Source organism: Mytilus trossulus, chromosome 13 (assembly GCF_036588685.1).
Source record: "Mytilus trossulus isolate FHL-02 chromosome 13, PNRI_Mtr1.1.1.hap1, whole genome shotgun sequence".
NCBI lineage: Eukaryota > Metazoa > Mollusca > Bivalvia > Mytilida > Mytilidae > Mytilus > Mytilus trossulus.
In genome coordinates this window covers 27,004,130-27,148,308 of record NC_086385.1, presented here as the reverse complement: position 1 = coordinate 27,148,308, position 144,179 = coordinate 27,004,130, and the positions used below count along the sequence as shown (strand labels likewise).

Below are 144,179 nucleotides of genomic sequence, written 5' to 3'. Positions count from 1 at the left end.
GTATATGCAGTTGTTTCTTAACATTTTCCTACACCCTAGCACATATAAATTAATATATTTAAAAAAAAAACACTTTATGATGACAATCCTATGAATTAATTATGATATCTATTATAAAGTGATCATTATAACCAAATTCAGTCATATGAATATAATATAATTAATTGTTTCCCTATGTTTTAAGGTGTACATAGTTGCTCAAACTATACCCTTTGGGTAGTGCTCCACATTTAATGGAGGAATATACAAGAAACTGAACTGAACTGTTAACTGATATTAACTGTTATTTACAAGAATCACATCAAAATTTTCTGTCCATCTTTTTTTTACGTTGCTTTCGCAAAGGAGTGACATATTCAGCATATATGTAACTGTACATGTCTTTAAAAATCTTTGAGTATAGTAAGTCCTTAATAAAATTGAGAATGGAAATGAGGAAAATGTCAAAGAAACAGAAGCCCGACCAAATAGAAGAAACAACCCAACGCCCCAACGCAACGATAAAATTATGCACCAGGGTGGGTGTCAATTAACAGATAGGAAAAAAAATTTAAACACCCTCTATCCCTTCCTTCCTAATAAATAAGGCTTACTATTTGAGATATGCATGTGTATATATATGGAAAGAGAATCGTCCATAGATTTGATTTCCAATAGTAATAATGGTGAAATATAATCTTTTTTTGTGTGTAACAATGGCAACAATCAGCATTTATTTGATACCAAATATTGCTAAATAGGGTCACAAAGATCTTAAAAAGTTGGCCCAAAGGAAAATTTAAATTTTCAATCAATAAGAGTGATACCTTTCCTGAAACCATAGACATATTTCTATCAAAAGGTAAAACAAATTAAATGCATTTTTGCTGTTTTTTCCATACAATTGAATTGAAAAGATCGAGCGTCAAAGCTTTGTTGAAAAAACAATACAAAATTAAATTTCTAAATCTATGGCGGTATCTAACACTACCGCTAAAAACAATCTAAATGTTCTTATAAACCCACTAGGAAGGCTTTATTATTATTCAACTAAAAATCAATTCAATTGTACAAAAACTTTCATATTTAGAAAATTCACCATGGCTATGATGCGAAACTAAACTTGTAACTGTGTATTGATATACCTGACGCTGTCTCCTAAGTGAGCAATCATTTAACTACAAAAATGTGGTAGAAGTTTAATGTTTGTTTCTTCAAACATATAAATGAACCAAAATTTAAAAAATGAAATAAATACAAGACTATGTACAAATGTAGCAAAGGTTACGGACTCAAGTTGGGTCATGCAGGTGCAACAAATGCGGCAGTGTTAAACATATTTAGGGATATATCATGCCCCTCTTTATACGTCTAACCAATGTAGTTATATATGCCTTCTATTTGTAATGTATCCAAAAACGTTAAAAAGAAAGACCACTTCTTATCCAGCTAAAACCCTGGTCAGTCCTATGATGAAAATAATTCAGATCTATATGGAATGTTTGATAAGTTATATTGACCCAGAGTACCTGGACGGAATTGAGAAAAATAAAGTACCTTTTCATTTTGCAATTCGTAAAATAACTGAACAGTGTGGCCTGGTAGAAGAGGCCGAAAATGAGGACTTGGTTCTCAAATTGATAACAAATTTGCTAGTCTAAAACTTCAGAAATGTAAAGATGGACCAAGGCTTTTTTATATCAGCTCAGAGTTCTTAATTGGGACTTGGAGATGAAAGAGCGCTTCAATTTGTGACACCTTACATGTTACTTTCTAATATATACACTGGTTTTGATGATTTAAAATAAATATCAGTAAACCTTCGTAATTCCTTTTAATAAAATCATGTAAGCAATGGGTCGTATGAATACCCTGACTGAGAATCAGATGTAACCATAATTTATGAGAGCCCTCGCCATAAAAAAAAATGTTCGCGCCCAATAGTATTCATTCAATCTATCTGTTTGTTACACTTTCCTACGTCATGACGATAACCCAAGTTTGCTACGACTAATTGACACAAAACATTTACTCAACAATATACATAACCAGAAGAAGCCTCCCTTTTGCTGTTTGAAGCATTTTCGAATATTCATGACAAAGTCCTTTTTCTTGGAGTCAATCACTCCGTCTGCTTTTCCATCCGTTCAATTGTCTGTCCATGTGTCAATAAAAAAAATATGGTACTTGCTTGTGTCTTCTGAAAATTAGTCAGCTTTATAAATGACTCCATTTCTGCCAATTAGTACAGTGGTTGTCAAACTTTTGAATACATCAGTGAAGATATGCACTTCCCCTTTTCATTGCTTTTGGGTTCGTTTGGAAATAAGGGTAAATTAAAGTTGCTCTTAACTCTTATCAAAGATTTACTAGTGTGGATCTAGCCGTCGATAGCAGCCGGCGTTAATATTCATGAGGCCAGCCTTCAATAATATTCATGAGCCGGCAATAATATTCATGAGATGACTTGCGTTCGAAGAAGTGGTGTTAGAAACTATGAACGATAACTATGATTAAATAACGTTCCTATTTATATGTGATATTACTTCAAACAGGCATGTCAATTGGTGTCTTCTTCGAGGTCCGCGCTTACTAAATTAACTTTTGGTCTTCTTCAAGGACTTCAAGGCACGTGCTTCAATGTCTGCGTCTTTAAATAACATTGTAAATGTAATAAAAACAATGCAAATGCTTCCATAAATATAAAACGAAGTAATGGTCTTTTAAAATTCTGTGATAAGAGAAATAATGTTAACTGAAGCAATAAAAAGTTGAAATAAATATAATTAAATATAGAAATTTAATGGGACATTACAACAAACAAATAAAGTAAAGAACAGTTCTTATTAAAATTTTGTGATTATTGAATTAATGTGAGCTACACTAAATAAAAAAAATGATTGAATACTAGTATAGAAATTTAGGAATTACAGAGAATTGATGGTCATATGGGCATTCCATAATTTGTTCGTTGTCTATCATGAAACTAAAACATACAATACATACGACAGTATTTTCTATTTAAACAGATCAGAAAAAATAGAAACATAGTTAATTGCAGAAATAAAAACAACAGAAAAATAAAAACTGTCAAGAACTATTTCAATGACATATAATTCTTCAAAATTATGGAGATCAATCTCAGTCATTAATCTTAACATCAACAATTTATATTATTGCCTTTAAAATGGCCCAGAGCACTCATGCCCTAGACCCGTACAAGTTAGTTAGGAAAGGATAAGGGGGTACCCTGGTATACTATATCACAAATTCGAAAAGGAACTATTGCCGGCTGGCCAAACGAAGAGATTCTCCACGTGGGCAATGATACCAGAGGAAGAGGTACTTATTGCCTTTAAAATTGCTTATAGCACTTGTACCCTAGACCCGTACGAGTTTGTCAGTAGAGGGTTCAAAGGGGGATATGGTATTCCGGTTTACAACGAATTCGAACTGAACTATTGCCGGCTGGCCAAACTAAGAGATTCTCCACATCAGCCATCATACCAGAGGTAGAGGTTGCATGGTATTGCCTATAAAATGGTCTTTAGCACTTATGCCCTAGACCCGTACGAGTTAGTCAGGAAAGGATGAGGGGGGTACCCTGGTATATCACAAATTCGAAAATGAACTATTGCCGGCTGGCCAAACAAAGAGATTCTCCACGTGGGCAATGATACCAGAGGAAGAGGTACTTATTGCCTTTAAAATTGCCCATAGCACTTGTACCCTAGACCTGTACAAGTTTGTCAGTAGAGGGTTAAAAGGGGGGTATAGTATTCCAGTTTACAACGAATTCGAACTGAACTATTTCCGGCTGGCCAAACTAAGATATTCTCCACATCAGCCATCATACCAGAGGTAGAGGTTGGTATTGCCTATAAAATGGCGATTAGCACTTATGCCCTAGACCCGTACGAGTTAGTCAGGAAAGAATAAGGTGGTACCCTGCTATATCACAAATTCGAAAATGAACTATTGCCGGCTGGCCAAACGAAGAGATTCTCCACCTGGGCAATGATACCAGAGGAAGAGGTACTTATTGCCTTTAAAATTGCTTATAGCACTTGTACCCTAGACCCGTACGAGTTTGTCAGTAGAGGGTTCAAAGGGGGATATGGTATTCCGGTTTACAACGAATTCGAACTGAACTATTGCCGGCTGGCCAAACTAAGAGATTCTCCTCATCGGCCATCATACCAGAGGTAGAGGTTGGTATTGCCTATAAAATGGTCCTTAGCACTTATGCCCTAGACCCGTACGAGTTAGTCAGGAAAGGATGAGGGGGGTACCCTGGTATATCACAAATTCGAAAATGAACTATTGCCGGCTGGCCAAACAAAGAGATTCTCCACGTGGGCAATGATACCAGAGGAAGAGGTACTTATTGCCTTTAAAATTGCCCAAAGCACTTGTACCCTAGACCCGTACGAGTTTGTCAGCAGAGGGTTAAAAGGGGGGGTATGGTATTCCAGTTTACAACGAATTCGAACTGAACTATTTCCGGCTGGCCAAACTAAGAGATTCTCCACATCGACCATCCATCATACCAGAGGTAGAGGCTGGTATTGCCTATAAAATGGTCTTTAGCACTTATGCCTTAGACCCGTACGAGTTAGTCAGGAAAGGATAAGGGGGGTACCCTGGTATATCACAAATTCGAAAATGAACTATTGCCGGCTGGCCAAACGAAGAGATTCTCCACGTGGGCAATGATACCAGAGGAAGAAGTACTTATTACCTTTAGAATTGCTCATAGCACTTGTACCCTAGACTCGTACGAGTTTGTCAGTAGAGGGTTAAAAGTGGGGATATGGTATTCCGGTTTACAACGAATTCGAACTGAACTATTGGCGGCTGGCCAAACTAAGAGATTCTCCACATCGACCATCATACCAGAGGTAGAGGTTGTTATTGCCTATAAAATGGTCCATAGCACTTATGCCCTAGACCCGTACGAGTTAGTCACGAAAGGATAAGGGGGTACCCTGGTATATTACAAATTCGAAAATGAACTATTTCCGGCTGACCATACGAAGAGATTCTCCACGTGGGCAATGCTACCAGAGGAAGAGGTAATTATTGCCTTAAAAATTGCCCATAGCACTTGTACCCTAGACCCGTACGAGTTTGTCAGTAGAGGGTTAAAAGGGGGGATATGATATTCCGGTTTACAACGAATTCGAACTGAACTATTACCGGCTGGCCAAACTAAGAGATTCTCCACAGCGACCATCATACCAGAGGTAGAGGTGTGTATTGCCTATAAAATGGCCCAGAGCACTCATGCCCGAGACTCGTATGAGTTAGTCAGGAAAGGATAAGGGGGGTATCCTGGTATATCACAAATTCGAAAATGAACTATTGCCAGCTGGCCAAACGAAGAGATTCTCCACGTGGGCAATGATACCAGAGAAAGAGGTACTTATTGCCTTTAGAATTGGTCATAGCACTTGTACCCTAGATCCGTACGAGTTTGTCAGTAGAGGGTTAAAAGGGGGGATATGGTATCTCGATATACAAAGATTTCGAACTGAACTATTGTCGGCTGGCCAAACTAAGAGATTCTCCACATCGGCCATCATACCAGAGGTAGAGGTTGGTATTGCCTATAAAATGGTCTTTAGCACTTATGCCCTAGACCCGTACGAGTTAGTCAGGAAAGGATGAGGGGGGTACCCTGGTATATCACAAGTTCGAAAATGAACTATTGCCGGCTGGCCAAACGAAGAGATTCTCCCCGTGGGCAATGATACCAGAGGAAGAGGTACCTATTGCCTTTAAAATGGCCCATAGCACTTATACCCTAGACCCTAGACCCGTACGAGTTAGTAAGTAGAGCGTTAAAAGTGGGGATATGGTATACCGGTTTACAACAAATTCGAACTGAACTATTGGCGGCTGGCCAAACTAAGAGATTCTCCACATCGACCATCATACCAGAGGTAGAGGTTGTTATTGCCTATAAAATGGCCCATAGCACTTATGCCCTAGACCCGTACGAGTTAGTCACGGAAGGATAAGGGGTGTATTGAACTGTTGCCGACTAGCAAAAGTAAAAGATTCTCCACTAGGACCACGATAACAGGGACAAAGGTAGTTATTACCTTTAAAATGGATAATAGCACTGATGCCTTAGACCCGTAAGAGTTTTTCAGAAGAGGGTTAAAAATGGAAATAAACTATTGTTGACTGGCCATACTAAGAGATTCTCCATGTTATCCATTATAGGTGAACCTATCGCGGGAGCATAGCTTCCGAATTATTGTACTTGTCCATTGTCGACGTCGCACTGTCAGTGACTTCGCCTTGGGCGGAAATACAAACATGTATATTTAATGTACTGGCTGAACAGTTGTTGTAGTACATATTGCCTTAACTATCATCTATATTTATGAGACCGTGACCCGGATCTCGGACAAAATTGAAATCAGTCAGATCGGAGAACAGAAGCGCTGTTACCAGATTTTCCGAAATAGAATTACCGGAGAAATAATATCTCGGAAAGATGTTGTGTGTCGCTTTCTCAAAGTCGCTTGCTACAATAATCCTTAAAGTTTTCCGAAACGTGTTTATTCCAATTCAATCCACTTTTCCATAGATCCTGTATGAGCTTCTTTGTTCGTATTGTGATCGGGCTAAGTGGATCGTATTTTTTCGAAGAATTTTCAAAATCTCACTTTTTGTTACAATGTCTAGTATTGGAATATCACATTTAGTCCGGCGATCACAAGCATATTTCAGACGAGTTGTACACATCCTGATATAAGGATAAACATTGGCATAGACCTTCCTGAAATATTACTCTTTTATTTCAGATAAGAAGGCATTTTAAAAAAATGTCTCACTACCGGTTAAATAAAAAAATGGCGGACATATCATACTTAAATCGGCCCAATATAGAAGGCTAGTACTGTGGATTCATTTATTTTCGTGGGTACCAATTTTCGTGGATTCAAGGAAACTTACATATTCGTGGATATTTATTTTCGTGGTTTTACCGAAGTCTGCATACAAGCCGTTGTAAAATTTGTCATTCGTTGAACATCAAATTTCGTGGTTTGCCTGTACCAACGAAATCCATGAAAAATTGGTATCCCACGAATAATAATGAATCCGAAGTATGTGAAAAGGATCTATTAGCATGCTGCTTTAATAATATTTGGTACAAACCTTTGTTATGTAATACTTTTGGATATATTATATAGATAAAATGTCTTTAAAAACACTACTTTCGGTAGAATCCAATATGGCGGACATTGACTAAAATAAGCTTATTTTTTAGGGAGGGTGATTGAAATGAGTTTTAACGTATTGTTACTATCATTAAATTGTACATGAACCTTTCTTTGATGCTTCCAAGTGATACAATGTATAATATATATGTCTGAAAAACACTTTCTTCCGGTAATATTAAAAATGGAGGACAAAAATATATCATTTTTTTATTTTGATATTTATCTTCTTTTCAAAATGTGAAGAAAGTGGGTTTTTTTTTGTTGTGGTCATTAACTTTAGGCTTTAATTTATCCTCTAAACCACTTATCATATTCTGTAGTTGATATTTAAATACAAAGTTAACACTTCCAATATGGCGTAAATGTCAAAGATGAATCCTCACTCCATATGTTCGATGTAGATCTTTAGATAGATTGATTTAAAAAAAATAAAATCACTTTAGTACTAAACATTTTAAAAATTACCACTATCTAGCCAAAAAAACTTGTAAATTCCCAGTTACCACCACATGCACACGACGCACGGCACGGGAGACTTGATTTGCCTCATAAAAACAACCGCGACAACCTTTCTTACATCCACAATGTGCAAGCTTCTGACAACATGATGAGCCCTCAGAAAGAGTTTTCTAAAAGTGATCATCTTTGTCCCGTCGTCATCCATTAGCGCCTGGACTTGGTAGCATACGAGCCAATTTCAGGCTCGTTCCCTAAAAACGTGTCTTAGTATATTGTACATTTTACATGCTGGATAAGACTAGACTAAGTTGATAACCTCAATTAACCTACCCGTTTGAGTAAATTGATATTTCTTGCTTTGTGAACCATGCTAACCCCATATGATTATTTTTTGCTATCTTACAGTAAACACCGGTGATTTAGGCGGATCAATTATCATTCTTTAAATTAAAGTTACATCCTCAAATGCTATCAATGTCTCCCAAACAGTCTTTTTTCCCCTTTTCAAGAAAACAGAGAACCGTATCACAAGTGGATGAATGCGTATATAGACTATACCGGTAGTTTGAAGGCTGCCACAAGAAAAAAGAAATACACTTAGGGGTAAGGGAATACAAAGACGAATCCAGAGTCAAAACAAATCTCAAAATTGGTGACGACATTAAGAAAGAACTTTTTAGTTTTTATTTACAGGAGCTTGCTCAATAGATTTTGAGGGAGAGTTAGTTGTAACAACAAATGCTCAGGATGTTTTGTGTTATTCACCACATGATGGTTTTTCAAGTTTAGCCCAATGTTAAAATGAATAGGCTTATACTATAGAATCAATATATACACATGGAAAAAAGTATTGCAACACCTTGATTTTTTAAAACTTGAAAAATCAACCTCTTTTTTTGGTTGAAATATAATAAAATATGTGAATAATATTATTGAAACATAGTTTATGATAACATTGGCATTGAAACGAACAAAACATGTTTGAAAAAAATGATTTATATAACCACAATTTTAATTTTGAATATTTGCGGCCATAAATGATCTGTAATTTTAAAGATGTTTTAGTACTACAGTGATTTTATCTTATTTTCATCAATCTATCCAAGGCTCTATATTGAAGATATGGACTGAGGACTCATCTTTGAAATTTACTCCAAATTGGTTTTATATACCGGAAGTGTTAACTTTGTATTTAATCATTACTAGAACACACCCGTGACATCGCGGGTCCGTGACTGAATTAAAGTATATAACTATGCGCAGGCCTTACTTTAGTATTAGTATTGTCATCTGATAAAATCATGCCGATTATAAGATACACAGTTTTCTTTGCTTTCAAATCTTTCTGTTTGAACCCGTCGAACTGGAACTTATCAATTATTGTTCATGATAAATACTAATTATTTGGAAAACAAAAGGTCCTGGAATGGAGTATTTTTTAATCAACAGCATTGTCCTATATTAGTTATAAATTAAGTTGAATTCTTTGATTCGCTGTTTTACGTCACTCATGCCCGCTAACAAATTGAAAACTGTACCTAAACGCCTTATTTTAGTCCAGATTTTTAGTATTCGTATTGTTATCTTAGAAAGTCTTACTGATTAAAATACTACAATAGGTAACAATTTTACAATTTAGAAGTGTCAACCCTGTGATTATGACCCGTGTTTATAGCATATTAATCCTGCAAACACTGTTTGGTGGTGTCCCTGTCAGATGCGGAACGTACAGATAAGGTAATAAGTAACAGGTGATTATACTATTGGTATCGATATCGGACTCGACCCGGAACTTCTTAATTATTGGAAATATTAATTACGTGGAAAACAAAAGGTCCTGGAGTGGTGTAATTTTTAATCTACACCTTTGTACTATGTTAGTTATATATAAAGTTGAATTCTTTGATTCGTCGTTTTTACGTGATGACGGCTGACAAATTGGACCTCGTAGTTTTAGTATTATAGATCTATAGAATACAATAGGTGGTTTAGAAGATAACTTAAAGCCAAAACCAAATGGTAACTGACCAGCACAAAAAAAACCTCAGTTTCTTTACATTTTAAAATAAAGTTGAATATTAAAGTAAAATAATGATATTTTATGTCCGTCAGTTTGAATATAACCGGAAGTAATGCTTTTAAAGACATATGTCTTATTTATTGTATCCATTAGAAGCATCAAAGAAAGGATCCTGAACAATTTAATGATAGTAGCAATACCCTCCCTTAAAAATAAGCTTATTTTAGTACAATGTCCGCTATGTCGGATTTTACCGAAAGTAGGGTTTTAAAAGACATCTCATCTATATAATTTATTCAAAGGTAGTACATAACAAAGGTTTGTACCAAATACTATTATATCAGCATGATAAAAACCGATTGTCACACACTTACACTAGCCTCTGATATTTGGATGATTTTAGTATGAAGTCGGCCATTTAATTTTTTACCGGATGTGAGACATTTTTTTCAAATGCCTCCTTATCTTAAATAAAAGAGTAACAGCTGAGCTGAGTATATGCCAAATTTTATTCCTGTAGCATGATTTGCACAATTTTTCACAAAGCGGCCGTATTAATTTCTGGTACATCAGATCATCGAATCAGCTATTCCATAACATACCAAGTACTTTTGTGTTTTCCCGCATATAGTACTTTTTCCGTTGTAGCTAGATTACGTATATCCACACGGTTTGACGTCCAGGATCGTAGATAGAATCCAGTTTCATCCATCATTGATCTCCCTTCCTTATAGTCAGCCCACCCTCGTTCTGTAAACTTAACAGAATATTGTCCACATACAAATCAGTCATTCAAACTTTGCGAATTATGCGATATCGACCAATGCAGTCGTAAACAATTCTGATAGGCATAGTGCTTGATTCCTTCTCTACAGGATGATAAGGAATGTAGTGATACTTTTCTTCTGTTCATCTGTTTCATCTACCTTCTCTATGAATCCTCTTGTATAATGTTCCCGTACTTCTTTAACATATCTGAGTTTTGAGTAAGTCTTTGAAGGACGTTTTCTGGCCTTCTGTTCGTGACTGCTTAATTTATAGGCAATTCATCACGTTTCCAAGGTAACATAGCGAAATATTTGTTTGCTCAGAACTCAAGTGATCTGTCCTGATAGACTTAAATACATACATTGTCGTCTTCGTCTACCTCCATACTATTTATTCCTATTGAATCTAAATTCCAAAATCTCTCCAGATTGTATTCTTCAACTTTGTGTGATACTAGAACATTACACATACTAGTCTTTGACGTGTTTGTTTTCTTACCGTATGTAAGTACCGAAAGCATTTATCCGATCTTGGATTTCACGGTGGTCGGATCGTTTACATGGACTACTAGTATATAATCTTTAACAATGTCCCCATAGTGATATGCGCCTACCAGCAACGATATATCGAATGAATCATGCTTTGTCACCGTGTGCGCTATCTTTAAATCACGCAAATAACCGTTCTGTGTATCAATATTACGTATGTAATTATGTAGAGGTATGCCGATCATCTGTACTATCAGTACTTTGATTGACAATACGTGTCCTACATCGGTTTTCAGATAGATTGTTGACTTTTCTATGTGTCTCGCGTTTTTCTCTGCACCTCCAAATGCCGATAAATATATTATTTATGTTCCCGCTATCTGTAAATTTAGTTAAGTTCTGCGTTTTAAAAGATGTTTGGCCTCCTTCGTCAAAAAGAATATCCGTATCGATAAAGAACTGATTTGAGCCTACTTGTGCCACGGCAGTTTTCAAAAGTACATTTGATTGCAATTCTGTCCGTTGAGAATACAAAATAGTAGCATTATGTTCCGTATCATCAATGTCAATCACGAGTTGAACGTTGGTCGAATTCGAAGATACTAGTAGTGGGTTTAACGGGTTGCTGCTCTGATTATCTTTTGCGCGAAAATTCGTATGCGCTGAGTTACTACCCTTGTGTTTCTATGGCTAACCTCATTCCCTTGTATATGTTGTTTCTTGGAAGTGCATTACATTAGTTTGTGTGGTGTTTCTCATTACAATGTGCGTTTAGATTTACATTCGTTTTGTCTGTGTAAACCGAGGTAGTTAAAGATAACAAATTTGTTCATACGGCATTCTGTGTCGGCTATATTACTGCAATGAGTTGGTGGATTATTTCGTGACAGAAAACGCTAGGTATTGTCTCAATATTCTTGTAAGATTTAGATTTCACCAATTTCGGATGTCGACTCTTTTGTCCTGTGTTCGGTATAACTGTGATAGCCTGTTATTTTATGTATTTTGTATATTTTTATATTCTTAGTAATTGATATTAGTACATATTTGAATAAAGTTATATTGTTAGCTTATTAATTACATTCTGTAATTAAGGATTAGTATTATGTGTTATTCTATTTTAACTTATTGACATGGACTATTGACGGACGAATTCTATTCTTATGGTTTGGTTAAGTCTGATTTCACTGTTGTTATCACTTTATTTTCACGGTTGATTTGACCGCTTTCGAACAATTCTACTATTGGTCAGTACTTTTGGCGGTTTAATTCTTTTGTTCTATATCTTATGGGAAGACATCTTGTGGTCAACACCTATATTTACCTGCCTGCAAATTAACAACTTTATAAATTAATCTATAACAATTCTGTGATTGGAGTTTCATTTATAAGGTCAGTTCTATATCTTTCTTTATTAACTTTGCAGTAACTGTCCAATAGTTCATATTTTACACGTATGCATGTTAGAGTGAATGTCGAGAACGAGAGTTAAATTTCATAACAAAGGAGATCGTAAATGTATATTAAAACATAAGAACAGTTGAATTTTACGATCATATAAAATAATACTTCAATAAAATAATACTTCAATAACCTATTAGATCTGGTATAATGATTTGAAGATAAAGTTTACATATAAATTGAATGAATGCGAGTGTCGAGTAGACCGAAAGAATGTTGTAATGTTTAAAGGTAAATCGAATTAAAGTAAATCAATATAAGAACTAAAAATAGATATCTAGGTTGATATTGATTTTTACTATAAACAATAAACATTGCTTAACAAAGATTTATAATAATCATTTTTGTTATACAGGTATATTTAAACCTTACTGTACTAAAGATGTAGTGTATAATATGGTTTATATGGAAATGTGCCACTTGCACGATATGTGAGGTAAGCTTAGTGTATTTGTATTCTTGCTTCGCTTAGCTTTAGTTTTTAATATTTGCTTTGCTTTTATTGTTACTTTTTGTGATTAGTTGCTTTTTGATATAACAAGCATGCTGCTTACGTTTTGTGTAGTTTAGATTATCAACACAAGTATTGTTCAATAGACTTTGGTATGAGACAGCATATGAGAACATGTACTATATAAACTTAAAGTCGAATTGGTATAATTGTAATTGAGACAAGTAATTGCTATAGTATCGACATTATATATTTTTGTGATCAGATACATATGTATGCAGCTAAATAAGTTTGCATGATAATGAATTACGAACATTAGTTTTAATTATTACTTAGTAAACAGATTTATCTTTCTGTAATTTATAAGTACATTTATATTTTACAGGGCTTTATTTACATTACCATTACTTCGTTAGTCTGAAATAAAAGTTACAGAACCCTATTCAGAAGTTTAGTTGTTATTTACTGAAAGCCTCAAGAAATCGGCTTTTACATAACGATATCGTCTAATATTCTTTCAGGGAGGTAAGTTATACCAACGTTTTTGTTCTATGTTCTCGCGCGAGATATTTTCTGACTTCAACGTGTAATTTGTTGACAATAATGAGAAGAAGTAGTGTGCCGTATATTTCATGTGTCTTGCCCAAAGTTTCTAGACCTTGACGCTACCTCCAATTTGTTCGTAAAAAACTTCGTAAGCTTGTTTACTGATTTATAGGCGAAGGAATTTCTAAATCTAGTGCTGCAGGAAATGTACTTTATTGCGTGTTGATTGTGAGAATGGCTTAGGCAAACTGATTTTCAAACGATAGTGCGTTGTGTGGGTTTGCTATGTTGTGCGTTGAAACAAGCAGAATAGTTTTTGGATTTAAAGTATGCGTTCTAGTACTTTAGTATTTAATTCAATGTGACGGAACTGCAGGATTTTGGACATTTTGTATGAACTTACGTACGTGTCAAATCTTCGTTACCATATTAACCAGAATTCATCTGAATGAAATAATCTTATTTACCACATCTTCCGGTTCCGTTAACTTTAGAATTTGTTCATTCAAGTCCTAAAACAATGTTTGTTTTTGCACAAGTTTTCCTAGTGTTGCAATGACTTCTACTTGATCGAATTTTGTTTTCTCCTTTGCTTCATCTAATCTTCGGTATACCTTGAACTACATGTACACGTATTTTGCGACTGACTATCTGAACAACGGAACCGAAATTACGTTAGTGATTGCGAAAAGCAGATTAGCGCAAGTGAAAAACCTTACATAACTGCAACTAGAACTTATGGCCGCAGTAATTGGAACTTGACTAGCTTTTCATGTAAAATCGACCTTTGAAAGTAAAAACCTGGCTTTCGGGTGGGATAGCTGTTTAGTATTGCACTGGTTAAAATCATCGAAACTGTTTAAACGATTTATTGTGAATCGAGCGCGAGGAATAACAAAATCTACAAAATCAACATTAATGGAGATATTGCCCAAAAGAATGCAACCCAACCCATCTCTTAACACGAGGAATTGGCGTCGATCATTACATCCTTTAAAAAAAGACAGAATTAGTTAACGGTATTGACAATTACAGAAAAAAACGAAGACGAGGAATTTCTAAACAATGAAGTTCATACTGATCACTATGGTATCCGTAACGTTATAAACAATTGGAAATATGGAACTTTCAGGAAAGTGATTTGAGTAACTGCTTATTCCTCTCAATCTCTTCCACCACCCGCCGAACAAAATTGTTCCATAAGGATTAAGCTTCTCGGTTACATGATGATTTTGATAAATGTTTAATTTCTAATGCTCTCGCATCATACAAAGCATTTACAAATACTAAACGTGATGTATGAGAGAAGTCTAACAAATGCCCTAGACTCGTAGGACTTAGCCAGGAAAGGATAAGGTTGGTACCTTTATATATCTCAAAGTCGAAATGAACTATTGCCAGCTGGCCAAACCAAGACATTTTCCACATGGGTCATGACACCAGAGGTATATGTAGTAGTTGTATAATGGTCCATAGTACTTATGTCCTAGACCCGTACGAGTTTGCCAGGAGGGGATAAAAAGGGTTGTAGTACTCCGATTCATCACGAAGTCGAAAAAACTATTGCCGAATGGCCAAATTAAGAAATTCTACACGTGGGTCATTATATCAGAGGATGAAATAGGGATTGCCTCTAAAATGACCCATACTACTATACCCTAGACCGTACGACCTAGTCAGCAAAGAGAAAGATGGGCACCTTTATATATCTCAAAGTCGATTTGAATTATTGACGACTTGTCAAACTAAAAGATTCTCATCATGGACCATGATACAGAGGTCACAAAATGACCAGCAAGTAAAAGTATGTTTGAATATTTTGATATACAAGAGTACTTCCCTTACTCTTTTCCTACCAATACGTACGGATCTATGATATACGATACATGGGCCTTTTTAGAAAATCTTTTTGTTAGCCCACAAGGAGAAACTCTTATTTTGGTCTTTGTGATATACAAGAGTATTTCCATTTGCTGTTCAACAGGTACGGGTCTAGGACATAAGAACCATGGGTAATTTTCGAGGCAACAATATTTCATACATCTTATATGTTTGACAAAACCATCAGGGTTAGTACTATGGCCCATCTTAAAGGCAATGGCTACCTCTACCTCTGCTAAAATGGTCCACGTTTAGAATATCTTAGTCGGTCTAATGGCAATATTTCATTTCGACTTCGTTGTACACCGGGATACTATATCCCCCTTTAAACCGTCTGCTGACAAATTAGTACGGGTCTAGGGTATAAGTGCTATGGGCCATTTAAAAGGCAATAAGTACCTCTTCCTCCGGTATCATTGCCCACGTGGAGAATCTCTTCGTTTTGCCAGCCGGCAATAGTTAAGTTCGAATTCGTTGTATCCGGGATACCATATCCCCCCTTTGAACCCTCTACTGACAAACTCGTACGGGTCTAGGGTATAAGTGATATGGGCCATTTTAAAGGCAATAAGTACCTCTTCCTCTGGTATTATTGCCCACGTGGAGAATCTCTTCGTTTGGCCAGCCGGCAATAGTTCATTTTCGAATTTGTGATATACCAGGGTACCCCCTTATCCTTTTCTGACTAACTCGTACGGGTCTAGGGCATAAGTGCTATGGGCCATTTTAGAGGCAATACTAACCTCTACCTCTGGTATAATGGTCGATGTGGAGAATCTCTTAGTTTGGCCAGCCGGCAATAGTGCAGTTCGAATTCGTTGTATCCGGGATACCATATCCCCCCTTTGAACCCTCTACTGACAAACTCGTACGGGTCTAGAGTATAAGTGCTATGGGCCATTTTAAAGGCAATAAGTACCTCTTCCTTTGGTATCATTGCCCACGTGGAGAATCTCTTCGTTTGGCTTGCCGGCAATAGTTCATTTTCGAATGTGTGATATAACAGGGTACCCCCCCTTATCCTTTTCTGACTAACTCGTACGGGTGTAGGGCATAAGTGCTTTGGGCCATTTTAGAGGCAATACCAACCTCTACCTCTGGTATAATGGTCGATGTGGAGAATCTCTTAGTTTGGCCAGCCGGCAATAGTTCAGTTCGAATTCGTTGTATCCGGGATACCATATCCCCCCTTTGAACCCTCTACTGACAAACTCGTACGGGTCTAGGGTATAAGTGATATGGGCCATTTTAAAGGCAATAAGTACCTCTTCCTCTGGTATCATTGCCCACGTGGAGAATCTCTTCGTTTTGCCAGCCGGCAATAGTTCATTTTCGAATTTGTGATATAACAGGGTACCCCCCTTATCCTTTTCTGACTTACTCGTACGGGTCTAGGGCATAAGTGCTATGGGCCATTTTAGAGGCAATACTAACCTCTACCTCTGGTATAATGGTCGATGTGGAGAATCTCTTAGTTTGGCCAGCCGGCAATAGTTCAGTTCGAATTCGTTGTATCCGGGATACCATATCCCCCCTTTGAACCCTCTACTGACAAACTCGTACGGGTCTAGAGTATAAGTGCTCTGAGCCATTTTAAAGGCTATAAGTACCTCTTCCTCTGGTATCATTGCCCACGTGGAGAATCTCTTCGTTTTGCCAGCCGGCAATAGTTCATTTTCGAATTTGTGATATAACAGGGTACCCCTCTTTTCCTTTTCTGACTTACTCGTACGGGTCTAGGGCATAAGTGCTTTTGGCCATTTTAGAGGCAATACCAACCTCTACCTCTGGTATAATGGTCGATGTGGAGAATCTCTTAGTTTGGCCAGCCGGCAATAGTTCAGTTCGAATTCGTTGTATCCGGGATACCATATCCCCCTTTGAACCCTCTACTGACAAACTCGTACGGGTCTAGGGTATAAGTGATATGGGCCATTTTAAAGGCAATAAGTACCTCTTCCTCTGGTATTATTACCCACGTGGAGAATCTCTTCGTTTAGCCAGCCGGCAATAGTTCATTTTCGAATTTGTGATATACCAGGGTACCCCCCTTATCCTTTTCTGACTAACTCGTACGGGTGTAGGGCATAAGTGCTATGGGCCATTTTAGAGGCAATACTAACCTCTACCTCTGGTATAATGGTCGATGTGGAGAATCTCTTAGTTTGGCCAGCCGGCAATAGTGCAGTTCGAATTCGTTGTATCCGGGATACCATATCCCCCCTTTGAACCCTCTACTGACAAACTCGTACAGGTCTAGAGTATAAGTGCTATGGGCCAATTTAAAGGCAATAAGTACCTCTTCCTCTGGTATCATTGCCCACGTGGAGAATCTCTTCGTTTGGCCAGCCGGCAATAGTTCATTTTCGAATGTGTGATATAACAGGGTATCCCCCTTATCCTTTTCTGACTAACTCGTACGGGTGTAGGGCATAAGTGCTTCGGGCCATTTTAGAGGCAATACCAACCTCTACCTCTGGTATAATGGTCGATGTGGAGAATCTCTTAGTTTGGCCAGCCGGCAATAGTTCAGTTCGAATTCGTTGTATCCGGGATACCATATCCCCCCTTTGAACCCTCTACTGACAAACTCGTACGGGTCTAGAATATAAGTGCTATGGGCCATTTTAAAGGCAATAAGTACCTCTTCCTCTGGTATTATTACCCACGTGGAGAATCTCTTCGTTTGGCCAGCCGGCAATAGTTCATTTTCGAATGTGTGATATAACAGGGTATCCCCCTTATCCTTTTCTGACTAACTCGTACGGGTGTAGGGCATAAGTGCTTCGGGCCATTTTAGAGGCAATACCAACCTCTACCTCTGGTATAATGGTCGATGTGGAGAATCTCTTAGTTTGGCCAGCCGGCAATAGTTCAGTTCGAATTCGTTGTATCCGGGATACCATATCCCCCCTTTGAACCCTCTACTGACAAACTCGTACGGGTCTATAATATAAGTGCTATGGGCCATTTTAAAGGCAATAAGTACCTCTTCCTCTGGTATCATTGCCCACGTGGAGAATCTCTTCGTTTTGCCAGCCGGCAATAGTTCATTTTCGAATTTGTGATATAACAGGGTACCCCCCTTATCCTTTTCTGACTTACTCGTACGGGTCTAGGGCATAAGTGCTTTGGGCCATTTTAGAAGCAATACCAACCTCTACCTCTGGTATAATGGTCGATGTGGAGAATCTCTTAGTTTGGCCAGCCGGCAATAGTTCAGTTCGAATTCGTTGTATCCGGGATACCATATCCCCCCTTTGAACCCTCTACTGACAAACTCGTATGGGTCTAGGGTATAAGTGCTATGGGCCATTTTAAAGGCAATAAGTACCTCTTCCTCTGGTATTATTGCCCACGTGGAGAATCTCTTCGTTTGGCCAGCCGGCAATAGTTCATTTTCGAATTTGTGATATACCAGGGTACCCCCCTTATCCTTTTCTGACTAGCTCGTACGGGTCTAGGGCATAAGTGCTATGGGCCATTTTAGAGGCAATAAAATGGACTGGTAATGTTGAGATTAAAGACTCTTATTGATCTCCGTAATTTTGAAGAATTATGTCATTGAAATAGTAATTGACAGTTTCTATTTTTCTGTTTATTATATTCCTATAATTAACTATGTTCCTTGTTTTTCTTATCTTTTTAATTGTGTGATTCTATCGTATGTGTTGTATATTTTAGTTTTAGAATTGGACTATATTTGTAGACAACGAACAGATTACTAGTATGGAATGCCCATATGACAATTAATTCCATTTAATTACCCTATATTTAATCATCTTGTTTTAATTACTATTAATAGTTTACATTGATTCAATAATAACAACATTTTAATGTTCATAATTGTTTTGTGAGGCAATGCAATTAAACTTTTCATTTTTATTTACTTTCATTTTAAATGACGCGGACCTTGCAGAAGACACCTATTGGCTTAATATTTCCTAATTACTTTATATTGCTATAAATAGCATAACAATAATGGATATTAACATCGAAAGTTATTTTATTGTCACAATCTTTATAGTTAATAACTACCCAAAACATTTCATCGAACGCGGTTTTGATCTCATGAATATTATTGACGGCTAGCCTCATGAATATTAACGCCGGCTAGATCCACACTAGTCAAATATTTGTATAGTTACACTATATGTACTATACAAATCCTTGCTCAGCATTTAAAATTTGTTGTTAACTGTTTTTGCCAAAATCGAGGTGTTGTTAACATGTTAACGGACCGGACCCCCTGCCCCCATCTAATTATGCATTGAATAAAATGCTTTAGATAGAAAAACCATTTGCTTGACAGCATTTAAGATGTATGCAAATTATATATTTTTCAAAAAGAAACTGACAAGAAAAGTAATTCGAAATGCAATTCACGATTTGTTTCTCCTTACATCCGATGAAAACAAAGTATTTTCTTAATTTTGTCTGTCCGAATTCTGGATCCTGTGGTTCGATGGTTGTTTATTTTAAACAATATTTTATTCAAATAAATTGAATTGGATTGGGCAACAGGCATAGCCTATGTAAGCCCATGTCGTTTCTTCATCTCTATCTTATTTGTTGATTTCATAAATTGTTTTATTACACTGTATATGAGTTAAGCCGTTAGTTTTCTTGTTGAGTCCTTCCACATTTTTCTGTCGGTGCTTTTTATAGCCGACTATAACATGTATAAGGTACGAGTTTTCGTTGTTGAAGGCCGTACGATAGTATATAATTGCTTGCATACAATTTATTTTATCCTAATGGATAGTTATCTTATTTGCTATCATACCACATCTCCACTGTTTTTATCTAAAAAAGAAAAACTAGCACCAAAAACAGATGAATGGACGGTTTATTTTATTGAATTTACACAATTTCAACCTAACAACAAATAAGACAACAGTCGTTAGTAGTATAACGATATAAAAATGTATTCAGGATAATATGGTTGGAAAAAAAACTTTTGTACAAAATCGAAAAGCGGTACGAAACGAGGCCTTCTGAACTGAATTAACGGCATATATTTAATAATATTTGATAAGTAAGACATTTTGTAATTTGTAAGCCTGTAAAGCTTTGAAATCAACAAAATATCGTCACTTGATATTATCTAAACAGTGAATAATTTCCTCTTAAAATTATAATATATTGCAAGACGCCGTACAGGCAAGAGTTGTTATTTTGCAATTCGCCGTACAACGTCCTGCAATTCGCCGTACAACAAACAAACAATGTTTTTGTCCATATTCTTTAAAAAACATGTTTTTGACAACAAATTTCAGTAAATATCATGCCACACTATAATAATCGAAAAACGTGTCTAGAAAAATAATTAAAAACAGTTCAATATCTTATGAATGGGGCGACAGAGGACGATCGACCTCGAAATTTTCCGGTACTAAGAGGAAAGTTTTGGAGTATTACACAAAATCTTGTATTAATTTTTTACTTATCGGCCTAATAATTTAAAGAATTATATATCAGAAAATCATTTATATAGAGACACCCTCATCAAATGAGTGGAAATGCTTTAAATTGAATGAATTCTTAACTTGTTTACTTTTTTTTTTCTACTTCTCTCCGCTTCGTTAGTACCCAATTTCCGGTGGCATTGATACACAGTGTTTAAAAGGTTGTTATATTTTGTTATTTTGTTATTCTGTCTGCTTACATTTCTTTTAGCATCAATATTTTTGTTTTGAAATTCAATTGTTGTATGGAAAACGAATTGCGATGATAAGCCCGCCAATATTCGTACGAACGGTTCTGAATAAGGGAGCTACCATTTGATTTTTATAGGGGGGGTGCTAGAATGAAATTTGAAACAAATAGGCAGGACAGGCGTTTGGAGTATAAGGAGTAAAAAATAAATAGCCAGGACAGAGATTACAACTAAAAAAGAGCAGGACACAATTGTTCATCCTCCCCCTCCCCCATACAAAATCAAATGGTATCTCCCTTAGTTCCGTAATATTGTTTCACCATAGTTATCGTTCTTTAATATGCATATGAAGCGTCTGGATAGTCGAGACTTTTATTTCTATAGTCTTCAATGCGCTGTGGATTTGTGGCAATCGCTCGGTTGTGAACAAAGCGATTTTGTAGTCTCTCTTTTAAAATTCTTAGTAAAACGAAGGCAAATGTAAAATAAAAAGACGGTAGTATAAGAAATCAGGCCTTGCTATAATGTAGGAACTAAATTTGATAAATTTTGGGTAAGTCTCGATGGGATTTAAAGAATAGAGAATAATTCCCCAATAATGTAGTGATAGACAATGATATAGAGAACGACGAGCAAATCAATTACGGTAGAGATATAAACAAGATACATGTAATCAAATAATCGAAAATACAAATCTAGATAATTAAATAATCAAAAATACAATATAGATTATCAAAAAATCAAAAATACAATTCTACATTATCGAATGATCAAAAATACAATTCTACATTATCGAATAATCAAAAATACAATTCTAGATTGTTAACATATCAAAATTACAATAATTCTAGATAGTCAACTCATTAAAAATTCATGAAATATTCGGTCTGGTAATTAAATTAAAACAGCCGTCATCACATAATGAAAAGCCATAAGGAGAATCAGAATAATCATGAAAAATAAAAAAAAATACAATGTAGTAAAGCAACATTGATTACGGAAATAAGCATTATACAGAACAAATATAATTAATCATATAATTTCATAAAAAAAAGTGGTAAAATCACTTTAGGAAACTTTTTAAGAATAAGTAGACTACCTTCAGATAGGAAAACACCCCCCAAAAATGAGACGAGGGTACACGACAATTAAAAATAACAGATATCTATCATGCTAATAGGGTAAAAGCATTATACAAAAAAAGATGAAATATTTGCAGAAATCTCCTTGCGAGTAAATCGTGATGTGCACAGAATAGCCTTCTGTGTAGAATTTTTGGTAACATACTTAGACATATAAGTTCTAATATCTTTTATTTTATAAGTTACAGATGCTATTCGTATTCATCATTCATATGTTGACAACCGTGTTACCTTATATTTGTATTCCTCTAACCAAATAAATGTGATTCATACTAACACTAACTCATTTATAATACTTCTTAATTAAGAATTGGCTTTAGTTTGCAAAAGACATCAACATAAAAGTTTAAGCTAATGATATAATGGATCAGCGTTGATTCAGGAAAAACAAACAATTCGCCCACAGGCTCATGATTTCTTTTTCTAGAATCAACGCTTATTCATTGCATTTATATTACCTATCAGCAGAATTTACCTAAGGGTCAAACTGTACTCAAACATCTCAACTTAAGATCAGCTTTGCATAAGGCATATGACAGAAAAAACAAAATAAAGATGTTTTGATTGATTGGTGTTTAATGTAGACTGGGATCCCGCTAAATATAACCACCTTGCTCTATGACATATCTAATATGCACATTGATCTTCAAAGGCGAACCAGTCTAGTGTTTAATGTTCCAATTCAGTACTATTGGGTATTTCTTGTCGGTCTGTTTTTATTAAGGGGAATATGCAGGACAACTGGCATTATATTCTTCGTAGATTAAGACACATGTCACGTGGGTTATTCAAATTGTTTTACTCCGTGTTTACAGTCTTGTGATACCAAAAGGACTTGTTTCTATCCATTGGAAGGTCGACTTTCAAATCCACATTGACCTTCCCATGGATTGAAACAAGTACATTTCTCAATTTTACCTATAAGTTTTACAGTAGTTTGGCTGATCGACCAACGATACCTTAAGATGGTTTGTAATAATTGTAAATAAGGTATATTTTCTGTTGTGCAAGTTATTTAATTTTTATCTTATGCATTTGAGTATGGAGATAAGGCCTTATATCTTATCACTATTCACTTCAAAAAAGCAAATAACAAATTTTAATAGCTAATATCGAGACTTAAAATAAGGTTGATAGGAACAATCAAAACATAATTGTTTTTTTTTATCTTGCCTTTCTCACGTTTCGGTTCGAACACTGAATGGAACTTCAGGATGTTTCTATAATACACCTTATGTAGAATAGAGATACTGCGGGTATAATTATGTTGTTATTACTACAAAGTATTACAATATGCATAGCTACATGTATGACATTTTAATGACAATGTAACAAAGTAAATACAAATAATAACAATTTCAAAACAAGCATCAGTAATTTATTTTCATTTTCGTTGCCGCTTTATCTGGCATGGACCAATTTAGAAATTATGTTCTATCCTCGTAAATTAGGTTCTGCATTCTCAGTGCGTCGTTAGGGACGTCTAAAGTAATTAGTGTCCAAAACAGAAACGATACAATAATCCAAAACAAATAGACCACTTTCGAGTTCATCCGTCACCAGAAAAAAATCGTCAATTATACGCGCCTTTATGACGTCATTTACCAGATAGAGGGGGTCGCCTGTATCCCTGCACTATTTACGTTCATCAAACGTCTTAGTGATCGTCATTGTGCAGGATAAACTAGAAATAATGGTTGTTCTGTAGGTACTTAATGACAATTCCCTAATGACAGCAAGGCTGATTGTTAATTTTGAGAATTCAATTTGCCGAATAATTCGTACAATATAGAATTATAGTTTTCCAACCACTCGCTCAACATTGGAACGGAAGTGACGACGCCCCTAAACGCACAAATGACGGTGATAAAGGTGGGTATAATTGACGAGTTTTTTTCGGTGACGGATGAACTCGAAAGTGGTCTATTCAGATTAGTCCATTGATGTTGAGAAATGTTGCGTAGTATTCCAGCATCCTATCCACACATATAGTCTGTAAAATATAATGAATGACAAGAATATTGTATACAACTTGTATATAAAAATAAGAAGATATGATATAATTGCCAATGAGAAAATGCTTCACCAGAGACCAAATGACATTAAGAACTGTATGTCCCCGTATGGCCTTTAACAATGAGCAAAACCCATACCGCATAGTCAGCTTTAAAAGACCTTGAAATGACACCTGCCATGTACACCTTACAATAATTCCGTACACCATATATAGTCAATATATTGCTTAAAGTATCTGGGATATAGACATGGCCATGAAAACTATCCTTGTTCACTAATCCATGATATGAGATCGAGGTCAAGTGAAAATTTCGAGAGTAGCATGTAACTCATGTGTAAGAATTTCGTGTTAATTTGAAAAAAGTATGTGTTTTATTATATCTAACGGTTGTATTTTACAACAAAAAAAGACAGAATATTTTTGTACGATTCATTTCTTCAACCTTGCCATATAAAGGGAGATAACTCAGATAAAGTAACTTTTAAAATAGAATATATTGTTAATTTATCTTTTTTTATAATGTAGCCAGAAAATGAGTCCAGTGATCCCATTTTTTCTATTTCCTATATAAAAGCATATTATTACAGCTATCTACTCGTACATGTCGTAGTCTTTCTTAAAATTATATGTTGTAGATTTCTATGGATCACACAAAGTTAGGGTTTCCTTGGATAATCTATACAAAATCTGACAATTATGAACAACCTGTCGCGTGAAAAAAGCACAGTTACCCATACTTTTTATTATTGTTTTGAAAAAAGCATAATATAAGATACATTTTGACATATTTTAAGGTAGATTCAGTGTATACCGCCATCTTGGATTGTACAATAGCAGTACATAATCGGTTTAGTTCTTTGCCTAAATCTGCAAATTTAGTTTTTTTATGAACAATCTATGCACATTTGTGAAACTTTTCACGACTGGTAGCTTGGAAAATAGTACGGTGACCCATACTTCTAATTATATGTTGAGGAAATATACTATACTAGTCAACAAAAGAAACGATACACGACTTTGGAATCAAATTGATCAAAAAGAATTACAATTTTCAAGTTTTACTTGCAGCAAGAAAACAAGTTCAGTGACACCTTTTTTTTTCTTTTCATTTTCTAAAAGCATATTATAAATCCTATCTTCTCATATTTTATTTCAAAATTGTATCTAATAGATTTCTTTTTATTCCCTAAAAATGTGTTTTTTATGAACAATCTATGCACATTTGTGAAACTATTCACGACTGGTAGCTTGGAAAATAGTACGGTGACCCATACTTCTAATTATATGTTGAGGAAATATACTATACTAGTCAACAAAAGAAACGATACACGACTTTGGAATCAAATTGATCAAAAAGAATTGAAACAATGTGTAAAACAAAATGAGATGAACTTTTTTAAAAACAATCATTTGCCATGCATGTGCATATGTTTATGAAATTTCAAAGCCTGTCGAAAATTATCATAGGATTCAAATTATTTTTGCCGAAAATTGGTTTTAAACCGACACAATTTTCAAAGTTGTAAAAAATACTCAAATTTGTTAAAAATATGCACTGTGCTATTCAGCACGGGTGTCATTCGGTTTATCGAGAGAAATGATCGTGAAAGAATATCAAACGGCGGTCAAGTATTGAGAGACGATCGTGAAAGTTCTGGTAACGGATCGTGAAAGACATTTAATAGATATAGGAAGATGTGGTGTGAGTGCCAATGAGACAACTCTCCATCCAAATAACAATTTAAAAATTAAACCATTATAGGTTAAAGTACGGCCTTCAACACGGAGCCTTGGCTCACACCGAACAACAAGCTATAAAGGGCCCCAAAATTACTAGTGTAAAACCATTCAAACGGGAAATGTACATTCTAGTTCAGAATCTTTGAAAAAAATCGTTTAATTTTCAAAGCGCGAAACAATCCGAACCAAAATTTATGCCTGTCAAAATGGTTTATTTTCCCCAACATTACTGGGAAAGAAGATAAAGAAAATATGAAGTACTTTTTGAAAAAAAATACCAAAGGCGCAATGCGTGTCGATGAAATTAATTACAAATAACACACTTTTTGTACCTATACTGGTCATATATCAGAATATCATGATATATTTGAAATTTAATCTTTGGTGTATCTGATAGTACAGTAAAATTAAAGTATGTTCTTCCATTAAAAACGTTAATTTGTTTATGAAAACCTTGAATTTGTTGAATTTCCATCAAACTTGATCGTAAAAGATCAGGCGACGTATTATTTCGATCGTGAAAGAAAATGCGTGACCAGACTTAATACTAGTAATCAGAAATCAGTATTTTTTTTACCATTTGATTAATCTGCAAGTGGTTGAAGCATGTAACTATTTTGATAAGGATAAATATTAAAGCTATTATCTTTTTTTCTATTCAACACTATACCTCCAAAGGTTAAAAAAAACCAAAAAAAAAACTAATAACGTGTCTAAATAAGTGTGAAAGATTCAGCTGTGAATCGGTCTAGTGCACTTCAGGCAGACCGACACTAATAAGCCAATAATATAGATATGTAATGTTTAAACCAAATGTTTTGTTAACCATCAAACAAAAAATCATAGCAAAAAAAGCACATTTCATGTGTACTTTTGGATTGAACGATAACCAACATTTTGTGCAACAGAACTTTTTAAGTGCATACTATAGAATACCAAAGCGCAAATGCTGTAATGTCTTGTTTGCTTTACTTATGATAGTATATTTGTTGAACATCTGTAATATCAAGGATTTTACTAGAAGTGTCAAATGCGCTTAAGATTGTCAATGTTTCATAAAAAAACGTCATGCCATACAGATCTCTACAAATATCCCGTACACCAAAAAAAAATGTGTTCCGAAGCTTACAGTGCCTTAGAAACTGACAAATGTAAAAGTAATGTTTGGCCAATTAATTCGGAACATACGTTCAAAAGTATATGAACCTTGACCGACAGCCAGACATAGATATCTAACTATAATTTGATAAATCAAACAAAATTGACTTCATCATGGTCATATAAGAAACATGCAGACAGACATGAACACCATACACGAAACACCTTGTCGCTATAGCATACAGGTACAACATGTTTATATTCAAAAGACCAAACAACATAAAACAAACATTGCCGAAAGATGCATGGTAATGAGTTCAATGTTATTTGAAACATTGCACAAGTCGAAAATATACACCTTACAATCATAACAAGAGACAGTTATCCTAAATCTTAACGAATTCTCGATACTGTCTTGACCTCTAAAATGAATCTTCATCGTCAGGTGAATCCTGTCTGTCGAACATTTAGTTTATAGGGTCCTATATACAAAATATGGGTAACCTATAACTCGTGATAAGTGAATACCTCACATGACAATACAAAACTTCATCTTACAATCATCCAATTATTTTACAAACAACATGTTCACAAATACCCAAATAATAATTTTAATGTATTTGCGCGTCTGGCGTACTAAATTATTATCTTAGTACCTTTGATAAATATTTAAACCACTGGGTCGATGCCATTGCTGGTGGGCGTTTCGTCCCCGAGGGTATCACCAGCCGAGTATTCAACAGAACTTCGGTGTTGACATGAATATCAAAAATGTGGTCATTTTGATACATTTTTGTTTACAAAACTTTGAATTTTTCGAAAAACTAAGGAGTACCATAGTCGTATTTGGTACAACTTTTTGGAATTTTGGATCCTCCATGCTCTTCAACATTTTACTTGTTTGGCTTAAACCTATTGAGTATATTGACCTATCTAGCCTTTCTCAATACAAATAACAAATATCAATTACAGCCCGTAACAGAGAAGTGATCAAATTGGTGTTTCTTTACCGTCAAAATTAGCTACGATATCGACAAACTTAATTGAGTAGTGAACGAACTATTGGTACTTTAACGTTTAAAAGATTGACAATGCTGACAAACTTTCATGTGTCGATAATCAAGTTTAATACCGATAATATTGAAAATAATTCTAATAATACGAACCAAAGATGTCCATGCACCATTTCGGTTGGGAGAAAAGAAGTCATTTCTTCAAAGTCAGAACAGAAAAAAAGGTTTATGGAAGGACGTCTTGATAGTATTATTTCCTTTACAATTTTACCCAAAACTAAAAGAAATATACTGGTAAACAATTAAAAAAATGTTTGATAGGAATGAAGTCCTTTATTTTTTCGGACTACAATGTGTGATGGATTTGAATTCAATCAATAACTTTGAAATGTTTTCTCATATCTATACACAAAAGGAAGGACTGGTATTTGTACTTCTTCTTCTTTAGGTTTATAGCGATCCTTCAATTATTGAAGATTATTCTGTTAGAATATGTCTTCGTCCGTTTCACATGCCAAACTTTTTTTCTAGTACAGTTTAAACGGGAAAATTTTGTTGAGATTTTTTTTTGATATGTCAAAATAACGAGCAAAACTATTTCTTGCAATGGCACACACAGAGAATATTTTCTCCAAAATAAACCATGGCCAGGACCTGACAGTTTTTAGCAGTGAAAAAATATAAATCGTCCGGAAAACTGCGCTTGCTGTCATTGTGATGGACCATGCAACATTTCACCTATTACCCATAAACAACATAGGTTCTCAATTACTAAAAAAAGTTCTGTAAGATAGTTTTAAATCAGAGTAAACATATCAACTTCCTTGTATACAGTCGAATTTGTATAAAGCCTACACAAAGCTAGTTCTTAAAAAGTTTGTATCAGGGAAAACATTTGTCTTTGACTTTAAAACCTGTAGGGGAAACGAATTTCCTAACCCTTCACTTATAATATTCCGTATTTCTGATTTTTTGTTCGATAACGTAAATTATACGACTTTTTTTATGACTACGTGAACTTGTGTCATTTATTTTTGCTGGTCTTTAGGAAAACAATTTACAATTGTGCAATGAACGGAGGCACGTATACATAATTTTATAATTCTGTTTGGAAACAAAAATAAATTCCCAATATATAAATATACATGTGTGAATATACATGTATTTAATTTATTTGTCGTGTATATGATTGGATTTTGTAGATATAACTACCACACAGAAAAAAGTATGGATTTCGAGGCTGTCATATTTAAGGTTTTGATTCTACCGTTGTTGAAAACCTGTGGAGTTCTCTACAGTTCCTTAAAACATCAATTATTTTTTTGTAAATTGGGTCTCCCTGAACATGCTAACACTTAAGTCATATCTTTTCATTTTCATATTTTCTTCCCTGTTTGTCTCTGTTGTCTTGATTGCTGGAACGATTAGTGGTCTCTAACAATATTTACGAAAACTTTCTGAGAATTATGAATATTTCTTCTCTGTCAGATATGGACTATTACCAATGATAAAATGAAATGCCGTACACCACATCTTATAGAGGTTTAAATTTCAAATATTCGTTAATAACTTCAGATAAAGAGCAATTTTGCCTTAACATTTGAAATGTTAAAGGTTACATTTGTATTTTTTGCTTCGATTTGTAAGAAATTTATTTCAGTTTTTTTCTGAGACAAAGTACAAGCATAACCGTGCGGTTACCTATAGTTGTTAATGTTAGTGTCATTTAGGTCTTTTTGTGGATAGTTGTCTCATTGGCAATAATACCACATCTTCTTTTTTATTTGTCGGTATTGCAACAATTTATGATTGACATAATCCCGGGCACATATTAAACAGATAGGTATGAAAAAGAAAAGATATGGGGTATTCTGTATCAGACGAAAGAAAAACTATTACATGTGCACAGTGTTGAATCCCATAAATATTCACAGTGCAAGCAGTGTATAATAAATAATCAATGAATTCTAAAATTAAATGAACCTGGATACAGTGATGCATAATATAATTCTTTCAAAGAAACAATGTATAAACTACAGCATGTACAGTGCAATTCGTTCTTGTTGTATGTAAACGTAAGCTATATTTGCCTTTTCATGGAAACGAAAGTATAGAGATTATAGACTATATAAAGAAAAAACCTAAAAACCTAAAACAAGGAAAACTTACACCCTGGACATGAACTATTTTGTCGATGAAGAAAATTAAATTATGTCACTTCTGAAATAAGTTTGTCAATGACGTAACTTATTCTGACGGTAAAGAAACGCGAATTCGATCACTACTCTGTTACGGGCTGTATCATATAATAGAAGATTAATTTGAACGTCTTTGTAGTATCAGATCTTTCATGATCCTTTTCACGATCTTCAAAAATGCGGTATGTGGTCTTTCACGATCGAAAAAATCAATTTTGTGTAGATAGTTCTTTATTTACAAAGTTTCAGATTATATTTATATAAAATAACTATGAAAACCGTTTAATTAAATCAAGTTCGATGCCCTTATTCTGATAAACGTAGTTTATCTAGTCTAATTTGTGAAAAAAAATCGCGTTTGTTTACATTTTTTATCGTCAATGAAATGTCGAGAACTTTCACGATCGTCTCTCAATACTTGACCGCCGTTAGATATTCTTTCACGATAATTTCTCTCGATAAACCGAATAACACCCGTGTTCAAGTTATGTTCATGTTGTAAATTATTGGTTGAAATATTATTTTTTTAATTTTCAAATTAAATCAAATGTGTTTACGTCTCAAATCATTGCTTTAGATATGAAAATATCAGACTGTTAATTTGGAAACTTTCATATAAGTTTTAAGTTTAATGCCGTGTATTTTCACTTAAATATCACTTTTCATATATTATTACGAGTCTAAATTAAAAACTACGTTCAAACCTATGATTGCGTTGGATACTTTTCATATATTATATATATATAGTGTATATGATAAATGAAATGGTAATATATATATAGGATTATAATTTAGTACCCCAGACGCGCGTTTCGTCTACATACGACTCATCAGTGACGCTCATATCAAAATATTTATAAATCCAAACCAGTACAAAGTTGAAGAGCATTGAGGATCCAAATTTCAAAACGTTGTGCCGAATACGTCTAAGGTAATCTTTGCCTGGGATAAGAATTTTGATACCGTGTATTTGAATTTCCCTTTACACATATAAAGTGTATTTAGTAAATGAAATGATAATGGAAACATTTCTTATGGGTCTGAATTTTGAAATAAACAAAGGAACTGTATGATTTTTAAAAACAAATTGATGGCAAGCTTGTCTTTCTTTTCAAATGTGAGGTTGGCATTATGAGTTGGGACTTATGTTCATAAAATTGTCGTTTTTGGGAAAATTTTGTCCCAAAAAGATTTCACCCATTGACGTCATGGAAGCAAATATTTTTTTTTGTAAAATGATGTATAGTTCCGTGATCATTAAGTATGACCATCTTTAATACTTGTCATATATGATGAAAACTTCATCTTGAATTCGAAATAAAAGAATGTTATCTTATCTTTTGTTATAGTTTTTTAGTATATATTCCGACGATCCACCTTAAAAAACTCTTTTGAATTTAGACCCCCATTTACCTCAACCAAATTTTTAATATAACAGGCGGATTATACGGACAAACACACAGACGAAAAAACATGATAGCGCCTCTACTATAGTCTAGCGCTGCATAACATACTTACAGGTGCATAACGATTGATGATTATGGTTACCCCAGCAAGAATGACAATGACAGTCATATGAGGATCCCTGCACAACACAATGACCATTATTACACAAGGAAACTCCATAACATGGATCATCTAAAAATAATAAGAACATTACATGGATGTTTCATATTGATACCATAATGTCAGCTCAAAACAATCACGTGTTTTATATTGATACCATAATGTCTATCACAAAGTACTTGAAAGAGATGTTTAAATTTCAAATAAAACACATCATCAATCTCTTTAAGACAAAATTATAACAGGACAAAAAAATCGTTCTTTTCTTGCAAAATCAGTGTCTACTACTGAACTAACAATTACAGATATACAGATACATTGAATAAAAGAATGGAATGTTTATGTAATTTCTTTTAGTTTTATAAAGTTGTAAAAAAGTTTATAGTGTGTTTCTAAGAGGTGGATCCAGTGTTACAGGGTTAAAAAGGGACATAACTGTCCATAATGGTAAAAAAGAGCGAATAATAAATGTTACGTTTTTTTTTAACTTTTGATGCAAAGGAAGTAAAAAAATTAATTTGCTAATAAAAAGAGAGGTTTGGGGTTTCACTGAGGAGAATTGACATCATACCTGCATAAGTATTATTACCTTTATACAACCGGTATATAATATCTTATTATGTTACCTTTTTTTGCATTGTGAGTATATCTCTATCTCAAAGGGGAACCTGAGGGGATCGTAATCAAAACATACATCGTCATCAGTCCGTTTAACCCCAGCAAGACATGCCATCGCCAATACTTTATCCAACCAACAAGCGACAGAGGCAAAGGATGCCAGATTGACTATGACGAGGGATTTGACCTAGATGATCCCGAGATACTCCGGATACCACCACACACATCGCCACTAGTAATGCCATATCCAGGGGCAGTAACAATAGCACTATAACAATCTTAGAACGGCCCGATACACCATACTTAACTCCTCGATGCAAAGTTAAAGCTAAACGGTCATCAGAAGTAGAACTACACAATAGGTAGAAGCTAGTCCGCAAGATCCAGTCAGTATAGCTGGACGGTAAAATCCACATAATATCATCACCTCTGCGCTTTATTCTGCCGTTTATGCTGCCCATTATTCTGCCATTTACTCTGTCCATTATTCTGCTCTTAAATTTGCCCATTATTCTGCCCTTTATTATGCCCATTATTCTGCCCATTACTCTGTCCATTATTCTGCTCTTGAATTTGCCCATTATTCTGCCCTTAATTATGCCCATTATTCTGCCCATTACTCTGTCCATTATTCTGCTCTTAAATTTGCCCATTATTCTGCCCTTTATTATGCCCATTATTCTGCCCATTACTCTGTCCACTATTCTGCTCTTAAATTTGCCCATTATTCTGCCCTTTATTATGCCCATTATTCTGCCTATTACTCTGTCCATTATTCTGCTCTAAAATTTGCGCATTATTCTGCCCTTTATTATGCCCTTTGTTCTCCAATCTGTAAACCCCACCAATACCTTCATTAACTGCAGTAACTCTTGATGTTTTTTTTTGTGTTTTTCGTCTTTCGTGATATTCAGTCATGAGTCAAACCCTAATAGTGAACATAAAATTTGAATGTGATTGCTTAATGAAGGAATATTCCCCTGTTGATCCTAATTACACATTTTAACTAAAACTCTAGTTACGTCAATCGCAACATATGCTGATCTACTGTTGTTTCTTTGGTGTTTATACAACACTATGTAACGGTTCAACTTCTTCAATCAGATATTTCCAAAGCTTCAAATCCTTAGTTTTTTGTGTGTTTAACTTTAAATAGAGCTACTCACGTTCACAATGATCACCAGAGTAACCATCCGGACAAATACATCTGTAGTCGTTGACTTTGTTTCTACACACACCATTGTGATAACAAGGGATAACGTCGCAAGGTGCATCTAAAATAGAAGAAAAATATTCGGCTCTTCTACACATTATATTCAAAGATTTCAGATTAAATTTCCCCCAAATTAAAGGATAAAATGCATCACCAAAGCGACTTTATTACACACTGGTCAGGAATCCTGCCTCTGAAACCAAATTACCCATAAAAATTAGCATCCACACAATAGCCCAAAAGCGGTGCTTAAAAGTGGCGTTTAAGCACCAAAAATCAAATCTATCATCAGGTATAACTTTCTATACTCAAATTTGGCATAACGTTATGGAGGTGTTTGTTTGAATACTATTCAGCTTCATTATTTCACAGCGCTTTCAAAGTATACGAGGGTTTGGATGGGTTTTACAGAATTAATAATAATGATCAAAGAGTGAGGAATAAAGGGCAAAAAAATAAAGAATAGAGAAAAGTATTCCTCAAAAAAATAAAAATAGAGAATAATGGGATATTAACATCTAAAGAATAGATATGTACAAGTTCTTTTAATGGACAAAAGAAATAATGCTCATGACCGTTTTGTATCCAAATGTTGTTAAAATCATTATTAAACCTCGTATCCCGACCCGGAATCCGGGGAGCAATTATACACAATACGGTGGGTAAGTTAAATCTTGATCCGATTATGCCGTTAGTTTATTTTCGTTTACAGACGTGTTATACATTTATCATTTCGGGACCTCTAGATCTTTACATTGCGGTCGGGATTTTGAATATTTTTAAAGGCCCCGCGATTGCCTAATAATCGTAAACTACTACGTCATTTGGTCTAGGGTGAAGAGTTGTCTCAATTTTACCACATGTCAATATCTGGCACCGAGATCATATCCGTTACGTTCAATACTTCGTAACGCTACACTCAAAATCATTTAATTTAATCAACTTCCTTGTTATTGTCTATCGAATGAATATGTAACTTACCAAATTTTAGGCAGATAGGATGACTATCTCTGGCCCGGATGCATTTTTGTCCAACTTCACATGGATTAGGGGTGCATATATCTTTATCCTATAAATATACAAAGTATTTCTGTATTATCAATCGGCAATAAACGGGTGAATTCGCTGCTCGTACAGTTGTGACGAATGCTGCATTAAGATATGTATTTCATCTTCCAGATGATATCATATTATTTCATTTCAGAGAGGTACATGTAGTTCTAAACGCACGAATTTCGTTCACTAAAACCAAAAATTTTTACGGAAATTCATCGAACTAAACAGTTGTCTACTACATTGTAATCAGCACTAGTACTGTAGTGTTGATATGCATTTTTGTCTTTCGAAACACTAAGGTTCCAATTATTTTGTACCTTGTTTATCTCATGAAGACGAAAGGTGTGTATGGCGTACAAAATAAAGCTTTGTTTTTGAGCAGCAAAAACGTTACACACTCGCACTGAAAAGATATGAAAAGGGCCATTATTTGTATTTAGGTACTTGGAATGGTAACGAAAATCATAACCTTTCAGAAATACTCATAGTCTAATATATCAATGTTATTGACAGTTATTGACATACATTGTACCAATCTCTTTATTTTTATATTAATTAAAATATAAATCGATCCATCAAAATATGTTATCTGTAATGTCACGGTAACCGCCCCATTTAAATTTCAAAATTGTCATTTACTTAAAACAATTTAAAATCTGATATCATATTATGGTGGTACCTAACACTACACGGAGATAACTCTGTTAAATCAGCCAAACGTTTTAATCACGTTGCATTGTTGAGGGGATATGAAGCTTCTTAATGATATAAATTAGTGTTTGTCAAACTGCTATATAACCAGTGTTATTTTCTGATAAAATGGTTGGTTCAAATTCTTTGAAATTTTTATATTTTTGTAAAAGGATCAAAGCAAATTCTTCGTCAAAATTTTATGTCAATTGAACAAGCCAAGTTATTTTAGGGAAAGAGTAAGGTACCACCTTAAATACATGTTAAACCGAAACCCTTACCGGAAAAAATATACAGTATACATGTTTTATATAAGAGAGATGTGGATGGTGTTTACATAATATGCAGAAAAAAATACCATTAGAAGTCTAATTTAAAAAAGAAATAGGCATAAAAAAATGGAGAATAACAGGCTTAATTTTTAATGAAAAGTGAAAAAAAAAGAACAAACAGTTGGTGGACAACAACACCCCCTCCCCCTTCTTTATTTTTTTTTACATTTTGTTTACCCTTGAATTCTGATTTAATACTTTCAATTTTGAAAGCTATAATTCCAATATATTCGAACCGGAATTCCACTTACGGTGTTGAGAATATTGTTTCAGGATTCCAGACCAGGTATGGGGTAATGCAATTTGTAATTGTCATACATTATAAAATTTAGAATGAAATGGGGGATATGTCAAAGAGACAACAACCCTATCACAGAGAAGACAACAGCAGAAGGTCACCAACAGGTTTTCAATGCAGGGAGAAATTCTTCAATCCGTAGGCGTCTTTCAGCTGGTTCCTAAGCAATATATAATATACTAGTTCAGTTATAATGAACGCCATACTTAACTCCAAATTGTACACAAGTTACATATTTTCAAGTAATTTCATGTAATGTGAAACGCAGCATTTTTTGCCTGACACGTAATTGTAATGTAATGCGACGCAAAATAGTAGGGCTTTTTCATGTACATGTATGAATGTGGTTGCATTTGGCAAATGTAAGGCAGAATTGAAAATTAAAAATAAGCATGATTTTAGCATAGATACCGTGACCAGAAATGTGTACGCTCAACGTGCATTTCGCCTACAAAAGACTTACCAGTGACGCGAAAATCGCCGAATATTTGTAGGAGATTATTAGTATCTTTTGAACGACTGAAAGATTTTAAATGAAGAGAAGATACTTTTCTCTTTCAACCAATAAAACTGGATTTTATTTCATCAAATCGGCTACATGTATTAACGTCAAAGTTAACAAAACAAAAGTCATTTTGTGGGAGATTCCTATTCCTATTTCTTTTTTTTAATTTATCATATTTTATTGAAATCTGTACATGTGCTAGTAGGAAACATCAGTTAGCGGTACCTTGTCCCGGCCTCGTTAACATTAATTAGCAAATAACTTATTTATACAGTTGTAAGTATTTGTTAGTATTATCTGTACAATCATTCAATTTTGAATATTTGAAAAACACAATTATTCCATGTCAGTAATTTCAACAAAACAAAAGAGAAGTTTACTATTACGATTTCATACATAATCATCTAGTATAACAAATGCACAGGTTTTGAAAATATTTTATATATTGTTTTTTATATTAATTTTTTTTCTGATTTGCACATGAACATAATAACTAAGTTACACACATTTGTATGCACAACAGTTATATACACTAGAAAGAATATATGTTATATATATGTAATAGACACAGCTGTTTTAGTTTGGTACATTGCAAATAAATATTTTAAGACAGAGAGTGTTTGGATATGAAATATATATATACATTATATGTGAAGTCTACTTTATTTTTGGTTTTATGATAGTAGTGGAGTCCAGTTCCAGCAGTTTTCTGCCCTACTGAGTAATTTATTTTTATAGAATTTATTTTTTTCTATTAATAAATTTTCTTTTAAATAATTTTTAAGTGCTATTATATTGGTTTGTTCCATAGATAATTTGCTTCTTTAGATGTAGAATTTTGTTCTCAGAAATATTAAGTTTCTTATATCAATTTAATTTATCTTTTTTTTTAATAAAACCAAATCAATATTTAAAGTTAGTTCTATTTCTGTCTTCTCAAATATCCATGAGTTCAGGTCTTCCCATAATTTTTATATATATAGACAGGTCCAAAATATATGTTCTATTGTTTCGACCCCGCCATACCTAAAACTATCAATATTTGTATCTTTAATGTTATTTTAAAGAGAAGTTCGTTCGCGCCTAAAATTCGATTTATAATTCTTTAATGAAACCACTGCAATTTTTTTTTGTAATATAAAAGGACAGTTCATGGATATTTTTCAAATTGACGTTTGCATTTAGAATTAATGGCCAGTTTTGTTCACGTTAGTTTAGGATTTTATTTTTCACCATTCAAAATATATTACAATGTGATATCTTTTTAACCTTTCTGGGATTTATAAAAAACCTTTAACACTTAGGGCAAAACTAGACCGTTTTCTCTCTTTAAATCATTTGGACATATTTGATATTCTTTTGAATACTTTTTTCTTGCCGAAATTAGGCCTTGATATGTGAGAAACTTAGTTTTGATATTGTATACATTATTTTAGTGATCAAAAGTCAAAAAATGTCCACCTTCCTGTAACAAGTCATTGATCAGCTAAACCCCTTTTTGTCCAAACTTCCTAGATTCCTATTTCTGATTTAATAAAAAAAAAAAATAGCCAACAATTTGGCTAAATAGAATACCGCATAAACTTTACAAAAATAAAAAAAATGATAAATTGTTAAAACAAAAAACAATACAACAAAAGAAAAAACAACCACAGAATATTATTAATTATTAATGTAAACAATTAAGCCTTCAGTACTAGTGTTAACGAACGTTTCACGACCGATTTACGAATTTTACAACATTAAGAATTTAATTTAATTAGTGAACTGCCTTCATATCTTATAAAAAAGGGAAGCAAAGAATGTTAATAAAAAAGAATCATAAATCAAAAATACAAACTTACCATCTTCCAACCACCTATTTCTGTATAAGAAGAACCGTTCATATCGGTAATAGTGTCCCCCGGATAGGAAACGGTAAGCAATTCGCATTCTAAGTTTTGTCTGTTGAAATTCACTGCGTTGCATTCCTTGTACAGCAAACAGTCACTAACACACATCGATGGACCAACATTGTTAAAAGCCAAGATGACATGCGAGTCACTATATTTGTTTTTAGTGAACGAACTGCCAGTTATGTTTTGTAGAACTCCCTCCTTAGGGTAAATAATCAACAGCGAAATGAAAATTTTAGATAATTTTAACAACATTGTGTCCTTCTATCCCTCAATTCAATGTAATAATCTAGTCATATTTCTTCACGCGGAATTGTATCAAGAATACATGTGTTTTGTTAATTAGACGAAGTTTGATTGACTATAACTGTGACATTGCGCTTTTAAAATGTAGATCCTTTCTTATTCGTTTTTGTTTTTGTTTTGTTATAAACATAATAAAGCATGATCAATTAGACATTGATATGAAACACAATATGAAGTTTTCCGTGACTTGAACAAGTGGTTTAAACCAATAGCAATAGAAATTACTGATCATTGTTCATGTTGTTATTTATAGACCAACCGTTTCAATATTTATTATTTGTCAATCTTTTGTATGTTTTGTCTTCTGAGAAGTTTTATAAAGTCATCTCTCATGGGTGTCATTTGTGATCAATAAATAATATGATAAATAATATCTGCTGAACATGAAGTGGTCTATGTAGTACATTTTCTGTTTCACTTGTCCCCCAAATCTGAGGTGACCTTGGTGGTCGCCGTGTGGTCTAGGTAGTTCATCTGCTGTTTCACCTGTCCCCCATATCTGCGACGACCTTTTTGTCACCGAATAGTTTATGTAGTTTTTCTGCTGTTTTTCTTGTCCCCCTTATCTGAGGTTTCCTTGGCGGTCGCCGAGTGGTCAATGTAGTTCATCTACTGTTCTATTTCCCCATTACCCCTATCTGAGGTGACGTTGGTGGTCGCAGAGTAGAATACGTAGTTCATATACTGTTCTACCTGTCCCCCCCCCCCCCAATCTAAGGGGACCTTGATGGTCGTGGAGTGGTCTATGTAGTTCATCTATTGTATATCTTGATCTCCATATATGAGAGGGCCTTTGTTTAAGCTGAGTGGTCTCAATAGTTCATCTACTGTATCATTTGACTCTTATATCTGAGGGGACTTTGGGGTCGTCGAATGGTCTACGTAGTTGATCTACTGTTTAAATTGTCCTCATTTCTAAGGGTACTTTGTTGATAATTAAGTAATCTTCAGAGTCTTTTGAATCTCTTAGCTATTTTATATATACTAAGTGCATACTTAGTGGTCGTCAAGCGCATCTTTAGTGGTCGCCGAGCGCATCTTTAGTAGTCAACGAGCGCATTTTTAGTGGTCAACCAGCGCATCTTTAGTGGTCACCGATTAGTCTATGAGTTCATCAACTGTATGATTTGATCCTCATATCTGGTGATGTTATAATTTGATTGATTTCATACTTGCCGGACAAAGAAAGTAACATTATACGTTGATAATTAGTTGACTGACACAAGCACAAACAATTATTCATTTCTTTGTTATAATGGCCATTAACAGAAACAATATGTATTTTTAATACGTTTATCTTTACAACTCAGAATAAAGAAGCTCAGTTTTAATTTCTTATTTGTTAGAACATATATAGATAAATTGTATAAATGCTTATCTACATTTGAATCAGAATATTTAAAAAGTATTTATTCAAGTATAAAGAATGAGTAGAAGAATGGGATGAATATGATGAAGCAATCTGTTGTAAAATAATGTAGTGCATCCAACTCCCTCGAGTCGTCACTACATGTATCTATTAGGAATGGCAACGAGTACTCGAGTACTCGGGTATAGTTCTATTCAAATTTCCACTTACTTTAGTTCCGATGTATATCCCCTTTATTATACTAAAAAAACAATTAAGGATGTACTTAGATGATCTAAGATAAAATTACATAAATCAAGAATTCAAAATTGATACTACAAGCTGGAAGAGTATTAGAAATGGATCAAACTAAGCTAAAAATATTGATAAGTCATGAAGCTTTTATTTCGATATATTTGATTTATAAAATATGGCGGGAAACGGCTGACTCGGACTTTTACCTAAATTTTGCATTGATATTATTTGGGTCTCAAATCAAAGAAAAGAAAATCAAGAATCTGCTTACATTTTGTCAAATGACCATTTTTGAATTATAAAGTCTTATGTCAAAAGATATACCTGTTATGGGGCAAAATATTTTACATTGTATCGTATGAAAACCAGCGAGGTGTCCGAACATTTGACAGTTTTGTCAAAACCTCACTTAAGTACATCCTTAAATAAAGGCCACAGTAGTATATCGCTATTCAAAACTCGTAAATCCATGGACAAAAAACAAAATCGGGGTAACAAACTGAAACCGAGCGAAACGCATTAAATATAAGAGGAGAACAACGACGCAACACCGAAACGCAACACATACAGAAACGGACCAAGCATCAGACAAAATCATTTAACAGCATAAATATGTTTTCATTAGGTTACTTTTTGTTATAGTAGTAACATCAGTATACTTTACTTTCGAGGGAATGTTTTCATGTGCACTACTTGAAACAAAAGATAGAAACTCAAACAGTCTTTCGTCTGAAACTGTTGACCAAATCATATTTCTTAATAAAAACAAAATCACCTGCGGTGAACCCTACGCAACTGGTAAGAGACATTCGAACGGTGTTTATACACGGATCGACACTTACATGGATTAATAATTAACTTATCTCGAGGGTAAAACTTACCATTATTCGTTAATCAAGACTTCTATATTGGTATGAGATGTATATCTAAATTAATTTAATTGCTCTGTGTTTGAAACTTTAAAACTAAAGAAAGGCGAAAGTACGAAATCAACTTTCAAATCCAAAAGTCGAAATTAAACTGACAATGTCATGCCTAACAAAGGAAAATAAGAAAAAAAACGATAGTGCAAAAAAAAAAAACATAGATGTGCGAGACGAAAAATCACGAATAATTTTAAGTTCAATACTATTATTGACAAATTAATGGACAAGTCGTAATATAAAAAAAAACACTGACTCTTCAGGAACTGATGATACGAATGTAGTTTTCTTTGTGGGACTGTGTATATGCACATATTTTTATTTTTATTGGACTTTTCTACATACATGTAATTCAATTATATGTCCCTGGGTTCATGAACACGTAAACAAACAATAATTGCTATGATTGTGATAGGTTATTTGTAGAAACGGCAGTCGGTAATTTATTGTTAACTGACACACACAAAAAAATAAGAGCAAGCTATGTTTGTAATGCATTTGTCTTAATATGTTTATGAAAGGTGATAACACAAACACTGAATTCGACCTATAATCTGAACTTTTCACTTACGAGTACTCAAGTATCATGACCGAGTATCCGGGTATTACATTTCAGATCTTTTAAAATCCCTAGTATCTATGCAAAGTTGATATTGAAAAAGTTCATTTAAATTAAACAGATTACTTATTATTTATATTTATAGAATTATGATTCTTTTATTTTCATTTTTGTTCTTTCGTTTGAATCGCCTTTATGTAAAGTTTTAATTTTGTGATTGAATATCATACCCGTATAAGGCAACGCTTTATTGAAGTTATGTGTAATGTACAATGATGTATAATCATGTATATTTGCAAAGTAATTAACAAAACTTTTAACTTTCAGCCATTTTATACAGACTGAGAAAAGTTGTTAATCTAATTTGTTTTAACTTATCTATCAACTCCTTGTTTATAGCTACATGTAAGATAATTGTAATGTCGATCACTTCGTTAACGTGAATATTTTATTTATTAGGCAAAATAGGTTTATTTCAGTATTATTTATAGTTCTGTAGAACCGATACCGGCAATGTAATTATTCTTGTCCGGACTTCCTGTTCCTGCAAATGCCCGGCATCCGGCCCGGTCAGGCTCGTTGTCCTGAAAAACAATAAGTATGACGTCACTCAACGGTTTCATGGCAGTCTACACTAAGGATTTGAAATGAGCAGACGCTCATACCGTGTAGCTTACAAATAAGGACCTTTACAAAGACTAGCCGCCATCGTATGTTTTATTTTTCTTGTATGTAACTAATACTCAACCATAACGTATGTCTCTTAATAAACATCTTGTTTATATTGACGTGGTTTGATAGTTGTCCAATATACCAGAAGTTGGGTAGACAACGGGAACTTACGAAACCAGCGGTAAACTTTACTCCCGTTACACAATACTTAAGTATTTTCGGTTTGGGAGAGCAAGCAATTGTTTTAAATGCATATTTAAAAAGAAAAAGTACAATCAGCTGATTCAATACATATAGGTGATACTAGTGTGTATGCCAATAGACATGCATGTCTCGTTTACAAGTACGTTTAATTCGAATTGAATTTGAATTGAATACGAATCGAATTCGGTAAGCGCGTTCAAACACTCTTTTTTTTTAATCGAATCGAATTCGAATTCGCTAATTCGCACTATCCAATTAACATTAGAAATACGTTTTCGTAAATACGAATTAGTTCATTCGCATTTACTCGAATTAGACGTATGATGTGGACACTCTCTCAATTATAATTCGAATTAGATTATAAAATAGTAATTGATAATGCGAATTAAAAGTTAACATCGTTCGGACAGTAAAGCGAATTTGACGCACATTACAATTCGAATTAGATCAAATGTTCGGACTTAAAACGTTTCGATTGCGAATTAAACTTATTTGAATCAGTTAAGGCAGCATAAATGTGAGAAATGGTCAGCCTCCAATGTTTTAGTTACTAGTATAACAAATGTACATAAAATGAGTATGTAGAAACAAATTTTAGTTGAACACAAATCTGATCATACAGTTTAAATATTTAGTGCGTTTACTCTTTTCTTGACATTCTACATTTGCAATTTTTCTTTTCTTATGGCGGAATGTTGTGTATGAATAGGATCGTATGTGTTTTGTGATTAAGTCGTGAGAGTTTTGTCGCTTTGTATAATGATGCAAACATTTTTTTAAAGTGTCATGAGTTGTTATCTGTATCTTGGAAAACGATATATACTTGATCATAATCGTGTATAGAAATGTTCAATTGTCTTTGTTTATGAATTTTAGATAACGAAATCATAAATAAATAATCGCTTAATTAAGAAATAATTGATACAAGCTATACGATATTGTAGTTTTAACATGGGTAGGCATTATATTCGTAATTATTTTTGTCTGAGCGATATTGAGGACTGAAATAACACGAATGTAATGCCTACCAATGTTAAAACAACAATAAAGTATAGCTAGCGTCTATTATTTCTTAATTTAGCAATTATTTATTTAATATTTCGTTATCTTAAATTCATAAACATAAATCCTATTAATCAAGGACAATTTAGGTGGTTTCTATATCCGATGTTTATAAGTGTAGAGCGTATGTGTAGGCTCTTTCACGAACCTTCCTTTTTTGTTTGTCATATATTTATAGTGGAATATTGGACTTAAAGAAAGCGATTCATTTGATAAAATCCGTCCGTAAATACTTGACGTTTGTGTTTATTGATATTATAAACTTAATTTCTCGGAAATGTTCCCTAACAGGACATGCAGGAATGTATGTTTATCATTAAATTTCAATTCTTCTTTAGTTTGTTTGTTTTAATACTTTCATAGTTCAAACTTATAGCATAAAAAATCCGCCCGTTAATACTTGACGTTTGTGTTTATTAATAATATAAACTTAATTTTCCGAAATGTTCCCTAACAGGAATGTATGTTTATCATTAAATTTCAATTCTTCTTTAGTTTGTTTGTTTTAATAGTTCAAACTTATAGCATCTAAATATTTGTACTATGATACGGTTTTAAAAATTGTATTTGTTGTGTTTACCAATTATTCTAAACGTCTTGATCCATTCACATTTTACATCACCTGGGGACTGTTTATCGAACCTATCATAAGTTCCGTCCTAAGAATTTCTTAGGACAGCATTTAGGATAAAGTTAGGACCGACTTACGGCACGTCTCAGCATACACATCGAAGCTATCTTAAGAATATCTCAGCTAGGACGTCTTAACCGATGTCCTAAGTATTGGCGGAAAAGAAAATACATATAAGATATAAAAAAAAAAAAAGATATCATATTCTATCAATAATTTTGTTTTACTTAATATAGTTATTTAGAAACAAATTATTAATGTTACATTAAAGATAATAAATGATTATCGTATAATATTTGTACGTTTAAACTGTATATAACAAAACATAAGACAAAAAATAATAACTACGTTTTATATAAAAAATTAAGAAACTAATTGTAAACAAGATATATAATCGGTAAAAATCGGCGTTTTGCATTTGCGCCGATCTGCATTTCATTTGCGCCGATTTTTTTTTCATTTGCGCCGATATTTTTACAGGTAAATAACAGGTAAATTACAGGTGAAATGATATAAGAAGATTTGGTATGAGTGCCAAGGAGACAACTCTCCATCCCAGTAATGTTATTTTCATTTATCATTAAAGACCTGTTCCGTCAGCCAGTTGTACACATGTTATGAATTGTCAATCATAACATGCATATAACTGTTGTCTCCTGTTTTCAATCAAGTAAAATCCTAAGATAAAAGCACTTTGTTTATACTAAAATGAAGAATTAAAAATATATGTACAGCATTCAAATCCATAAAACCGGAATACATTTAAATCATAAATCTGTTTTTGCCGAGTATGTATAGTAGGGAACACATCTAATATATTCCTTTCTTATGATTTCGTCTCTTCTATATTTGGCGTAATTGTCGATAAAGAAGGCCATGTTTTCTTTGTCTGGCAAACATAATGGTGTGGGCATTTCAAGAGTTTGCATTTTCTCACAAGTGAGCTATTAAACCAAGAGTTCCACATGGTGAAGTTGAAATCATCCCTTCGTTAATTTTTATGGACGCCATCACGAATTGGTTGACCGTTATGGAATGTGTACTTGTTCGTTGTCTACGAATCTATGAAATTTGTCATCAGAAGGAGCGGAGCGTCAGACAATGGCAAACGTGAAACAGTCGTTGATTTCATTAAGGGAAAGGAATGGTAACCCGAAACATTGGGATAGCCATTTACCAATTGCAATGCCACTTCATTTGTCTTTATACTCTGTGCTCGGCCAATGTAAAAGTATGAACGTACCTGTAACTTACCTGTAAATCCAATTAGGAAAAATAAGAAATCGGCGCAAATGAAAAAATGAAATCGGCGCAAATGAAAGAATGAACATTTTCAAAATCGGCGCAAATGTCATACGCCCGTAAAAATCATTACATGTTTTTGAGTGAGTTGAATTCGAAGTGTCAAGGTTTCAATATTTAACAGTCTAAAGGCAAATCTCGTGCATTTTTCATATAAATACGGCGAATTTCAACTATTTTTCAAAACAATAATACGTGTGAAAACGAGTAAAAGACGAAATTGAATATATCCTAAAGTTAGGACCATCCTAAGACACCTAAATTGGTATCCTAAAGTTAGGACAATTCCTAGGATTTTCCTAAATTGAGACATGTTTGATAACCCCACTTATGACTAAGATGTGTCCTAAGTTGGTCTTAGGACATGTCCCAATCCTAAGAGAGCTTCGATAAACAGGCCCCTGGGATCACAAAACTTCCCTGTCAAATGTTAATGAATTCGGAGTCAAAACACTTCAGGTGGGTAGTTTGACATCCGAATTCAACTGTTAGATTAATGTATGTTATGACGAAAATGCGTATTCCTTCAAAGTATCTTTATGCGTATGCCTTTCATTTGCTATAGTTCTTGCACAAAAATACAGGCATAAATATTATATCAATTTTACGCGTGCATGCACATTTTCGCTATTCTGATTTAAATTCAGGTTATGGCAGTAAGAGCTTGACAGGTGACTTTCAACCACGGTTATCATTACTTTCGGCATTCTGCTCTCTTGCTTTTCTCTTTTGTTTTCTTTCACATTTCATGATTTTGAGTCATTGCCCTTTAATAAACTTTGATATTTTCGAAATGGTAGGGATTGTCTTCCCACGGAAAATAATACTTATCGTCGTACTTTATTTAGCCTTTTTAACTTTTTTCTTTCGAGGTCACTGATGATTCTTTATATATTTATCTAGTGTCGTCTGGCATACAACATTTTAATCCTGGTATCTTTTTATATCTACATTTTTATATATATATATAAAATCAGTTATACCCAGAGGGTCTAATCGAAAGTGGAATTCGAAAATCTAAACTATTAACACTACAAGAATTACGAACCCCGAAAGTGAAAGACACGGATGAAAACTTAAAGAAAATACCGTTTGTTAGTACACATGATCCGTGTTTACCAGACGTCTTTAATACAATTAAATCAAACCTTCCGATCCTACACGAAAGTGAAAATATGAAAAAATTGATACCGGAAGGAAACTTAATCTACAGCCAAAGACAACCTAAAAACTTAAAGAAACACTTAACTAGAGCTCGGTTCGAACCGAAGGTTAGTGACTTTGAAATAAAGTCTTGCGGAGATTCAAGATGCGGTGTTTGCGGTCAAGATACAAAATATTTAGAAACGGGTAAAATGAAATCGTTTAAAGATGGCAAAAAATTTCATGTGAACGCCAATATGACTTGTAAGACAACAAATCTTATTTATTGCGTCACATGTCCTGGTTGTCACGAAAATTATATTGGACAGACCGGGAATAGTCTCTGTGAACGGGTGCGAGTTCACAAAGAACAAATAAAACACCCACAATACAGAAATTCGCCAATAAGTGCACATCTTGATATTTGTGGTAAAAAGCATTTTCAAATAATGCCTATCTTTAAATGTAGACGGGATGAAGCATATAGGAAAGAGATGGAACGTTATTTCATAACAACGTTCCGATCGAAATTAAACCCAGAGAATTACTAATAATGAACAATGACGGAACGTCATAAACCTCCTTGACGACGTCGCCTATAGCGACACTACATCAGTTATCCTGAAGAGTCCCAATGGAAGGATGAAATCGATAGAATGGAACTGTTAACTTTTTACTTATTTTATTATTTTATTTAATGAATATATATATATATATATGGCAGTCAGCAGGGTTAAAGAACATCAGTTGTTCGACCTGTTAGTCAAATGCGTTTTGTTTAAATATACTTTTTCACTCTTTTGGTCTTTTGGAAAATGTTGTTTGTGCTGTTTTTAGACCCTTCTACAACGAAATTTGTTTGACATGCACACGTATAAAAATTGCGGTTTTTATCCAACGCAGTCATAGGTTTGAACGTAGTTTTCAATTTAGACTCGTTTATATTTTTTGTTTGGGCATGTATCATATTTTCCCTCCGGTTTATATGATCCGTTCATCCTATATATTGACTCTTAAAATTCAAGAGTTAATTTAAAAATGAGGGTACTTTCTCAAAAAATGAGGGTGCTTTTTATATGGCCTTCCAAATACCGTTTTGATCCCTAACATCACTGAAGAGACATTTATTGTCGAAATCCGGATATGGTGTACTAAAGAAATATTGACACCGAATGTTTGTGGCACAACATCCTGTCCACAAGTTAACAATTTTTTTTTTTTTTCTGTGACGTATTAAATTTATAATAAGATCCATTTTGTTACAACCTGTGATCAATTTTATTTGGCAATCGCCAATGGCAGTCAGCAGGGTTAAAGAACATCAGTTGTTCGACCTGTTAGTCAAATGCGTTTTGTTTAAATATACTTTTTCACTCTTTTGGTCTTTTGGAAAATGTTGTTTGTGCTGTTTTTAGACCCTTCTACAACGAAATTTGTTTGACATGCACACGTATAAAAATTGCGGTTTTTATCCAACGCAGTCATAGGTTTGAACGTAGTTTTCAATTTAGACTCGTTTATATTTTTTGTTTGGGCATGTATCATATTTTCCCTCCGGTTTATATGATCCGTTCATCCTATATATTGACTCTTAAAATTCAAGAGTTAATTTAAAAATGAGGGTACTTTCTCAAAAAATGAGGGTGCTTTTTATATGGCCTTCCAAATACCGTTTTGATCCCTAACATCACTGAAGAGACATTTATTGTCGAAATCCGGATATGGTGTACTAAAGAAATATTGACACCGAATGTTTGTGGCACAACATCCTGTCCACAAGTTAACAATTTTTTTTTCTGTGACGTATTAAATTTATAATAAGATCCATTTTGTTACAACCTGTGATCAATTTTATTTGGCAATCGCCAATGGCAGTCAGCAGGGTTAAAGAACATCAGTTGTTCGACCTGTTAGTCAAATGCGTTTTGTTTAAATATACTTTTTCACTCTTTTGGTCTTTTGGAAAATGTTGTTTGTGCTGTTTTTAGACCCTTCTACAACGAAATTTGTTTGACATGCACACGTATAAAAATTGCGGTTTTTATCCAACGCAGTCATAGGTTTGAACGTAGTTTTCAATTTAGACTCGTTTATATTTTTTGTTTGGGCATGTATCATATTTTCCCTCCGGTTTATATGATCCGTTCATCCTATATATTGACTCTTAAAATTCAAGAGTTAATTTAAAAATGAGGGTACTTTCTCAAAAAATGAGGGTGCTTTTTATATGGCCTTCCAAATACCGTTTTGATCCCTAACATCACTGAAGAGACATTTATTGTCGAAATCCGGATATGGTGTACTAAAGAAATATTGACACCGAATGTTTGTGGCACAACATCCTGTCCACAAGTTAACAATTTTTTTTTTCTGTGACGTATTAAATTTATAATAAGATCCATTTTGTTACAACCTGTGATCAATTTTATTTGGCAATCGCCAATGGCAGTCAGCAGGGTTAAAGAACATCAGTTGTTCGACCTGTTAGTCAAATGCGTTTTGTTTAAATATACTTTTTCACTCTTTTGGTCTTTTGGAAAATGTTGTTTGTGCTGTTTTTAGACCCTTCTACAACGAAATTTGTTTGACATGCACACGTATAAAAATTGCGGTTTTTATCCAACGCAGTCATAGGTTTGAACGTAGTTTTCAATTTAGACTCGTTTATATTTTTTGTTTGGGCATGTATCATATTTTCCCTCCGGTTTATATGATCCGTTCATCCTATATATTGACTCTTAAAATTCAAGAGTTAATTTAAAAATGAGGGTACATTTGTACTTTCTCAAAAAATGAGGGTGCTTTTTATATGGCCTTCCAAATACCGTTTTGATCCCTAACATCACTGAAGAGACATTTATTGTCGAAATCCGGATATGGTGTACTAAAGAAATATTGACACCGAATGTTTGTGGCACAACATCCTGTCCACAAGTTAACAATTTTTTTTTCTGTGACGTATTAAATTTATAATAAGATCCATTTTGTTACAACCTGTGATCAATTTTATTTGGCAATCGCCAATGGCAGTCAGCAGGGTTAAAGAACATCAGTTGTTCGACCTGTTAGTCAAATGCGTTTTGTTTAAATATACTTTTTCACTCTTTTGGTCTTTTGGAAAATGTTGTTTGTGCTGTTTTTAGACCCTTCTACAACGAAATTTGTTTGACATGCACACGTATAAAAATTGCGGTTTTTATCCAACGCAGTCATAGGTTTGAACGTAGTTTTCAATTTAGACTCGTTTATATTTTTTGTTTGGGCATGTATCATATTATCCCTCCGGTTTATATGATCCGTTCATCCTATATATTGACTCTTAAAATTCAAGAGTTAATTTAAAAATGAGGGTACTTTCTCAAAAAATGAGGGTGCTTTTTATATGGCCTTCCAAATACCGTTTTGATCCCTAACATCACTGAAGAGACATTTATTGTCGAAATCCGGATATGGTGTACTAAAGAAATATTGACACCGAATGTTTGTGGCACAACATCCTGTCCACAAGTTAACAATTTTTTTTTCTGTGACGTATTAAATTTATAATAAGATCCATTTTGTTACAACCTGTGATCAATTTTATTTGGCAATCGCCAATGGCAGTCAGCAGGGTTAAAGAACATCAGTTGTTCGACCTGTTAGTCAAATGCGTTTTGTTTAAATATACTTTTTCACTCTTTTGGTCTTTTGGAAAATGTTGTTTGTGCTGTTTTTAGACCCTTCTACAACGAATTTGTTTGACATGCACACGTATAAAAATTGCGGTTTTTATCCAACGCAGTCATAGGTTTGAACGTAGTTTTCAATTTAGACTCGTATATATATATATATATATATCTGTTGTAGGGTTGTCACTGACTCAGACGTACTTATGAATATAATTATTTTCTGTGACTGTATCTTACATTAATTTGTAGGATCCTTTACTATAGATAATTTAGCTGATCTGTAACAATAACATCATCATGCCTTATATATCATGTACTGTAGTACGCCGCTAGATTACAAGTAGAAAGTTGTTTATATATAATAATAACTGAAAACGACGAATATACGAATATACCAAAACATGTTAAGAGGTTAACTGGGAAAACATTTGTTAAATTTTTAACTGATGATATGTGCATCTTAGACTTATATATACGTAGTGATTGAATGTAGACGGAAATTTTGGCCTAAATATCAATAATATCTTTGTGAGTATATTACTGTTAATTTTCGTCGTCAACTTCTTACGCGGAATGTTTTATTATCTTTAGACCATTGCTATCACAATGAAGCCCTAGATGTTTCAGCTTTAAAGTGTGATATTGACAGATTAAATTTAAGGTTGTAGAATTTTTGCCTTTAACATACACATGAGTAAGCGCGCTATAAGCAACTGTAATGCTACATAAGTATTTATTGACACGACTTGCAAAAAATGGATACAAATGAAACAAATTAAGATATAGAAAACTCGTTTTAGATAAATAAAAAGAACAAATTTAGATGGAATTTTCGAATGCTTATTTAGCGAGATGAACTATGCAAAATTTACACTTGCATAAAATGTTTGAAAAGTAAGCTTATTAAGAGGAAAAGATTATGACGAGAAATTTTTTAACATATAAACAAAGCGAAACAAAATTTCTGATTTTAAATCAATATTGTTGAAATTGACACTTGTTTGAATGAATACAAAAGTTATGAATCAAAACAACACATTACAACGGAAAATTTAAATGTCAATATCGAATCGATATCGTCGATATTGACTCTATTTTAACGGAAAATGAATACAACGTAAAATCTATACAAAGTAAGGAATGAATGCTACACATTACAAGGGAAATTTAAATGTTGATATCAAATCGATATCGACGACATCGACAACATAATCAAAGGAATAATTCGATACTAGTTTGAAATATATTTCAAGTACAGAATTAATGCTTCACATTACGAGGAAAAATTTGAATGTCGATATCCAATCGATATCGTTGATATCGGCAATAGTTTAAGATGCATACAACGTATAAGATTCAAAGCAACGAATGACGAGGGAAATCGGAATGTCGATATCGAGTCTATATCGTTGATATCAACACCTACAGATGAACCAGGACAACTTACTGTTTTTCATGAAGTAGACAAATGAGGTTTATAGTAGTTACCTCAACATCGATATTGATATGATATCGTCGATACACAAACAGATGAACCAGGGCAACTGATGACGTAGATGAATTGGGCATATAGTGAATACGTTAAAATCGATATCGCTACGATATCGTTGGTATCGTCGGTATCGTAAATATATCGTGTCTTAGAATACCTCTTTTGATTAAATAGCTCTTCAACGGGATCGGTTCTAATAAATCCTTGACTTTGAATTATTTGGCTTTGATCGTTCCTGATGAAGGTCAATCCAGAAAAGCGCATCGGATGTATGAACTTAATTTAAAGGTCGTTGTTTTATTAATATAACCGGTCGCTCACAAAAAGGGATACAAGGAGACGACTGAAAACGTATGCTGTACGTTTATCGCTTCATGTTGTCGGTCAATATATAATTAGCTGGAGGATGGTATATTGCAGGATAAATTCAATATGATTTGTTCGTTTTACTTTTATACAGCAATATATGAAAACAATTGAAATGTTAGGCGGAGTGGGATATGATCGATACATCGAGGTTGTATAAGAAAATATGCAATGTACAGTATTCTGAGTCCAAAAATGCAATTGTTTTTACGAAATACGATTAAGAAAGACTGACAAAAATGTTTATGATTTAAAGTGTATACTGTAAATGTTGTATAAGAGAGCAAACGTGTCCTCCTGTAATTATTATATACATACTAATTCCGCTAGAGTCGGTGCTAGAGAACGTTTTAAACTTGCGGTGAGGTGAGAGTTTTTTTGCTTCAAGTTGAAGGCTTTAATTACTGTGACTTTGAGATGAAGAACAGCAACAAAAGCGCTGTTCCTTTGCTTTTTGTTTGTTTTGTTGCTGTGTATTAACTTATGTTGTGTCATGGATGGATACACTATATCCTTTGTTTTTCTATTTCATTGTATTGGTATTGTAATGATTTTGTAATAAAATTGTATCGATAATGTATTGATATGTACTGCTATTTATTGTTTTGTGACACACGTACTTCTCGTAAGACATAACACAATAAAATGGTGCTTTATAGTCAAAAACACATCATCTGTATGAAATATCAACTTGGGGGAAATATCACTTAGCCATAGGTTTAAACATAATGAGTGGGGAAAAGTGAAATCAAAGTTTTTTTACCGGGAAATCTGTTTAATTCTTTCTAATTGGTTGATTCGCTGTTAGAGAGGCTAGGAAAGACGAATAAAACAATTTCACTTGATATGACTTCTCAACCGCGTCCACCTTGAAACAGCCTCTATATCAAAACTTCTGTATTGTAATGACATTAAAACATAGCAAAACATCACAAAATGTCATGAAACTTAGACAATTAGGAAATACTATGTAAATGTGGATACACAGCAAACAGTTCATCGTTGTTACAACGTTGTGACAACATTAGTTTCATTGAACATTGTGACAATATTGACAATACAACTTTCTTTGTTGTAGACTTCAAGCACGACCTGACGACCATCCACACAACGTCGTTACGACGTAATAATTCAGACTGTGTATTTTATGTGTTTTATAGACAGCAGATGTTAGTACAGATATATGAAACAAAAGTCCTCCTAAATTTTATGTATGTCTATATGATTATTTGTTATTTCATTCATTTCCATTTCTTTAGATTTGTCGAAGGCTAGCTATCTTTTGATGTTTTGACTATCTTAGTTACGCAAAAGTCAAAACTATCACTAAGACAGAGGAAATCAGTTAGTCATCAGAGAGTGATTTATCTCACTCGTGTCAATGATAAGCTTATTTTTTTTATTTAATATGTATATTATTTCTATCTTTATGATAATATGGTTAATTTCTTTATATATTCTAGAATGGTTTCACAATTTTTTATTTTTTTTTGCATTATTAGGTTTTCATATTGTTAAGAAATAATGAAATTTACTATAAATAAATAGAATATTAAAGATGCGGTAAACAAAGGGGGTTACATATGGGTTAAAATTACCACCAAAATCTAAATTGTTTAAACTTTGGTATACGAAGGGGAGAAAAACTATATTTCACTGTTTTATGTTCCTTAGTTCCAACTTCTATCGTTCTGTAAAGCAGAAAAATAATGTTTAATTTAAAGGTATTTGTTTCACTCTTAACTCAACTTATATTGCATATATTTGACAAACTGAATAAAGTCATAAAACAGAATGTCTGCAACCTTGTGACAACGTTGTCAACACTATATATGTACAAAACGTTGTAACAACGTTGGAGACATGTTGTAAATTATATAGGTATTTCTCGAATCATGTCTTTCACCTAAAATATCGCTAATTTTGCACGCCTTTTTGACGTCATTTTTCAGATAGAAGGTGCGCTTGTATCCCTGCTGTATTAAAGTGTCAAGCACTTTCGGAGTCTTAATTCTGCAGGGTAGTCTAGAAATAATTTATGTTCCGTAAGTACGTAATCTTAATTTCCGTACGACTGAAGAGAGGATGACCAACTTATTAAATTATAATTTTTCGAATATTTTGTTCAGTATAAGATCAAACTTTTTCAACATGTGTTGGAATTGACGTTGCCTACATTTTGGTCACGTGGTGATGGAAGTCACTTGTCAGATTTAACTAACTACCATATTCCAGAACTGTCGTATTACCTCCAAGCGATGTTGTACCAATGTTAAATAGTACTGGTCAGTGCTCAAAGCATCTTTTTCACGTTGTCACGACGTTATCATAATGTAATTTTATGACATGACATTAATACGACATTCAGCCAACCGTCGTGAATACGTCTTGTGTTTTCTTGCTGTATATCGACAGGAAATTATGATTCAATGTTTTCTAGGAGTTCAGTGCTCTTTTGAATGTATAATGTTGGCCATAATATACATCTGTCAGCGCAACTCCTCTAAATAGTTATCAAAGGTACCATGATTATAATTAAGAACGCCTGACGCGCTTTTCGTCTTCATAAGACTCATTAGTGACGCTTATATCGAAATATTTATACAGTCAAACAAGTACAAAGTTGAAGAGCATTGAGAATCCAAAATTCCAAAAAGTTTTGCCAAATACAGCTAAGGTAATCTATGCCTGGAATAAGAACACACATCAGATTTCTATGAAACTTTGTAAATAATATAAGGACATATTTTGCAGATGTGCATATCGACAGAAAATTATAATACAATGTTTTTTCTATGAGTTATGCTTAGAATTTAGACCTAAATATACTACTGCAATAGTTTGTTAGAGCAACTACTTAAAACCACACAACAGAATTTCATAAAAAAAAGTACTTAATGAGGATATGATACGTAGATCTGTTTATCCAAAAGAAATGTTTATAGTTGATTTTTGTAGGAGGTATGATGGTCTAAATGGGGGTCCTTCATTCTATATTCCATTTTTTTTCAAATGTTGCCTATTGTCTTTCTTTATTTATTTTAGAATCCCTTCATTCTCTATTCTTTTTTTTTACCTATATTTCTCTATTCTTTATATTTGTTTGGCCCATATTTCTGTAGCATTGGCCCTGATTCTCTATGCTGTATTAAAACCCCATCCAGGCGCTCAGTTATCAGTCTCTGAACTTGTGATGGTTAGATTTGGATTTGCCCAGTGACAATCTTGATGTGTGGTGTATATGAGCTGCTGCGTGTTCACAAACTGAAGGTATTTTCATTGACATAACATCAAACTTTCCAAATAACAATAACTATTGAGATATGACATACAGCGACACCCACTCGTCACAACTCGGCCGAATCCGTACTTTCGTAAGGAGAGTAGTGGATTCAACGAGGATTGCCGATTAAGAGACACCTATTGACGTGGTTATTGACCCTGGACAGGCAAATGGAAATGTTTATTTCATTCATTGATTGTAGGTGTTTTGCTCCGTGGACAAAATCTCTTAAAGGCTATATCAAACAAAACAACATCAAACGGATGATTTTAAATGAATATGAAATAAAATGAGGGATTAGTTTGGACGCATAGATAAAAACAAAACTGGCACAGGAAACCATAGAGAGGTAACATTGAAGACAGGCTAAGAAAACTTTAGCCTCAACACCTGTTAACCAATTAACAATAAATTATTCCATATGGTCTTTTCCATCGAGGAACGTGGCATTTTATCAACACATGTTGCGTATGTTTAGCTCTGAATACCCTGAAGACCCCTTGTATGGGGTCATACACTTCATTTGGGAAATTGTGTAACATTTCGACCATCAACAATTGACAAGTTTCTATATAAAGAAAAGAAGATATCGGGAATACGCACATGATCTCCATCCTATCGATACATCGAAACAAAAAACATTTCATATGCAAAAATACTGTTCGACAATTATATTTATAGTATATTCTAATAAATGGACAGAGAAGAACAGCATTTACTGAAAATATGGAGCTTATAATTAAGAAACTGCGTTTTTGTCAGCGGATAGTGTAGCTACATTTTTTAGTATCATTTGTATAACTTTGAAATAAAAACTGCCGAATAATGCACAAACACTCGGTATATAAGAATAATAAAGAAATTTCCAGATGTTTATTTATACAAATTACAACAGAAAATAGATTAATTACATATACATACACAAATTCATGTAAAAACAAATACAATGTTGCATCAACAGAAATTACAAGCACAGTCGACAACGACCACTAAAGTACAGTTAAAATTACAATTGAAACTTAAATTTCTCCTATAACTGTTTCCGAAAAAGGATCCAAATAATTAATGATAAGACTTGGTATTAATCAAGATTGATATACGTTTTTTTTTTTTAAATTCTGTTAAACTATGTTTGAATACTTTCTATTTCGCATCCACAACATATTCACTCTTAAATTACGTTTTGAATTTGAATTTTTGTTTCGAATTACATATTAAGACCGCCAATATACGAATGACCGATTTGACTAAGTTCCGAAGTCTGCAATGCATAAACACTCGTTGTTTAACTAAGCGTTTGGTAGTCTTTCTTGGGAAATGTTAAACAAATGACGGAAGTGTAAGAAATAAGGCCTTGATGTAATGTAGAAACTAAATATGATGGACTTTGGGAGAGTCTTGGTGGGGTTTAAAGATTAGAGAAAAATGACACAATAATGTTGTAAAGAGATAATGACAGAGATAAATGAACAAAGAAAGTAAGGAATAGATAATAAAGGAGTGTAAAACTATAAAAATAGAGTCCCTCACCCAATGGGTTGTCCATGTAATCGCATGATCACAGATGTTTTACCAATATAATTATATAATCATTATTGTTTTTTAAAACAAGATAATTAAATAATCAAAATTCAATTATAGATTATCATATATTCAAAACTACAATTCTAGATTATCACATAATCAAAAATTCGTGAAATGTTTAGTTTTGTTATTGCTTGAGCCCCCTGAGGGTTCACTGATAATAATTAGTTAGAAATATAGCCTATGGAGGAATATTCGGAACCTTAATTATTGTTCATTCGGAACATTAATGATTGATTCTTCTTATCTGGGTTAGCTTCCTGCAGTTAAGAGCACCTCCATATGGAGCATTTAAGATATGTAAAACTTCAATGGCAATAAAGAACTTTACACAGAACGCTTACTCACTTATATGCTATATGGTTATAGATAGTTGATAATCTATATAGAAGAAAAAAGAAATAGATTCCCATACGTATAATTCTTAAAGAATAATAATGATTCAAAACATGGACACATGTACCTTTGTCTTTCAAAAATTCATTTAATTTAATCTAGAAATAATTAATGAGGCATTGCGAAATGTTCAACTATTGATCAATAAGTGTAACTCTCCCACGAGACGCATTGAGAGATTAAATGATCTAATATAAAACCATTTTTATAGAGGCATAACTTTCAAGTTTAATATACAAAAGATTTCATTAATAAAACACACGAGGTAAAAAGGGAATGCATTCTCATGGCCTATGGTGAAACGTAAATGTACACAAATATGATCATTGATAATTTAAAAATAACAGTTATTAATGCAGAAGAATTAATTGACACAAAAGAATATCCTTTAAAGATTCTCAACAAAAAAGATTAAACTGCACTTGTTTAAATAATTTTAAGAAACAACTAGAACACACCCGTGATATCGCGGGTCCGTGACTGAATTAAAGTATATAACTATGCGCAAGACTTATTTTTGTATTAGTATTGTCATCTGATAAAGTCATGCCGCCGATTTTGAGATAATTATCACAGTGAGTTTTCTCTGCTTTCAAATCTTTCTGTTTGAACCCGTCTAACTGGAACTTATCAATTATTTGTAATATTAATTATTTGGAAAACAAAAGGTCCTGGGATGGAGTATTTTTTTAATCAACAGCATTGTCCTATATAAGTTATAAATAAAGTTGAATTCTTTGATTCGCTGTTTTCATGACGTCATGCCCGCTAACAAATTAAAAACTGTACCTATACGCCTTATTTTTAGTATTCGTAGTGTTATCTTATAAAGTCTTACTGATTAAAATACTACAATAGGTAACAATTTGACAATTTAGTAGTGTCAACCCTGTGATAATTTATGACCCGTGTATATAGCATATTAATCCTAAACACACCGTTTGGTGGTGCGCCTGTCAGATGCGGAACGTACAGATAAGGTAGCAATAAACAGTTAGGAAAAAATAATAAAATTTGCCCTTATGAATTTTACCATTCCCTTTTCATTGCTTTCTTGCAATATCAAGCTTACTGTTTGTGTCATATATGGGCATATGTATGTAATCAGAATCTTTCATAGATTTTATTTCCAGTATATAAAATGGTAAAATATAATTTCTTTTTGGTGTATCCATGGCAACAATCTGCATTTATTTGTTATAAAATATTGCAAAAAGGGGGGGGGGGGAAAGATGTCACATATTTCCCCAAAATTTGACTAAAAGTAGAATTTCAATTGCTTGAAGTAATACCTTTTCTGAAACTGTGTACATATATCATTCAGCAAATCCAATGAAAATTATATGTCTTTCATCTCATTTTTTTGTAAAATTGCGTCAAAAAATTCGTGTAGAAAAAGAGTGTTTGTAAACAGTACATTAATTTCTGGACCGATGGCCGGTCTAGCTATGAAAATACGGACTGTCAAACAGAAAACAGCCCATAAAACATGTAAAAAATAATCTTGATGCTCTTATAAACCACCTTTGAAGGCTAAATTAGCACTCATCTGTCTAAAAATGAATTTTATTTCACAATAACTTTCCTATTTGAAAAATCCACAGGGGCCATAATGCGAAACTAAACTCCTAACTGTGTATTGCTACCTTAATAGTAAATATTTTTTTCAAATTCTCCCTTTTAACTTATTTTCTGAGTTCTGCTAGGTAAAACGAGTAAATTGGCCTTTTATTTTTGAAAATTGGTTGAGTAATGAATATTTTATGAAGGTTAGCATTTGATACTGAAACGCGACAAAAACTGATTTTAAGAAAGGGGCCAAGTCAAAGTGTAAAATCTTGTCTCTACCTCAATGTTTAGCCAAATGTTAAAAATTGTACCTCTTTTGTCAGTTTTTTAATGTTGAATATCATAATAAGATCTCTGATGATGCACCATTGTACAAAATTGAGCAATTTTAAGCATAAAAATGTTAATCTTTATGCTTATTGCATACCAAAGACTTGATTAAAAACTTGGTGATTGGGAATCAATTTCTTACATCTGATTTAACTATACATCTAATATATGCCAAAATGTAACATGAAATCTTGATAAAAACAATAATATGATATATTCGCAAGAAAAAAACCAACGCGTTCAATACTTGGGCTACTACATGCAGCCCAATCCATCAGAAGCAAGCGTTAAGCCGATAGAGTACAAATATAAGCCTAGTGTCAAAATGTCTAATTTTGGTTGCTAAGGACTGTAAACAATAAAATTGACACATATTGTCATTGTTAAACACTTAATTTACTCAGAAGTTGATTTTGAATCTAAATATCAATAGATTTGTGGCATGAAAAGTCTTAAATCATACAATTCTGAGCTTGGTAAGTATGCCATAAGGTAGCAATAAACAGTTAGGAAAAAATAATAAAATTTGCCCTGATGAATTTTACCATTCCCTTTTCATTGCTTTCTTGCAATATCAAGCTTACTGTTTGTGTCATATATGGGCATATGTATGTAATCAGAATCTTTCATAGATTTTATTTCCAGTATATAAAATGGTAAAATATAATTTCTTTTTGGTGTATCCATGGCAACAATCTGCATTTATTTGTTATAAAATATTGCAAAAAGGGGGGGGGAAAGATGTCACATATTTCCCCAAAATTTGACTAAAAGTAGAATTTCAATTGCTTGAAGTAATACCTTTTCTTAAACTGTGTACATATATCATTCAGCAAATCCAATGAAAATTATATGTCTTTCATCTCATTTTTTTGTAAAATTGCGTCAAAAACTTCGTGTAGAAAAAGAGTGTTTGTAAACAGTACATTAATTTCTGGACCGATGGCCGGTCTAGCTATGAAAATACGGACTGTCAAACAGAAAACAGCCCATAAAACATGTAAAAAATAATCTTGATGCTCTTATAAACCACCTTTGAAGGCTAAATTAGCACTCATCTGTCTAAAAATGAATTTTATTTCACAATAACTTTCCTATTTGAAAAATCCACAGGGGCCATAATGCGAAACTAAACTCCTAACTGTGTATTGCTACCTAAGGTAATAGGTAACAGGTGAATATGCTATTGGTATCGGTATCGGACTCGACCCGGAACTTCTTTATTATTGGCAATATTAATTACGTGGAAAACAAAAGGGCCTGGAGTGGTGTAATTTTTAATCTACACTTTTGTACTATATTAGTTATATATAAAGTTGTATTCTTTGATTCGTCGTTTTTGCGAGATGACGTCTGACAAATTGGACCTTGTAATTTTAGTATTATAGATACATTTGAGTTTAATGGAAAGTTATGCAAACAAGATATAGGAGCGCCCCCTCCATAGGTGGTATATTTTCACTATCATGCACATATCTGCATCTGTCTGCCGTATTAATACATATCTTAGATAATTTCAAATGGTAAAAAAACATCAAAGTACACTGTCAATATAGGAAGAAGGTTTTATGGTCTTCACAGGCAAAATAGAGAGGAAAATTTAGGGAAAATTTGAGGAAAGTTTTTGAATAATAAAATGAATTTTTAAAAATAGGAAAACACCCCACCCCACCCCATCCACCCCCACACTTAAAAAATGACATGATGATGTACGATAACAAAACAACAACTATGCACACAAAGACCAATGTCATTTCTATAGGGTAACATATAGTGTTCAACAATATACAAAAGTTATGTAAATATTACAGAAACAATCAAAACTTTAATATCAACTCTCAATTCTTCAATAACAATATAACTGCAGAAATGAAATACAACAACTACTGACAAGTTTCGATTTCATGACTTTAGAGAGGCGAAAGTAAAGGTGGTGGGGTTGACTTAGTTAATGGAGAAATCAAGCCTCTGCATCTTTTTAAAATTTTGATCATTAGATTAACCAAATTGTATTTTTAAAGGATGCAATGCATACAAGTACAGGAAATCTAAGATATCGGTATAATAAATCTCCGAAACAGTGTTAACTCTAAAATATCGGTATAGTAGATAAAAAATCTCCGAAACAGTGGCAACTTTAAAATCTAGGTATAATAGATAACAAAACTTCGAAACAGTGGTATAGTCGTCCTTGCTACATGTATGATAAGTTCTCGCTGTTTCGGAGTAAATAGTTGTTTCGTGCCATGCTCTGTGTTCATTTTAATATGGGTAGGCATTATTTTTATCAATATCTGAATACTGAGCGTAAGCGTTGAATTTACCGGTGGATCACCGACTTTCGGCAGGAAAACTGAGATTATATTCCGAGTTAATTAAGATTTGAGTCAACCACACCTGTCACGTGGGTGGTTCGGACTGTTTAACTCCGTGTTGACATGCTTGTAGTACCATCATTACTTGTTTCTATCCATTGGAAGGTCGACTATTATATCTATATGGACCTTCCCGTGGATATAAACAAGTACCGATAAGTTAAACAGCAGTTTGACTGCATAGACTGATTGACCAACGATACATTAAGCTGGTTGGTAGATAAGGTGTATTTTCTGTTGTGTTATTTCTTTTTATTTCGAGTATTTGAGAATGGAGATGAGACCTAATATCTTATAACTATTCACTTCAAAAAAACAAATAACAAATTTTGATAGTCAATTTCGAGACCTAAAATAAGGTTGGTAGAAAAACCTAAGCACAATAAAAAAATCATTGTTTTTATCTTGCCACTCTGTTCGAACACCGAATTTAAGGATGTTCACTACTCTCTTTCAAAATAAAAAGCTTCGCTACTCTGTTTTAAAAAAAAGCTCCGCTACTCTGTTTTAAAAAAAAAGCTTCGCTACTCTGTTTCAAAATAAAAAGCTATTCAAAAGACTTATAACTTAGTATATAATTAAAGGAACTAAAGAAGCAGAAAAAAAATAGGGTCCGTTTGCTTGTTTCCGAGATATTAGCCATTGAAATTTTGGCGGGAAAATGTTCTCTGGATTTTTTATATCTTAATCATTGACAAGTTTAAGTTTTCAAAAACTATTAAAAAATAACAAAGGTTTTACAAGAATTTAACAGATGGCTTATAATCATACATGTAAAAGATTTATAAAAAGAAAAAATTGGGTTAGTGGGCATTTTTTAAATCCAAAAATCTGACAAACTTTCCAAAACATGACATGCGAACATTGATGATGTTTCTACAATCCGTTGAACCTATAGAGAAAAGCGACAACGCGTGAATGATTATGTAATGTTGTTATTATAACAAAGTATTACAATATACATAGCTACATGTATGGCATTTAAATAACAATGTGTTTAAAGTGAATATAAACAATAATGTTTAAAAGCAACATCAGTTTTAATTTCTTTTCTTGTCTGCTTTATCTGGCATGGACCAACTTAGAAGTGTATGCCCCATCATCGTAAATCAGGTTGCGTATTCTCAGTGCTTCATAAAGGACGCCTTGACTAATCAAAATGTCCAAAACGAAAATGTTTCAATAATCCAAAACAAATTCAAATTGTTTCCTTTTATCTTCTAAAATGTGTGTTGTGTCAATATCACTCATTAATGTCTGTAAAATATAATGATTGACAAGAATACTGTATACAATTTATATGTAATGATAAGAAGATATAATCGCCTACGAGACAACACTCCGCCAAAGACCAAATGACATAGAAATTAACAACTATAGGTTACCGTACGGCCTTCAACAATGAGCAAAACCAATACCGCATAAGCAGCGATAGAAGTCTCCGAAATGACAAATGTAAAATAATTCAAACGAGAAAACGAACGGCCTGATTTATGTACAAAAACAATGAACAAAAAAAAATGATATACAGCAACAAACGACAACCACTGATTGTCTTTGAGGCGGAAGCGCTTCATTTTAAAATTGTGCGCTCAATCAAAGCTATAAAAACCCTATAAATAAATAATATGTGTATGCTACAGCCATGAAATGTAAGAGTTATTTGAAGCTTTTCGTTTGTTTTTCTATGCATTGTTTTAACAATGTGCAGTCCTAGATGTTATATTTTTTACGGAAATAAAATTTGATATGGGTGTTCAATGCCTAGAATTCTTAGCTAAAAGTTCCAGTACATCTCTAACAATCAATCGGTAATCTCCGGGTGAATCATCCGCTACTCGCCATGAAGGAACGGAATCGACCGAGTTGTGACGAATGCACCAACATTCCTCATTGTTGAGGGTTTAGATGAGGAGTCCTTCATTCTGTATTCATTACATGTTTAGGTCATTTTTCTCTTATCTTAATATTTAAACACCTCATTGTTCTCAATTTTTATGTTATGGCCTATTTTTCTCTTTTCTTTAAAATATTTGCCCTTTATTCTGAACTTCTTGCCTTTTTATTCTATAAACCCGACACAAACCTTTATTATTGGTTTGAAATACATTGTATTTGATAATGACATGTGTCGCTTAAACGGTGTGAAATCTAGTGACAAAATATTACTTCCCCTGTAAACACTGAAAACTTGACCAATGTCAATGTTTGTCCCATTTTAGCAAGGACGCTGTCAATTATGGATTCACAGAAAAACGTTCTGGTAAAAAGTAAAAATAGAAATAAAAAAAAAAAACTTCCACTCAATGTTATCATTTTCCTCCTTAAGTGGCCAACGACGAGTACAAGCTAGATCAGAGAAAGTCAGGGATAAAAATCCAAAGGAATCGATTGAAATGCATCACTTTTAAATTAATTTACTAAGCAAAATCATACAGACCTTATCTCGATGTAAACATAAAATGTGAATAGATCGAGAAGACCGCACATACTTTTACAAAACTCGAGACGACCTTTTCTTTAAATTGTATACAAAATAGTAGAAAGATACCAGGGCCCGTATGCATAAAGCTACTTAAGTTAAGATTTTCCTTAGTAAACACTTAAGATAAGGAAACTCCGCCCTTTTTATCTAAGTGGTATGCATAAAAAATCTTAAACTAAGTATTTCCTAAGTAAAATCTTAGTTGTTTTAGGTCACGCCCACAAAACTTAAGTGGTATGCATAAAACTCCTTATACTAAGAAAACGCCTTAGATAACACTTAAGTCTAAGGTACCTATAGAGCTACCTTAAATTTTCTAAAATAGTTAAAAATCAGTCGGAAGTTTGCGTTTTTGGTAGAACATTAATATGTTACCTACAGTTTGATTGCTTAATATATATATATCAGTTATAAAGTACTAATTATTAAATTATTCGTTTATTTATTGCTAAATAATCAGTAACTATGAAAGATCATCGTTATTTTCTTCAAATTACGTAAAATCAACAAATCAAGAGATCACAGTGGGTTTATATATATTATATTTCCCAATCTCGATGTTATGTATACCGAAAAGTACTCAGTTTTACACACATGTAAGGCCGTGTTCACACCAAACGCCGTGTACAGTAAACATGTTTACATTTGGTTTAATGAACTGTACACTAGTTTCACATAAGATTTGTCCACATCTATACACCTTGTTTAGTTACCTGTACATAAGATTTGTTCACACTTGTAAACTATATGTCATTTAAATGTTCATTACGTAGAAACCGAATTCAAACTTTCGAACAACTTTTCTAGCAGTAAGGGAACGACCATTTGACTTTAAAAAAAAAGGGGGGATGGATTTTTCCACAATTTGATAAAAAAAAAATTGGGTCATACAGATGATTAGAATGAAAAAATATTCTGAATCCAAAGTTTCCCAATACATTATAGTGTTAAATATTGAATTGCTATCATCGGAATAAATATTAACTTTCGCGCGAGAAAAAATTCGGACTCAGACCCCCCCCCCCCCCCCTTTGTTTTTAAAGTTAAGTGTTTGCTCCTTTAAGAAAGTAATTCTGGATGATTTGCAGTAGTTTAAAGATGTCTCGACTACGCATAAAAAAAGGCTGCATCTGCTTGCTTATAGACAGAGAAAAAGAATTGCGATTTAAAGGATCAGTACATTTCTATCTTTTCTGTTTGTTTCAAATGATATTTTTTCTACGAGTTTTTCTTTGGCAAAAGAAGAGGGTGATATTTTTTTTTTATTTCTAATTGTATTTTAACGGATCTGAGATTCTACACAAACCAACAAGTAACCTCACCCTTTTTCAGTAATGCATTAATGAGTGAATCGTTGTTTGAAAAAATACCAGTGGCAAATATTTCTGTCAAGTGTGTACGTCCAGTCGATATGGGAAGACCTTTTCTAATAAATTATGTGTTCGGCAAAGATGATGGATGAGTCTTGATAAGGGGCTAATAGACATTTGCGAAAACTGTCATACACCTACGATTAGGATTACGATTACACTTACAGGTAACATTAACACTTTTGTCGTCTCAAAGTGTAAATACAAACTGTCGTTTCAAACCAATGCTATCTCTTTTATGATGTTTTTTTAATGTTGAACTTTTTTTTTATAATTGTACCATAGAGAACACTTACAATGTAGCCTTCGTCTAAACATGAGGTTATCCGCAAAATGAAAACTTTGATTGCAAGGGGTCAATGGTAAAAGCTACAAACAAAACTGTTAACAAACACCCAATACATGTACATATATATATGGGAACAAAGGAGATGTGGTATGATTGCCAATGCGACAACTCCCCACACGAGATCAAAGTGAACAGAAATTAACAACTATAGGTATTCGTAAGGCCTTAATCCATGAGCAAAGCATATGCCGCATAGTTATAAAAGGCCCCCTAAATGACAATGTAAAACATTTCAAACGAGAAAACTAACGGCCTATTTTCGTTTTAGATGAACATCACATATTATCCATGGTAGCCATGGTAGCATTACCTACCTTGATGCAGCATCCACCAGATGCTATAAAATTTATTCGTCAGCAAGTTCTGACCCTTTCGGCTAGTTAAACCACCGCCAGATTAATCTTTAACAATCGGGGAAAGAACTATATAATAGGAAATTATGTGCACTTTTGAAAGGGGAGAGACGTTTTCACGATTTCGCTTGCAACTGATATTCTTTCTTTGAAGTAAAAGATGAAACTCCTGAAACTTTGCTCCATATTGTGGCCGATGTGAACGTTCTTTTCAGACAGAGAACCGGTCGAAATCATACGCTTTCTCCAAGAAACAGAATACTTCTTTTTATGCTATGGTTACGATAGTATCCATCATATCACATGCTTTCTGTAATATTTGACGTTAGTGTTTCGACTATTAAAGATGAAATTTATGCATGTATACCTATTTTTGAAGAAACATATAGTCGTTTCATCCATTGGCCTTCTTTGGATGAATGGCAGGACTTACAAGGTGGGTGTGGAAAACTTTTGCAGTAGGGACTTTTGACGGAACTTCAACTGAAATTTATCTGCCGATAACAGAACCACAGGAACAATAATAATCGGGACACAGATAATATAATTGCGTTCATACTCAAGTTGTTTATATATCGAACGAAGGCAGGATATGTTATGTCGAAGTGGGATTTCTTGGACATCAAAAAGATGTTCAGCAATATATGTTGATGCGAAATATTGGACAACAAATACCTTTCCCGGATGAGCTATTTTTGCTGGGCGACAACATTTATCCACAGACATCCAGTACTGACTGCTTATACTAGACAGCACATTGTTACAAAACACCGAAATATGCAGGGAAAGTGTAGAAAGTTCAACAGACTGATAACCCTCTATAGAGTTAAGGTTGAACACGCTATCGGAGAATTGTGACCATATGCGCTGCCTACGTTTGCCGCCGTAAAGACTTATTTACATAATAAAAAAAATCATTTTACTATGTTTTGTTTGTTTCATTTTGAGATGACCCCTTGTTTTTTTTAACTGTAATCGTAAGTCTAAGGTGTAATCCTAGGTGTAGATCTAGTTTCCGCAAATGTCTAATAAGGCTACGTAAAGTGTTTTATAACAAATAAATATATCAAGTTTAGAAAAATATTTCTGTAAAGAACTTTATTAATAAGTGTTATAAGTATCAATTTTATATAAAAATCGTTTCTTTTTTTACGTATAAATGGAAAAATTACAGTTCGGCATGCCTAGTTTTGTGTACACTGAACCTACACAAGGCCTACATCGACTATCGACTGCATGTAGGCAAAACATGATTTAAACTACATGTAAACATTGAGTTTTATCAATGGGAACGTAATTATGTTTAGTTTATGTGTGAGTTACACTAACATAACACCGAGTTTAGGTCAATGTGAACACGGCCTAAGTCATGGTACTACAATGTATTTTTCTTTTGTTTACTATGTATGTGCACGGGTTTTTTTTAATTGTTAAAATACACCGCGCGGTATCAATTGTAACCGTTAGTTAAAACCGAAACAAGGAATGAAGAGAGCTTACAAAACCACATTTTAGATACGTGTTGGGGTGCCTTTTTTTTTGGGGGGGGGGGGGGGGGGGGGGGGGGGGGAGGAGGGTGTCATTTGAATTTTCAATTCAGTTTTATTCTAAAGATGTAGGGCATATCCTAAAAAAAAATCACTTACAGGAACAAAATCGAAAAGTTTTAAGACCTACCCAGAGGTGGATTTCTTTCATCAGGGGAGGGGGAGCATGGACTTCCATTTTGTTGAGACAATCAGTTAGATGACCTCTTAGATTGTTTAGAATCACTGTTACGGCAGTCAGAAGTCCCCCATGGAATTCGTCGGTTATTGTAGGACTTTTGAAAAATACTTTATTTTATATATGGATTTCTGAAAAAAATTCTACCCTCCCCCTTTCTTTGTTGTTAAAGGGAAGTGATAAAAATTAAAATGTTAATTTCACATCAAAATAGATTTTTTTAAACCATAAGCAAATATAAGCAAGGGGTCTGGAAAGGGAGATGGCAAAGCATAATAAGCTGAACGATAAGTGAACATTTTATTGAAAAAAGTGATTTGTAAAATTAATTGTTAGCACATGCTTACAATGCTACACTCAGTCTTGTGCTGCACTCAGTCTTGTGCTACACCACTGAAACCTTGATTATGTTTTGTTAGAGTTTAAAACATATCGTTGTCCCCAGAAAATATCACAACCATGAAAGATAACTAAAGATTAAGTAGAGGAAAGTTTTGGATTACCGAAATATTTTTCTTCCAATGCTCATCCGTCAAAACATCAACCATAAAAAGCATTGTCTTGTATGCGCCAATTCATCATTAAACTATGTTACGTTCTATTGAATTGTTTTACATACCTATATCAATTTAACCCCAGCTCTTTAAAATAAAAGATTGCATTGATCAAGAAATTTAAATAATCAAAACAAACTTTTACATGGATAAGTACATGTGATGAGCTAATATCATACGGTAACCAGAGAAAGGTTCCGATTTAAGTATTCCTTAGTTAAGTGAAGACTTAAGTAAGTTTATGCATATCATTTAAGAATTCGATTTAACTAAGGAAATTCTTAGTGAAATCTAAGTTTAAGGAATACTTAAGTTAAGATGTTTTATGCATACGGCCCCTGCTTTATAAAAAAAAGTCATCTTTCATTTTTTCACCTGCACACATCTAGAAACACTTTTAAATGTTTATATTCACGAAAAACAATAGTTCTCTATTGCATATACATGTGTCAAAAGCAGATCGGTGTGCTCGATAACTTAGGTGTGAAAAAAATAAGCATTATTTGGGACATGTAACATACTAAGGACTTTTTGGAACACTCATAAAATTGGTGACTTGAATTTTGTATGTACATGATTTTTTCCATTTTTTTTTATCAATATGCAGCAATGATTGGCAGTTTTTAAATTTCAATTTCGCAAGCTTCTCAAGCAATTATCTCGATAAATACTAAACATGAAACATCGTGTATGTGTATGTACATTTCTAATTACACAGTTTAACAAATAATTTCTTTAAAATGTACAATCATTATTTAGAAAAAACTTTTGATCAATATCATCACCGGTATTGTTTTATTATTGACTTTCTTGACTCTATCATAAGAAGAGTGAATTTTCTTTTGTTTTCGTTCACTGGATATCACTCTGAACATGGCCGTGTAGTACGACCATTTACATATTTCCGACTTTTGTCTCCGAAGTTTATATTTTTTCGACAGGTTACCTACTCAGAGGTACGACATCCTGGTACCAAGCCAAGTAAGAGCAACGTAAAGAAGCAAAATGAAGCTTTCAATCGATACAACTTTGTGGAAATTAACTGCTTTATATTTTCTTTACACGAGAAAATCATCGGAAAACAGTAAACTTTCCCTTAAAGTTACATCGATTATATGTTTGATTTTACTTATTTTAGTTGCTCTTACTTGACCGAGGATGAGGATGTCCTACCACAGAAAAAGAAAAATTAATAATCTGGAGTCAAAAGTAGTCTATGTATAAGTATAAATTACGAACGTAATTGGCTGAGTTTTAGAATTTCAAAGGAGGAAATTTCTTGGTATGAACATACTAGGTTTTCGTTTTTGCAAAAAATGTAAGATACCAAATATTAATACTGCGACAAGATTCAACCCGGTACCTTCTATTGTTCGGATTGTCATTCGAGTGTTATCCCTTAATGATGTAGTTAGGTGAAATTAAAAAAATATATTATACTTTATAATTGATATTATAAGTCAGAAGAGCATCAGTTCAGGAACAAAATAAGCTTGAAATATTGATAGGTTATGGACAACTATTTTGAGATAAAAAAAAAATTAAATGGCGGGAAAAGGGTGACTCAGATTTTTACTGTATATTTAGCTTTGATATTATATATTTGGAACTCAAATCGTAAAGAAAAATGAAGAATCTTCTTAAAGTTTGGTAGTGTCCTTTTAATGAACTATTGAAGTCTTCTATGAAAAGAAAAGTGGGTGATAAGAGGCAAAATACGTATGATTTTGCATATAAAGAAATGTGTCAACACGGTACATTCTACCTTCTACCATTCTCAATGTCACCTAAATTTTCTCCCAAAATAAACTTTTACTGACTGGTGAGACTCCAACAGATTTCTGGAATTTTTTTAGGGTTTGTTAAACTGACCAAAACACTCTTTAAATGTTGAAAATTAGAATTCGACAGCCAAGATATATTCTGGAAAATCAAACATATGCAAATTATATGCAAATTAGTTGACTCTTGATACTGTAACTGATGCTGATCATTTATATTAAACTATGTATTGATTGATGGCATGGAAAGGGGGCGTGGTAGATTTTTGATTTATATATGTGCCTTGGTTGTCTTACCGGGAATTATTATTGAGGAGCCAGGTCTGCCGCCGTTTTTACAGACTTCTGACAAAACATTGACCAATTTGACCTTGATTTTACAGATCAGATTTTCACGAATTGCATGATTGAACTCCCTGCTCTCAATACAGATCAGCTGGGGAAATTCTAAAAAAGAATTGAGGGTTTTCTGAACAATCAACGGATAGTGGTTTCAATCACGAATACATGCGGGATTGGGAGCGAAGAGGTTATTCGTATTTTGAAGTTCCCTCATCCTTAGGTCTTTCGTTTCTGCGTGTCTTGTAATTATCTCAGATAACTTTTGGTTAGAACGATAGCAAATTACGTAGTACTTGTAGTTAGCTCTCCCTTATTGTTAATTTCTAGTACATTTCAACTAAATTATATCATGAAACACCGGTACCAGAACAGGAAAAAAACCGAATACTATATTCGTGCACCATTATACATTTTAAACTAAAGATTAATGTAAACTTGAGCGGATTTGTGTTTGTCGTGTTTTAACCACTGACTGATGCTTAATGAGATGTGCACGAAGACTAAGTTAGGTAAAATCTCTACTTACATTCACAGTAAGTTCCATAAAAACGGGTCAGACAATTGCAATACCAGCCATATCGATAAACTACACAAGACCCTCGATAGTTACAGTTCCCATCGGTGCAACCTATAAATAATAAAATATAAATTGAATTTTTTTCAAGTTACAATTAATAATATCTTAAGTCTTTGCCTCCGTTTCAAAACCCAAACGACGACAAATGATTTTTTTCTAAGAACGGATGAAAGATTGTGTGTTGTAAAATCGTGTCATGACTTGATATCAAGTACTGTCATAACAATACAGGGAGATAACTCTGTAAAATTCAGCTGAACGTTTTAAATAATCACGTTCTATTGTTCAAAAAATATAAAGCTACTCAATGATCAAAATTAATGTTTGTCAAATCCCTATATATATTCAATGAAATTTTTCCGATAAAGTGTGTGTTCGAATTTTTTATTTTTTTTTATTTTTGTCAAAGGGTCAAAGTAAATATATCGTCATAATTTTATGAAAATTAAACGAGCCAAATAAATTTAGTCAATGTGTTTGGTACCACCTTAATAATTATTTGGAATAAAATTGAGAAAGGAAATGGTGAATATGCAAAGCGACAACCACCCGACCATAGAGCAGATAACAGCCGAAGGCAACCAATGGGTCTTCAATGTAGCGAGAATTCCCGCACCCGTAGGTGTCCTTCAGCTGGCCCCTAAAAATATGCATAATAGTACAGAGATAATGGACGTCATACTAAACTCCGAATTATACACAAGAAACTTAAATTTAAAATCATACAAGACTAACAAAGGCCAGAGGCTCCTGACTTGGGACAGGCGCAAAATTGCGGCGGGGTTAAACATGTTTATGAGATCTCAACCCTCCCCCTATACCTCTAGCCAATGTAGAAAAGTAAAAGAATAACAATACACACATTAAAATTCAGTTCAAGAGAAGTCCGAGTCCGATGTCAAAAGATGTAACAAAAGAAAATAAATAAAATGACAATAATACATAAATAACAACAGACTACTAGCAGTTAACTGACATGCCAGCTCCAGACCTCAATTAAACTGATTGAAGGATTATGTCTTCATCATATGAATATCAGGCACAATACCTCCCATTAGGGGTTTAGTATCATACTATCATAAAATATATGAGAAGAAAATAACCCGTGTCATGCCAACAACTGTTTTTTTTAGAAATAAATGTGTTTAGTTCCGATGCAAATACCCTATCAGTGAATCAATATTAAAGCCAAAATATGCAATCTTTAATGACCTGACAACAGTATCGTAACTATATCCCCTTCTTATAAGTCTATTTAAAGGTTTTGTTAGTTTCTGAGGAGAATACTGACATTTTTGTGCTTTATAAAGAATATTTCCATAAAAAATTGGATGTGAAATACATGAACGTATAAGATGTCTGCATGTTGAGTTATATTTACGAATTATTTCCTTATACCGGTGATAAAATTTAGTAAATGTTTTGACCAGTTTGTGATATCGAAAACCCTGGTGTAATAATTTTTCAGTAATACATAAATTTCTCTCGCTAAAATCTAATACGTTGTTACATACACGAGCGAATCGTACAAGTTGAGATATATAAACACCATAAGATGGTGACAAGGGAACGTCACCATCTAAAAATGGATAATTAACAATAGGTACTGAAAAATCATCTCTTTTATCATAAATTTTTGTATTAAGCTTCCCGTTTATGATATAGATATCAAGATCGAGGAAAGGGCAGTGATCATTATTATCATTAGCTTTATTCAAAGTAAGTTCTACAGGATAAATTTCTTTAGTATACATACTGAAGTCGTCATTATTGAGAGCCAATATATCATCCAAATATCTAAAAGTATTGTTAAATTTTTGTATCAAATGCTGTTTTGATGGGTCTTTGCTAATTTTAGTCATAAATTGTAACTCATAACAATACAAAAACAGGTCCGCAATAAGTGGTGCACAGTTAGTCCCCATTGGAATTCCAATAACTTGACGATATACGGAATCTCCAAAGCGAACAAAAATGTTATCAAGTAAAAATTCAAGCGCATAAATAGTATCAAAGCATGTCCAATTGACTTTTGTTTATTGCTACTAAAAAATGATCTAAAAGAGTTTGAACATATGTACTCGCATTCCGACTTTTTAAATGCCCAGTTAATTAGGGATGTGAATTTTTTCTTAATAAGAATATGAGGCAAAGTGGTATATAGGGTAGAAAAATCAAAACTTTGAACAGATTCAAAATCACCAATATATGCATGCAATTTATCAAGTACTTCCAACGAGTTTTTGACACTTCAAAAGTAATTAATTCCACTATTTTCAAAGGCCTTATTTGAACAATTTATTATCAGGTTTTTTATTGTACCAAGTGTACTAGTAAGTAAAACAGACAATTTAGTAGTTGAACAATGGCTAGTAGATGAAATAAATCTATATTTGTAAGGTTTTTTGTGCAGCTTCGGAAGCCAGTACATAGTTGGGACTTTCATTGTGTTTGGTTCTGCTTGTAAAGAAGTAGCTAAAAGTTTATGTTTGTTACAGGTGTCTTTTTCTGAAAAGGAAGTCATTTGGAATGTTGGTGAATTCGTGATTTCCTTTTGCAGAACCTCTATATAAAATGTACGTCAAACAATAATGATATTATTAGCAGCTTTATCAGCCGGGACAAAAACAAATTCCTTGGCTAGTTCTGTCAGTTTATTTTTGATACGCGAAATAGGGTTTTTATAGTTTTTGTTAAGAGTAAAATGTTCTTTAAAATATTGTATTCGAATATCAACTATCTTCATTACTGAATTAAAAAAAGAGTCCAAAGATTTTTTGTCAGCTTTTTCCCGTTTTACCCATTTCAAACAGTAGGCACGGAGTGAGTCGTGGATGATATTACGACACTCATTCCAGTTAATAGTTGACGGGGGACGATATTTAGGTCCTTTACTGAGAAATGATTTTAACTCTCGGTCACGAACGATGTTAAGGTCTCCTGTTATAACATGGGAAATTGGGCCATAGGTGTATTCTGAATTACTGCAATTACACGACATAGGTGTATTTTCAGTGATATTTACATCTTTACACAATTGGCTATAATTAAACACATATTTTCGGGTAGATTTCTTGTAAATATAACAAATGAGAGGGAGTTCAGTATTATCAAAATATCCAGGAATTTGGTCTTTAACAGAATGGTCGTTACAAATACCGGCAATATTTACAAAAGCAAAACCTTTATTGACATACTTTATTTTAATAAAATGTTTATTATGATCTTCAGGGCGATCAATTTTTGGAAACAGTTTAGAATAACAATATGCCATTATAATTTGGACAATTTCATACTTAGGACTGTAATATGAAATTGTGTTGCAATCCTCTAAAATTTTATTTTATTTATTTATAGGTAAAGAACAAAGCTTGGTTAACAGATAATATATAATATGGATTTTTTATTTAAAGGGTTAACATTTTACAACCTTAAAAATTACTTGAGTTTTACAAGTCGATGAACTTTGATGAGAAACATGACGGGTAGCATTTAATTTGTGGAGCAGGTACTGCTCACCTACCCGCAGCACGTGAGTTCATCCCGAGGTTCTTATTACTCCACCTTTAGTTTTCTATGTTTTTTTAGACTTGCTCGGTATTTTTGTCGTATTCCGTTTTTGCCATGGCGTTGATTTTTATTCTTTCAAAATGTTGAAAGCCCAATCGTTTATTTTCCGCCTCTTTGTTCTAAAAAGGCGGTTAGTTAAAATATTTTTTCATGCAATTAATATAGTGAACTCCAAGAGATTTCTGGAAAAATCTTGGGATGTAAAACTGACCAAAACACTCTATTAATGTTGAAAATCAGAAGAAACAAATTGGGTGATACTGATTCGAACCCAAGGTATGTTCATGTGAAGTTAAATTGTTACTCCCTTAGTTCCCCTTAATTGTTAATTTCTAGTACATTTCAACTAAATTATATCATGAAAAAACAGAACAGGAAAAGGAAACAAATAGTATCTTCGTGCACCATTATACATTTTAAACTAAAGATAATGTAAACTTGAGCGGATTTGTGTTTGTCGTGTTTTAATTACCACTGACTGATGCTTAATGAGATTTGCACTAAGACTGAGTTCGGTAATATCTCTACTTACTTTCACAGTTAGTTCCATAATAACCGGCCTGGCAATTGCAATTCCAGCCAGATCCAGAAACTACACAATACCCATGATAGCCACACATCCTATTGGTGCATGGAGTGTCTGGAAAATAGAAATTGAATTTATTTCAAGTTACAATTAATAATATCGGAATTATTTGCCTCGATTTCAAAATCGTGTCATGATATGATATGATATCAAGGATTTTAAAAGGACCAAAACACTTGATAATATTATAAACTTAGTTTTAAACTGATAAGGTTAAAAATCAATTTTCCATTTAGTAAAGAAAATTGTAATAACAAACCGAAATAAAAAATATTGCTAAGCTGTGAAAATAGAAATAAAAATGAAAAGTAAAAAAATATAAAAAAATTGAATATTGCATATCTGGTTTTTTTACCAACTTGATCCGTTTGGAAGTGTATAATAAGGATTTTTGATTTGAAGGGTTAAAATTTTACAACCTTAAAATTAACTTGAATGTTAAAAGTCGATGAACTATGATTAGCAACATGACGGGTAGCATTTGTGGAACAGAGACTGCTCACCTTCCCGCAGCACATGAGTTCACCCCGAGTTTATCATTGCTCAATCTTTAGTTTTCTATGTTCTGTGGACTTATGTCTTGCTCGGTATTTTTGTTGTATTCCGTTTTTGACATGGCGTTTTTTAAAGACTCTTCGTTTGTTATCTGCCTTTTTTTCTTAAATGCGGCTAGGTCAAATAATTCCAAGCAAATAATAGTCCGTTCTACTTGTTCTGCTTTTTTTCTTTCTTTTTAGAATATGGTTTATCTAAAAATATACGACTTAAATTGGCTATCGAATGTCGTAAAGTTGCCCATAACTGCTTATATTTATATATTTACTTCTTTTGAAATCTGGTGGATAGTTGTTTCATTGATACACCTCCTTATTAATTTTTATATCCAGGCTTTTCGATTTTTATTTTGCATTCCTTTTATTTTGATTCGAGTGCCACTGATGAGTCTCGTATAGATCAAAACGCTCGTCTGTCGTTCTACTTTATTCCTTTTTTGGATCATGATGTTCTCTCGACTTCTATGGTTTGTCTATTTCCCAACTCGTTCTCAAAGTCGTGTCTTATTGACGCTTCAATAAACATTATCTATCATCATGTACATCTATATGATGTTTATAGAGCCCGTAAACTTAGATACGATACATATACACTTATTGGTTCTTTCAATAAACTTAATCTTAAAGGTTATAAAACTATAGTAAGATCCCTAAATATTGTCTTGATCGTAACTGTCATTGATTTTGTTTTTTTACAAATTAATAAAAAAATATATATATATATATGAACTGTAACAGTCGTGCGTGTAGATGATTTTTTTGCACTGCACAATGTAATACTTTTTGTCAAACTATTTATAATGTCTTTGCACTAATTTGTTGGATGTGTCCTAATCCTTGTAAGGTTTTTGAAAACACGATTGATTTATTCTTTAAGCCAATTTCTATATTTTTTATTCCTTTATTCTGTATTCTTTACATTTAAGCACCCCATTATTCTCTATTCTTTATTTTGTTTTTTTGCCTATTTTTCTCTATCCTTTAAATTTTCTGCCCTTTATTCTGTCCTTTTTGAACATTATTCTCTATTATGTTTACCCTATCCAGACCCTCATAAACTGTAATTACTCTAAAGGAAGTTTGCTACTCAGTTTCAAAATAACAAGCTTTTCATAACACATATAGAATAATAGGTAGTTTCGTTTTTGATACTGACTACATCATGTGGAATATCTAGACGAGCCCGTTAAGGCGAGTTTAGATATTCCACATGATATATAGTCAGTATCAATTCCACATGATATAGTCAGTATCAAAAACGAAACTGCCTATTATTATGTTTATCGGTAATTATGACGTCACACAATGTATTGCCTAATATTTTCAGTGATACGTTGATACTCGAAAATATTAGGCAGTAAGATCAAAGGGAAAATATACGAATTACCGATAATAGTATATATTGATAGGGAATTGATAAAGGAACCAAAATAGCACCAACAAAATTCACACAATTTTGATGTGAAAATATTCTCTCTTGACTTTTCATAGCTTTATCATTGACAAGTTTATCTTCTCAAAAACTATTAAAAATAACAACGATTTTATAAGACTTTAACTGAAAGCTTATAATAATACATCTAAAAGATTTTTAAAAGAAAAAATTGGGGTCAATGGGCAAATTTTTTAAGGCATTCAAATGGATAAAACCAGAGGATTCCGAAAATCTGACAAAATTTCCAAAACATGACAAGCGAACATTCTTAATGTCTTTTGTCTTTTTGTTATTTATTTTGTCCTTCGTAGTGATCTATCATGAGTCAATCCAATTTCATAAGATAAAGTTGTTCAAAATTATTCTCTTCAAACATTTAACATCAAAATACAAAGCTGAATTTGGTTGCCTAATGATGGAACTTTTCCATGTTAACCTGAATTAAACTTGTCCCCGTGTTCAAATTGACCTAAATCGTTGTTGTGTTAGTGTAAGTCACACATAAACTAAACATTATTACGTTCCCATTGATAAAACTCAATGATTACATGTAGTTTAAATCATGTTTTGTCTACATGCAGTCAATAGTGATGTAGGCCTTGTGTAGATTAAGTGTACACAAAACTAGGCATTCATAACTTTAATTTCCCAATGTATATTTAAAAAACAAACATTTTTTTTTATAAAATTGATACTTATAACACTTATTAATAAAGTTCTGTACAGAAATATTTGTCTAAACTTGCTATATTTATTTGTTATAAAAACACTTAACGTAGCCTCACAGTGTGGGAACGGAACTGTACGGTTTTCTAATATTTTGGTCATTCGGGAGACTGTCAAGCGGTGCTCCGACATTCGAAAAATAACAAGTTGCTTGATGGAAACTTTGACGAACTCTTATGTTCCTATATAACGTTTCTGCTTCAAGTTTTGATAGCTAAAACATTCTTTATGTAAATATGAACCAATAAAATAATAAGAAAGATATATGCATCAAAACGTTTTCCTTAGAATGGTGGAGCTCCTTGTAAAACGATCAAAATTGTCACACAACAGCGATCAAAAATGTCAAATAAACATCGAAAAATCATTGTTTGCAAAGAAAAATAAGAATCAATACCTTCCGAATTTAACTGACGGCCTAATTCATAATAAAACAATTTACGAAAAAACATATATGACAGACACGAACCAACTACAACCACTGAACTACGAGCTCTTGACTTAAAACAGGTACATAAAGAATTTGGCAAGAGTAAAGATGTTTGTGTGCGCTTATTTCTCCCTAAAACTATCACAGCACAAGACCAAACTATAAAAATCAGATAAATAATCGGATCATCATACTATCATTGACGACATCAGACCAAATGCAGATCCCGCCTGTCTACAAAGGGGGATCCACACTACGGAACACCATAAAAATCAAAAAAAAAATAGGCTTCAACCACCAAAAACTCCCTCTCCCCGCATACCAGATCCGCTAATGCAGGCTGCAGCCATTCAAATAAAACGTTCAAAAATCATTAACACTTTTGAGTGTGTAATTTAGGTTAAAACAAAGATCGATAACAATACCAAAAAACGTAACAGAAAAAGGAGAGAAAAATCATACCAGACATATATTCATATGTATCATGGAAAACATAAATTGATCATGAATGTGGCAGAAGAAGTTTAGCATTATCTACTTAAGAGTTATAATTAGTCATATGCAACGAGAAACTATTACAGCAAAATGCATTGACTAGCTTGCTTGCTAGCTGGACCGTGAAGTCATAAGAAGGTTAAGTAGGTTACCCTCCTTTCGGAGTAGTCTAGTTGGCCAAACGATGAAAAGAAAACTCCGAGTGATTGTACAGGAAGGCTCCGAGTGATATTACAGTCAACTTGCGAGCGATTGTACAGTCAATAAAAATATCCGACATGGATAAAATGAATATATTTGGATTTCTACTGGGACAATGGCTTTGAAACTTTCAGACAGGTAAGACTATATATCAGAAAAGGTACATGTGAAAATCCAGGTAGCAAACAATGATTTGTCGATGTTTATTTGACATTTTTGATCGCTGTTGTGTGACAATTTTGATCGTTTTACACGGAGCTCCACCATTCTAAGGAAAACGTTTTGATGCATATATCTTTCTTATTATTTTATTGGTTCATATTTACATAAAGAATGTTTTAGCTATCAAAACTTGAAGCAGAAACGTTATATAGGAACATAAGAGTTCGTCAAAGTTTCCATCAAGCAACTTGTTATTTTTCGAATGTCGGAGCACCGCTTGACAGTCTCCCGAATGACCAAAATATTAGAAAACCGTACAGTTCCGTTCCCACACTGTGAGCCTTATTAACCCCTAATCAAGACTCATCCATCATCATTGCCGATCACATAATTCATTTGAAAAGGTCTTCCCAAATCGATTGGACGTTCACACAGACAGAAATATTTGCCACTGGTCTTTATACTCAAACAACGATTCACTCATAATTGTATTACTGAAAAAAGGGTGAGGTTAATTGTGTGTAGTATTTCAGATCCGTTGGAATACAATTAGAAATAAAAAAAAAAAACATTTCCCCCTCCCTTTTTCAAATACTCCTCGGAGAATAAATACCATTTGAAAAAAACAGACAAGATAGAAATGTAGTGATCCTTAACATCGCAACTCGTTTTCTTCGTCTGTTAGCACGCTGTTTGCGAGCCTACGTTTTTAATGCGTAATCGAGACATCTTTAAACTTCTGCAAATCACCCAAAATGACTTTCTAAAAGTAGCAACCACTTTACTTTAAAAAAAAAAAAAAAGGAAAGAGAGGGGGGTGTTCTGATTTTTTTTCTCGCGAAAGTTTTAATTAGGTTGTTTTTTTCGATGTACCAATTCAATATTTAACACTATAATGTATGGGGAAACTTTGGATTCAGAATATATGTTCTTTCTAATCATCTGGGTGACCCGATGTTTTTAAATCAAATTGTTGAAAAAGCCATCCCCCCTTTTTATTTGAGGTCAAATGGTCGTTCCCTTACTGCTAGAAAAGTTTTTCGAAAATCTGAATTTCGGTTCTACGTTATGAACATTTAAATGACATATAGTTTACAAGTGTGAACAAATCTTGTGTACAGGTAGCTAAACAAGGTGTACAGATGTGAACAAATTTAATGTGAAACTAGTGTACGTTACAATCCAAATGTAAACATGTTTACTGTACATGGCGTTTGGTGTGAACACGGCCTTAGTCAAACTTTAGTTACGTCAATAGTATGCAAATCTATTGTTGTTCCTTTGATATTTAATATACAACGCTCTATGACAATGCGAACACCATTCAGACCCTCATAAACTGCAATTTCTCTTAATGTCTTTTGTCTTTTCGTTTATTTTGCCCTTCGTGATGATATGTCATTGGTCAATCCCATTTCAGTGCAACAAAAATATTTTAACTAGTCTAAGGCCGTGTTCACATTGGCCTAAATTAGGTGTTGTGTTAGTGTAACTCACACGTAAACTAAACACAATTGCGTTCCCATTGATAAAACTCAATGTTTACATGTAGTTTAAATCATGTTTTATCTACACACAGTCGATAGTCAATGTAGGCCTTGTTTAGGTTAAGTGTACACAAAACTAGGCATTGAGGACATTAGTTGTATCGTGTATATATTTAAGGAGGAAACTATTTTTGAGTAAAATTGATATTTTTGATAATTTTTAGTATAGTTCTTTACAGAAATTGTTGTCTTAATTTTACAGATATTTTTTTTGTTAAATTTTTTTAACGTACTTTATTAACCCCTGATCAAGACTCTAAGCAGCATCATTGCCGAACCCATAATTGACTTTCGGGGTGGGGGTGGGGGGGGGGGGGGGGGGGGGGTTCTAATATAGTTGAAAACAAAACATAAAGGCAGGGGAGTGGGGTGGTGGTGGGCCGTTGATTTGTTTAAAAAAAAAATGTTTCCAGTTTTTGGCCATGATTTTTTTTTTGTTTCTTTCACCCTCAGTTGCCACTTTATACAATGCTAAATTTGATTTCGACTTTTCATCAAATTTTTTCGTGAAAAGATCTATAGCCCACGCCCCCTACCCCTCGACCCCCTCCCCCCCCCCCCCCGCTCCCCCTCCAAAAAAATGAAATAAATAGTTGCTGCCTAATTCATTTGAAAAGGTCTTCCCAAATCGACTTGACGTACACAGAAATATTCGCGACTGGTCTTTTCTCAAACAACGATTCACGCATAAATGCATGACTAAAAAAAGTGTGAGGTAAATGATATGTTTGTCTAGTATCTCAGATCCATAAAATAACACTTGAAATAAAATAAAAACGTTACCCTATTCCTTAACCAAATACTCCTTGGAGAAGAAATACCATTTGAAACAAACAGAAAAGATAAAAATGTAGTGATCCCTAATATCTTTTCGGCTGTAACTTGGCACGCTGCTGCAGCTAACGTTTTTTGATGCGTAATCGAGACATCACTAGTTTATTCAAACTACTACATAAAAATGGCTGTCATAAAGTAGCAATATCTTAACTCAAAAAAGGGGGACAGTTATTTTTTATCTGAGTCAGATTTTTTTTCCGCGCGTACGTTTTTATTCCGGTTTTTGTTCGATGCTGGTGAACAAATACTTTTTTCAGTATTAACCACTATAATGTATGGAGAAACTCTTGATTCAGAATATTTTTTTTATCATCTGTATGAACAGATTTTTTAATTATCAAATTGGGGATCGGAATATTTCCATCCCCCCTTTTGAAGTCAAATGATCGTTCTCTAACCGCTAGAAAAAATGTCCGAAAACTTTGAATTCAGTTCTACGTATTTAACATTTAAATGACATATAGTTTACAAGTGTGAACAAATCTTATGTACAGGTAGCTTAACAAGGTGTATAGATGTGAACAAATGTAATGTAAAACCAGTGTATATTACGGTAAACTAATTGTAAACATGTTTACTGTACACGGCGTTTGGTGTGAACACGGCCTAAGAGTTGCTTACATTCACAATGATCGCCATAGTAACCTTCTGGGCAAATACATCTGTAATCGTTGACTTTGTTTCTGCATACACCATTGTTTTGACAAGGGTTAACGTCGCAAGGTGCATCTAAAATAAAAGAAAAAATATTGGGCTCTTCAAACGAATACATCTAAAGGTTTCAGATTCCCCCCCCCCCCCCCCCCCCAAAAAAAAAAGATAAAAAGCGCCACCAAAAAGATTATTTCAGAGATACTTGTCTCTAAACAAACAAGTTGCTTTCTTCAAAAAGGATGGCAACATGTGAACTCAACGCTGATTCGTTATCTAAAAACATTGCAGGTTTTTCTTTCTTTTTTTTGTTGTTTTTTTGCTTTTGATTTGACACAATTGACTGTAAATAGAATAAGTGATGTTTTACATTTTTTAAAATGCTTGACTATTTCATTTATGACTTTGAAATGTATTTTTTCTTCGTGTTTAATACAGAAAGTCCCAATAATGTAATCTTTTTGCAATTTCCAGTTTCTACAAACCGGGTGCATGTCTAAGGTAAATAGACTATTGTCATATTTCCAACTTTTGCCGGACTCCAAATTATATGTTTGACAGGTTACCTACTCTGTGGTACATGTAGGACATCCTGGTACTCGGTCAGGCAGGAATAAACAAAAGAAGTAAACTCAAAACAATTTGGTGGGAACATTTTAATGTTATCTGAAGACTTTGTCGTGAATAGAAAAAAAAATCAGAATTTCTGTCCCTGAAATTGTACCGATTGAAAGCTTGATTTAAGTCCTTTATGTTGCTCATATTTGACCGAGTACCAGGATGTCCTACCACAAAGTAGGTAACCTGTTGAAAAATATAAACCCCGTAGTCAAAAGTCGTTTATATGAAAATACCGGTAGTCTATTGCACAGTCCAATCGCAATATAAGTATAAGCACTCAGTTCGCTTTATAATCTGGGATGCATTTATTTCATCTTTCATATCTTCATATTTTGTTTCCTGGATGCTTTCAATTAGTCACATGCATCTACTCATTATTGAAACTATTTGTACTCGTGGTTGATGTGTTATATATAGATTAATTAACAGTCGAATTTCAATGTGTTACTCTGTGGCATGAAACGTATAAGAAAGTTTCGTATTTTCTTCTGAAAAGTAACGCACCAGGTTCATGAGGACATCTTTTATGCTGACAATTATTTTGGTCTCATAAAACATAACAAAGTTAAAGGATTTCCTAAAGTCACTTAAATCAAACATTCTACAGGCTCAAAATGCCGAAATCGATGGATCTGTGTGAAAACTGTTGAAATATGGAAAAACACAGGTTGGCAGGTAGGTAAAACTTACATAAATGAAGAGATAAATGAAAAATGAACAGATTAATGCCCGATTTATATAATTCCCAGGCCTTCAGTGGGCACCAGAATCGACGAAGCAGCGCATCTATTTTGGGTGGGCAAATATCCATTTTTTGATATGGGACGAGCTCTGACGTCCCACGGCCCCAGCTTGACTTGCAAAACAGCCGTTGGACGTCAGAGTAATCCCGGACTAGCACGTGGGGTTTTTTCTCGAAAGAAATAGTTATTAGAAACCATACGTACTGATACTCTGGGTTAGAATACGCAATTTCGTTATCATGTATATATATTCTATGCTCAAAAATGTTAGTTGATTATTGGGGGTGGAGTGAGATGTAGGCTTTTAAGACTCTTTCGACCTAAGTTTGGCCTCTGATGAAGACAAACCATGAGTTGTCCCACCTGGGCCTTTTGATCTAGTTTGTAAAAAAAGTATTGCCGTAGGGACTTTTTGACAGACTTTGAAAGATCGGAGATGGGGAGGCATCTTGTGCTTTTTAAACCTAAGTTTAAACCTAAGTTTGGACGAATAGTGAAGACAAACCATGAGTTTTTCTCTCCTGAGCCTTTTGGTCCAGACACCTCCGAGTTTGTCATCATAGGGTTGGGGAGGGAGTTATCTCGGTAAATCACACAGTCAAAATTAACCATTGCCGGCTGGCCAAACTAAGAAATTCTTCACGAGGAAATTATACAAGAGGTAGTGGTATACATGGCCTCAAATTGGCACATAGCACTTATACCCTAGACTCGTACGAAATTGTCAGTATAGTGTGGTGGAGAGGGTTATATATCACAAATTAAGTATTGCTGGTTAGCCAAACTAAGATATTCTACACGTAGGTCATTATACCAGAGGTAGAGGTAGATATTGCCTTGAAAAAAGCCTATTACATAAATGAGTATAAGTTATGTGAGCCATTTAAGAGACTATATGCCTACCTCTACCTCTGGTATTATGTCCCACGTAAAAAAATCTCTTAGTTTGGCCAGCCAGCAATAGTTAATTTTGACCGTTTTATATACTAGGTGCAAATAAACTCATCATAGATACCAGGACTAAATTCAGTATATACGCCAGACGCGCGTTTCGTCTACAAAAGACACATCAGTGACGCTCGAATCCCAAAAAGTTAAAAAGGCCAAATAAAGTACGAAGTTGAAGAGCATTGAGGACCAAAATTCCTAAAAGTTTTTTTCAAATACAGCTAAGGTGATCTATGCCTGAGGTGAAAAAGCCTTAGTTTTTCAAATTATAAGTAAAGGTGTAAGCTCCATCAGACCAAACGGTCCAGGTGGAACAACTAATGGTTTGTCTCCAACACACTCAGGTTTAATTGTAGGTTTATAGCTTGTTGTTCGGTGTGAGCCAAGGCTCCGTGTTGAAGGCCGTACTTTAACCTATAATGGTTTAATTTTTAAATTGTTATTTGGATGGAGAGTTGTCTCATTGGCACTCACACCACATCTTCCTATATCTATTAAAGAGTCTACCTGTTCAATGCCCCATAAACCCAATCTTTTAAAGTCTGTCAATCATTCCCTACGGCAATATTGTTTTACATACTATGTGTAAATCATAGGTTAAAGTCTAAAGTAACGTCCATTGTACCGTAAGGCCTAAATGGAAATTCCTACGGTAATACTTTTGTACATACTTAGATGAAAATGATAGGTTAAAGTCTAAGGTCAATTGGGCCAAAAAGTATAATAAATTGAGAAAAATGACCTTTATAAAAATAAAGGATATAAAAATGAAGGATCCCCAAACCAGATCCTCTTATAAGAGAAATTGAAGGTACTTGAAGAACTTCCAAGACATTATCTAATCACTTACCAAATTCTAGGCAGATATGATTATTGAACATGGCCAGGATACATTGTTGTCCAACTTCACATGGGTTTGGGGTGCATTCATCTTTATCCTATAAATACAAAAAATATTTTCTGCACTAGGGAATGACCGTCAAAGATAGTTCATATACACTGTAATACAAATTCAAATTTAATGTAAAAAATACAATGTACATATATAAGCAAAAACCTTATCCGAATACAAATCCGGTATATACGTTATATATAAAAGTGGTGTGGATTGGGTTTACTGAAAAATGTAACTATTCTGATCTGAGCGTCACTGATGAGTCTTGTGTAGACGAAACGCGCGTCTGGCGTATAAAATTATAATCCTGGTACTTTTGATAACTATTTACACCACTGGGTCGATGCCACTGCTGGTGGACGTTTCGTCCCCGAGGGTATCACCAGTCCAGTAGTCAGCACTTCGGTGTTGACATGAATATCAATTATATGGTTATTTTTATAAATATTCTGTTTACAAAACTTTGAATTTTTCTAAAAACTAAGGGTTTTCTTACCCCAGGAGTAGATTACCTAAGCCATATTTGGCACAACTTTTTTTGGAATTTTGGATCCTCAATGCTCTGCAACTTTGTATTTATTTGGCTTTTTAACTATTTTTATCTGAGCGTCACTGATGAGTCTTATGTAGACGAAACGCGCGTCTGGCGTATAAAATTATAATCCTGGTACTTTTGATAACTATTTACACCACTGGGTCGATGCCACTGCTGGTGGACGTTTCGTCCCCGAGGGTATCACCAGCCCAGTAGTCAGCACTTCGGTGTTGACATGAATATCAATTATATGGTCATTTTTATAAATTTTCTGTTTACAAAACTTTGAATTTTTCGAAAAACTAAGGGTTTTCTTACCCCAGGAGTAGATTACCTTAGCCATATTTGGCACAACTTTTTTGGAATTTTGGATCCTCAGTGCTCTTCAACTTTGTATTTATTTGGCTTTTTAACTATTTTGATCTGAGCGTCACTGATGAGTCTTATGTAGACGAAACGCGCGTCTGGCGTATAAAATTATAATCCTGGTACTTTAGATAACTATTTACTGAATAGAGGATAATCGTTAAAATTGCATAGCAAAGGGGGAACACGTATTTAGAAAAAAAGACAAAAAGAATAGAGAATAGAGAAAAAATGGTAGATATCAAAACAAAAACAATAAAAAAAAAAATGAAAAAAAAACCCACAGACTACAATTTAGCCTTCAGTGCTAGCAAACGTTCCACGTTCTCACGTCCACGTGACAATGCTACCACAACAAGAATTCAATATTTTTATAATTCGTAAAATGCCTTCATATCCTATAAAAATGGTAAACAAAGAATATTTTAAAAAAAGACAAGAATCATTAATTAAAAATGCCTACCTTTTTCCAACCACCTATCTCTGTGTAATAAGAACCGTTCATATCAGTAATACTGTCACCCGGATAGGAAACGACAAGCAATTCACATTCTAGTTTATTTCTGTTAAAATTCACTGCGTTGCATTCCTTGTACATCATACAGTCACTAACACACATCAATGGACCAACATTGTTATAGGCCAAGATAACATGAGAGTCACTAGATTTGTTTTGAGTGAACGAACTACCAGTTATGCTTTGTAGAACTCCCTCACTAATGTTTATAATCAACAGCGAAATGAAAATTTCAGATACTCTCAACAACATTGTATCCCTCAATTCAATGTAATTATCTAGAACTATTGCTTCACGCGGAATTTTATCAAGAATACATGTGTTCTGTTGATTAGACGAAGTTGTATTGACTACAACTGTGTCATTGCGCTGTAAAATGTAGATGCCTTGTTTTATCCGGGTTTTTTTTTAAATATAAGGCATGTTCAATTTGACGACAGTAATACTAAATACGATATTGAAGTTTTCGTGACTTGTTTTTAACCAATAGGAATAGTTTAGCTGAAACTACTGTTCATTGTTATTTATAGACCAACCGTTTCAATATTTCCAGGAATTTGATTTGTTAAGCTAATGTATGTTATGAGACATTAACGATGATTACAGAAATTCAATAATAAACAGAATGCATTTGTTTGATCTGAATTCTTGTTTTATATATAATATCTTTATTGCAAAATTACACCCATGAGGGTCAAGCAATATAATGAAACAATAATTTTATACTATACAATGAAATACAATGTAATACAATGAAATACAAAATAATACAATACAATATATGGAAAAATAGAACATTAGAGTTCAATTATAAATGTATGTAAAAAACACCATCATAACCTTGCCTGCCACGGGTCTGACTCCCTCAGTTCTAAAGACTGTTTAATGAAGACTCCAATATGACACACAAGTTCAGGGATGGGGTTTAGAATGTGTTTAAGTTTATTGAATGCATCAAGATGCTGAAATAATGGTACATCGTCTTTTAGATAAACAAAAAGATAAGAACGCAAAGATATGTTAATGTCACAATACAAAAAGAAATGATATTCGTCATCTAAGACTTCACATTTTTTACATAATCTTTGTGCTCTTGGAATGTTTCTGTACCTTCCTAATTCAATGCCTAGGGAATGATCACTTAGTCTAAATTTTGAGAGTAACTGTCTATGTATAAAATTATTGCAATTTAAATATTCCTCAGACTGACAATTATTTTTTAATTTCCCATAAAGACAAAGTTTGGATGAGGAATCCATTTTTGAAAGTTTAATTAAAGTATTTTTTTCATATTCCTCTGAAACACACTTTTTTATATTACATTTTAACATGTTTTTTGATTGTTCAAAAGGTACATTATTATTAGAGTAATTTTCTGGGTTTATTTTCATTTCTTTAAAGTTTTTATCTGCAAATGAATACCAAGAATAAATTCCTTCTGATTGTAAATTTATGTTTGTTTGTAGAGATTCTTTAACCAGGGGATTAATATCATTACAATTTATTTTATAAAAATACATGAGTGTTTGAGTTTTTATATAGGAGTCCAAAGTAAATCTACCTGTCTTTTTCAGTCCTAATACTGCTTTACAAAATTTAGAATGAACCTTCTCAAAGGGATATTTTTCTGCTAATGCAAGAGTATCACAAAATGTATTATTTACTGCAGCTCTATTAGATGCTCTATAAGCTGACTGAAAATTATCCATAAACCAAATCTCAGAGTTGTATGTCAAAATAGGTCTTTTTTATGGAAATATTCTTTATAAAGCACAAAGGTGTCAGTATTCACATCATAAACTTACAAAACCTTTGAATAGACTTATTAAGAAGGGATATAATTACGATACTGTTGTCAAGTCATTAAAGATTGCATATTTTGGCGTTAATATTGAGTCACTGATAAGGTCTTTGCGTCGGAACTAAACACATTTATTCTAAAAACAGTTGTTGGCATGACACGGGTTATGTTCTTCTCATATATGTTATGATGGTATGATACTAAACCCCTTACGGGAAGGATTGTGCCTGATGTTCATATGATGAAATCATAATCTTTCAGTCAGTTTAATTGAAGTCTGGAGCTGGCATGTCAGTTAACTGCTAGTAGTCTGTTGTTATTTATGTATTATTGTCATTTTGTTTATTTTCTTTGGTTACATCTTCTGACATCAGACTCGGACTTCTCTTGAACTGAATTTTAATGTGCGTATTGTTATGCTTTTACTTTTCTACACTGGTTAGAGGTATAGGGGGAGGGTTGAGATCTCACAAACATGTTTAACCCCGCCGCATTTTTGCGCCTGTCCCAAGTCAGGAGCCTCTGGCCTTTGTTAGTCTTGTATTATTTAAATTTTAGTTTCTTGTGTACAATTTGGAAATTAGTATGGCGTTCATTATCACTGAACTAGTATATATTTGTTTAGGGGCCAGCTGAAGGACGCCTCCGGGTGCGGGAATTTCTCGCTACATTGAAGACCTGTTGGTGACCTTCTGCTGTTGTGTTTTTTTTTTTTTTTTTTTATTTTGGTCGGGTTGTTGTCTCTTTGACACATTCCCCATTTCCATTCTCAATTTTACTTATAAGAGTATCAAATAATTTACATGACAAATTAGTGGGAACAAAATTAAAATTTGACATATATTTTCTCAATAAAAATAAAACTTTAATGCCTTTTTTAGACAGCTCTTCAGTAGTTTTTGTAAAATTTCCCCTATACTGTAGTTAATAATATTCCCTAGAAATTTGAAGTCCTTAACTTCAGTCAAAAGCTCCGGTTTTTTTTAATATCATTTTTGTGCTAAGACTTTTATAAAGAAAAAAATATCCCCTTTAAGGACTCAGCACTTTTGTCGTGACATGAAACATCATCATTTGTTTGTTTGTTTGTTTGTTTGTTTGTTTTTATTTTTATCAATTTTATATCTATAACATGTTAAAATAATCGACAAGCTCATGTTTTCAACCATTTTTCAGAATATTCAGTTAGCATGGCTCTTTTTTCAAGACATTTAGACCAAACGATTTACAGGAATAGATTCATTGGATATAACTAACAGTAGGACAAACTCTTATTCTGATCATTGAGAAGCTTTATTTCTCTATTCACTATTAGTATGCGATTAAAACGTTCAGTTGATCTTTAAAGAGTTAACTCCCCTTAGGATGTATTGTGTTGACAATTCGAACTGTTTGATTAGTTGGAAGGCTGAATCAAGAATGAAGTTAACAGTGTACTCAGGTAAGGTTTATGAATGTTTGTCAAATGTTCGAACTACTTAGGTTGTTTCCCATTGTTCCCGCCATTTTTTAAAAACTCAAATATTGCAAAAAAGAATTCCATAACCAATCAATATTTTAAGCTAAGTTTGTTCATGAACAAATTGATAACACCTAACTACATCAACAAATAGCACTGAAAACCAAACATTTTGAAAAGCTATCATGCTTACAAGTACTATGCCTTTAGAGACCCCCCCTCCTCTTTTTAGAAGGACGTTTTAGTTCCGAATGAATCATTATTTTGTATTGACAATTACTTTTTTAATAAAATACAGTATCGGTGATACTCATGTTACTGTCAGGAGACTGTAGCATATGCGCTATCTGAAAATCTTCTCATTGCCACTTTTCTTTAATTATGCATTACGTATTGCATTTTCATGTTTTTCGAAGTTAAAACTGGATAAATTCGACAATACCTAATATAAAAGGGCATTGTCGATGCTTTATTATCTCTTAACAATATGTTTTTCATATTGCTCTAATAGCTTTCAATTGAATAACTTTCAAAACAGATGATTAAGTTAAGGTTTGATTGGTTATTTTAATTAATCATTTAATAATTAGTAACATGGATTTCTAAGGTAACATGGCAGATTTTTATCAATACACGATGTAAACACGAAATTATTCAATATTTTTGAAAGGATAAACTTTTATGTTTAATCCCGCTAGATCGGTATTGTTTTGGCTATTGTATCACTTTCATTGTAAAATTCAAAATATCATTTTAATATCATAAAATAAGCATTCATGTGTTAATCCCACTAGATCAGTATTGAGTTCGGTATTGTGTCACTTTCATTGTAAAATATAACATATCATTTTGATATTATTAAATACATCTAATATTCTAAGGCCTACGATTACAGTGCAAATGTATTCTTCTTGTCGTCACGATTTTTTTTTATCTGAATGTTGATTGTTTTTAATTAAATCTTTGAGGGTCTCAATATAGGGGGTCCTTCAATTCCATATTCTTAAAAAATTTTAAGCCATTTTTTTCTTTCTTCTTTATATTTTTTTTCTCTAGTTTTGATGTTTGATGCACAATGTCACTAGTTTTTTATATTCTTGTTTTAATGTTCTTTATTTTTATATTTTTGCCATGTATTCTGCATAATTTATATAAACCTTCATCATCTACTCATGAAACCCCACCCAGACCATCATGTATAAATGACAAACTGAATAACAAATCAAGCAAACCAGACCAATGTTCTTATAAATAATTTTACACGATGGAATGTCGCATTTTTTTCCTAGAATTAATGCTTATAACTAGCGAAAAAAAATGTCAAATTGATAAAGGATTCAATTTCTACAATGACATTTTTAGATGTTTTTTAATGAATCATTAAATACATGTAGTTGACATTTAATTTCATCCCAACTCTTAAAATAAATATGAAACTTAAAATAAAAAAAAATATGCATACTGTATGTTTTTTTATAACAAGATGGATAGTTTTTATTATTAAACTTATGTAAATAATTATACTTTGTTCTGAAGAAAATTCTTTAATTTGTCCACATTTAGAAAAAGATTACTTAGTCTATTATAGTATTAATGAATGTGTGTTTTTATAATGGCCCTGTTATATGTCCAGAAGCAACGCCGAGGGCCATTACAGACATCCGAGGCCATTATTACTGACCGAGGACATATAACAGGGCCATTATTAAACATCCATTTCGTAATACATTTATTAACCAACTGAATAAACGTGTATGTGTTGCTGCCAACTTGTTGTACTCTCTTACTCTTTTAATGACAGTTTGAAAAAAAAATTGAACTTCACCATGGTAAAGCTTTAAATATACCAAATATCCAAGAAATAAAGTTGAAAGAAGTTATGTGTTGAAAAAAAGGATGAAGAGTGATCCCTTTATTTGATTCTTAATAAGTCTTTAATGTGTGTTGTTGGTTACTAAATTAAACCAATACAAAAAGGTAGTATACTCTTTACAACTTAATTTTATTAACTTTTTCACCCAAATGAAGTTACAAAAAGAAACATTTATGCTAAACACGTGCCCAATATTCATGCTTTTTTTGTTTTTTGTTTACTATAAGGTGACACTCGGTAAACTTCGGAGTCAAAACACGGCATTTAATGAGCTACCATACTCGTTATAAATCATAACAGACAGACAGGCAGACTGAATTTTATATACATATGAAACATGGAAAATTTGAAGTATAGAACTCGAAAGTGGTCTAACACATCAACCGTTACTGAAATCTGCATTCTTCTGATTGTCTAATAATTTCGCCTTTTCCGAATCTGAAGGACTATGGGTAATCTCATTGTTCGTACACCAAAATGAAAATAACGTTACGTCATTAGTTGTAAGTCAATTGTATGGAACATTTTTAACCAATCACAACGGTTTGGTGTACACTTGTGAAAATATTACCCATAATGCATTAGATTCTGATACAAATAACCAAACGAATTTTGTTTAAAAGAAAATATATGTGACAGAACATAGAAGCATTATGAAATTAACCATAAAATCTATCATCTTGAATGAAGAGCTATATGCAGACGAGTTATACTAACATCTAAATTTATATTAAAATCATCTTTTAGCTAATTAACCAAAATAGATAGTGGTACTATTATAACAAAATATTAAGGTTGATTGTTCGTGTACTAGATCATGGTCTGCTGGATGTTCTTTGATCTTCAGGCTCTCGACAAACGAACAACATCTGTGAGAGCTGAGTCTGGAATCTTATCATTTTGAGGTGGGAACTAGCTTTGATCAATATTGATGGGGGTACTAGCCGTGGACAATGCCTTGGATGGTATTTGGCATTGCCGCTGGCAAGCCGCCGGCCGTTGTTGGCAATGTAGAGGCAGGCCGGGATCGACTGACACCTATAAGTTTCAAAATTCAAACTTTTTAATAAAATAAATAAAAACAAAAATAATACAAAACAGTTACAAACAACAATAAAGTAAAATAAATACTTTCCGTAATAACCGTAGTACTACCCGTAAATTGTAACCTAGAAATAAACAACTACTGGTAGAATTCAAGGTTCTCCTTATATAGTGGAGGGATTTACAGAATGTAACCTGTAACTTCTACTGGAAATTACTTGTGACAAATAGTATTCAATTTGGTATCGGTATCGGATTCGATCCGGAAATTTTATAAACAAATAATAGATTTTCGAAAAAAAGCTAACCGTCTCTTACCTGATGAAAGTTGAAAGTGTTCTCGCTTTGCAGATTAATGCGTTCAGAATAGGCTAAGCCTTGCATATCAATCAACTTTTACCACACTCGTTATGAAGCAATTTATCGTGTAATGATGTGTCTCAAATAAGGATCCTTAAAATCATGGTTGTGAATGTTAACATCTTTGTCAAACAATTTGTTCTCTCATCATGAAACATCATAACCATGATTTCCTTTAGTGGGAGATTTAATGGAAATAATTGTGCAAATCGTGATACAAGCATGATATTTGGTATAAAGGTTGACTAAATGATATTTAAATAAATCAGCTAATAGCCATATAAAAATTTCATTTTTCAAGATGGCCACCGCTCATTTTGCAAATGGCGTCATATCCAATTGGCTACATTTCGTAAATCCTTGAAAGCTGTGTTATAGGTATAATTCAATGCAAGTTTTGATAAAACGTAAATAAAAAATCCTAAAGTACGACAACACAACACATAAACAGTGAAGAAAAGGGTGACTTCCTGTTCCAAAATGGCGGCAAAAACGTTAATTGATTTTTTTTTAAACAATCAACTTTACAAGTGATATCATTTTCTTTGTTCTTATTTCATAATTATCCGACAGTTGCCAATACAAAAACCCGAACGAGGAAGGCCAGGGCGGTAGCATTTACAGCTATACCAACAACAGCGGCATTTTTAGCCTCCGCATCGCAAACGTTTCTGACACGAGAATGAAACGACAACCAAAAAGTCCATTTTTGGTTTTCAACTGTCATTGATGTTTTCTGGAATCCAACCCCAGTGTTCATGACTTGGCACATGTACCTGTCGAATAAATGAATAAAGTTAAGCCCAAACATGTTCTCTTTGATAGTTTCTCTTTTGAATTGCTCCGGGAAAACAAACTCTTAGAGGTGGAATGCTTCCTGGCAGTCAATTCACATTGTGCCTCTTACGTGATGCAAACAAATGCTTTGATGATGTCCATGTCTGTGTCTTAATACTTAAGCGAGAAAAAAAATATTCATTACATCTGGAAATACTTCCCATGGCAGCCAAACTGACCTCTTCTCTTCCCCAAGAAAATCCGACAAAGTGTCACATCCACTGAATGCATGGACGAAAGGAAGAGCAACTACACGAGGACCAAACCCATTAGATATGTCACGTACAGGAAGCCATCAAAAGTCGTTATTCCTTCCAATATCTATCCATAATTTGTTCCACCTAATTTTGAGAGTGCTGCATTTTTTTTAATACTACTACATCTGTGTAAGTACTACCTAAAATTACTTTTTACAACAATTTTCCTAATCATATCAAATAGAGGATGTGTTAAGATTGCCAATGAACACGAACACGGACAAACATTTGTGTATCTGCTTCTTCATGATTACAAGAGGATAAATGGGAAGTATCCTTATTGAAATTGCAAAGAATATTTTCACCGTGAGTAACATACTCATTTTCATTAGTCTCTAAAGAAGCAATTCTGTCGGCAAGAAACTTGGTGTTCTATCAGAACCAACACCTTCCCGTCTAGCACAAGAACTTTGCCTCTGTCTTGTCACAGCCTTAATTTGAATAATTCATTTAGTAAATATCAAATGTATACAATGTCTACTCTTGGATACTTATAGATGCAAGATTTTATATAAGGTAATATGACATCATTTGCATAATCATCAACTGTTTTTGCCAACTTGTTGGCCTGTAATTAACCATTGCTGCCCCGCCAACGATAAATGCGTCACCCGGCTTTCTCAACCAATAAATTAACCGACATGAATTGACTCATTGTGCTTTAAAGCGTTGACCACAATCAATCAATTACTGATGGCTATATTACTTAAGAAATTATAATTCAATATGGCAAGACAGTTTTTATTTAATTTTTGGTGAAAGCCGTGGTGTAGGGGTTAGTGCATCGGACTACTAACTTCCTGCTTCGATTCCCGTCTGGAATGAAAATTTCCGGGACTTAATTTTCGGCTCTCCCTTGACACCATTTGCAAGTATGGTCATGAGGAAACGATGATAGTCCGTCGGAAGGGGTTGATCAATGGCTGACCCGTGTTAAGAGACTGGGAGCCATATCTCTTGCACGTTAACGACACCCTTGTAGATTTCAAAAAAGAATAGGCTAATGCCGCTACAAAGCAGCACTCGCACCCGCAAAGTGGAAAGGGATTTACATAAGTTGCAAAACTTGTTTCCCAATCCACTATTAATAAATATGTTTCTTTTATTTTAAAATTTTCGAGAATTATTTTTTCAGAAACTCATTCTCAGAGGTGTCCTTGCTGTGAACTTACTGCAAAACATTGAAGAGTTCCTATAACATTGATTTATGCATGGGAGATCATTTTTGCTACTCTGTTTTCTCCACTGCAGGGATGCTGCCATAAAAACTCAATTTAAAAAGCATTGTTATGTATTACGAATAAAAACATGGAATATAAAAGCTGCTGCTTTCTTGCAATCGACAAACCTAGACCAGCAGATTTCGCTATATATACCCTCTGCCGAGATGTGTCAAATTGTTTTTTCCGGCTTGCCTTGGGAATAACCACTCTTAACTTGTTAACTAAACATGTATTCTCCCACCGACGTGTAGACAACAGTGGTCCAGCTAGTTTACTTAAAACAATTAAGAAGAAGGATAACTGTGATGTATTCGTTGCAACTGCGAGGCCAAGATTTTCCACGGGCTGACTTTTATGTATATAATGCCTCGTTCACACGAACATTTAATGCGAATTGAATTCGAACTCTTCTGTTCCCGACGTAGTCGGTATAGTTTCGGTTTGCCGCGTTGCACTTTGAACTTAACGCTTCACTATGGCAACAGACTACGCATGCTCGAAAATCCTTTCTGTGATTGGACAAAATGCTGTCATGCATGCTTGGTGATTTGGTTGTGTTTGAAAAAACGTCTCGAAAATTATTTCGTGATGGAAAGCAATTGAAAAACTATAAATATTTGAACTAGATCTTACAAAGATTTATATTTTTATTAAAATAATTGTTTCTCCAATAGCTCTTTGCATCCATGACAGCTGTTTATTCTGGACAATTATATAATTATATAATATTTAATGTAAACTTTGGTGTACGAACGTATACGACTTTTAGAACGCACCTACGCATGTGAGATTTCCGCGGGGTTTTGGTGAATGCAAACAGAAAGATACTACTTATACTACCAATAGTTTCTAGCTTTGTTAACCATGATTTAAGTTAAATGTAAACAGTAGAAAATGTATATTTGTTACTTTTTTTTTTGCAATAGATTTATTGATAGTTTTAAACATATACTCAAAATTAAATATGTCGGATATCTTTTTTAAAGATAGTTCTTGTTTAATTTGAATTGGCTTTTTCGAATTACCCAATTCGAATTAGAAAACGTTTTTGTCAATACGAATTTAAAGTTAACGTCATTTGGACAGTAAAGCGAATTTGACTCGCATTGTAATTCGAATTAGGATTGACGTTAGGACGTAAAACGTTTCAAATTCGAATTAAAATAATTATAATTAGTTAATGCAAATCGAATTAGAATTACGTGTGAACTCAGCATTTATTATTAAATTGTTTATTCATGTTTATTGAAGTAAGAAAACCAGGACGGGTTCAAATAAAAAGATTCTGAAAGCAGAAAAAAATGAATATATACAATCTATTGTACATGTAGTTCCTCAGAAAAATTATACGAACATTTTGATTTGCCCGGCTATACTGACTGTAAAATGACAGTAGTTTTCGGGAAAGGGTGGGGGAGATAATATATAAAGTTTACACGTGCCCCATCTGCACTATCATTTTCTATGTGCAGTGGACCGTAAAAAGGATAAAAATTATTAATTGGCATTAAAATTAGAAAGTTCACATCATAAGAAACATGCATGATTACTAATTCCTATTTGATTGGACTTCAACTTCATTAAAAACTACTTCGACCAAAATTTATAACCTGAAGCGGACAGACGGACGAACAAACGAACGAACTAAGAGAGGCACAGACCAGAAAACATAATGCCAAAAGATAGGACAAAGAAATTTCGCTGCAAAAGCTGACTTAAATTTATGATACTGCGAAGAACTTATACCTTCTTGGAAAAGAAACATGTGTTTACTACTACTGATGTCAACATTTGACCAGGATGGCCAACATTATTCTAAATTAAATTCTAAGTATTTATCGGCTAACCGGAAAAAAGACACTCTGATTAGGATGGTCTTATTAAAGCGTATCACGATTGTGTGTACGCAGACGAAATATATAATTACGAAATATACGCATTTTTAACGATAAATTTCAATTTGAAAAAAATATAAATTATTTATGCAGACGATTTTGTATATATGCATGTACACTATGTAAATTATACTAGTCATTAAACTACTGTTTTCTCACCATGGTTAGGGAGCTACCATTTGATTTTTATGGGGGGGGGGGGGGGGGGGGGGCTAGGATGAAATTTGAAAAAAATAGGCAGGACAGGAGTTTTGAGTAAAAAAAAAAAGGCAGGATGAGACACTTGCAAAAAAAAAAATAGTCAGGACGCCAATTTAGGTAAAAAAATGTCATGATAAACTAAAAAAAAAAGGCAGGACCAAACAGAGTGAAAAATAAAAAGGCAGGACCGAACATCTCTCTAGTGAAAAATAAAAAGGCAGGACCGAACAGAGTGAAAATAAAAAGGCAGGACAAAATTTTTCATCCTAGCCCCCCATAAAAATCAAATGGTAGCTCCCTTATGAAATAACCGTTTTACAGATGATATCTCTATGTTGTGAGGTACAATTTATCCCTTTCCCTTTTCAAGAATGTGACCTACAGATTTCGGCTATATCGGGGTTTATAATAACATGAGTAACACGGCGGATGCCACATGTGGAGCAGGATCTGCTTACTCTTCCGGAGCACTTGAGATCGCCCCCAGTATTTGGTGTGGTTCGTGTTTCTTAGTCTTCAGTTTTCTATGTTGTGTCTTGTGTACTATTAATTGTCTGTTTGTCTTTTACTTTTTTAGCATGACGTTGTCAGTTTATTTTCGATCTATATGTTTGGTATATTTCGCTCCTCTTTCAGAAAATCACCGACAAGTTGGAATCTCAAACCCGATATCTTATTTATTTTTAAAGCTGAAAATCAAATAAAACATGAAAATTTCAAGCAAAAGATATAACATATTAGTTTCTTAGGCTTATGAACTCTACCAACAAAATATTGGCAATAAATTACGCAAGACTAAAAATTTAGAAAGCAAAAAGATATGGATATTTTAAAATATTGGGTCAGAAAATATTATGTAGACTATAAAATGTTTGTAGAAGCTCACTAGGACTACATCAAACGGATATAAATTCATGTATACTATACTCAAACTCCGTGGAAACAGGAGCTAATTTTAAAGAATTATCATTTACGAGATGATATTAAAACTGTTTATTACATCTTCTACGGTACATGTACATGTATAATGATTCAGAAATGCTCAAAAGCAAGGGAAACAAATTATTGAGGTGTAACAGATCATTTCCCTAGGCATTGTATTAGGAAGGTACATAAACATTCCAAGAGCACAAAGATTATGTAAAAAATGTGAAGTCCTAGATGATGAATATCATTTCTTTTTGTATTGTGACATTAACATATCTTTGCGTTCTAATCTTTTTGCTTATCTAAAAGACTATGTACCATTATTTCAGCATCTTGATGCATTAAATAAACGTAAACACATTCTAAACCCCATTCCTGAACTTGTTTGTCATATTGGAGTCTTCATTAAACAGTCTTTAGAACTGAGGGAGTCAGACCCGTGTCAGGCAAGGTTATGATGGTGTTTTTTTTACATACATTTATAATTGAACTCTAATGTTCTATTATTCAATATATTGTATTGTATTATTTTGTATTTCATTGTATTACATTGTATTTCATTGTATTGCACTGTATAGTATAAAATTATTGTTTCATTGTATTGCTTGACCCTCATGGGTGTAATTTTGCAATAAAGATATATAAATAAAATCTATCATGGTTTGGAATTTTTTTTTCGCCATCAGTGATAAAAGTTTTGTGTTGCAGCATGAAAGTATTATATTGACAATATAATACTTCCATGGTTGCAGTAAAATCTTATCTATTATATATATACTTTTTTCAATTGAAAAAACCGTTTTGTACATTTGTGGGAGATGTCATTGAGGTGATTCTTAAAGATTTTTTTTTATTTGTAGATAAATAAAATATATAATACATTATTGTTTTACATTCGTCATTTCGGGGCATTTTATAGCTGACTATAAGCACGACTAGGCAGGATCGCTTTGCTTATTGTTGAAGACCGTACGGCTCACGGTGACCTATAGTTGATAACTTCTGTGTCATTTGGTATCTTGTGGAGAGTTGACTTACTTGTCTTATTAATAGCAATCATACCACATCATCTGTTTTATATATGGAAAATTATAATGTATTATATATTACAGAACCTTTTTCTCCAAAATTACATTTCCTTTTTAAAAGGGGAAATGTCTGGGTTTTTTTTTATTTTGCTTTTTAGGGGGAATATAAATCTAATCCTCTTTTTATAGCACTTTTACAAGTAATTGTGACTTCAAAAGAACATAAATACACATTAGTTACCACGTATATCCTTCTTATAATGACTCGACGGCACTTGAGATTTCGGTGGTCACGTGATGTTTGTCAGCTGTTGAAGCAGTTTGACATCCCATCGTGTCACGAAATTTGATCTTCCCAGTGGTAAAGCGTAAACAAAGGATTGTGCAGAAATTTCGTAAGAAAGAAATCATCAGAAATTATAGATTTATACATCAATTAACACTTGGATTATAAAAAGAAAATACAAATAGATGAAATGTAAGTAATGTTTTTAATATTCTATATAATTATAATACTTAAATCAGTTGATTTTTGTGTATTTTTTGTGGAATAGTGGTAACGCTATGAACTCGTGGGAAATTATTTCTTAGATTATTGTCCATGCATGTTTACAGCAGAACAAAATCATTAATAGCATGTTGACTCGTGTTTTCATTTTTTGTTGAGAAACGAATAATTATAGATCATTATATAACGTGGATGTGTGGCGTCCACATGTTATCAATGATTTTTATGATGATTATGATTACAAAATCAATGGCACATCTATGATTAGAGATTAAACGTTAAATTGGCGTTATTTAATTAATACAAGATTCTCTTGCTATCATCTGAATATTAATGTGTTTTTTTTTAAACTTTGCCTAAGATAATTACGAAATTTTTACTTGTAAATGATGGAAAACTTATTTTTCTGATGAAATATATTTGTCAATATCGAGAACCCCCAGCAAGAGAGACGTTAATTATATTATGTAATCGCTCCGTTTCGTTTCGATAAAGTTTATTTTACGTTGATAAACTGTAAAAACTTTACTGAATATTTAATGAGCGGTCCTTGAATTATTTGTCGCTAGTTTGAGAAAGTGAGGGTGCATAGGGGCGTATATTTTTATTATGTAATGCTGTTTTTATTGAACAATGTTCGGCATTAGTTTTCCTTCTTATCGATTTCCTGTTTAGATTATTTTTGACACTAATTCGCATTATATTAACACTGACGATGCAGAACACCATATCCTTGTGTGTAAATGAAAAGAAATATATTTGAAAAAGACAAATATTTCAAATACTAAAATTGAATATCATTTTTTGTTATTTCAGTCATGTCAGTAGATGTGTAATTTTCTAAAAGGAATTTTAATTGTTTGCATTCAACACTTCGGGCTTTAAATGTGCATTTCTCGGAAAAAATAGACAAATAAAATAATAAAAACATGATCATAGTTTGAGGTTTAGGTTAACATGGTTAAACAAGTCATCAGTAAAGGTTACATTGCCAACTTTTTTCAACCTTTTTAAATTGAATAAAATTTACTTATTATTAGTATTACAAAATTAAGATAGATTTTCGTCAAATTTTGGATAATGATACAAAAGACGTACAGAAAGAGCAAACGGATTAAAATCACACCAAACCCAGATCTAAAGTTTTTCTAGAAATTCTATGCACATGTATGTATTGAATATATTAAATATTAACTTATTTTGTTTCTGATTGTCCGTATGTTTCCGATTGACCTAAAACATAGTATCATGCATTGTTAGTTAGTTTTCTCGTTTGAATTGTTTTACATTGTCTTAATGGGGCCTTTTATAGCTGACTATGCGGTATGGGCTTTGCTCATTGTTGAAGGCCGTACGTTGACCTATAGTTGTTAATGTCTGTGTCATTTTGGTCTTTTGTGTATAGTTGTCTCATTGGCAATCATACCACATTTTTTTTTATATGGTATTGGCCATTTGGTAATTAACAAATAAAATTGCATAGCTACAATGATTTCCAAAGAAGACAACCCTTGACAAATAAAGTGTGTAAAATTGGAAATACAGGCTTTTCTAAACTCATGTTTTTACACAGAAATAGAAAAAAGAAATCTTGATCTATATTTTCAATTACATAACTACCATATTTTCCAAAAAGAAAACCCTAAACAAATAAAGTGTGTAAAATTGGAAATACGGGCTTTTCTAAACTCATTTTCACAGATATAGAAATCTTGATCTAGTTTCGCATGATCATGATGATGTGACATTTTTGTTAAACATATAATTGATACAAGTGTTTTTTTATATTTTACCTAATATGGCTGATTAACCACAGGCACTTGGAAAACAAACACGATTTCAATTTACTTATATATTGACAAGTGCAAGTCTAATGCTTGTTAATGAGTGTATTTGTATATCAATCCTTAAATGGTTAGAAAAAAATTAAGTGCTTTGGACTTTAATTCATGGTCATAAAATTCAAGTGTCCTACATGCATAACGTGCATGTACTTGTCATGTCAAGAAGGTTTATTCTGAACAAAACTTTTTTTCATGTCCAAACTACATGGTACTGTCGCGCTATCTTCTATGTAAAGTAAACTGGAGACCAGTTGTTGTTACTGATCGCTGTATATATGTAGTTAACAGTGCAGAGTTTTTAGATGGGACGGCAAACACATTAACTATTTTAAAAAGTGATGGTGACTTACAAAAGAAAGCCACCTCGCTGTTTCGGATTTATTTTTTTTATTTGAAATGTCGAACCATCATCTCGGTGGTACAGATCTGTGTTGGTTATTTTTAATGATCTTCATAGTTTACAGTTAGGTTACTTGGAGTTGAACCCCTTTTCAAAATTGCTGGATCCAATCTATTATCCGCGACTGGATATGTTGGACTTGCGTCAATCAAGGAATTGTATATTTCAAATATACAATTCCTTGCGTCAATGAGATGTCAACCCAGCATTTTAAATATCCAAAATACATTTAGAGTGTTTGCGTACGGTAGACAGACAAATATGCATGCAATATTAAAAGTTAATCGTCACGAGTCTGCCATGAAACGAAACGGGAACTATTAAAAATCCGACAAAGTACCAAATAAAAGATCACGTCAGGCATCATTGTTCATGTATGACGCACCAACCATTCTTCTGTTATAATGGTGTCTTTTTTTAAGTTAGATTTTGAATTTCTCCTAAAAAAAAGTTTTATATAAGAAGTTCTACTTGAAACAATACGATTTAGACCACAATTTTTGTTCTTGCTTTCTTGAAACAAAGTTTTGAAAAAATAATTTAGTTACCAGCAAAACGAAACATAAACAATATTTATGGGCGATGCCTAAGACGTCTGCAAAAACAAAAGTGTTACATCTGGTATAAAATATCAACTTAAACTTGTGATCAATTAAGAAGTCATTTGAAACATCGAATTTCACAAGTATAAGAATATTATATTACTGCGTCATACGCGTAAGAATTTGCCAAATGTACTCTAAGTAGTGAGGGTCAGTGTGGTTTAGTATTTGCAAGATAATAAGGCAGCAATCATTTGATTTTCTGGGGAGATGGGGCTATGGGGCATTTCATATAGTAGCAGCTGAGGGAGAAACAAACATTTTTTTTTCTCAATTATTTTTTTTCATTTTTTTTCTCCCAAAACTGACAACAAACTTTTTCTTCCAAAAAAATACATAGCCAGCCCTCCCCCCCCCCCCCCCTCCAAAAAAAAATAAAAAATCAAATGGTTGCTGCCTTAGTAATCAAGTTTTGTGGTTTGGTTGATGCAGACAATTTGTATCGATTATCGAAATACAAATGTAGTAGCTGTAGACATGCATGGTAGATGCGATTGCAAATTTGAAAATATTATACACATGATCATGATGATAAATTAGTTGAAATTTATTCTGAACAAAAATTTGGGAACAAAATAGATAACTCAATAAATAAAATGTTACAAGGATGTGTTTATATATTCGTTCAACACCTACATGTATTCCCGTACAAACTGAATATGAAAACTCGTTGTCTTTTTAATTTGAATACTGAATACTCTGTTGACCATTTTAACTTAGTTTCTAGACCTAGATAAATTTCAGTTCCTGACCTCTCTTCCTATAGTTATATAATGACTGTAAAATACGTCCTCTTTAAACGTCCAAATTTGTTCTCATGGATATGAGATAAATGATCCCCAAACTGTGTTCGTCACTTACGATCCAGATACTGATTAAAATGACCAAGTCTGTAAATGAATTGTAAACTGCCATCAGTTACGATATCTCACATGCAGCTGCAATAACTGTAAGTTCAGATTTTCTGTCTTATCATGAACTAGTGGCTGATGGACTACTTAAAATGTTCTATGTCTTATCATGAACTTACAATAAGGACTAGTTACAATGAATAATGTTCTGTAAATCAATGCATATTCAAGGGCGGATCAAGCCATTTTAAAAAGGGGGGGGGGGGTCCAAACCCAGGACAAAAAAAAAGGGGGGGTCCAACTATATGTCCTCATCCAAATGCATTGATCGTCCAAAACAAAGGGGGGTTCCAACCCCCCGGAACCCTCCCAATTATTTCCTGTGTTACCAATAATAATTCATGGATAGAGCACGGATGGACGTCAATATAAAACTTCCATGGATAGAGTAATCAGCCTTCCATTTTCGTACCTCGCCAGCTCGCGAGAATGTATTCATTGTAGAGCGGCAGAATATAGACATTGATTTAATTTTGGTTATGACTGTTGTTGGGTTGATGTGTTTTAAGTAACATGTGGTTAAAGTCATTGCATAACTTCATTGTATTTATCTTGATTTTGCACCAATCTGGAATGTCGACAATCAATTGGTCTCAAGTGTCAGGTGTTTTGGCAAATAAAGAACAAAGAACGCATTCATCGATCGAAAGGCAATAAAAATAAAGGAGCTCATTGTTCTGATTCATTACATGGTCAATCTGTCCAGTTAATGACCTCTTGAAGGTTACCAGGGTTTACATCTGCTTATTAGATATCCATAAAAATAATTAAAAATGGCGCCTAAAATAATGGATACCATAAGGGCTAAAGTATGCATGACGGGTAAATGAAAACAAGGGTATCATTCTTGAAATAGAGGCTCTGTTTGGGGTTCTTATAATTACACGATTGGTACTCTTTTTATCTCCCGCTTAGCGGGATAAGGAATAACAATGCAACTCGGCTTGAAAACAAGGGTATAGTAAAAGAGGATTTTATTTGGGTTCTTATAATTAATTTACACCGTCGAAACTCATTTTATCTTCCGCTTAGCGGACTGAGGGATAACAATCATGATGCATGACGGGTAATTTGCTCCGATCATCATCCCGGTGGCATCTCAGGTTATTACAAATAAACTTATTATAGATACAACACCTACCAATTGTATTTATTTTTAATTGTTTCGTCCTAAACATGCATGAAATATTTGTTACAACAATCAATTAAAAATTGAGTGCTTTTTTTTGTAAATTTATTGGGTTGTAAAAGCGTTGACCGAAGTACATTTTGTATGAAGCGCGGAAGCGCTTCATTCTAAAAAGGTACGCACGGTCAACGCTTTTAACCCTATAAAGTTACAAAAAGAAGCATTCAATACTTATAATTACATTTTTAGCTAGGATCATTAAATCACGATTTCTATCAAGTTTTTGTTTAATTCATCTGTGCACTTTGTTGTGGGACCTCTTGTCATCATGAATGACAAGTTTTATTGAGTGATGCAATTGCTTACGGAATAACATGTGATGTGAAGTTAGCCAATCAGAATAACGTATTATAATGTAACTTGCATCTAATGTAATTATTTAATATGTATTTTTTACCTTATTTTAAGAAACAGAAAAAGAAGTTGTGGTTAGAACTGATCACCTGGTTGTTATATAATACAAAATAATAGAACATAATTTATTTTAAGAGTTCAAATTATAAATTGATGTATAAAACACATTCATAAGCTTGTCTGGCATGGATCTGACCCCCTTAGTTCTAAAGAATGCTTAATGAAGACTCCAATATGACAAACAAGTTCAGTTTAATACAAAAATAATTACACGGACATTATCGAGTGCGTTTTCGTATGAAGTGGTTTCCCTTTAAAATCATTTTAAATAAGTACCAGTTCAAAACACGAGAGGAGTAGTGGTATAAGCTACACTTGGACACAAACATAGTGACGTTATAATTAAAATCTTTAAATACATATATATTGTAAGAAGGATTAATTAAGTAATCTTATTTAGAACCGTGCAATCGAAATTTATTTTAAGCGTAAATAAATTGAACCACCGCTATGACAGATTAGCGCTTTGTTTTACAGGGGAAATACACAAATCTAAATGATTTAATCCGTATTAAACTTATTAGAACCAATTATTTGAATTCTTCTATTTGAGGGAGAGGGTGTGTCTGGTAGTCGGACATTTAAACAAATTTAGTGTGATAAAAATTTGTATAATTTAATATTTTAGAAAAGTGCCGAATCTGAACATTAAAAATTGAATAATATTTAAATACAGCTTTATGCATGGTCAGTTGATAACGTATATAAACTCCCATGCCGAGCCTCATTTACGCATGCCTATGAAACATAAGAAATAAAGTTGACTGGTTCTCCTTTAAAATCATTTTCAATAAGTACCATTTCAAAACACGAGTTGAGTGATGGTCTAAAATAACAAATATGCTTGACCATTGGATAAAATTAGTTAGAGTTTGATAATGTAAGTACACATTATTACTTTTACTTATAAGTAACTTTTACTAATCTATGCTATTACAATTACAAGATCAAATTTGTTGAAACGCAAATCAAAGAAATTTATTTCATAAAACAGTAACTTGGACGTCACAAATCTTGCGCAGTATAAATCAGTTTTCACCATTTATATTGTGGTTATTATGTAAATATTGCCTTTTGTAAGAGATGATATGGGTCTAAGTGTTTCTAATATCAATATTTTAACAATTATTATTATTATCATAATTATTAGAAAATGGTGGATTTAAGCAAAATGCTTATTTGGTTTCTCATAATTATATGAATCCCATCCATGTTCCTAGTTTCTCGTACGATGACTGATACCGTAAAGTCCGGAACACTCAATCCGGGCTGGATTCAAGAAATTTTATTTACCAACAAAATAGAAATGTGTACAGGGAAAACAACTTGAAAAGTGAGTGCTTACGAAACAGTTTCTTGCCAATCTTTTTAGAAATAACACACCGCAAAGAGCCCCCCTATCGGTTTAAACGCACTGTTTGTTTCCCTCCAATGCTGTACTGTTCGCTCCTTTGTGGTCGACCAGGGAAACTCTAGTGGTTTTTTGTTGAGGTTCAATTTCTTTCTTGTCGTATCTGCCTATATACTTCTCCCAAATTTGTAACTCATGGGATTTTATATTGGGTTTGGGTTGTGGTGATCTATATTCTTTGATTTTAATGTAATTAAACCTTATTCGTTTTTTTGTTTACAAATCATTCTCTATATAATATCATTTACATTTAGCACCCGATTATTCTTTTTCCTTAATATGTTTATATTCTTTTCTCTCGAAATCTGGTGACCTAAGATCCCATATCATTTCCATTCGGTGTGATTCGTATTTCGGTCAAACGGTCTTTCGACATTACACCCTAACACTTGAGACAGATCATTTATAAATACAAGTATCTAAATTTTGAAAGTGGAGATTTGTCGTGTTATTGTGTAAGATTTTTAAAATCCGATCTCAGGAAAAGTACATACACTAGCTTTATAATTATCCTATCATCACAGTCCGTTTTACCATTTAACCGGAAGCTGTCGGTTGCCTACCGGAAGCTATTAGCAGTCAAAAGTTTAAGTATTAAAATTGCGTATAAAAATAATTACAAGCTGACTGTTATGAAGTTTAAAGTTTCAAGTGTTTAATAATATTTACATTAGTCATTTTTTTCGATTCTAATTATTTACAGGCTAGTTTGAGGTAAACAATTCAAAGTGCAATTGACATAATACTTTAAGCGCGTCGTGCAGTTCAAATTAACCGCCGGTCACTAAGTCAGTCTTTTTCACTTTGCAAGCGGATTTTATCTTTTAAAATTATGTCACATGTATACTTGAAAAAAGAGATGGATCTAGGATTTTTGAAAGGAGGGAGATATAATCCAGAACATTTTAAGACAATTGTATACTAAAAAATTATATATATCGTTAAAACATTAGATTGTAATCTTTCAGACGACCAAAAAGTGTGAGTGTACGCCTTCAATGAATCCTCTGCGCGAAGAGTAAAATTTTATCGATATAGTCTATAAAGAATTTTTCATACAAATTTAAAAGGACGGTATTAAAAAGAAAATCAAAGGTTGCTTACATATAAAGAATACAAAATAATGGACAAACATGTGAAGAATAAAGAAAAATGGGAGAAAAAAAGAATAAGAAAAATAAGTGCCCCCTTCTGATCCCCATTAACAGCGCCTTTACTAAAGAATGCATGGTTGCTCCGTTGGAAATCGAAACAGGTTGCTGTGAGAATAAAAGTTTGTTTAATGTGTCATGCTATGGTTGATAGTGTAAACATATTTTTTCAAAACTTACGTAATATTTTGATGATAAAGTGAAACAATGAAATTTATAACACAGATTTTAAATATCTTATCGGATGACGATAACTATGTGCATGTATAACAAGTATTGTGGTATAGTTGACAAGACCGGCTTCAAATTTTAGGGAGGCTGCATACCTTTTTACATTCTCATCTGAAAATTATTTTATACAGTAATGTAGGAGTTTCCGGGGACGATATATATTAAGGTGGTACCAAATACCTTGTTTAATTTTCAAAAAAATAGACAAAATATTAACTTTGGACCTTTCTCACATTTTTATAATAAATATTTTATTGTCTATATAGTAGTTTGTCAAACACTTGGTCATTGAGTTGTTAAAATGTTTGGCTGATTTTTAAAAAGTTATCTTCGTGTAGTGTCATGTACGCCTTAATTAAACGATATTACATAATATTTAATGGACATTATATCCTTCTTTATTGTTTTTAAGCAACTATAAGTGGTGAGACTTTAACAGATCATTGAATTCTTTAAGTCTGCTGAATAAGTTGAATATGCTGCACGATTTTGCTCATTATGGAAGGCTATATGGTATAAGCAAGTTGGTCTCTGGTGGAGAGTTTCGTCATTAACCATGACACAGCTTCTTACTTCATAATGTTTATCATAAAATACCTTAGCCATATTTGGCACAACTTTTAGGAATTTGTTATCCTCAATGCTCTTCAACTTTATATTTATTTGGCTTTTTAACTGTTTTGATCTGAGCGTCACTGATGAGTCTTATGTAGACGCCCGCATAATGATCAGTTGGAACTTGTTGAAAATTTCATGAATTGAGTACATATTATAGCTTTGTTTTTGGGGGTGGACTTTTCCCTATTCATTTTTTTTTCGCTATGGAAGATGAAATGACATTCGTCATCGACATCACGAACTGATCTATTGGTGTAGTAATGCTCATTGTTGAAGATCTATAGCTGTTTACTACTATATATAAATACGTCAGTGGGTCTCTGGTAGATATTTGTCTTATGGTCAATTATACCATATATATAGATTTCTCGACAGCTGTTAATTACATAATTTGTTTTACCATTATCTAAATCAGTTTCATACGTCAATTCCTTTTCATCCATCTCTTAACAGGTATACCGAATGTAAAAATGCCATTGAAATGTCATTGCCATAACTGTCAGCAAACGTATAGTTTTAATTAACATTTGTTTTTCTCATGTTGGGAATGTAACTCTGTATAGCTTTAAATCCTTTTTATGATTTGATTATACTTTTCCCTCTTTTCATTTTATCGGCTCTTTAACGTTTCTGTTAGATCTTAGCTGGTATGTACGCAGACAATAAAATTGAGAATGGAAATGGGGAATGTGTCAAAGAGACAACAACCCGACCAAAATAAAAAAATACAACAGCAGAAGGTCACCAACAGGTCTTCAATGTAGCGAGAAATTCCCGCACCCGGAGGCGTCCTTCAGCTTGCCCCTAAACAAATATATACTAGTTCAGTGATAATGAACGCCATACTAATTTCCAAATTGTACACAAGAAACTAAAATTTTAAATAATACAAGACTAACAAAGGCCAGAGGCTCCTGACTTGGGACAGGCGCAAAAATGCGGCGGGGTTAAACATGTTTGTGAGATCTCAACCCTCCCCCTATACCTCTAACCAGTGTAGAAAAGTAAAAGCATAACAATACGCACATTAAAATTCAGTTCAAGAGAAGTCCGAGTCTGATGTCAGAAGATGTAACCAAAGAAAATAAACAAAATGACAATAATACATAAATAACAACAGACTACTAGCAGTTAACTGACATGCCAGCTCCAGACTTCAATTAAACTGACTGAAAGATTATGATTTCATCAAAAGAACATCAGGCACAATCCTTCCCGTAAGGGGTTTAGTATCATACCATCATAACATATATGAGAAGAACATAACCCGTGTCATGCCAACAACTGTTTTTAGAATAAATGTGTTTAGTTCCGACGCAAAGACCTTATCAGTGACTCAATATTAACGCCAAAATATGCAATCTTTAATGACTTGACAACAGTATCGTAATTATACCCCTTCTTAATAAGTCTATTCAAAGGTTTTGTAAGTTTATGAGGTGAATACTGACACCTTTGTGCTTTATAAAGAATATTTCCATAAAAAATTGGATGTGAAATACCTGAACGTATAAAAAGTCTGCATGTTGAGCTATATTTACGAATGATGTCTTTATACCGATGATAAAATTTAGTAAATGTTTTTACTAGTTTGTGATATCGAAAACCCTGGTGTAATAATTTTTCAGTAATACATAAATTTCTCTCGTTAAAATCTAAAACATTGTTACATACACGAGCGAATCGTACAAGTTGAGATATATAAACACCGTAAGATGGTGACAAGGGAACGTCACCATCTAAAAACGGATAATTAACGATAGGAAATGAAAAATCATCCCTTTTATCATAAATTTTAGTATTCAGCTTTCCGTTAGTGATATAAATATCAAGATCGAGGAAAGGGCAGTGGTCATTGTTAGTATTAGCTTTATTTAAAGTAAGTTCACCAGGATAAATTTCATTAATATACATACTGAAGTCGTCATTATTGAGAGCCAAAATATCATCCAAATATCTAAAAGTATTATTAAATTTGTTTATCAGATGTTGTTTTGATGGGTCTTTGCTTATTTTTGTCATAAATTGTAATTCGTAACAATACAAAAAGAGGTCCGCAATAAGTGGTGCACAGTTAGTCCCCATTGGAATTCCGATAATCTGACGATATACGGAATCCCCAAAGCGAACAAAAATGTTATCTAGTAAAAATTCAAGGGCATATATAGTATCAAAGCATGTCCAATTAACATAGTTTTTTTGTTTATTGCTACTAAAAAATGACCTAAAAGAGTTAGAACATATATATTCACATTCTGATTTTTTGAATGCCCATTTAATTAGGTGTGTGAATTTTTTCTTAATGAGAATGTGAGGCAATGTGGTATACAGGGTAGAAAAATCAAAACTTTGAACAGATTCAAAATCACCAATATAAGCATGCAATTTATCAAGTACTTCCAACGAGTTCTTGACACTCCAAAAGTAATTTATTCCACTATTTTCGAAGGCCTTATTTGAACAATTTATTATAAGGTTTTTAATTGTACCAAGTGTGCTGGTAAGAATAATAGACAATTTAGTAGTTGAACAATGGCTTGAAGACGAAATAAATCTATATTTGTAAGGGGTTTTGTGTAGCTTCGGAAGCCAATACATAGTTGGGACTTTCATTGTATTTGGCTCTGCTTGTAAAGCGGTGGCTAAAAGTTTATGTTTGTTACAGATTTCGTTTTCTGAAAATGGAGTCAGTTGGAATGTTGGTGAATTGGTGAACCTTTAACGGTATTTTAAGTTATACACCAGCTTACTTATTATCCCGACCTGTTAACGTCCGTATGCAAGTACATACTACTAAATCCCCGGTGATTTTTTGTCAAGAACTACAAGTAAAACCTTCCTGCTATCGGGCTTCGTGTAGACATGCTTTACCGAATGACGAAGTTTCACTCATTATTTTCATGTTGACCGAATATTTATATATTATATACATTCTAAACGTAATGGCCATGTACGTTTTTGTGATATTTTTCTAGGAAAGTAGAAACAGAAGCTTCCTAAAATTTCTATCAATTTTCAGGTGAACACACCTTATTACCCTACCCTGTAACGCGTTTTCCGATTCTTTTCTTTATTCAACGTCCTGTTTACAGAATACTAAAAGCGAAGGTATCATTTGTAAGCAACTATATAATCATGATAATCACTCTACTTGTAAATTTATAGAATAGACGACAATACTGCAAACATACGTTTAGAAATTCACAAGATTTCTTGGAAATATGGGAACTTTAGATACAGTTTCTGTGCCTACGCCTCGCTTTCATAAGCATTAGACATCATGACAAATAACGAGAATCTCGAAAGGCATTCAAATAAAAAGTAGAACGGAGCGTTTTTAGATCATTATTAGTGACACGTTAACAAAGGATTATTCAGATTGGTTAAATAAGAGTTTCAATGGAGTAAGAACAGGACAATTCTATATTTATTGTTAATTATACTTACACAACTTACATTTTATTAGTTTCGAGTATAATTTATTATCATGATTATTATGAGTGACTGTAGTAATTACGGTTGTTTCGAAAGAGTTTAATGATGAGTTAACTGGACTGATTCACTGAAACTAGTTATTTAGGGAATGGATCAGTAAACACGCCAAGTAATTCTGAACAAGTAACCTTTATTACTTATAAAAGTATTATGCGATTAAAATAATTAAATTAAAAAATATATATCAATACTTACAATTGTATACTAGTTTCGCCATGAAACAGGTTGGTACATTAGTAAAATTTTTGGTGTCAATGACAGTTTGCAATTAAACAAGATGACTAAAAACAAAACATTTGAATTATGTGACCTTGAACTTAAATTCCATCGTTGATCTTTACTTTTAATTACGTTGATGCATTTATGTTCTTTTTTTTCAGGATTGGGGCATTGGGGAGTCTTGTATCCTGGAGCAGCGTCTCGGGATCTGCGGACGATGATTGGATAGATAGAGTGAACCACATATGGACAGTTCTATTATTAGCACTCTTTGCAGTTGTAGTCACTTCCGGCCAATATATATTAGGCGATGCTATACAGTGTTGGACGCCTGCAGAATTCACAGGACAATTTAATTCCTACGCCAAATCTATATGCTGGATTTCAAACACATATTACATTCCCCAAGGTGATGTTATTCCAGAAAACATCGCCACGAGACAGGAAGCGGAAATAACTTACTACCAGTGGGTACCGATAATTCTTTTGTTTCAAGCGTTGATGTTCAAAATACCAAATATAGCATGGAGATTGTTAAATGGATATTCCGGCATAAATATGGACAAAATTTGCATTTTGTCAGAGTCTACTCTTATGTCGGCACCTGACGACAGACTGAAAAATATATCGCACATTGCAAAATATATGCATCGATGGATTGAAAGCCAAAGAGATTTCCATGACAACGCCCTCGTGCGTATGCGTCGGCGTGTTTCAAGCGTCATAATTTTCTGTTTAGGAAAACGAGATGGCACATTTTTAACTGGATATTACATTTTTATAAAGTTTTTATATGCAGCAAATGTAGTTGGGCAGTTCTTTCTTCTAAATGCTTTTATGGCAACTGACTACAATGTGTTCGGATTCGAAGTAATGAGCTACCTGTTTACAAATGGAGAATGGACTCCATCACCGCGTTTTCCTCGCGTGACTTTGTGTGATTTCGTCATCCGACAGTTGAGTAATCACCATCGCTACACAGTTCAATGCGTTCTGCCGTTAAACCTTTTCAACGAGAAAATTTTCATTTTTCTATGGTTCTGGTTATTTCTTATGGCTTTCCTTACTTTCTTTAATTTCGCTTCCTGGCTATATTATACTTTATTCAAAGAAAACAGAACTCGCTATGTGAAAAAATACTTAAACCTTTGCAACGAGATTTCAACGGGATTTGACAAAAAGTTAGCTAGAAAGTTTGCTGACGATTATTTAAGAAATGATGGTATTTTTGTTTTGCGTGTGATAGAAAAAAATAGTTCCGGAATGGTGCTCTGTGATCTTGTAATAAGTTTATGGAAATTGTTCAAAGAGGAATATGGAACTGCAAAGAAACCGGAAGTGATAGATACTGAACCCGTAAAAAATGGAAAGATAAACAACGACGGTTATATATCTAAGACCCCGTATGACGTATCATAAGACATTGAGAACAGACGCCGACATTTTTAGTGAACTTGCCATCTTTAAGATTGTTCGTGAAATAATAAGAACTCCGTTGTAGATGTAAAATATACTTTCGATAAAAATTGCTGACATTTAATGAATTAGATTATGCGTGGCATTAGGAACTCCGTTGTAGAAACAGAAAAAAATACTAAACGATGAACGTTGCAGGTGCTTTAATTATAAGTTAAAAAGAACTTTCCAGTAGAATTTAATAGTACTGTATGCTGAATTAGGTGACCCGTAGAAAAATAGTTCAAGAACATGTCGGTTATTGACCATTGAAACAGACACTTGTTCCATTTTTCACGTAAACTACTTAACCTTAATTGTAACCTATGTTTATGTGTCATAGACTCAGTACTGAGAAAAGTCTTATTAGTCGAAATGTTCGTTTAGTGAAAAAGTAGTATTACCTGATTACTGGCAACAATAGAGAGGCGAAGATTTTTATTTTTATTCAGTGGCGGATCCAGGAATTTTCATAAGTGGGGACCCACTGACTGACCTAAGAGGGGGCCCGCTCCAGTCACGCTTCAGTGATTCCCTATATAAGCACTCAAATGTTCAAATGCCCCCCTGCCCCCCCCCCCCCCCCCTAAATCCGCCTCTGTTATTTGACTGATTATCAGGATTCTACATTTTGTTAAACCTTTTTTTAGATAATTTTAAGGAAGCGATCTCAATTTTTAAAATGACTGCCATTTTGTTCACTGACATCATGTTTTTACTGTTTAACATAGAATATTAACCCATTGATGCGTTCAGGGACCACAACATCATGTTATATATATTAGCCATTGAAATTTTGGCGGGAAAATAATTTTTGTCTAGACTTTTTATAGCTTTATCATTGACAAGGTTAAAGCTTTCAAAAAACTTTCTCAAACAATTATAACACGTTAACAGATGGCTTAACATTTTCATGTACACTGATGTAAATGATTTATAAAAAGAAAAATGGTGGTTAATGGGCAATTTTTTAAGAAATTCAAATGGATAAAAACAGAGTATTCCGAAAATCTGACAAAAATCCAAAACATGACAAGCGAACTTCCGACATCAAACACGTTACTTAACGAATTTGTTTTGCATTTAAGAATTCAATGAATTTGTTAGTATTGAAAATTAACATGATTTTAAAAATACGATTTATTTTTCATTTTCTAAAAAAATGTGTTGGCTTCATTTTGTAAGTCAATATTATTAAGATTATGAATGTAAAATTTGCCACTGGTCATTAAAAAAACAACAAGCAAATATTTCAATATATCTTTAACTATACAATGTTCTAACATGAAAAGCTAGCAAAAAGTCCCATTTAAGTGGCGGATCCAGAAATTTTCATAAGTGGGACCCACTGATTGACCTAAGATTGGGCCCGCTCCAGTCACGCTTCAGTGATTCCCTATATAAGCAACCATTTTTTTTCCAAAAAAGGGGGGCCGGGCCCCCTGCACCCCCCTCCCCCCCTAAATCCGCCTCTGCATTTAAATGCATTATAATTCTTATTGGGATAATGTGTGTTTTTAAAGTACTCTATGGGCGTTTCTATCCTAGTGTGGTATTAACTTTTAAAAAGGGGAAAAGAAACTATTGTTGAGGTTTTAAATAAAAATAGCTTTTTGCATAAAATTCATTTTTGTCTGATGATATAAGGTCTAACACTTTTAAGATTTTATTAATTCTAACATGTGCCATGCGTTTTCTCATATAATTACACAGTCCTGTATAATAATATTCATTCCACTTCACACACATTTTGCACATGCATAATTCAATAGGGTTCAAAGTTATTTTCTGGCATTTTGTTCATATTCATTTGATGTCATGACGAAACGACTATTTTTATATTATGTTTTATATGTATAATAATAATTTGTTTATGTTTATATATTGTTTAGTATGTATATATATTTAGAAATAATTCAAGATGACCAATCGTTTATTTTTATAACAAAGTTTAGCTGGAAAGGGACCAATATTTTTATACTTTTACAATGTGTATTTCATGTACATTTAAGTGTAATTCTTGTATATCAATGTGTATTATTTTTGCAATTTGGTTAAAAAAAATTGACATTTATTTATGCTTTTGAAATTTTAATGAGTAGTAATGTTCGTTTACCATTCTCCATAGTACATGTTATAGTCGTAAACAACACCCAGCAGGTATCCCTTTCAAAAAGAGGGTTCCGGAATCCGCGGAGAGTTCCGAATACCGTGGAACAATTCGTTGGATTGAGGCTGCTAAACGGCGGGTACATAATGTACACGCTGGATCCGATTATCATTGACCATAAACCTCCGCGTGAATCGATTTCAGACTGAAAGTACGAATTGCGCCAAAATGTGCAATTTCTCCAACATGATGAATGGTTATAAAAGTTGAACCAATGTCGGTAAAGTTTATTTTAACCTTTACGATTAATGTGGCATAATAATATGGAAACGTACTTATCTTTTATATCGTGTTTATATTTGTTTTATTTTTTATGTGTATTTAATTGTTTTCCAGCTCAAATGGATAGTGGGCATTGTGTTATATATTTACAACATTGTACAAGTACCTTCCATAATTGTTACATGTCGTTCTTCTCTTTTGTTTTAAATGATAATATACCAGATTTTCTATATATATGTTGAATTATTTACTCATACCGTGTACAGAGTTTAGCACTATCATAGTGTTGGGTGGAGAATTGACCACTTCCATCGTGTAGATATTTATTTGACCCCTGTCGTCTAGTAAAGACTTGACCACTGTAATCGTGAAGAGAGTTGAACACTGTCATGGTGTAGATACATGTAATTGCCCACTGTCGTCGTGTAAAGAGATGAGCACTGTCATTGTGTAGATAATTGACCACTGTACATGATGTGGACAGTTGAGCACTGCCATCGTGTAGAGTAGAGAGTTGACCATTGCCACAATTTTGTTCATGATGTAGAGAGTTGACCACTGTCGTCGTGTAAAGAGTTGACCACTTCAAGCGTGTGGAGAGTTGACCCCTGTCATTTAGTAAAGAGTTGACCACTGTAATCGTGTAGAGAGTTGACCATTGCCACAATATTGTTCATGATGTAGAAGGTTGACCACGCGTCGTGTAAAGAGTTGACCACTTCAAACGTGTGGAGAGTTAACCATTGCCATCGTGTAAAGAGTTGACCACTGTCATCGTGTAAAGAGTTGACCACTGTCATCGTGTAGATAATTGACCAATTTCGCCGTGTAAAGTGTTGACCATTATAATAGTGTAGAGAGTTGATTACTGCCAGCGTGTAGAGAATTGGTGACTGCCGTGGTTTAAAGAGTTTGACCACTGCTACCATGTAGAGAGTTGACCACTGTAATCTTGTAGGGAGTTGATTACTACAATAGTGTAGAGGGTTGAGCACTGCCATCATTTAGAGAATTGACCACTGTCATCGTGTCAGTAGAGAGTTGACCGCAGCCATCGTATAATCATAAGGAGCAAATAATTGATCATTTCATCTCTTTTCAAAACTGTACTTATACAGGATTCTGATACTTTAATTGTCTTTATAACCTATAAATATGAACTATTCTTTTTATAACCAGAATTTATCCTAAATTGTTCAGATGGTAAATTTCATATACCTCTTTGATTTAGCCTATATCCTGTATATGATCCTTTTCAACTTTAAACACTTGTTAAAAATCGATCAGTCCATCAATCAACCAAGACATCAATCATGAACCAATCAATCAACCAAGTAATCGATAATGAACCAATCAATCAACCAAGTAATCGATAATGAACCAATCAATCAAACAAGTAATCGATAATGAACCAATCAATCAAACAAGTAATCGTTATTTTAATTACATGTTCTCGACTGCTACATTGCAGTTTTAATTTTTACGATACAAATGTTCATTATAATTCAATTGACTCAGGTTTTATTTCTGTGTGGCATTTAACATGTGAGACCAAAAATGTTACTGGTTGTATACCTGCAGTCATTGTCTATTATTTGTCTTTTTTTCGATAAATTTCACATACAAGCCTGTTTAGATGTGAATTTATTGTTTTGTTTTAAACATTTAATTTCAATTTTGTTATGTAATAAGAATCAATTGTTTTCCATACAACCGGGATACATACTCTTCAGAATGCATTGTTATAATTGAAGCCTGAACCCATTAGTTTTTGGAACATAGTAAAAAAAGATGTTTTTTCTGCCATTTTTTTTTTAAATATTTGTGCCAAAAATTCATTACTTATACATGTAGATCATTCATTCAATATAGCTTCAGATAATCATCCAAGATGGGAATATATTTTTATTGATTTGTATTATTTTTTATAATTAAGGGTCTTTGCTACTCTTGTTCATGTTGTTTTTGAATTTTTATCAGATATACAGAATCCTGTAATTAGTGTTAGTTCTATTAAATTTTTAAAATATTAACTTTAATTTTTTCATTTTTTGAAAGAAACAAGGTAAATGTTAAATGTATGAAAAATCTTAGAGATTCATTCATTACCAATTTTTTAATGGCTTATACCTCAAATTTCGGATGACGAACCTTTTCATTTGCATGTTTTTTTCCCTTTAATACCAATTATATACGTTTTTTGAAATCCTTGATTTTTTAAATCCGAGTAGCAAGCATCCGTAAGACATTGTTATGATTTTGTTATGCAATACATTACTGTCTTGTTAGAAACGTAGTTAATTATATTCACGTAGCTCAATTTTCTTTTAAAGATGTAAATAAAATTTATTGACAAATAAATGTGTATTTCTTTTTCATTTTAATGCATGAACCAATTACAAGTACGAACAGATACGTGATGATGAACCAATTACAAGTAGTTGAAAAGAAAACAAGGGATATGACATTCAAAATCAACAATGTTATCGGCAAATTGACAGATTCCGGTACCCTACATTAGAGTGTTAGATCGGCCGAAGTGTGCAGAATGACCAACTTGCAAGTTGTAGGACAGATAAAAATCTTGACAAGAGAAAAGACTAAAGGGCAACAAAAAAATGTTCACAAAACAGAAAACACAAAATTCAGCAACACAAAACAGAAAACACAAAATTCAGCATCACAAAGCCCACAAAAATGAGAGTGCTTTTAAGGGTAATCTGTTCCTGCCAAAACGGTGGCATATCTGTGTGACATATATAAGTACATTAGTTGTTGTTTTTTGTTCAATGCCTTCATCCTATCATCTATTTGACCAATCGAGAGCGAATACTTATTAGAGACATATTAACTATTCTGCAAGTTCTGGTGAAAAGGCCCAACCCAGTCGAAACAAACTATGTGAACCGATCCTGGTAAACTTATCGATCCTTTGACTAAACTTATTCTAAAATGTTACCAATTCAACACTGTAATTTAATAGATCCTTGAATATTGGTTGTATTGGTATTAATGTCATTAATATTGGTTTTGTGTCATTTGGTCTCTTGTGAAGAGTTGTCTCATTGGCAATCATACCACATCTTCTTTTTCTTCTGTCCTACCATCAGTCATGCAATGTTACGGTCGTTACACAATAATCTCAGTAATTTGTTATCCAGTTTTAAAGCTGTCTCGTGTTAACATGATCCAACATATAATTTACTCATATCACGTGACAATTTGAAACAAACCCGGATGTTGTTAAATAACAACTTCATCCAGTAAAAAACAACCCGGATGCTGAAAAGAAAACCAAACTTCAGGAAAATGATACAATAAACACACTTCAAAATGACGCAAATATATATATGATTAACACTGACACTAAAAAATGGAAAACAACACGTTTAATATTTTTTTGCGTCCGAAGCGTTTTTCTGGATTTACATTCATCAGGAACGCTCAAAGCCAAACATTGTAATTCGAAGATGGATAAGTACTGAAAATCGTTGAAGAGCTTTATGTCAAAAATACCTAAAATAAATAGCCAAATTAAAATAGCCATTATTTCCCCGTCGTGTAAATTTGATATGGACAGTTCGTTTCATTGGTTAGTTGGATTATGATTGAAGAAAAAGTTTCACTTAAATGTGAGAAAATATCTGATTACAAAATAGATCATGACGTGTTAACGCTTTCCTTAAAAGGATCTGACAACATTCCCTGGTAATAATAATCAGCCAATCAAATTTCTGAAGGTGTGTATCATTAAAAAAAAACAGAGGAGCCCGAAAGGTCTTTGGAATAAAGAATATAACAGGAAAAGGACATCAATGACGAACAAATCTGTCCTATGTTGATCTTTTCATTTCGGCAATATTCGGGTAGTTCCGCTCTCTCTTTATTTCCATCAGATAAAGTGACAGAATCTATCGAGTTTGAACGATTTTGAATAATTTGGCATTGTTTAAGGTTCCAGTAAAGTCAAAATATAGGACACTTCATAAACATCTAAACTTTGCCTGTATTTTTCAACCTATAATGAAAAAAGTAATAAACTATGAGAACATATGTTCATTTAAACATACTTTACATATACACATTGTGTAAATTGTAAATAAACTTGAAGAGAACCGTGGTGTAGTGGTTAGTGCATCGGACTACTAACACAAAGGTTCCTGGTTCGATTCCCGTTTGGGATGAAAATTTCAGGAACTCAATTTTCGGCTCTCCCTTGACACCATTTGCGAGTATGGTCTTGAGGAAACGATGATAGTCCGTCGGATGGGGACGATAAGTGGCTGACCCGTGTTAAGAGAGAGCCATATCTCTTGCACGTTAAAGACACCCTTGTAGATTTCGAAAAAGAGTATGCTAATGCCGCTACAAGGCAGCACTCGCACCCGCAAAGTGGAAAGGGATTAATATAAGTTGTAAAACTTGTTTCCCAATCCACTATAAACAAATATGTTTAAAATAAAATAAACTTGAAATTGTTATGTTGTGGCCAAACCGGTTTTTGGGGTGAACACTAAATTTTCAAAAAAATCTGCAGGCCTGAAAGACGGCTTAATTTGCTTAAAATTGGTATGGACGAATACTGTTACATGTAATGCAGGGCAAGCGAATGCTGATTTGTCACATACATATGTTTTAATGGCATATTTGTCCAATTTCTGTATTGTACCTTCGATATTCGTTCACTTAGATACATGAAATTAACTGAAACTCGAAAATCAATACATTTTATAAAAAATCAACATGCGCTTGCCCTGCATTATATGTAATAGTATTCTTCCATACCAATTTTAAGCAAGTTAAGTCGTCTTGCAGGCCTGCAGATTTTTTTGAAAATTTAGTGTTCACCCCAAGAACCGGTTTGACCACAACATAACTATTTCAAGTTTATTTACAATTTACACAATGTGTATATGTAAAGTATGTTTAAATGAACATATGTTCTCATAGTTTATGACTTTATTCATTATAGGTTGAAAAATACAGGCAAAGTTTAGATGTTTATGAAGTGTCCTATATTTTGACTTTAGTGGAACCTTAAGCCTGATTATTAAAATTAATTTTAACTGTTTTTTTAATGATAGTCTACATTAAGTAAAATAATTCACATTGGAAACTTGATTGTGTTTGTTAAACGTCCAGTTACATGTGGGATCTAAAAAAAAGTTTAAGTTTGAGACAAACTGGTTAAAATTAGAATAAGGCAGCAACCATTTGATTTTCTGGGGGGGGGGGGGGGGGGGGGGTATGGTTTTTTTTTGGAAAAAAAAGTTTGTCTCCAGTTTTTGGAGAAAAAAATAATTTGTTTTTGATTCTGAGAAAAAAAAAATTGTTTGCTTCACCCTCAGCTGCCACTAATGTAATGCTAAAATTGAAAGAAAAAAATTGTTTTCGACTTGTCGCGAAAAAAATAGATTGTTTTTCGCCGCAGGCGAAATAAAAGTTTGTCCTGAAAAAAAATCGCTATCCCCCCCCCTCCCCAGAAAATCAAATGGTTGCTGCCTTAGGGGTTCTAAATGCATTTATATTGGGATTTCTAATAATGCTGATTTGGAAATGAAGGGGAAAGTTAACCTCAAAATCTAAAATGTTGCAAACTTTGCACACTATGTTCTCTTTGAAATTAAACGACCGGGATAAAGAGTCGGAATTTCGGCAGCTCCGCATAGAAAAAAGCGAATCCTTCCAACGTGCAGCCCCATACAAAATGTATGAACCCTTGTTACAACATTTTTTTTTGCAAACATACCTATTTAGATGAGTTCGAATTCGGACAAGACAATGCTTGATATGTTTGCAGGAGTAAAAAATAGGAATAAAAACTGGGAAATTTGGACTACAACCGTAAATTTAAGGATATATTGCTATATAGTGGAATAAGTTTTGTCTTGCATCGTATTTATACATCATGCACAGCCAAACGGAGGACCTACTTTAGCAACACGATTTGCCGGAACAGTTGAAAGTTCACGGGATAGTATGGGGAAATTTTATGAGACAATATTAATTTTCCTTGGTACGGTAATGTGAGGATTCTACAGTGTATTTTATTGTTTTGTGGGGAATTCGAGGTTCAAAGTATTTCAATATGTTTGATAAGCTTTTTTAGGGGGTAAGTTCAGGAACAGCGTTTTGTCTTGAATTTTCGGTGCATAATTATAATTCGTCTTATCCTTCGATCAGCCAACTATTGTACATGTAACAAGTTTAGAAAACAAACTTTGACTGTATAGGCACTTTAACAAATAAAGTAACCTGTTACTCCGTTTCCATATGCTAATATTGAGTAAACGGTATAATGTAAATATTTGTTTGGTCCGATAATTATTTTTATGTGCTCTTTGGGGTCGATCTCTTTTTAAAATCAGAGACAACTATTTGATTTAAACAACTAAATATTAAAAAGTCGTGTGTAAATTGCAGGATAAAACATTACATTTAATAAAAGTATACTCGCTACGAATCAGAAGAAAAGCTGGGCAGGCTTCGCTTTTTTTCATATTTCTCAAGCTCGTACAAATAAGTTTATACCTTCCGACAATAAACATGTACATATATTTATTATTTATATATGGAACTAAGGACCAATTTATATAACAGTCATTTTTTATTTGCAATAAACAAAAAAACTATGTTAATTGGACATGCTTTGATACTATATATGCCCTTGAATTTTTACTAGATAACATTTTTGTTCGCTTTGGGGATTCCGTATATCGTCAGATTATCGGAATTCCAATGGGGACTAACTGTGCACCACTTATTGCGGACCTGTTTTTGTATTGTTATGAGTTACAATTTATGACAAAAATAAGCAAAGACCCATCGAAACAACATCTGATAAACTTTAATAATACTTTTAGATATTTGGATGATATTTTGGCTCTCAATAATGACGACTTCAGTATGTATATTAATGAAATTTATCCTGTTGAACTTACTTTAAATAAAGCTAATACTAACAATGACCACTGCCCTTTTCTCGATCTTGATATCTATATCACTAACGGAAAGCTGAATACTAAAATTTATGATAAAAGGGATGATTTTTCATTTCCTATCGTTAATTATCCGTTTTTAGATGGTGACGTTCCCTTGTCACCATCTTACGGTGTTTATATATCTCAACTTGTACGATTCGCTCGTGTATGTTTCAATGTTTTAGATTTTAACGAGAGAAATTTATGTATTACTGAAAAATTATTACAACAGGGTTTTCGATATCACAAACTAGTCAAAACATTTACTAAATTTTATCATCGGTATAAAGACATCATTCGTAAATATAGCTCAACACGCAGACTTCTAATACGTTCAGGTATTTCACATCCAATTTTTTATTGAAATATTCTTTATAAAGCACAAAGGTGTCAGTATTCACCTCAGAAACTTACAAAACCTTTGAATAGACTTATTAAGAAGGGATATAATTAAGATACTGTTGTCAAGTCATTAAAGATTGCATATTTTGGCGTTAATATTGAGTCACTGATAAGGTCTTTGCATCGGAACTAAACACATTTATTCTAAAAACAGTTGTTGGCATGACACGGGTTATGTTCTTCTCATATATGTTATGATGGTATGATACTAAACCCCTAACGGGAAGGATTGTGCCTGATGTTCATATGATGAAATCATAATCTTGCAGTCAGTTTAATTGAAGTCTGGAGCTGGCATGTCAGTTAACTGCTAGTAGTCTGTTGTTATTTATATATTATTGTCATTTTGTTTATTTTCTTTGGTTACATCTTCTGACATCAGACTCGGACTTCTCTTGAACTGAATTTTAATGTGCGTATTGTTATGCGTTTACTTTTCCACATTGGTTAGAGGTATAGGGGGAGGGTTGAGATCTCACAAACATGTTTAACCCCGCCGCATTTTTGCGCCTGTCCAAGTCAGGAGCCTCTGGCCTTTGTTAGTCTTGTATTATTTTAATTTTAGTTTCTTGTGTACAATTTGGAAATTAGTATGGCGTTCATTATCACTGGACTAGTATATATTTGTTTAGGGGCCAGCTGAAGGACGCCTCCGGGTGCGGGAATTTCTCGCTACATTGAAGACCTGTTGGTGACCTTCTGCTGTTGTTTTTTTATTTGGTCGGGTTGTTGTCTCTTTGACACATTCCCAATTTCCATTCTCAATTTTATTATAAATTTGTCACACCAGCAATTGACTAAACTCCACTGTCTTTAATGGGGAAACGAAGTGGACACAGGGGCTATGACATTTGTCTAGGGTTTGCAAATCAAAGCACAGGTTTCCATTTGCCTTCTTAATTATATCGTAGCAAAAATACATATAAAAAGACAAACAGATTAAAAAATATCATTTCTTTATAAAAAGCAAGAAAAGAATGACGATAATGACAAGAACTTCAACCCTAAGCTTTTCCCCCATGTAAGTTTTCCTTTTCCTTATGAACGTTTTCCTTTTCCCTGTGAAGATTTTCCTTTTACTTTTCCTTGTGAAATATTTCATTTTCCTTTTTCTTGTAGCAATCAATATGAAATATATCAAAAAAATATGTGGTATAATGGCCAATGAGACAACTCTTAAGTGACTAAGAGACACAGAAATTAACAGCTATAGGAAAGTCTATTGATATGATATCCAGTTGTATGTAGATAACAATATATGTCCTATTTTTGTTATTCTCAAATAATAAAGTAACTTTCGTTTTTCTCGTTGTCCTCCTCATAATTGCTTTGAGGCGTGTGCGCATGTCTTTTCTGGTATAAAGCTAGATTGCGATATATATTAAATATAGTGATGCAATAAAAGAAGTGATATGGTAACACCATTTGTAAATCAAAATTTTAAGAATAAGGACGATTTCCTAAATGGTAACGACATGACACCCCCTCCAAAATATAACAAAAAAACAAACCAAAACGAACACACAAACAGAAACAAAGATACATGAATCGAGAATACGAATAGTAGGACATGCTCACATTACACCAATTAATAGTAAAATGAAAAATGGTTCTTATCACAAAGACTACAAGTTGTTGTGATATACAAGAACCCGGCTACGTCCACTATGTGTTTTTGTTAGATGTATTTCTACTGCTATCCATCTGATATCGACGAGTTAAGCCTTTTTCAACTAATTTGTATAGTTCGTTTTTATGTTGTAATGTTACACCACTTTCCATATGCATGTTAGGGGGATGGTTTTGGATCCAGCGAACATGTTTAACCCTGCCATGTTCTGTATGCATATGCCTGTCTCAAGTCAGGAGCCTGTAATTCAGAGGTTGTCATTTGTTTATGTGTTTCACATTTGTTTTTCGTTTCTTTTTTTATTGTACATCAATTAGGCTGTTTGATTTCACGTTTGAATTGTTTTACATTTGTCATTTTGGGGGCATTTATACATGTACATGTAGCTAACTATGCGGTGTGGGCTTTCCTCGTTGTTGAAGGCCGTACGGTGACCTATACATGTTAATGTCTGTGTTATTTGGTCTCATGTAGAGAGCTGTCCCACTGGCAATCATACCACATCTTCTTTTTTTATAAATACAAAGATTATCAATGAATATTGGAAATGTCAGAATAATCATGTCAGACAAACGTATGCATGACCAATAAATATTCATCTATAGTATCGAGAAACTGACAAAATTACGAAAACTTTACTGAACCATCAAAACAACCCTAAGTGCATATGAACCCTGTCAAACTGTCATCTTAACTACTTTTATAAAACACATTCCATAAAAACATTATTTCCATTTTTCAAATATCGTAAATCCACTTAGAAAATAGAGTATATAAGCTAAATGAAAAAAATCCCGAGAGAACTACAAGAAATCCAACCGTGGGGGAATTGATTGATTGATTGTTTGTTGCTTAATGTTCAGTGGCAAATATTCCATGCATAATTGGGATGAAAAAGTGGCGAGACCGTAACGTTAAAACTAAAAGCAATTACTTAAACTTTGTCAGTCACAAAATTTTGTAGTTATAAATATTCGCTAATACTGGATATATATAGATTTTGTAGATATATATGCGTACATATAAGTACTTTGGCAAACTTCTAAATATCAGTGACGTTGCTTCGTAGCGGAGTTATGATGATATAACCCCTCAGTTTGTTTCGGAGTATGGAACTTTCAAGCATAAATTAAACAAATTATAGCATAATGTATTGCTATAAATTACTCCCCGACATATTAAAGTTTGAATATGATTCAAGAAGGACAACTCAAATTAAAATCGCAATGAAATCAGACTGCGTCGATTCAACTACACGTGACTAGTTCTACTTTGTCTCCAAATAATTATGCCGATGTCCGCGAAATGAATTTTGGTAAATATCATCATGCTGGAAATGTCAAACAACTATACAAAATTTATCTGATATATCCAATTGTCACTTCGAATTAAATGAAATAAAATCACCTTTGTAAAAACTATCTACACCTTGAGTTTACAATTACAAGAAGTCGTCTCAAAAAACCGCGACAGCGTCAGGTAAAAAGTAAGTGGTCGTCTCAAAAGTATTTTGGTGGATTGCTGTTACTAGTAGTTTACTAAATTGAAAGAAGAAATGTCTGCCTGTCCATATATACCCTAACGGTATTTTTTTTTGTTTTTTTGTTTGTAAAGCATCGTAGCTAGATTTAAAATTAACTTTTATTTTTGCATTGAATATGAATAAAAGATTAGTCCTAAATTCTAATGTGAAATCTAAAGAAGATGATATTCTAGCTTTCTCTGTTAACTTCAAAGTAGTTTTTTTATTATTCACATTTTACAAGCAAATGTTTAATCAAACGTGTGTGAAGGTCAAACATAACATCAGCGAATGTCTACAAAAGTGTTATTTATCCTCTGATGCCTCCATAATGTACTATTATATTCGATTCTCCATTTTGATGCTGGACTTTATTCTGTATCAATTTGTACGGATCTATTCATATTCTATATGTTCTATTTCATATTCGTAATCATACATGTATATTTACATATAGCAGGGTAGCTCAGTCTAGGTTGCTGAGTGGTCTAGAGCGATGGACACAGTGCAGACGATGTTGGCTCGATATCATAAAAGCATGAGTTCGAATCTCGACGAAGAACAAAATTTGCTTTCACAAATTTGCAAATATAACATTGTTGTGCGGATAAATATTGTAGTTGTAGAAAGGTTTATATAATTATGTGGTAGAGTGCTCAATATTGACATTCATTTTCTTTCAGAATTACTAATTTTGTCAATTCTTCTATTCTGTTATGTAATCTCTTTTTCTTGGTATGTTATATCTTCTTAGTACTGTAATTCTACTCTGGTAAAGCCATGACAACCAAAGAGTTACCATACCACTTCACATCTGCTATCACTGGACAAACGACTTCATCTATATTACCAACATATTTATATATTGAACCATCATTGATAGATTATAAGTACCAGCACAACATATTTAACATTATAGTCTGCAAAATCACTACAAGAACAGTCATTGTTCCACCAAACACTATAATTGGTGAACTACAACCTGAACTTATCCAAGACCAACCTATCAACTAAGGGAAAAATTTAGACCACCGTAATAACACCAAATAGATATATCCACTGATAATAATCACCACATCAGCTTCAACTTGGGAATACAAAAATGTTGTCTGCTCTATGGTCGGGTTGTTGTCGCGTTGACACATTACCCATTTCCTTTCTCATTTTTAGAAACAATAGATGGTTAAAACACATTTCATTAAATGGTACGGGCAGTTTTCACGTCAGTTATGCACATTAGTCTTCTATTGAACCGGTTAAGATAAATCAAGATAATGAGAGTTCGTTGACATAATACATTGTGTCACCTGAGATCTTGTCTGTACTTGTGAAGAAAAATCTATGTGCTCAAAGGAAATTGTTAGCTGTGAGCAGAACATTTACAGTATATAAAAAAAATTTGGCAAAATTGAAACCCTTCAAAATTTTAACAGATTTGTAAAGATGACCTTTGATTTCAGTTACAAAAAAATACCATACAAGGTCCTTACGATAGGCATATTGTGATTTTACAAATTCTCCTCTTTCGAATGATATATTATATATTGAGTGGTTGTTCCGGTGGTGCAATCTGCCTTCAGTCACCGCATGTTTTGTAGTAGTTCATTTTGTGTAATAATTGTAGTCAATACTGTAACAGTGAAAGATAGTTAATAATAACTTTATTACAAAAAGTAAATGCAATGGGTTGCTTTACATCCTAGAGTATCCTATTACTTAAGACAAAAAATCTTTATTGGGATTTTAAAATTATGATAATGGGTTTTAATTGCATTCATAAAGGGATTTCTAATATAACTGTTGATTTGGCAATGAAGGAAAACGTGTCCCTCTTCATATAAAATTTTACAAACTTACACACTGATGTTAAAGTTTACTATAAAGGTAACGTTTTAAACTCTTATCAATATTTGAAAATTTTTCAAGTGTGATTTATTCATACTTTCTATTACAATATGTTTAAAAAATAAATAAACGAGTTTTTTAAAAGTTGTAAACGGTTTTAAATTATCAAAATCGGCATATTCTTCTTCATAAATATTAAATTCTTTAAAAAAGTGATTTGAAAAAGTGTAGCAAGTGTATATTTCATCTACAGACATAGAAGAAAGTTATATACTTTTGTTATAAATGAAAATATAGGCAACACCAAAAAAAATAGCTGGATATGGTATAGTGCACTGGTAATATACCAAATGCTGGTTATAGGTTAAAAAGTAAAATCACAAATATACTGAACTCCGAGGAAATTTCAAAACGGAAAGTCTCTAATCAAATGGCAAAATTAAATGATAAAGCACATCAAACGAATGGATAACAACTGTCATATTCCTGACTTTGTACAGCCATTTTCAAATGTAGAAAAAGGTGGATTGAACCTGGTTTTATAGCGCTAAACCTCTCACTTGTAAAACACTCACATCAAATTCTATTATATTTACAACGATGCGTAAAAGCTATTTCTAGACGCCCTTGCTAGAAGGAATTTCCTGAATAATTATTTTTTAAAATGCACATATTACATTCGAGTTCAAGGCAACCGAAAACTGAAAGAACAATAGAATCATATTCAAAACAGTGTGGTCCTGGCCATTGATTGACGACCTAAATTATCCCATTGACTGGGACAGATTAGGTGAACGTTTGTCGGTAACAATCACTGCTCACTATGTACTTGTTAAAGACACTGAATCTGTGGGGTCACCAAAGGTTCTCAACACCTAAATAAAGCAATTCGAAAAACGAATCCGGAATAATACGATGTGTTGATTTATATCAATAATATAAATCAAAACATAAAGGTTATTCCTGAATAATTTTTGGAATTATTTTATTATTAAAGGCGCTAAGAACCTTTGGTGACCCCACAGTTTAAATTCTATAATAAGTAAGTAGTGAGCAATGGTCGTTACAGACAAACGTTCACCTAATCTGCCCCAGTCAATGGGATAATTTAGGTCGTCAATCAATGGCCAGGACCACACTGTTTTGAATATGATTCTATTTGTAAAAAAATAACTACTTCTAATGCAGATCTAACCCAAAAAATCCTCATGAGTGTAATAATGTTATTCAGGTTTATCTATTGTTTGCGAATCATCATCTCAGATTTCTTTAGTGAATAACTGTTACCTTTCCAGTGAGACCATATGACACCTCTTTCGGAACGTTTATCGCTACTGGTTTTTCCACGAAGATATTCTCCATTTAGATTAGAGAAAGTGCAACTTCCATACCACCAAGCCCCGACGTTCTGCTGTGCACATTTGTAAAAATTGTCACGGTCTTTAGTACTGAATACTCGACCATTGTTGTAACTCATTGAATCTCCTAAAGAATAATAACAAATATCATATAATATTACACATCTTATTTATTTGTGTTACATCCTTAACTTGTATGTGTGAATAATATTGGGGCATTTAGTAATCATATTATTTTTAGGATTTTAAATTTTTAGTTTTAATCTTTTATTTCTCACTTATAAAAAGTATAAAAAACAAATGTACATGAGGAGCAAATACAAAATAATGTAATCCACATGAATACGTAATTTTGATCACTTGCTTTCTTGCTTTGGCCGAATTCGTCTTTCTCCATCTGTTGTGTTATGCTACTAATCGGTATTTCATAAAAGTCCTCTATGGAGAAATTCATTTGTTTGCCTCAACTTCTTTATCAAAATTCTAAAAAAAAGTCCAAAAACAGATTTTATTTATATATTTGATGTGAATTCGTTATTTTTGGTGACAAACAAAAAAGTGGTGGACAAGGTTTAAAAATCTTTTTAGTAGTAGAGTTGTGTTTTTATTAGAAACAAGGGTAGGCTAGACTTTCGACTTACTGTGGAGAGAATATCATATTTTCTATTGAAAACAAAACATGCACACATCTAAAATTGCGATATGAAAATCGATTTCTTAATATGACGATCTCAACCTAGGTGCTGTTATCAAAATGACCACATTCAGTGTAATTTAAAATGAATCAGACTCTTAACACATTAAAATATTCACTTAAATTGTAATTTAGAAAATGTAACATAGGCATGCAACAATATTGTCATTTCTTGATGTCATATCATATGAGTTAATAGAATTCATCTTCTTACAACTTTAACAGTACGATCTTTACATTCCATTATTTAAATGGATCACCTCTGATAGAAAAAATTCAGAGATTGATGATAGACTGTTGTTAGTTTGATACGTACGTGGCATATGTCTTTTGCATCTTATTATTTATAATTGAATATCGGTTTTAATTTGTCATTTTTTTGCTGAATATACGCATGCATTTAATTTATCCCTTGCTTTCTTATTTCAAATGTTAATCTTAAAGCTAGGTTCACACTGCCGATCAGATCCCGATTGTCCAAATTTACACGACCAAGCTCAACCAAATTCTGATCGAGCCTGTTTACGACTTCTATCCGACCGCCATCCGACTGTTCACGACCTCAACTCGACCATTCACGACTCCTAAATGACTCCATCACGACTCTATCCCGACAACAAAATGAATACTTATTCGATAATTACGATCAATTCATGATCTTTACATAACTAGATAGACCAAATGGAATATTCACGATATCAGCCTGATCTTGACCAGACCAGACCGATCCAATCGTATATGGGTCGCAGGGAGAATCGGGAATTGGTCGGCTATGCTCAATTTGAGTATAAGAAAGTCTTAATTTTATTCCCCGCCGCTTCGGAGTGGGCATTTAGTTTTATCTTTGTCCGAACGTAAGTATGTCTCAACAATATTATGTTCTTGTTTTCTCATTTTATTTTTGCCTCGACCAAATTTTATGAAACGCCATATACACAATGCTTATTACCATACAACACAGTTCAAATGAGAATTTGAATAATCGTTCTTGAGTTATGACACTTTAGAATGTTAGTTATGCTAGCTGGGAAATTATCAGTGTCCCATGGACACGTTCTTCGTTTATTTGGTTGTATTCAGTAGAAGGTCCGAGTAAAATCATTAATTTAACATATCTACATAGTAAAAATGGAAAAGCAAGTGGTCCAGATAGTGTGTTAAATGAGGTAATTAAATTTAGTAGTCCAGTAACTACCAAAGCATATGCTAAATTATTTAATCTTATGTTAAAACAGGACACTATCCAACTTCATTGAATTCTGCATACATAACTTTAGTACATAAATCTGGTGACAAATGTCACCCAAGCAACTACAGAGGAATTTCTTTAATCAACTGTATATCCAAATTATTTAGTAGTATCTTAAATCAAAGAATGATTAAAAATATGGAAAAAAAATTAACTAATGCCCAATTTGGGTTTAAAGTTAATCATAGAACTGCAGACAGTGTATTTATCCTTAAAACTTTGATTAATAAATATATTCCTAAAAATAAAAGAAAACTTTTTGTCTGTTTTGTAGATCTTAAAAAGGCTTTTGATTCCCTTTGGAGAATTGGAATGCTTTATAAATTAGCTAAAATGGGTGTAGGGAAACATAATTATGTTTGAAATAATAACACAACAGTTTATTCATACTGAAGCATCTTGAAAATATAATGATAAACATTTTAGATTCTTTCCCATTGACCGAGGAGTAAAACAAGGGGACAGTATTAGTCCCACACTCTTCAATTTATTTATTAATGATATAGTTGAAAATTTTGACCATAAAGGTTCAACACCCTTGAGAATATTAAATTCTGATATAGGAAGTATTTTGTTTGCCGATGACCTTATAATTGTATCGGAAAGTAAAGAAGGTCTTCAAAATAGCTTAAATAACTTATCAAATTACTGTGAAAAATGGCAATTATGTCTAAATACTAAAAACACAAAAACAATGATCATTGAACAAAGAACTACAAAACTGGAACCATACATTGTGAGGTTCAATAATGGAAAAAAAATGATAACGTTACTAAATATAAATTTCTGGGCACTCTGATAAAAAATAATGGAAAGGAGTATGTTCGATAAGACGCTAAAATGGCCCCATTATTTAGCGTAAATTTCAAATTCAGATTTATTGACCAATATCACGATAAAAGAGGGACCAAAGATACCAAAGGGACAGTCAAACTCGTAAACTGACAACGCCATGGCTAAAAATGAAAAAGACGAACAGAAAAACAATAGTACACATGACACAACATAGAAAACTAAAGAATAAACAACACGAACCCCACTAAAAACTAGGGGTGATCTCAGGTGCTCCGGAAGGGTAAGCTATAGGTAAAGTATAGCTAATACATTGACTAGATAGGATATAAGCCATTGTGTTGAAAATTTTACTTTTCTGCGTTTCATTATGACGTCACAAGTTGTACTCATATTGATTTTTCACGATAAAATCAATGAAAATGGGTAAATTGCAATAGATGATTGGACAGGAAACAGAGAGCGCATACGTCGACATCAAAGATCTTTTAAAATAACGTTTGTGAAGACATTTAACATTTCTTATTAGAATATTAAGCTTGTCGACACCTGCGCTCTATGTTTCCTGGTCCTTTATTTAGTTGAAATCCAGCTCATTTGGTCAAATTTCACCAAAATTCCTTATGTCGACCTTTTTTGGAAGTTAAAAAAAAACTTGTTAGAATTAAACTTCGACAAAAACAGTTCTGTTTTACTTTCTCACATGTCTTTAAGGCAACTTAAAACATTTATTGTCTTGTAACTATGAACTTTATAATTGGGGCCAAATACTTACTCCTTTAAATGCAAGTTTAACAGATTTAGCCAAAAAAACTAGGAAAGCTCTGTTTTCATTAAAAACACATGCAGCCTCTTTGGGAAATTTCCCTGTTAATGTATCCTGTAATCTTTTTGATTCTCTTATAAAACCAATTTTAACATATAATTCTGAAATATCATACATGGATACATATCAAACTTATGATAGAGCAAAAGGCAGATTAAAATCTCAAAAAAGAGATATAGATAATTTCCAATATTTGGATAAGACTCCCTTCGAAAAGGTTATATAAACACAAGCAATTCTTTATTGGGCTAGATTAAATACTGAAAACATAAACCCGTTACTAAAAGAAAGTTATACATTAAGTAAACGCCTTGATTCACAACGAGTTTATACTTGGTCCATTTATAAAAGATTCAACACAAGAAATGAATATTGATATACAAAAGTAATGTCCTGTCAAAACATGGAACAAGTTAACAAATTAAAGACTTGGATTAAGAATATTACAAGTAAATTTTATTCAGAACTACTGGAAAATAAAATAAATAGTTTGAACGAAAATAACAAACTTTTTCTTTACAAAATTATTAAAGTCAAACAAGACCAAGAATTTTATCTTAAATATCATAATTTTTAAACTAGACGTTTATTTACAAAATTAGAATTAGTGACCATAATTTGCTCATTGAGAAGGGCAGATATCTAAAAATACCTCGAGACAATGGAACATGTCCAACTTGTAAAACCTTAGAAGATGAAAATCACTTTCTCCTCCACTGTCAAATTAATAACGTTTTACGCATAAAACTTTTTAATGACATGGTAATAGATAATCCTATGTTTCCAAATCTATCTGATACACAAAAACTAGTAATCCTACTAAATCCTTCTAATATAAACCAAGTGAAAAAAACAGGTTCCTTTATAAAACAGTCTTTAGAGCCGAGGACAGGGGACTCTTAGTTAGTTTTACTTGTATATATATAGATATGTGTGTGTTCAACTTAGTTATTTTATTGTTGTTGTTACTTTTGTTTATGTCACAAGTATAATGCTACTTATATGACAATAAAGATTATTATTATTATAATAATAAAGCAGTTAGATGTGTAGACAAGGTGATAAGAGCTCAGAGAGACAGGTTAAAAGGTGTAACGGAGCTTGTAATAAAAGACGAACAAGATGGTAAAGACGACGAGAAATCTTGATGAGGCAGTGGCTCACGCGACGACCACTGTGTGGGCAGTGTGAGAGACTTGCACTAACTCATCAAAGAGGACCCCAATGCTTATAAACACTTCCTCATAGTGGACACTGATATGTAATGATAGTTTTAATGCTTCTTTGTTCGGAAATGACACCACAAAATAAGATTTGTCACTGGATTAGTACTGATGTTAGATAGCAATATGCATAAACTTTACCATCCCCTTGTCCTTGCTTTCTTACAAATAAAGCGTACTGTTTGTGTCATATATGTGCATAAGTAGAATTTAATATTCCTGGAGTGATACCTGTTCTGAAACAGTTAACAACTTTAAATATATATCTTTTAAGATATCAAGAGTGCATTTTTTTCTAACCAAAGTTTGGTAAACGTTGTGTGCTGTTTTATTTTGTTAAACGTTACAGACGTAGAATCAAATGCGTCGTTTAATCAGTTTTCTAACCCTGTTTGAACTTTCAAAAACGCACGCACACGTTGTTGTTTTTTGAAATTATTACGCTGGGAAAATAGCCTTCATAGAGGATGTTATAGACACAGAGGACATAGCTCCTCTATGCATATTCAATTTCATTGGCAGTTCTTCAATTTCATCAGCTTATGGAGATAGTGGTGATAAACCTCTTTTTTTTCAAAAAGAGGTATATTCTTTTTTGTCATAGCTCAAAATATTGTCTAAAATTACTCAAATTTAGGTGTTACCTTCCTTTCGTTCGTAGCTGTTTTTTAAACAGGTAAAACATAATCTTGATGTTCTTATAAGCCAACTTTGAAAGATAACTTAGTCATCAGCAGTCCAATAATGATTGTCATTGTACAATTACTTTAATATTTGAAAACACCGTCGTTACCAAAATTGCAGGACTTTCTTCCTTTTCGGAATACATGAGACCATCCCAGGTTTTGTTGCGTAATGTGTTGCTAAGTTTCCGGAGAATCATGATGAAACAGTGATGTCCCACCGACCAAAGCAACCCAAATAACAACCTATCGCTGGTCCATAAATCTCAAATGACAACATTTAAGTAAACAATAGCGGAAATGGCAATAGATATAGAAAAATGTGGTATGAGTGTCAATGAGACATCTCTCCAATCAAGTAACAATTTATTCCGTGATCTTACTACGCTACCAGCAATAACGTCAACATCGTGTTCCATATTAATACTGTCCAATTCCTTCTATTTTTAATTGTTATGTAGAGTTTCTCGAAAACAACGCAGTCATGCAACCAAAATCAACGACGAGTGATGGTGGAGGTAAAGGCTGATGCTGTACAGGCCGTTCTAGTGAGTTTAACCAAGATGACTGGGTTTAAGTAAAAATAAATCAATCAGGAGCTGACTTTTATTTCACTACCAATCCAAATGGTGAAAAACTGAGAAAAAAAACCAAATATAAATAATAATTAAGGTCCATTAAAAATACGGATAAAACATTTCGTAGATATATAAGGTTGTTTATGTTCTTTATAATAATAAAAAGATGAATATTCTTAATTATATTGTGTAATCGCAGATAAGAACAGTTTGAACGGTTAAATATTCATAGTTTTATTTATAACATAGGAAAATATATTAAAACAGTTCATCGCTGATGTAAAGAAATAATTTGTAATTTTTTTAAGTAAACTCACGCTATGGTTAGCCACGAATTGTTCCTTTGGACAATTCCGCTGAATGTCCCTTGCAGTTATGCACACGGCCTTCTGATAAGTTTTCGTCTCTAGAAAAGAGGAGAAAGTAACTCGGATTCCTACACTGTCCTGTATAAAATCCTAAAACTGGAGCACAGAAAGTAATGTACGCAATGAAACAGAGACAATATAAAATGATGATTACATGAAGAAAAAAAGATGAATGAGTTCCAGAACAGAGGGAGATCTGATAGTAACGAATCATGAACCAGAACCGACCAATCCAACCTGAATCACAACTTACTGATGGTCCATCAAGATCAAATGATGATGCTTTAGTGAACGATAGTAGAGATGATATAGATGTGTCAAGAATGATTGAGACGTTGAAGTTAAAGTACAAGAGGTCCAAATTACAAACATACATACAAAAGATGTAGAGCTTTTATAAATGTTATATGACATTGACAATGAGCATGATGATCGACGAAAAAACGTAGTCGGGTCGTAAACACAGTGTGATGAAGACGGCTTGAGCGTACTTTAATAGTACTATGGTCTTGAACAGCGTGGTTTAAACTTGGTATAGACGTAGTGGAAGCGTGTTTGGGTCGCGGTTAGACCGTGATGGTCGTAGTGTGGTCGTAGTAAAGTCGTTGTGAGGTCGTAGTAAAGTCGTTGTGAGATCGTAGCGCAGTCTAACCGACTAGAATCGCGTTTTCGCTACCGTGTCACGACGATGGTATAGCGACCTTTTCGATTTTAGCAAGACCTTTATGTTCTATCAGTACTCGTCTATACTTCAATTAAATGCATCAAAAAAAAAATTAAAAACATATTTTCTCAAAAAAACTGAATTGAATCGACGTACTTGAAATGTATATCTTGTTACCGTCATAAGACTAAGTGTATAATTAGTCATCCCCGTGAAGATGGAAGTATTGTATGTTGATTACTCGGCACGCTTCTTGGATGTCTTTGTAGAGAGAGGAAAGAACTATCAACAAAATGAATGCTTACCAGTCTATCAAGTCATTTCTGTAACCACCAATTTGAAACTAAACACTATCATATCCGTAAATTTGTGCAATTACACTTTCGCGGAGACGGATTATAACAGAAAAAGCTAAATTTTCATTGCAAAAATGAACAAGTTCATGTAAATATCCTTGAAAACTATCAATTATTTTTGTATAGGACAGCGTTAATCGTAAATCTTCTGACATTTTATGATATACCTGCAGTGCCACTGTATCCTCCGATTGTCAATTTATACCCAGAAGCTTCGTTTCCCAAACTGAAAGTATTATATGTAGCATAGCTTCTGTCACCATTCCAGTCCTCTAGTGTAACCAGGAGCTGATAACCTCCCGCTGACGTAAGTTTGTAAATGTGTTCGTTACCTAGTATAAATGTGCAAAAATGGTAAGAATCTGTCAAAAGGTTGCTCACAAGGAAGCTATTAAACCAAGAGTTCCAAATGGTGCAGTTGAAGTCATCATTTTGTAAATTTTACGGACGCCAGCACGAGTTGGTTGACCGTTATGAAATAACCGTTTCACAAATGATATAGGAAATGTTCATTTGTGCGACCAGTGGATTATTTACGGGATTTGTTGTAACATAAGCAACACGACGGGTGCCACATGTGAAGCAGGATCGGCTTACCTGTTCGGAGTACCTGAGATCACCCCTAGCTTTTGGTGAGGTTTGTGTTGCTTAGTCCTTAGTTTTCTTTGTTGGGTCTTGTGTACTATTGTTTGTTTATTTGTCTTTTTCATTTTTAGCCAGGCGTTGTCAGTTTATTTTCGATTTATGAGTTTGACTTGTCCCTCTGGAATCTTTCGTCCCCCTTTAAAAGATAGGATATTTTTATAAGTAGTTCATAATAACTTTTTATTCATTATTCAAATGGTTGATAATGCAATAATTGCCAAAAGTGTATCAATGAATTACAATATTTCCAATTTCAATGAACACTTTTCCCAAATGAAGAAAAGCGAAGAGAAATAAAAATTAGTATTTCACTTAACCATTTTAAACAAAAATTTAGTAAATAAATCAATACCAAGCCAGAATTCTCCTGTCGGTTCGCCAAAACCATTTTTGTAGTCTTCCCATTCTCGGTAGAAATTCGTATAACCGTCTTGTCTCCTTTGTATAACCTTGAAATACGACATGTGGGATAAACATTTGAATTGCTGATATTTTGAAAATAATTTCACTCAAAATTGAGGCCGTCTTAAACCTTGTGTCGGATGAAAGCTTTTGTTTCACGTTGAAGACCGAACTAAGCCATTGAAACGAATTACAGAAATAAAATTGCTGCAAGTTGTTATGTTTTGTTATAAATTGATAGTCTAATTGCAGTAAAATTGTTCATCATGTACAAAGTTATATTTGTAACTGTAATTGAGGACTAGAATAAGTAAATATGAACTATATTTTTGTACACACATCACATATACTGAACGACGTTAGAAATGCAAGACTCATTTTGTTGATATTTTTTACCAAATCGTGTTTGAACTACTTTTCGTGCTTATCATGCTTCTTTCTTCTTACAAAAAAATCAAAATCTGACTTACCTGTGGTTATTGAACATACCGAATTTTTTAAGTCGCACGAAATTTTGGACCCATGAAAGATTGTTTCAGGTTTTTTTTTTTTTTTGCTTTGTGAAACAGTTCTTTCAATCCTTTGCCTCACTTAAATCATTTTTAAAATGTTGAATCTCCATTTTGCCAAGACTGAGAAATAAAAAAAATGAATTAGCCCTCAAGAAAACTGCAAACAATGAAAATATAAACGTGATGCAACCATACTGTACGACTTCCGAAACTCGTTCTACTGTCCTTCCGACAACGATACAAGTAGACAAGATTTGTTGCTGGTAATCAATGAACAGATCAACGTGTAGTGACAATGAACTGTCAACAGAATTTGATTATGCAACGTCATTTGCCAGACATTTTTACGACCGCAACGTCAACTGCTAATCAAATTAACGAGTGCCATTGAGTACAGATGCATGCCATAAATGTTTCCATCAACTGAATTGCAAAAATATTGACTGAAGGAAAACCTTTAAAGCCCTCATGTTCTAACCGCATAATTGCCAAAACCAATTAATGGGTTGAATAAATGCAAAATTAGAAGGTGTAAAACAGAACCCAAAACATGTCAGACAGAATTTGTTGACCTTTCTGACAATCATTTTGGCGTTTGTAACAGGTAGTCATCGATTTTGACGGTGACACATTCATTCTAAAATAACACAAAAATAATCTAGTGTTGCGTTTCTAAAGGCGGTCAGTATATATATTTCTATTAATAATATCAAAATTAATACATGAAATATAAAACAAATGTTACTTTAGTATTAATGTATGGTTCTTTTTATAATGGCCCTGCTATATGTCCAAGGTCTTTTATAATGGTCGAGGAAGTCTGTAATGACCCGAGGGAACGCCGAGGGCCATTACAGACATCCGAGGCCATTATTACTGACCGCGGACATATAAAAGGGCCATTATAAAAACACCCATTTCTTTATACATTTATAAACCAACTGTGTTGATGCCAACTCCACTCTTTTACTGACAGTTTAGTTTGAAAAAAATAATTTGTACTTCACCATATCATCATAAAGCTTTTAATATACTAAATATCCAAGATATTAAGTTGACAGAAGTTATGTGTTGAAAACAGGATGAACAGTGATACCTATATTTTAAAATCGGCGGCCATTTTAAATTTATCATAATTGATATTAAAACTATTTTCTGCAATGGCCCCTTTTTTTCTGTAATGGCCAACCTTTTCTGTAATGGCCCTGTATTAATACCTTGTGTGTCTGTATTAAGCACACTTAAGGGATATAATTAAGGGTAGTTTTTGACAATAATGTATTTAATTGGTTTATAAATTCAAATAAACAATAAAAAAAACTTACTGTCCATCCATCAGTATTCACATTACAGTAAACTCTGGATTGCGCTGTACCGTCTGGATTCAGTATGTACATTCCACTTGGACAGCCTGTTCCCTCCAAATCATCACAATCTTGTATCACTCCTCCGCATTTGTTCTGTTTATTCAGGTTGTCCCCTTAATTACAATGTAACTTAATATCTTTGTCGTAAAACACGAGCATACAGCTACGTTTATAAATTGATGTTATCAAGACAACAAATATCTATCCTATAAATAAAGGCAACAGTTGTATACTGCTGTTCGAAATACATATAAAAAATTGAGAAAAAAAAAAAAAAAATTCGGGTTACAAACTTAACTGAGGGAAACGCATTAAATATAAGAGGATTACTACGCCACAACAGAAACATATCATTAAAATGTAACACACACAGAAACAAACTATAATAAATCAATGGCCATTCCTGACTTGGTACAGAACATTTTGAGGAGAAAAAAACATTTAAAAATAAAATAAAAAAATGTGTGTCTTATATTGTACATTTGTAATTGATCAAAACGTATAGATATGATTTACATGTAGTAAAATGTCCATGGATCAAAATGTCTACAAATTTTTTTTTATTTTTTTTATTGGAAAAAAAAAGGTAGACGAAAATTAGATTTACAATTTATCACATGTCTAGTTTCTACTTACTTTGATTTGCTATGAATTGCTGAACTTCTTGTAATGATTTCCTGAAAGTTTTCGTGTCTGAAACAGGTATAAAGGAAATTTCATAACAGAATGTAATAAACTATCGAATCCTTAAAATATACTGCCTTTACATGATCGTGTCTGGAAGTTTACTACTACTTAATTCGAGAAATAACGTAAATTGAAACATAGAAAATATTGTGAGTGTTAGTATAAAAAAAAAAGTCATACAGAAGTACCGATCTGCAACTATTCAAAAAATTGGAAGTCCATAAAAACTGACCTAATCGAACGTTAGACTCTATCAATGGAAGGAACGGAAAACAACAGTCAAAATTCTAACTTGGAATATTTGTTTTTTCAAAATAAAGTGATTACAACATGATGTTATAGCTAGTTAAACCTCCAACTGATAAAGATAGTTGCTTAAATGTTCATTGCATAATTGAAAACAAATGATGAAAACAGACAAAATAGGTTAATGTGACAATGACTAGGACCAAGCAGCGTAGACTGCGTTTAAAATACATCACACACATATAACACATCTGACTCAAAGATTGAAACAAACACGTAATGCATGTTTATGTAAATGTTTAATTAAAGTCATAAGCAACATCAAATTAATGAAAAAATAAATCTGTTGTATATACTTGGCTATATTAAAATAATTTAATGTGAAATATGTCAGTCGGAAAGCAAGCCCTTAGAAAATACCGTTGGCCACTTTCTTAAGACAACAATGGGACTGATATTAAAACCCGCCATTCTAAAATTGCGTTAATTTTGCGGAAAAATAATTTGGCGCCAATTTGGATATTTTTCTTTTGTCTGTTTTTAAATTGCCATTAAGGTCAGAAATAGATTTCTGATTATGGTTATTCTCATTAAAGAAAATAATACTTAAACATGTTAAATTGGCCGTCTTTTAACAATTAAATAACGCCGGTGATGGACGTTTATAAATTATGCGAAATTGTCTGGTAATAGTGTCATTTTTCTTCTTTTTCACAGATAAACAAAGATTATATATACTATAAAAAAGATAACTGTATCTCAAAGTTAAAATAACAAGTCTATCGTTCTTATGGATCCCCACTGGAACTAAATTCTAAATCGAAAGACATATTTTGACATTGTATTTTTTTGGACTTACATATCGATGTCAACTGTCGTCGGAACACAATGTACACACATTTGATGTTATTGTTTGAAGGAACAAAAAAGGCGAGTTCAGCTGTGAATATTTGACTGGATTAACAATTCTCTTTAAGTCGGTGAAAAGATAATGTTTGACTTAACTAAAAACAAGGTAAGGAGTTCTTATACTGTCTTTGCACAACCGTATAATTAACTGCTTTAGATGACTGACACAAAACTTATTCATTGTTTATAATAATATATTTTTTTTGTGAAAAAAGAATCCTGCAAAAGTAAATGAAAAAAGTATTGTCCTAAATTTGAACTAAAGCAACCAACAATCATTTGATTTTCTGGAGGGGGGCTATTGATTTTTTTGGAAAGGTTTGTTTCCAATTTTTGGATCAAAAAAACTGTTTTTGACCCTGAGAAAATAAAAATGTTTGTTTTACCCTCAACTGCCATTAAATGAAATGCTAAAATTGAAAGAGAAGAATTGTTTTCGACTTGTCGCCGAAAAAGTTATTATTTTTTTTTTTCAAATAGAAGAAGAAAAATATTAGATTGTATTGAGTCTTTTTTGTTCTTATTTATTTTCAAGTTCATGATTAGCACCATTTATTTATTGGTTTAGTGTTTTTTTTTTATAATTTGAGTCCATTCATTAAAACTAACTTGCATGAAATCAATGAGACAACATTTATTTTTATATTTAGTTTGTTCATACAAGGATTGCAAACTAATTTCCTTTTATTTAAAATAATGAAGATTTTAGATTCAGAATACTTTCATTATGATCTCTTTAAAGTTTAATTGAAAAAGGTAGGACCAGGTATCAGTAATGAAAAGGAACTCTTGCTTTTTATCATTTTAATCCTGTCTTGATCCATTATTCATGAATATTTTGACTGCCCCTTGTATTAATTGAGTAGAAATTTATATCTGTGTTAAGATAATTTGGTTACAGCAGTAAGAATACTTACCAAAACATAAATATCAAATTACCTTAAATTTAAATTAATATTAAATTATTATCCCTATTATGGCACATAGGTACACATAGGGCCTATTTCACTGGGACTGAGTTCTGAAAAGTGATAAATGTGTTTCTCTCATGTTTTTTGCACATGTTTACAGTATCAAAATATATTTAATAAGATTATTTTAATAATATCCACATGTAAATAACAGCTTATGGTGCTTGATATAACATTAGTTTGTTCATGATAGTGTCAAACATTTGTCAAACAAAGGGACGTAACTCGTGAATTACCGTCGGCCCCGCTTCGTCAGAAATATCGGCACATTTGCGTATCTTATCGTATCAAGTGGCACGAATTTGACATATCATAGTCCTAGTTATGTTACATAAAATAATTTAAATTCAGCATAGCTTCCCGAGAAGTTA

General features: G+C 33.2%; 3 protein-coding genes and 1 long non-coding RNA gene across 5 annotated transcripts; 2 read left to right on the top strand and 2 right to left on the bottom strand.

The window, feature by feature from the left end:
* Nucleotides 1-12,181: 12,181 nt before the first annotated feature.
* Nucleotides 12,182-13,340, top strand: LOC134695172 (uncharacterized). The gene is made up of 3 exons (XR_010102720.1): nt 12,182-12,344; nt 12,769-12,849; nt 13,250-13,340. It is a non-coding gene; the product is annotated as an uncharacterized LOC134695172 (long non-coding RNA).
* Nucleotides 13,341-60,492: 47,152 nt separating this feature from the next.
* On the bottom strand, nt 60,493-87,583 carry LOC134694884 (fibropellin-1-like). The gene is made up of 6 exons (XM_063555988.1): nt 87,101-87,583; nt 85,692-85,779; nt 82,500-82,607; nt 75,438-75,545; nt 71,285-71,386; nt 60,493-63,056 (listed from the first exon to the last, which is right to left on the bottom strand). Exons 1-6 carry the CDS (start codon nt 87,404-87,406, stop codon nt 63,043-63,045), a joined length of 726 nt encoding a protein of 241 aa, XP_063412058.1. The 5' UTR covers nt 87,407-87,583; the 3' UTR covers nt 60,493-63,042.
* Nucleotides 87,584-100,342: 12,759 nt separating this feature from the next.
* Nucleotides 100,343-119,256, top strand: LOC134695224 (innexin unc-9-like). Of its 2 annotated transcripts, none has more exons than XM_063556437.1 (2): nt 100,343-100,537; nt 113,214-119,256. In XM_063556437.1, coding segments are annotated over exons 1-2 (1,260 nt in total). In that variant the 5' UTR covers nt 100,343-100,535; the 3' UTR covers nt 114,472-119,256. The 2 variants fall into 2 exon arrangements, with proteins under 2 accessions (XP_063412507.1, XP_063412508.1); XM_063556438.1 differs by lacking the exon at nt 100,343-100,537 and adding an exon at nt 106,667-106,807.
* An 11,259-nt stretch (nt 119,257-130,515) lies between these two features.
* LOC134694204 (angiopoietin-related protein 7-like) lies at nt 130,516-139,178 on the bottom strand. Its single transcript, XM_063555201.1, has 3 exons — nt 139,067-139,178; nt 138,237-138,401; nt 130,516-130,763 (listed from the first exon to the last, which is right to left on the bottom strand). The coding sequence occupies exons 1-3, from the start codon at nt 139,176-139,178 to the stop codon at nt 130,516-130,518; spliced, it is 525 nt and encodes a 174-aa protein (XP_063411271.1).
* Between the last annotated feature and the right edge of the window lie 5,001 nt (nt 139,179-144,179).

Coding starts and splice junctions, on each gene's coding strand:
- LOC134694884 (XM_063555988.1), bottom strand. CDS start 87,406: ATGTTGTTGAGAGTATCTGAAATTTTCATTTCGCTGTTGATTATAAAC. Junction 85,780..87,100: donor AGATAGGTGGTTGGAAAAAG/GTAGGCATTTTT, acceptor TTGTATTTATAG/GATAAAGATGAATGCACCCC. Junction 75,546..82,499: donor CTATGGCGATCATTGTGAAT/GTAAGCAACTCT, acceptor TCTATTTTCCAG/ACACTCCATGCACCAATAGG.
- LOC134694204 (XM_063555201.1), bottom strand. CDS start 139,178: ATGTCGTATTTCAAGGTTATACAAAGGAGACAAGACGGTTATACGAAT. Junction 138,402..139,066: donor GACAGGAGAATTCTGGCTTG/GTATTGATTTAT, acceptor CATTTATACTAG/GTAACGAACACATTTACAAA. Junction 130,764..138,236: donor AGGATACAGTGGCACTGCAG/GTATATCATAAA, acceptor ATTATTCTTTAG/GAGATTCAATGAGTTACAAC.